This window comes from Haliotis rubra, unplaced genomic scaffold (assembly GCF_003918875.1).
Source record: "Haliotis rubra isolate DU_JTF1 unplaced genomic scaffold, ASM391887v1 Scf301, whole genome shotgun sequence".
Taxonomy (NCBI): Eukaryota; Metazoa; Mollusca; class Gastropoda; order Lepetellida; family Haliotidae; genus Haliotis; species Haliotis rubra.
In genome coordinates, this window is record NW_025766971.1 from 588105 (window position 1) to 699705 (window position 111601).

The following is a 111601-nucleotide window of genomic DNA, read 5'->3' on the forward strand; positions in this document are numbered from 1 at the left end:
TTTCTTTTACTCCTCTGTGTTACCCTTTAAGAATTGATTATAAAACGAATTAAATGAGAGCTGTTTCTTATCGGTTTTATCATCTTATATTAATTAGTTGAGACAAATATTTTGAAAAAGATATTCAAAATGTACATGTCCTTCGGCAGTTGAAGGACATGATTTATCCATTGTTGTTTTTTACTTGATTTTAATTGCAACATCTTTGGTTTCTCAGACAATGCTTAGTGAAGTTTAAGCTAGGGTTTTGTACCAAAATGTATGCTCAGGTAAGAATGTTTCCAGTTTTGAATACACTTTTCAGATTTTGAAAGTGTTTTGTGAATACAAAGTTCCATTTTCTGCTTAAAATATGAGCAATAATTTTAGTTCTCAGAAACAAAATGAGGCCAATCATGCAAAAGATAGGTTATTTGTTATAGCTTTTAGTTCCAAACTCAAGTAGAGAAATGCTTGAAGATCAGTGTTGAACTGGTTTCATGCAATTTGACAACAAAATTGATTTTATTTCAATTTTACTTTACAAATTCATTAATATTTTTATGTTGTGTTTTTAGACAGTAATAGTTGTTATCATTCTTTTATCATCAACTAGTTTCTATATTATGTTCAGTCATACACTGAAACAAAAATACCAGTGAATACCATTGTGAAATTTAATGGTGACTAAATGAAAGAACTAGCTCTCTGTAACTCATTCCTTGGGAGTCGAAAAATTATGGAAATCCAAACATCATGATGTGCAAATGTTGAAATTGTTAAATTTGTTGAATCTGGATCGATTGAATCCTGCCCACATCAACAGACAGGTGTCATGTGATCGATCATGTGATCGATCATGTGACGATGTTGATTGTCAAGGGGAAGCAACTGTTGTGATCATGAAGACAAGATGGAGGCTGCTGTTAGCATCAGGGACTGACACGCCATTGTAGACAACGACATTCATTGTTCTGAAGATAATCATTTTTAATTGTTCATTTAATCCTGAAATGGTAATTCTGGTTTTGTTGGTAGGCAGTATACTGAATATTAAACATTCGCCTGTGACACCAAAGACCTGGGTGATGTTGTACAAATCAACCTTAGAGCTACTGTCGACTGTCGTAAGCTTATCTTGAGAGTTACAATCACCTGGACAGTAAGATTGCTTTGTACAACAATACTCAGGGTTGTATTCTCAACATCTGATCATGGAGTGGAGCCTGTTGTTGTTGCTAGGGGTGGGTATTGCAGGGAAGTTTCATATTGCGATGTATTGCGATGCGAAAGCATGTATTAACAATATGTATTGCAATATATTGCAAGAAGGTTTTTTTAACCAAAAAATTACTTATAATCGTGTTAATGCTTGATTTATAAAGCAAAAACACAACAAAATCACAATGCTTGATTAGGCTTTAATAAAAACTTTTAATCATGGAGTGGAGCCTGTTGTTGCCTTTGTGATTGGTTTGGAGTATACCAAGAGCAAAACTGAAGGAAAGATTTACCCTCTAAAGCCTGCTTCAAACTTTGCCTGGGTTAGAGCTGTCTAACCTTACATAAATGATTTATTTAATACTCTAAGTCATACTCGTGTCTTGATTGTTAATATGTCTGAGGCAGGTGTTTTTTGGGTAATCTCTGTGCATTGTATGAATTCAAAAGTGACTGTCCACTCCATTCTCAGTTGTCTGGGATTTGTGTCATGGATAATTCTTTTGGTCAGTTGGTACATTTTCATCTGTTAACAGTTATTTGCTAACCAGCAACACCTTGCTTCAAGACATCCTGTGAAGCAATATATTATATTTGTAAACCTTGCAGCAATTCTGTTTCCTGTGTCCGTTAAATTAAAATATATCTATTATAAATCCAGCAACAGACACCCTTTCAAGAAAATCAAATAGTTGTGAAAAACCACAATTTTTCTTATGTGCAGGGCGGTGGGGTAGCCTAATGGTTAAAGCGTCGGCTCGTCACGCTGACGACCCGGGTTCGAATCCCCACATGGGCACAATGTGTGAAGCCCATTTATGATATTGCTGGAATATTGCTAAAAGCGGCGTAAAACCCAACTCACTCACTAACTCTGATGTGCAACATGGAATAGTGCTATGCTGGATTCAACAAACTTGAAACAGAAATGTGGCAGGTTTCTAATTTCTTGTGTAGTTTCTTTCTGCATGATAAGCTGTCTTCTGGTAGAGGGTAGCTTGTAAATCACATAAGCTGTGTTCTGGGAAGGGGTGTCTTTTGAAACATGAAATAAGCTGTATTCTGGTAAGGGGTGACGTGTTTGGTCTCCATTTGCAGATTCATTACTTGAAGCAGGGTTTGTGCAATGCTTTTTCCGTGTCATATGTGCTTGCTACATCTCACAACACAGGGCAGATTGTATCATTTCTGTCATTAAGATTTCATTCTTCAATATTGATAAATCAAGACATCCAAACGTATCCATGCAGTAATGATATTTTTGCTTTTTGTTTTTGATAAAACTACTATTTCTATGATTTTAAACAGACCTTGGCAGTGACAGCAGAAAATGTTTCTCATTGGCAGCCCTTTATCTGAAGTGACAAGACAAGGACATTTATGTCCTTTTTCCTAAGTAGGAAATAAAGTAACCCAAACTCATCAACAATGGCGCCATATGAATAATGATAACTTTTCTTTTGATTTAAGAATCTGGTTCGTGATCCACAAAGCGTTTGTAACATTATGACCTGTCGTAACTCTATAGTTTATCGTAAACTTACAAATGTCGTAGCGCTACAAACCATAGTTGGATTCGGACCCTGGACAGTTATGTTGAAAACAATAATTCTTCATCACCATGTTGATCATGACTGCACAATGATGAGAAACATTTTACTGTTCCTAGGCGTAGATCTGTAGATCACTTGACATTAATTCTGAGGTAAAACATAGAAATAGTTAGTTTTATTAATGTAATATGTCCTGTGTGTCATTGATGGCAGTGCAAGATTTGTACTTTTGATACACTAACCATGATATCGTGTACATTTTATATATGTCAATCAAATTGTATTTTCGATTGCTCAGCTTTCTTTTATATATGCTCTAGTAGTAATGGCTGATCCATTTGGAATTGTGTTGTCCAAGGGAGGCAACTCTAATTCCATGCTATGATTGCTCATGTAGAGAGCCAGATATATGCTGAACAGTTCTATTTGTGTATATTGAATAATTGGATCATTTTGTTCATATATGTAGCTTTTTGAGGCATTAGTTGAAATAACAAATTTTTATTGTGGTGCTTTGATATCATGGCCAAAAGTGTTGATTACTTTCCAAGCTCATTATGGCCCACATCGAATCAGCATTTAAAGTTTCACGTGATCTTGCTTCACATTACACAAGATTTTAAGATTTCTCACTAAAACCATTTCTGAAAGTTGTGTCATATTTTATATCAAGTTGTTATTTTTGTAGTAAATTTTCTTGTCCAGATGTGTATTCTTAATCTAATATTTTCACATTTTGTATTTTTCTCTTGAAGATATTTGACTTGCCATAGAATGATTGCCCTTTCTAAATCAGAGAATTTGGTGACCTTGTGAACTTTGACCTTTCTGATTACGAATATTCAAGAAACTCCCAAGACATTCTTGTAACATGACTAAAATCAACCCATCTCATATGGAGAAGATGGCTGCAGGTTCTAAGTTGAATATAATCAATACCATATGTTGTTTAAAACATTGTTAAAGAGTCCACCAACTCCCAAGTTATTGAAATGAGAAAACAATGAAACAAATTAACCAGCCCATTTGTTTTTAATCAGCTTACCAGAACAACATAAAATGTAAAGACACCTTATTTACTGTAGCTAGCAGTATATAAATACATTGTCTAAAGCCCTATCATTAAAAACTGTTAACAGTTGTTTTAAAAACTATAAACCGAAACAGATAATGATAAATCATGAGAGGAAAATATGTAACTGAAATTGGAATCATAAATAAATTTCAACACATCTGAATTACAGGCCAGAAATTCATTAACTAAAAAATACAAGAACAAAAGCCTGTATTGACAATTTATACCAACACTTGTGTCCAGTCTTACCCAGTGTTGAAAAATCCAGTGGTCAGTGTCGTTCTAAGAACTTGGAATGGTTTTGATATAATGTACAAACTCTGTGTTGCTTCTTCGTCTCTGCTGTTATTTGGACCAGGCTGCACCACAGGCTCTCTACAGAAATGGAAGCTGTAGATAAAGGGTGGATGGATGTATCGCACCAGTCGGGAAAAACTTTCTTCAAACAACACCATTTTATCTTTTCACTTGCTGATTGATGTCTATTGAGTTATCTCCCTTTACCAGCCACCTGATCTCTATGTATTGAGTTTTCTCCTCTTTTTCCAGAGTTACTGCTCTTTTACCGAGTGATCTCCCGTTTAAGACGTTCTTTCTCTTTTAAATAATCTTTCTGTCATAATTAAGAGCCCTGTCGTCAGACTTGTGGGCATAGTTTCCATCAGTTTACAGCAATACCCATCACGCAGCCATCGACCTGATCATCATCCACCCTTACTAGTGAATGATGGTGCATTGTTAAAGGCTGATAGTTTGTATATTGTCTTAAAGCTTTTGAGTGATATTAATTTGCTTATGTAAACATTATCTGTCACAAGTATCTATGTTTCAGTTTTCAAAGTAGAATTAAATTCTTTTGAGGGACCCTTAGGCAAAAGATCGTATGGAATACATGGTGTTGTTCCCCAAAGGTAACAGAACATTATAATTGCGACATCATGTTGAAATTGGGTTAAGATTTGTAAGTGCAACAGTAAATTTACATCTCTCATTTGGAATCAAGCCCAAGGATCTTATTAAATAACGGGGGTGGTGGGGTAGCCTAGTGGTTAAAGCGTTGGCTCGTCACGCCGAAGACCAGGGTTCGAATCCCCACATGGGTACAATGTGTGAAGCCCATTTCTGGTGTCCCCAGCCGTGATGTTGCTGGAATATTGCTAAAAGCGGCGTAAAACCAAACTCAGTCAGTCAGTCAGTATTAAATAACGTTAGTGAGTCTGGTTTTACATTATTGGTTCTTGTACAGCAACATCAGGGAAGAAGGTGCCAGAAATCAGCTTCACACAGTGTACCAATGTGGGCAATCAAACCCAGGCCTTTGGCATGACAGTCATTTTACCCCACCAGCAATTTAAAATACACCATAAAGATCCATTTTCAGTACATTTGTTTTCAAAATTATAACATGTAACAAATATCATGTACATTTGTCTTAAACACTGTTTCTACTAACTTTAAGGGGCAGTGGGGTAGCCTAGTGGTTAATGCGTCCACTTGTCAGACATAAACCCAGGGCCTAGATTTTCGAAGCTCTCTTAGTGCTAAGATAGTCGTAAGTGCCATTCATTAACATTAACTTACGACTGTCTTAGCGCTAAGAGAGCTTCGAAAATCTAGGCCTAGGTTCATTTCCCCACACGGGTACATTGTGTGAAGCCCATTTTTTGTGTCTCCTGCCGTGATATTGCTGGAATATCGCTAAAAGCGGCGTAACACTAAACTCACTCAGTCTGTTGACTTTAAGATGTTGTTTATGTCAGGATGTAATGGCCGCTCAAGCTGTGGTAGAGTTATCAAAGCTGTTCATCTTTGTCAAGTACTTCTCAGTAGAAGAGTTGTTATTTTATTAAGGAAGCACAAAACATGGCATTCTAGAATTTGACAATTTTCAGTGATAATTACTGTACCATTTAGGATCTTGTAAACATTGAATTGAATTCACTCATTGTATGTGACATTTTCATTTCTTTAAACATGTTACTTTGTGTCCATATGACAAATATTTTAGCAAATTTGGAAACTTTTTCATCCACGGATCCAAGGACCCGGGATAAGCTACCCTAACCCAAAGGATCTAAGAGGCACAAAAGATCAGTGAAGAGATTTTAAAATTTATCCTGAGCTATATCAGTTTCCTATAATACTATATATTTGATGGTGAACAGATTCTATAATCACCCCTTAATTTATATAGATCCTTGAGCTTGACAAATAATGACTGTTAAAGAACAAGTCTGAAATTTCACTTACTTGTTGCTATAGAAACAAAGATATTTGAGACATATTTGATATGCATTGTTGTATGAAGTCCGCTAACATCATTCCACTATAGAGTTTACAATGACTGCATGTTTTATGATATAATTGTTACCATGGTTACACATAACTGTACATATCCTCATGTTTGTTTCCTAGTTGTTTACTTCTCATTATTGTCTCACTAAGTAAACAAAGTTTTTATTTTGTCTTTTATAAAAAATGTTTTTGTTAAATCACAAAGAAAGGTTGTTTGTTCCTGACTATGCTGGTAGCCATGGTCACAGGAGTAAATTTTTTTTAACATAGGTAATAGCTATAGAAAACTGAAGTTGAAAAACATGGGACTCTCATAAGTAGCAGGAGTTGGTAAATGACACCATTCCGTAATTAGAAGATAAAGCTACTCTGTTTTCAATTTTACGGTCCTTTATCTTTGATTCAAGACCGCTAAATGTAATTTAAAAACCGAACGCGTTAGCAATGTGCTTTAATTATATTTTCATCTTCACTATTCATTGGGCATGGGTTGTGATACAATCATAAATCTTATTGTTCAAGATTCAAATAATTCAGTTTTAAAAACAATTAAAACTTAAAGGTGATGATAGTAATAATAGTTAAAATATAAACAAGTATAAATTCTGCAACAAATATCACCCTCATAAGTCTCTCAAATCTATCATAATTTCTTCATTGTGTTACGCCTTGTTCATCACTAAACTGTGTACAAATGTCAGGTTGTTTTGTTTTGTATAATTATTTTACGACACTAGGCCAACATCAATATTCTTTTGTGTAAATGCCAATCTGTTTCATTATTTGATTTTATAGGACCCACCTAAGTTTTGTACATCTTACACTGTGTACTCTTTGGACATCGACACTAATGTTAAACTTTTCATTATAATTTTCATTTATGTGTGTTCAAAATAAATGAATTCCTTTATAAATAAACACTAAACTATAAAACATGTATTTTCATTATCAAATGGAAATCAAAATGCTACCTGGCAACAGTTTTGCAAAACAGACATATTTTGTGAAAAGGTAGTTAATTCTAAACCAGGTGTTTGAAATGGATATGTATTGTTTAGATGTTTCAGTCATGGATCCTGATCTTGTTTATACTTCAAATGTTAATATGTTAAAGACAAAACTGGCTTGAATGCAGAGGCAGACAGGTGACACGAATTATCTCTCTTTTGACCTCTGTCCTTGCATATGCATTTTCCTTTTTGAAAATTTCATTGAAAGATTTAGCATTATTGTCAGTGTCTGTTCTGAATTTCTGTTTTGTACATCGCATGAGAACATATTTATTTATGTGTGAAAAGTATTTGATATGATTGAATGTAATTGGTGTAAGTTGTTTCTGTAGAATAAATCCTTATGTTTAATGTCGACTAGAGTGTGGAGTATTTTTTGTATTGTCAGCAAGCGTGATTTTGTTGACATACGAAAACTACATTTGTTTCTTATCATTGTACACCTGTTTCACTGTATGGCAGATAGAAACGCATAATACTGCAGTCACACAAAACAATTGCAGTTTTTCTAGCAATCCTACCGACACGCCAGTTTACGCCCAGGGTATCGATTTAAGATGTTGGTTATCATCTGGGCAAGTGAGAGAGTGAGTGAGTTTAGTTTTACGCCGCCCTCAGCAATATTCCACCTATATGGCGACGGTCTGTAAATAATCAAGTCTGGACCAGACAATCCAGTGATCAACAGCATGAGCATCGATCTGTGCAAGTGGGAACCGAAGACATGAGTCAACGAGCCTGACCACCCGATCCCATTAGTCGACTTTTATGACAAGCATGGGTTGCTGAAGACCTATTCTACCCCGGATTTTCACGGGTCTGTGGGCAAATGACTGCTGCTACAGTCTGTATACACTGGTGGTGGAGACAAAAGTTAACATGTTATAATTGGAATTACACCATCTCCGTGAAGTACAGGTCTTGGTACATTTGTTGAGTTGAGTCCAATCCAGGATTCGAACCCTGACTCTCAGAATAAGCACCTAATTGCCAGCACATAAGGTCAGCCATCAGACCCGCTCAGCCACCCCCACGTCTTCCACTGACCCTCCTCAATTTGACCTCGTGGTATTGCGTGCCATTCTTGATGAGGGCTTGTTTCAATATATGGAGATCTTGTACTGTAGGGTCACTCTGGTATATTGTGCCACACTTAAGATCTGGACCGTGGTTATTCATGCTTAACAGCGGCATGGTATCTCAGTGGGCTAGCACTATAAAACCAGCTTCAGTCTGGGTTAGTACAAGCAGACGCACATACACATACACACGATCTTTAAAGTGGATTAAAACTTGCTCATGTTCAAATGCTCTGTCTTAGCTGACGTTAAGGATCAAGAGTAAGATCTGATTGCTTAGACTATTTCTGGCGATCAATGTCCGTTGAGTCCCAGGTCCTGCAGATGATGCGATGCGGGGTATGCGAGTGCATGGGTTTGACGTTGTTTCCTGTTAATATACTGAAAGATAAAAGTTAAAGTGACACAAAGAGTTACTGAATACACAATGCCTTTAAGAAAGTGCTGCTGCTGATTTTTATAGAGAAGCATGTACAATATGCCCCCTAAAATATGCGTACAAAATAAGTGACACCCCCACCCACCCCTGCATGTCATGTACAAAATCAATGATCGCCACAACCACCCCACACACCCCCAGCATAATTATAAACTTATCTTTATGTACTTAATTGCTGACCCCCCTAGTACGTGTGTACAGACTTGCTGACATACCCCTCCCCTAGCTCCCCAGAACAAAATCATCATCACTCCCCCTTAGCCATAAATTATGAACGGTCCCTTACTGTTGACATTCAAAATAATCTTGTTTTTACCGTCAGTATTGGACATAGAGATTTTACGAACGCTTCCGGTGATCTGATTTCACACTATATTTTGTTTGTATCTTCAACACAGCAGTGTTTCCAACCATATATCAGCCCAAACGGTTGAAACTGGACCAGACAAACTGATGTGATGTTTGGTTAGTCAAGGCGAGGTGAGGTGAAATTGGGTTTTACGTCGTGCTTGAGAATATTTCGCTCATATGACGACGTGCATGCGTGTGTATGTGTATGTGCGGATGCTTGTACTAGCCCAGACTTCAGCTGGTTTTATAGTGCTAGCCCACTGAGATACCATGCCGCAGTGAAGCATGAATACCCCACTCTGACACATTATACTGACTCCGAGCCGACCAGTCCTTGTTGTACCCATTAATGCCGAACGCCAGGCAGGGACCAACAAGTACCATATTTAAACTTCTTTTTGGAATGACGCGGTCGGGGATCGAACTCGCGACCTTCCGCTCTCCTGGCGGACGCTCTAACCACTACACCACGGAGGCGGTGTTTGTCAAGGGGAAACAGAGCACAAATATATATACTTCAGAGGGTATTTGTCGATATGTATTTCACACTGGCATTATTGGGTAAACTGTATGGACACTGCACGTTAGTGCACATTATAATCTTGTCTATGTCTGTAACCCTTAGTAACCCTTGCTTGTCGTAAGAGACGACTAACGGGGTCGGGTGGTCAGATTCGCTGACTTGGTTGACACAGGTCATCGTATCACAATTGCGTAGATCAATGCTCATGTTGTTGATCACTGGATTGTCTGGCCAAGACTCGATTTATTACAGACCTCCGCCATATAGCTGGAATATTGTTGCGTGCAGTGTTAAAGACTTCGTAAGGATGGGAAGCCACATGAACTCGGGGCGTCTAGTGGCTGCAAGAGTTGTATGATCCCCATGGATCTGAGATTGATAATACGATGTGCCGTTTAGACTGACATCCAATGATCGAGGGAAAAACAATGCCCCGGTGAGCAGCCTAGCTGGAACTCGGCGCTATATGAATAGATTATAATAATAATAAGAAGAAGAATGGTCGACTAGGCAGCGTTTCCTGGGATAAGTCCCATTCGCTGTCTGGGCTGCGTGTAGAGGGGGCAAGGGCCCTGAGCTGATGATGAGCCATACCAGCCTGACTGTACCAGGACCACCCGAACCCCCTCTGGTGCATTTTTATATACTCTCCCAAAATAGAAACGCATCATGAAAATAGCAATTTCATGTAGCAATGAATTAAAACGTGATTCATTTTACAAAAGGTTTTGCTCTGTTTATGAGTCCTATGGTGTTTATGTTTTGAAACATCACAACAAAACGCACCATCCGTAAAATACCCGTATTTAACAGCATGATTTTCAATTTCGGCGTGTAGTGTCACAGAATACACAATTCACATGCAATGCACGGGAAAGTTGGGGATCAGATAGTCTCAATGATGGGTATATAAAGTTGATCGCTGTCTGTCGATTATTCACTGTATTTGGAATATTGTTGACGAACGCAAAATGCCACGTCTAAGTGAAACCAACCGTCATATCGCCATTGGTTTGATTGAAGCTGGCCAGTCTCAACGTGCAGTTGCCCGACGCATGAATGTTCACCAAAGCACCATTTCACGGCTCTAGGAGAGATATCGCCGACAGAATTCGGTAGCAGATGCCCCTCGTAGTGGGCGACCTCGAGCGACCACTGCGGCGCAGGATCGCTACATCCAGGTACATCACCTGCGTCATCGAACAGCTACGGCGACCAGTACCGCTCGACAAATACCCGGATTGAGGAGGCTTTCTGCACAGACCGTCAGGAACAGGTTGAGAGAGGCTGGTTTACGTGCCAGAAGACCTTATTTTGGCCCTGTGCTTCGACAACAACATCGTCGACATCGAGTTCAATGGTGCACCAACGTTCAGGCCTGGAACCTACCGAATTGGCGTAGAATCTGGTTCAGTGATGAATCACGATTTCTATTGGAACGACGCGATGGAAGAATGCGGGTGTACAGGCGTCGACGTGAACGTTTCGCCGACGCTTGCGTTCCCCAGGTGGACAGATTCGGCCGGGGAAGTGTTATGATGTCGGGAGCGATCACCTGCCGTAGGAGAAGTGATTTGGTGATGATCCAGGGAAACATGACAGCTCAACGGTACTGTGACGAAATCCTACGCCCACACCTCCTTCCAATCATTGATCGCCAGAGGGAGTTGTTTCAACAGGACAATGCCAGGCCCCATACAGCACGTCACACTAGAGACTTCCTCCAGAACCACAACATCAATGTGCTCCCCTGGCCCTCAAGATCACCGGACTTAAACCCGATCGAACATCTGTGGGATGCCCTGGACAGACGTGTGCGACGCCGTAACCCTCAGCCCCAGACACTTCAGCGACTCGCACAGGCACTACAGGCAGAGACTTATTCGTTCGATGCCGAGGCGATGCCGTGCAGTTCTGGATACCCACGGTGGTCACACGAGGTATTGACTTCAGCGCCACCACACGTCTCCATGTGACACTCAAACTGACTTTCCTCGAGTTGGTGCCAAAGACGGATCAGTCTGCACTCCCAGTGTGCAATTTCGCTATATTTCATTGACTCATAAAGACTACAAGATGTTTCAAAATAAACATAAAAATACAGTTGAAATTCCTATATGCGTTTCTTTTTGGGGAGAGTATATTATCTCAATCTGTAAACATAATACGGGCTGAGGGCTTCCCTTTTGCTGCTCAGGACCAGTCACTTCCCACTCACAATCGCCTAAATGTGATATTTACATGAAATGTTGACTGTGTAATGAATTTACAGAGACTGTCCAACATCTTGTCAGTGGATGCCTTTCCTTGGCACAAACATCTTAAACGGCATGATGGCATGGCTCGCTGTTTCTACTATCGTCATCGCCATGTGGCTTTGGCTCCGACGTCCATCCATGGTACGACCCTGAACATCTCCAGGGCGTCATGGAAAATGACAGCTTTAAACTTCTTTGGATTCAGGAAAAGCATGATAAATATGCAGACCTCGCCTTTGAAATGTCTCGCTTGCATCCCAAGTACACTGTCGTCAGGCTCTCCATTGTTTTCGGTGCCCTTGGTTTGGTACCTCCTGATCTCTTGACGCAGATCAGGAGAGTGCCAGGGTTCTCCACTGGGAGCACAGCCCTTCTGACACTCTGGGTAATGCAGGAGGCTGCAGTCTTGGGGATGGGGGGTGGGTGGTGGTGGTGGTGGTGGTGGTGGTGGTGGTGGTGTTTGTCTACATATTCTCCGGAAAGTTTTTGGTGGGTTCGACTAGGCAGCCTTTCCTGGGAGAAGTCCCATTCGCTGTCTGGGCTGCGCGTAGAGGGGGCAAGGGCCCTGAGCTGATGATGAGCCTTACCAGCCTGACTGTGCCAGGATCACCCAAATCCTCTCTGCTGCATTTTCATCTTAATCTGTAAAACATAATAATAATAAAAAAAGAACAACATGTTACCATCTTGAGGAGTCGAATCTCGGATCCGTCCGAATGTTAACCATGGCGTCAAACCAGTGCTTGGTTTCACCAATTTACTGTTTATCAATATTTTTACTATTGTCAGAGGATGCACATTTATGTGAACATATGTATGGATATATACATTCTCTGATATAAATACACATGACAAAGTAGCAATTGTATGGGTTATAGCCTTTTACTGACACCAGAAATGGTGCGGAGCGTTAACACAGCGTTGTGCCCATGTGACGGAGTTTGGTTTTACGCCGCTTTTAGCAATATTCCACCAACATCACGAACCCAGAAATGGTCTTCGGCGAGACGAGCCAACGCTTTAACCATTAGGCTACCCCACCGCCCCTATAGCCTTTTAAATACCTATATGTGACGTTTCGGTATAGGTACTAAGTGATTCAAGGTATTTAGCTTGTCTTATAAAAGGTTTCAATGTTCAATGGCTATCAAAAGAAGTTGCAAGAACAAGGAACATGCCTCCTTTCACAGGTTTGATATATTTCAGGGCTTCTGTTTTCGGCACTTAATCCGACACGATAAACTCCCACATAGGGATATTCCTAACATTTATATAAACAGACGTGATACAAACACCTACAGATATGTATGGTAAACCAGGAAGTAAGTGAAAGCACCAGCAAACACACAGTTGTACCTTGTCTGAACCAACGCTTGTCCCAATTGATCTTACGTCAATGGCTGATTTACTGACTGACTGGCTGAGTTTGGTTTTACGCCGCTTTTAGCAATATTCCAGCAACATCACGGCGGGGGACACCAGAAATGGGCTTCACACATTGTACCCATGTGGGGATTCGAACCCGGGTCTTCGGCGTGACGAGCCAACGCTGCAATGGCTGATTAAAACCGTCATCCTAATGTGATTAATATCGCGAAGGTTGAATCATATTTAATGGCTTTGCCAAATGGAATTCCAGCTGATACTATCCTTATCGTCCATGTGAGTGAGTGAGTATGGTTTTAGGCTAAAAGCAATATTCCAACAATATCACGGCGGGGGACACCAGAAATGGGCTTCACACATTATACCTATGTGGAGATTCAAACCCGGGTCTTCAGCGCGACGAGCGAACGCTCTAACCACAAGACTACCCCACAGTCCCTGTGTCCAATGTGCAATACCTCGAGTCATATAAACAGTACCTACAAGCACGTGACCAGGTCCCAGCTATAAACATCTTGTCGCACATGTTAAAATGTAAATAACTGTCTTTCGTATCTGTTATTAATTAAAGAATATGCCATCCTCTTGATGTTTGCTCTTGAACTGGAATGACACGACAGTTGGTGATACAGCCCCTAATCCAGATGGAGGGAGAAGAAAACGTCCGATCTGAAACAGGTCACGTATAATCACTGAAATGTAGTCCCTCAAAATGATAAACAACTAGGGAAGTTGGTTAAGATTATCAAGCGCATGACCCAGGTGTTGAATTAAACATAAAAAAAGCTGACATCGTGATGTTGGTAAATGCGACATCTATGCTTGTCAGGAGGGACTTTGGAACTGTCTTGAAGTGTGTGATCTTTGCCTAATGTCGCACTGGCAGACCCATGGCTATTTACTTGAACAAATGTGAGGTTTAAAAGCTATATGTCACGCAATAAAACATCTCTAAAATGTTTTACAAACGAGGATACACTGTATGAGTGCACATTGTATTTTACAAATTTGTCAAATGTATCACGTCAAATGTATCACAAAAACACTGTTTCTAGTTATTCTGTGTGCTTGAGATTAGTGGCCTCACTCTGACAGTATGGGTTCGAATCCCAGATGGGACTCGACACCCAAATTAACAGAAATTGTAAAGGATAAGTTGCATTAGAGAATATTTCTAAAAAGTAATTGTTCCACGAAGTTCTTGAAAAACATTTTGCCTCAGATTTTTCGAAAAGACATCTTGTGGGTTATAATGCTGAAAAACATATATATCTGGAAATCTGCATGAAATGAAACACGACTGATGCTGTGGCACGGAACATCGTAATATATATAATATGTAATATATATAAAACAAATTGTGGAATTATGCTGTGTTTGTGTTTTGATTTGTTGAACATACAAATTAACGTGATTCCTTCAAGATTACAAGATCTATATGTAGACATTTATGTGAATATAAATACATGTAATATAAAATTACCTAGATGAAATTCATTTTATATTTGCATGTCTATATTATGATGATCTTAGAAGAAACTATATTTCAAGTAATTATCTATCAAAATACCCAACAATAGCCTTTGTCTCGATTCTCACTTCCAGAAATGAAACTGTTATCCGTAACCTTTCTCTATTTGTAAAACATGCTGTTGTCTTGAGAAATGATATGTTATCCAAGTAATTTCATAATTGTCATTGTATTATGTATTATAGTTATGTATATGTATGTAACTCCTTGTATTATAGTTATGTATATGTATGTAACTCCTTGTATTATAGTTATGTATATGTATGTAACTCCTTGTATTATAGTTATGTATATGTATGTAACTCCTTGTATTACAGTTATGTATATGTAACCCCTTGTAACTCCCTTGTATTATAGTTATGTATATGTATGTAACTCCTTGTATTATAGTTATGTATATGTATGTATGTAACTCCTTGTATTATAGTTATGTATATGTATGTAACTCCTTGTATTATAGTTATGTATATGTATGTAACTCCTTGTATTATAGTTATGTATATGTATGTAACTCCTTGTATTATAGTTATGTATATGTATGTAACTCCTTGTATTATAGTTATGTATATGTATGTAACTCCTTGTATTATATATTATGTATATGTATGTAACTCCTTGTATTATAGTTATGTATATGTATGTAACTCCTTGTATTATAGTTATGTATATGTATGTAACTCCTTGTATTATAGTTATGTATATGTATGTAACTCCTTGTATTATAGTTATGTATATGTATGTAACTCCTTGTATTATAGTTATATATATGTATGTAACTCCTTGTATTATAGTTATGTATATGTAACTCCTTGTATTATAGTTATGTATATGTATGTAACTCCTTGTATTATAGTTATGTATATGTATGTAACTCCTTGTATTATAGTTATGTATATGTATGTAACTCCTTGTATTATAGTTATGTATATGTATGTAACTCCTTGTATTATAGTTATGTATATGTATGTAACTCCTTGTATTATAGTTATGTATATGTAACTCCTTGTATTATAGTTATGTATATGTTGTAACTCCTTGTATTATAGTTATGTATGTGTAACTCCCTTGTATTATAGTTATGTATATGTATGTAACTCCTTGTATTATAGTTATGTATATGTATGTAACTCCCTTGTATTATATGTAACTCCTGTATTATGTTATGTATATGTATGTAACCCTTGTATTATAGTTATGTATATGTATGTAACTCCTTGTATTATAGTTATGTATATGTATGTAACTCCTTGTATTATAGTTATGTATATGTATGTAACTCCTTGTATTATAGTTATGTATATGTATGTAACTCCTTGTATTATAGTTATGTATATGTATGTAACTCCTTGTATGTTATGTAACTGTAACCTTGTATTATAGTTATGTATATGTATGTAACTCCTTGTATTATAGTCCTATGTATTATATAGTTATGTATATGTATGTAACTCCTTGTATTATAGTTATGTATATGTATGTAACTCCTTGTATTATAGTTATGTATATGTATGTAACTCCTTGTATTATAGTTATGTATATGTATGTAACTCCTTGTATTATAGTTATGTATATGTATGTAACTCCTTGTATTATAGTTATGTATATGTATGTAACTCCCTTGTATTATAGTTATGTATATGTATGTAACTCCTTGTATTATAGTTATGTATATGTATGTAACTCCTTGTATTATAGTTATGTATATGTATGTAACTCCTTGTATTATAGTTATGTATATGTATGTAACTCCTTGTATTATAGTTATGTATATGTATGTAACTCCTTGTATTATAGTTATGTATATGTATGTAACTCCTTGTATTATAGTTATGTATATGTATGTAACTCCTTGTATTATAGTTATGTATATGTATGTAACTCCTTGTATTATAGTTATGTATATGTATGTAACTCCTTGTATTATAGTTATGTATATGTATGTAACTCCTTGTATTATAGTTATGTATATGTATGTAACTCCTTGTATTATAGTTATGTATATGTATGTAACTCCTTGTATTATAGTTATGTATATGTATGTAACTCCTTGTATTATAGTTATGTATATGTATGTAACTCCTTGTATTATAGTTATGTATGTGTATGTAACTCCTTGTATTATAGTTATGTATATGTATGTAACTCCTTGTATTATAGTTATGTATATGTATGTAACTCCTTGTATTATAGTTATGTATATGTATGTAACTCCTTGTATTATAGTTATGTATATGTATGTAACTCCTTGTATTATAGTTATGTATATGTATGTAACTCCTTGTATTATAGTTATGTATATGTATGTAACTCCTTGTATTATAGTTATGTATATGTATGTAAACTCCTTGTATTATAGTTATGTATATGTATGTAACTCCTTGTATTATATGTATGTAACTCCTTATGTTATATGTCTGTAACTCCTTGTATTATAGTTATGTATATGTATGTAACTCCTTGTATTATAGTTATGTATATGTATGTAACTCCTTGTATTATAGTTATGTATATGTATGTAACTCCTTGTATTATAGTTATGTATATGTATGTAACTCCTTGTATTATAGTTATGTATATGTATGTAACTCCTTGTATTATAGTTATGTATATGTATGTAACTCCTTGTATTATAGTTATATATGTTATCCTTGTATTATAGTATGTATGTATGTAACTCCTTGTATTATAGTTATGTATATGTATGTAACTCCTTGTATTATAGTTATGTATATGTATGTAACTCCTTGTATTATAGTTATGTATATGTATGTAACTCCTTGTATTATAGTTATGTATATGTATGTAACTCCTTGTATTATAGTTATGTATATGTATGTAACTCCTTGTATTATAGTTATGTATATGTATGTAACTCCTTGTATTATAGTTATGTATATGTATGTAACTCCTTGTATTATAGTTATGTATATGTATGTAACTCCTTGTATTATAGTTATGTATATGTATGTAACTCCTTGTATTATAGTTATGTATATGTCTGTAACTCCTTGTATTATAGTTATGTATATGTATGTAACTCCTTGTATTATAGTTATGTATGTGTATGTAACTCCTTGTATTATAGTTATGTATATGTAACTCCTTGTATTATAGTTATGTATATGTATGTAACTCCTTGTATTATAGTTATGTATATGTATGTAACTCCTTGTATTATAGTTATGTATATGTATGTAACTCCTTGTATTATAGTTATGTATATGTATGTAACTCCTTGTATTATAGTTATTGTATTATAGTTATGTATGTAACTCCTTGTATTATAGTTATGTATATGTAACTCCTTGTATTATAGTTATGTATATGTATGTAACTCCTTGTATTATAGTTATGTATATGTATGTAACTCCTTGTATTATAGTTATGTATATGTATGTAACTCCTTGTATTATAGTTATGTATATGTATGTAACTCCTTGTATTATAGTTATGTATATGTATGTAACTCCTTGTATTATAGTTATGTATATGTCTGTAACTCCTTGTATTATAGTTATGTATATGTATGTAACTCCTTGTATTATAGTTATGTATATGTATGTAACTCCTTGTATTATAGTTATGTATATGTATGTAACTCCTTGTATTATAGTTATGTATATGTATGTAACTCCTTGTATTATAGTTATGTATATGTATGTAACTCCTTGTATTATAGTTATGTATATGTATGTAACTCCTTGTATTATAGTTATGTATATGTAACTCCTTGTATTATAGTTATGTATATGTATGTAACTCCTTGTATTATAGTTATGTATATGTATGTAACTCCTTGTATTATAGTTATGTATATGTATGTAACTCCTTGTATTATAGTTATGTATATGTATGTAACTCCTTGTATTATAGTTATGTATATGTCTGTAACTCCTTGTATATGGGTCGGAGGCCTTGTATACAATAAACCTGACTTGACTTGACTACAGGTATATCTTTTTCTTTTTCTATAAAATGTCGCTTTACGACACGGTCCATCTAGGATTATCTTTTGGATTTCATTTAACATTGTTAAAACTATTTTCATGCCATATTTTGGGTTACATGTCTTCAATTATGTAGTGGAAATATGTATACGGCTGATTGCTATGAACTATATCTAAAGAAAACAAATCCTATCTTCAAATCATGTCATAATTTATAATTAAATACATATATTGATCTTCAGGAAATATACCAATAAACCAAATATTTTAGAAAATTGTTATATATTGGCAAACCTCGTATTTCAAAAGGTTATTAAGCATGCAACGTTATAACATTGTATTTTAACATACGGGAAAAAACAAACAGTTGCTCTACTTCATCAAATAACTGAAAAGAGAATAAAAGGAACACCTACAAAATGTAAATGTACAGAGTAACTAACTTCAAACAATGGCGAGCATGTATATTTTTTATGATCGGAACGTTAATGACTACAGTGATTAAAACATATTATACATATACGATTTGACGAGTATAGGGGCCAGGTTACCATTACATTCCCTACACTACACACGTGAGGCAGCCATCTTCCTGTTGGGGTGAACATCATTTGATCATCGGCACCAGGGTGTAATCATAGTTTGTGTTGGTTTTGTCTGTTGTTTAACGCCGCACTCAGCAATATTCCAGCTGTATGGCAGTGATCTGTAAATAATCCAGTCTGGATCAGTCAATCCAGTGATCAACATCATGAGCATCGATCTGCGCAAATAGGATACAATGACATGTGTCAACCAAGTCAGCGAGTCTGACCAACCGATCCTGTTAGTCCCCTCTTACGACAAGCATGGGTTGCCAGGATCTTCACGGGTTGGGTTAATCATGCAGAGTAGTCTGCAAAAGCAGTGGTATTGGTTTGTTTGATGTTTAACGGTTCACTTGGCAACATTCCAGCTTAATGACCAAACCGAAACATGAGTCTCATTTACCTATTCAGACAATGACCTTCTTTTCAGCCGATCCGAATTTTCTCGTGAGAAAGTGAAAATAGGCATCATAAACAACTATGGTTACACTGAATTCCAATTCCTTGTTTCATAACAAAATGGTATTTACAAATGCATTTTAATTTTAAACTTTAATAACATCGTATTTCTATATTTTATGGCGAGGTGTAGGCAGCATGGCCTTAACTAAGACGTCACAGACTGCCCCTGTTTGATGAGGTCGTAAAATGATTCACAATGCATCTGGCTCGCTGGTTACACCTGTTATGTGTCTTTGCGCTTATTCAGTGTAGTTCTGTAACGCACAATGTGATTGATATAATAACAAACTTTTCTAGCGGGAGAGCCTCGTTTTGAGATTTCCACGATTTCCAGGTTTCTGTTTGTCAGAGCTCGCTGTACGACAGAGCACGCTGCACGACGTGTTTGCAAGGATTAGAAGGAGCGTAGTGTTGCAATGTACAAGTGCTTAGATGTATCAAATACTACTGATTAATAATTATGTATCCAGTTAAATAAATTGGTCCCAAAATTCTGGACTAGTTATTGTACTAAGTTGCGCAATAGGACGGAACCCAGTCAACAGGAAAGGAGACTGTTGTGTAATCAATGTTTTGACTTGCGTGCTCTGAACGTAACAGTACGATCAATCGATCGTATCTCCGCTTCTTAGCATAGGCTTGTCAGAGGGGCTTGTAACGCCAAAAAAATGGCATCAAGGTATATATTGTCAATAACAGGGTTTTAGCACTCAAAAGCCCGTCAGCAATAATTTATACCCTGCTGCCATTTTATACGCGTTACAACCCCCGGCTTCCGTTAGTCGAATCGCAAAGTCGCTTTGTACAAGGGCATTCTGGACCAGACAACCCTATGATTAACGTCACGAGCATCGATCAACTTACCGTTATATTATTGTATGTATCAGCGTTATTTTAGCCATAAAATTAAACATCAATAATACATATACTTAGACTATAAAAGCAATGGGTGAATATGGTATTTCTATGTTAATAATTTGTATATGAATGGGCCGCATGACGGCGCCTCCTCTGTATAATGAAATATGCTTATATATGAAATACACAATGCCATTTTAGAGAGTTGTCAAATGTAACATATGTTATATTTGTGATTACACTTTCTTAGTAAATGGCATTGTGTATTTCATAGCTTTCGGCCGTGGGAGCCCTGCCAATTTACACTTATCGGAGGGGTACACAAAGTCCGCAGTCTAGACTACCAGTTGTCCGACTTCCATTTTTGTGGCTGAGCGGTCTAGGCGTCTGACTTTGTGTGCTGGCGATTGAGTGCCTGACTCTGAGGGTGTGGGTTCAAATCCCGGATGGGACTCAACCCAAAAAGTACTAGAATCTGTACTTTACGAAGAAAGTGTAATCCCAAATATAACATAGATTATATGCTTATATAGTGACGTAACTCTCTCAATATCTTCATTTATATAGTTTCACCTTCATAGTGTCGAGGCCAGTAGTTCAGTGGTACAAGGCCGTGGGGTTTAAACGTCGCCCGCCACGCTGAAGACCTGGGTTCGATTCCCTACATGAGCACAATGTGTAAGGAACATTTCTGGTGTCCCCCGCCGTGATGTATATAGCTGGAATATTGCTAAAGGGGCGTAAAACCACACTCACTCACTCACTCAATGGTACTCGACTTGTCCTGTGCAACCTTTCTTCGTCTTAAGACACATTTTGCTTCAACCACACGGGGACTTGTAACGCTAAAACCTGCCATCAAGGTATGTACTGTCACTAACGGGGTCTTAGCACTATGTAGTAAACCTGCCACCAAGGTATGTACTGTCACTATCGGGGTCTTGGCACTGTATAGTAGTAGTGCTAAGACCCCGTTAGTGACAGTACATACCTCGATGGCAGGTTTTAGCGTTACAAGTCCCCGTTGCTGAAGCAACCTTCTGCCAACCGCCATAGTTTTAAACCATATTAGCTCTATTGCAACCACTAAAGGCATTGCTGAGATCGGCTGCATTTCACAAAAAGGCATGGGTCAGTGTCATGCCACGTGCATACTCTCAAGTGGTCAACACACATAAATAAAAGATAATAATTTTGAAACAGGCTCAAGCATTGAATTTCCCCCAAAATGAACTACTTACAAATTAACTACGACATTTGGATTTAGCCAACTATATGTGTGAACTTATATTTTCAAAGTGTGTTTTTGACAACGTTCCATTCTAAGTTCCGTAATTGGGAGAGACATTGTACACGTGTTGCCACGTTGCCAACAAAATACAATTGCTTAAAACAATCGCGTGGTGTCAGAATCTTCTTCTTGCACAGGAAAATCAATTCTCTCGCGCTTTATCTAAAAATCCCTGGTGCGTTTGGGCGCACTGATCGTGGCTGCGTTTAATCTTGTCTGTCTCACAGTCTCTAAACCCCATTTTTTCCCTCATGCTTAGCCCTCCCTGCAGCGCTAAAGCCCTGAATGAAGCAAGTCTAGATTTCCCCAGGTTCACCGGGGCTCCTTTTCAATTTAAATGGGATTATTTGTTACTAGCAAAATTATAACGTAAGTCTCCGTTTACTCCGCGCACTCTTTTATATGCTAAAGTCCATTTCTACTCGTTGATGGACTCTTGTCTATTGACGAAATCCTGATGTTTCGTAAAGCAATATGTTTTCATCAATCTGTCCCCGTACCAAATGCGACTGGTGGGTCCCTGCACTGAATGACCTCAAGAGAATATATAACAGTGCAAGTGTAGAATATAAAAGACTAATTTTAATAATTTTCATATTTCAGACCAGGAGTTTATATCTATGGGAAAGGTATCTGAAGCAGGCATATAATTTTATCTTTCGTCAGTCCTTTTCGCTTCAATGATAGGTCCAGTTGAAGCTCTGCAATCATTGCAAGGCAAGCTCTTGTCAACAGACTGTTATTCATATGATAACAACAAAAAAGTAACCTAATACTATTTTAAATAAAAATATGTTATTCAGAAATTAATTAATGAACCTTTCAATACATCATCACGAAGATGTCTTCTCGCCTTTAATTTCACAATTATTATGGGTATTTTAAATCAGAGCGCCCTGTTTGGATACTTGCGAGGTTTTTAATGTGACCAACTTAAAACATTGGTTTAGCTATCAGGTGTTTATAAAGCACGCAGATCTAACTGTAAATGTCGTGTACACATTGCTACGAATTGGTGAACATAAACGTCTACACTCCATGGGTATGTTACATACAGGACGGCGCTGAACGAAGTCGTAAGCCATTTTAATCATCTGCGAGATTTTAAAAGTATAGTACCGTATTTCCTCTAGATAATAAGCGCAGTGTCTCTAATAAGCGCCGGGGGTAAAGCACAGGTTTAAAATGAAATTAATTGCACCCAGTAAGCGCAATAAGCACCGGATCTGGAAGTCCGTTGAAAAAATAAGCGCCTGGGCGCTTGTGAGAGGAAATACGGTATAATCTGTTTGGAGACGTACAGCAGGACAACGCCATGGGCCTGTCGTCAGTGTGTGGCGTCACGTTGACCAAAATACAGTATTCAGTTGTTGCATCTTTTGAATCTTCATGAAACCGACATACTAACAGCTCTTGTTGCAGTTCCTGAGTTTAGAGCAATTCGTGACCCGACATCTGGCCCGACGTCCAGCGATACGGCCACGTTTGCTTCCACGTCATCTTCAGGCACGTTCCGCTTGGTGATGACTGTATATGAATATCAGGAGACAAAACTCGTGAGATACTGTTCACAGGTGAGTGCAGGTTTCATCTCGCCAGCTCTGATGGTCGTGCAAGGATCTACGGGCGTCGAGGGGAGTGTTTTATTGACGTTTGCGTTACTGAACGGCGTCAATTTAGGTGTGGAAGTGTTATGGTATGAGGTAGGATCACAACTCAGGGGAGAACACAACTCATTACTCGACAACGTTAGCTTATTGTTAACTTATTGTTAACTTATTGTTAACGTCAACTTGAATGACGTACGTAACCTGAACGACATCGTTCGAGATCATGTTCTAGCGTTTGTACAAATGCGGGGGACTTAAAGCCAGATACCTGCCCATTTGGTGCCATTACGGCAGCATAACAAAGCGGTTCCACCATAGATGGCTATTTGTCTGGATCTCGTTCCCAGAGAACATGAAGTTCTTGAAAGGCATTTAGAAGTTGGACGAACATGAATGCATGACACGTTTTGATTGATAACAACATGTTTTATCTATATATATTCACTCTGCGCACTGGCTCAACATTCACCTGATGAAGCAGCAGGAATTAGCTCTGAACCCTCGCGTAAAGAATGAAATAAAGTTGTTATACATAAAAACGTGCCATGTATCCCATAGAACATGTCTGGGATGAAATGGAGCGACACCTACAACAGGACCAGAAGCTAGCCGGTAACCTAGCTACATTGGATCAATCTTTGCTTGACATTTGTTTTATTTTCTATATTAGTATAAACACCATCCATGTCGTTCGCACCTTGACTCACGGGGAGTCATCAATAGGAGAGTCCCACGCCTTCACTGATCGTGACTTCCTCCCCTTAGTATAAACACCATCCATGTCGTTCGCACCTTGACTCACGGGGAGTCATCAATAGGAGAGTCCCACGCCTTCACTGATCGTGACTTCCTCCCCTTAGTATAAACACCATCCATGTCGTTCGCACCTTGACTCACGGGGAGTCATCAATAGGAGAGTCCCACACCTTCACTGATCGTGACTTCCGTGATCGGAAGTATGCAATAAATATAACTCGGCAAGCCACCGGGTAACCTTAACCAAAATAACATTTAGTTATTTACACATCTTTATATGAAACACAATTACTTTTTCACACTCATATACATACTCACCGCTTTTACTCAGAGCTCTCTATATACATTCCCCCTTCTTCAGCGGTTTAAGCTCAAGTCTCCATACCTTGTGTTATCAGAGATGCCAACAATACACTCCGAGGTGGTAGAATGAGAGTGAGTGAGTGAGTTGGGTTTTACGCCGCGTTTAGCAATCTTCCAGCAATATCATGGCGGGGGACACCAGAAATGGGCTTTACACATTGTACCCATGTGGGGAATCGAACCCGGGCCTTCGACGTGACGAGATAACGCTTTATCCACTAGGCTACCCCACCGCCCCTCGAGGTGGTGAAACATTTGTAGTACACGGAAAACACTGGATGAGTTTAACTCCAAAACGCAGATATCGTCATTAGATATTTCAAAGCATATCTACGCCCGGTCCATTTATATACATCCGGAAGCTTGGCACCTATTTATATTCCCTGACTGATTCTCTCAAGTACTTTTTATAACATATATTTTTATAAATATATTAGCAAATAGTACAAATATAAACAGTTTGTAACAGTATTTTCTCAGCCTCTCTTGGTGTGAAAAACACAGGCTGCAATTTTCCTGTTTTACTTGACATCATAAAAATATTTAATGTGCTTGCTGCTGGCAATGGCCATTGAGTCTCTCACAGACCCTACAGAATAAAATACATACGAGTCTAACTCAAGTCGAGAATGATTTGGCTAAACTGACTGATTTTGTTGACGTCAAGGGGTGTTCTTCTTATTTGTGTTTTTTTTTGTTTATTAGATGTATATTTCTAAATACGATAACTTTATTTCTGGGACCAAATATCAGTCTATGGTATTGATAAAGCCATATGGATCTTTCTTTATCTAGACTAAAGAATCTCATATTACAAATCCAACCACAATATCAAAAGAATATAATCATTTAAGAAGCTGGTATGATATTTCCAAATCTATCTTTGACAGATGAATCTAAAGATTGTGTTGCAGTTGCTAGTGCCATTTTCTTTGGATCCAGAACCATGTCATCAAATTTACCAGATAATAGCTTCAATTTCGCAGCAGTATCAAGTCTTTTAAGAAACATATTAGGAAACAGTATAAACATACATTTTGCCACATTATATTCTCAGCTTTTCTCGGTGTTAAAAACATTAAATGCCATCATCCAATTTGGCTTCACATTAAAACATTATTCTCACGTACTTGGCTAAATCGACATGGTCTTTTGTTTATTTTTAAATTTAAAATGTCCATGCATGCAGACTTGGTCTCGTCGCTATATGGCTGAGATAATGCCGATATGACGTAAAACTCAACTGAACACTATCAATGTAAAAGAGAGAATCACGGCCGAACACTTCCTGCTTGAGTGTGTTATATTTTCCATCACAAGGAATAAATATTTCGAAAGTCCATCAGATAAGAATCATTTTAATAATATTAACTCTCATTTGTCTCATCTTTTTGAGCTCCCCTTTGAGAAAAATGCACATATGATGACCGCCGTGCTTGAAAACACGCACTTGTCGCATGGCGTTAACAGTTTTCATCATTGACGACGTTTCTAGTGTGATGTCATTCTGACATTACGTCACTATCAGTTTCAAATGACGTCAACAATGGCGTCGGTATGACGTAAACAATACACTTGTGCGTGTAAAAGTGATGTTGTGCTCCATAGCATGCACGTTTTTGTTTGTTTTGATTTTTGTTTGATTTATAACCCGGTTATTTCTTATCGTATCGATAGACACCTTGGTTTGGGTAACTGGCTAGCTATTGTCGAAACGTTCGTAGCCCTACGAACTTCTTAAGCCCATCCTTAACACATTGGCTATGATCAAAGTTAAGAATTGTTAGGGCTAGGAATGTTTCGAGAATATGGTGGTTCACTCGCAGCACTGCTTAATTTGCACAGTTGTCCATTTATCGTAATATCATTTTACCGCATTATTGATCTGTCGCGAAGCATGATATTGGGTCGAGAAAGGAATTTTTGTCACTGAATGAAGCGTTACTAAACTATTGCTATTACAAAGCTGATTCCGCTCCATTAATCGTATACGAATGGAATGCAAATGTCAAATTGGTATTTGGAAAACAAAACACCTTCATAAAACTCGGTCACATCCGCCAACGCTCTCGTATACTACGATACCAACGCAACACAAGCATACACTGACTGACTTTTTAATATAAACAAGTATTTAACAATTTGTAGTACAACAAGTTGTTTTAACCATCATGTTGTAACTTAAACTGGAACCTCTGTAATCTGGATCATGGTAATCTGGGGAATATCGTAACAATGGCAACTGCGAAAATAGTGTTGAGTCTGCCACGACCACAGTTACAGCTTATCACAGCTGCTCTTATTCCGGAAACTGGCTGTTCCGTAATTCTACGGGCTTTAAGCGATTCTCTTGCTAACACATTCAATAGCGATGTTAAAGTCTGTAACACGTCCGTGATTCAACACAGCTGGTTGATAGACTGCTGCACCCTTGTTAGTCTAATGTTACAAATGACCCATGAAGGTCCGGGTTAGAATTGATCTTCAACAACCCATGCGGGTCGTAAGAGGCGACTAACGGGATCGGGTGGTCAGGCTCGCTGCCTTGGTTGACACATGTCATCGGTTCCCAATTGCGCAGATCGATCGATTCCTTGTAACAAACAATTCCTTGTAAATTGTAAAGGAGTCTCAGAGAGAAGGGAGATTCGGAACCTGAGGAGATCTAGACTTGCTTCATTAAGGACTTTATCATTGCAGGGAGGGCTAGGCAACAGGGAAGCTAAGCAGTTAAGGGACTGTAAGACAGACCACACTCTTGTCACCGACTGTTACATATTTCAAAACACAATTCTTAACGCAAGTTTGTGCTGTATTCATAAAAATTCCGTTTAAAACATCCATCTACTTTACACATGTAACATATGTTATATTTGGTATTACACTTTCTTAGTTAAGTACAAATTCTAGTACTTTTTTGAGTTGAGCCCCAACCGGGATTCGAACTCACACCCTCAGAGTCAGGCACCTAATCGCCAGCACACAAAGTCAGCCGCCTAACCCGCTCAGCTACCGCCGTGGAAGCTGAGCGGGTTAGGTGCCTGACTCTGAGGGTGTGAGTTCGAATCCCGGATGTGGCTCAATCCCAAATATAACATATGTTACATTTGACCACTTTCTAAACTGCACTGTGTAATCATACTTTACACATATATCTGAAATAGCCTACTGTTGGCTGCAGAGTTAATAAAAACAAACATTTGCTCACTCTTCATGATTCCGGATCATACAGTCAGGTGACCCCAGTAATTCGAAACCTACTAGTATTCCGGAATCTCGTATTTGTTGATACTTTAATCTGGTGATCTTTAATACTCCGGAAACCTTATTATCTGGAAACTCTTTGTCTTAACACTGCAAATTGTCAACGTGCATTATTCTCAACCCCAAATTAATCTGGAATTCTGCATCATGTAATTCCTGAGACATCTATTATTCCCGAATTCAATTATTCATTCAGCACTAGCCCCGTGTCCCAAATGTTAAAGTTATCCTGGAAGTAGCTGGATTAAACACACGAGGAAGAGGAAATGGAATCTATGACATTAGTATTAAATCATAACAACATGCCATTACAGTAAAGTGCCGGACAAAGAAAAAACAAAAACAAAAAACAAACAAAAAACAAACGAAAAAACTCAAAACATTAGCAAATATAAATCCCATAAAAAAAGAAGCCTACATTGCATTCGCTTGAAAACTAGATTTAGATCCGAAAATTACAGTGTTATGAAGACGTTACAAGCAATAGCCGAAATACAATGAAATACAAGTTATGCTACAACTGTCATATACTCGTACATCATGGAAGAACCGTCTCTTTGCTTCATTTCAGCCACCATCAAATCATCCTCGATAATATCCAGGGTATATCGAAATTATCGAGGATGCCATCAAATATTAGTGCACACTTTCTTTTGTCCGGGAGATCCAGTCCCAGTGATTCGGGTTTGTCCCAGGGCTTGTCGAGGGCTGCTGTCCTTCCCAGGAAGGACGGTACTTAAAGATGAAGCAACAGCAGTTATAGATGTCGTTATGGAAACCCTAAATCGGTAAACGTTTGATGACCATATAAATTTATTTCAGTAGGTGTGCACTTATTCGTAATGTGTCTTCGGGAATACGAAATTAAATAACACCTCATTTCATAAGTAGAAGAACATTACGCGCCGGAACTACTGAAACCCGTGAAGATCCGGCTAAGAATTGGTCTTCAGCAACTCATGGTTGTCGTAAGAGGTGACTAATGGGATCGGGTGGGCAGGTGCGCTGACTTTGTAAATGTCGTCCCAATTGTGTAGATCGATGCTCATGCTGTTGATCACTGGATTGTCTGGTCCAGACTTGGTTCTTTACAGACCGCTGGCATATACCTGGAATATTGCTGAGTGCGGCGTGAAACAACACGCAGAGTAGTTGATTAAAAGAATAATTAGTTCGGAACGACGTCACATAAAAACGTCACCATGGTATGAACAATAGACCTGTATGACGTCACGTTGCCATGGCCCTCTTCGCAAACAATGATCCCAATATTCACATGACGTCACAATGATATGCCGAGACATTTATTATTAAATGCATGTTACGTCCGTGTTTTTGTGTATTTGTTTGTTTGTGACATGAACAATGCGACCAGCAATATTCGAGCTAGTTTACAGTAGAGTCTGGACCAGACAATCTAATGATTGATATTCGGTTGGGATACGATGACCTGCTATCACCCATGTCAGCGAGCCTGACCACCTTAAAAGTCGCCTCATGGGTCAACCTCTTCATTGATGCACGTCTGTACTACGTCAACAATGACATTTGCATTACAACAGTCATGTCTGCATTGTGTCGAGCTCTTGTTTGGGTAAATGGACAAATCGATATCATCAACTCGCATAGTTTTGAGCCATGTGAGACAACTCCAGCCAACCCCACCCCCAAAAAGAAAGACAAAACTAAGAAGAAGAAATAATAATGATAAATAAATAAAACGAAAATAAAAACAAATCAAGATAAAAAACCAAAGAAACAAAAAAACAACAACCAAAACCCAAAGACAATACAAAAAAAAAGAAAAAAACAAAACAAAAAAATAAATACGAAACAAAATATACCAAAACAAACCAAACCATAAAACCCCAGAACGTTTCGACAGTACTTAATCAACACCAGTAAAGCGCACGAATATGATTTTATATCTACATTTCGTAAGTAAAATCGCCGCTTCACGTGCATTTTGATACCATTAAGTTTCCTTAAGGCCTCATCATATCTGCCAGACTGCGGACAAAGAAATAGTAAATGTAACCCGTGAATTATACTTTGACATTCTCCTTCATCGTGCTTGCTTTCAAACTATTAAACGTTCTTACGGAATTTGGGGATTGTATACAAACTTGAAAGTCCTAATGTTCACGTTTATGCTCCGACAGGTTCGATTAAGCAAATGGGTAAAACGCGTGAAGCCAAGTTTTCAGTGTTCCCGCCATAATATTAATGGAATATTGCTAAAAGCGTCGTAAAACCATATTCACCCGCTGTTAGATGAACACTTATTATATAGATTTATTGTGAACAGGCACTCAGAACTTATCATACTTAGGAGTACGGTAGTTCGCGTGAATCAAGTTGTTTAAGTGAATCAATTGATCTCTGCAATATTCATTCATAAACGATACCATCCTGTTATCACCAATACACATATACGGCGACGATTGAACCAGCAATGTTAAATTAACAGCGAAAAAAACCCAACAAACAAACACAAAGATTCGTTATTTTTGTAAAAAAGAGAGCCTTTTAATGGCAACTGCATGTCAGTAAAATCGATATCGACAGCGAGCGCCGGTACGAAGTGCGACTTCAACACACATTTCATAATTAATGGAGAAAACGGAATGTGTTCATTTACTGTTTACGTGTGACGTCACGACTCCGGCGCAGTGATACTGTAATACAATTATTATGATATTGAGCGCGCGACACAGGCAAATATACGCTATATTTGTCTCAAAACAATGCTGATTTTCGATATTTAAGTTGTAGTATTTCGGCGTGAGGTGTTCGAATTCCGGAAAAGGACCTATGTTCTGCTGCGCATGAATGTTTTCGTTCTATATCGCAGTGAAAAGGAAGGCGACAGCCTTTACTGACTAAAATGGATTCTGAGCATCGGAGTATGTGGCGATGGTTGGCGATTGTATGTTTGATGGTAGCTGTGTTTGGCGGTGAGTAGAAGACTTTGAATTACGCACGCATTCTAAAACAAGTAAATAATTAGATTGACAGCTGTGTAAAATATTTTTAAGACGACACGCACGTGCTTAACGTGCGGAAAGGATCCCGTACATAGTAAGACCAGACCGCAACATAATGTGATGTCAAATGTCATGTGGAAATATGACCATTGGTATTTTTGTTTTTCAGCTCAAAATGGCGAAGGAAGAAGTGTTGTTGGAGAAAAACAGACGAACAGCCTGTATGTTAAACGTCAGTTTGAAAATATACACAAACGATCAGTTCTGTCAAACATGTTGAGGATAGATGTTACTAAATATAGCCACGGGGGGAAGGAGCGAAAGACCCACGGACGAATGAAGCGTTACGCTCCGTCGGTGAGCGTCCGAAGCGAGATACCCCCGGAATATATTGTCGTTGTGGTGAGTACATCTTTCAATATTTCAAGATGGTTTTCAAACCCGATTTTGCAGTAGTCACGTGCCTTCCCCAAACTATTAATAATTGATTTTTTCAAAAACAGCAAATAACCTCAGCCATAACAGACTATATACCGTTCGTATATGTTCTGTGGTTACAACCCTCCGTTTATACCAGATGTCAGCGTATGGTGCATACTGAGCGAAGAGGTTAAGTGCAAAGGTGCATGATGGACGTTTTAACAATTGAATTGTTGGGTACTTTGTAACTTAACGGGGTGGTCAGGCTTTCTGACTCATGTCATCACATCCGAATTGTGTAGATTGATGCTCATGCTGTTGATCACTGGATTGTCTGGTCCAGACTCTATTATTTACAGACCACCTCCATGTAGCTGGAATATTGCTTAGTTTGGCAGTAAACAACAAACGGACCAAGCAAACTTTGTAAATAAAAATTATTATCAAAGTAAAGTTGGGGTGGGTTCTGTCAAGAAAATTATACATTACATTTCAAGGTTTTAGAAAGATTGTTCTGACCCAGTTTGTTGACATGTCAATATTATTATTTACATAGAAGTGTTAAACTAAAGACTGTGTCGGTATCAGGGCCATAGGTGTGTTATTGTCAAAGTATCATTAACTCGCTTTTTGTTAAGAGGTGTGAAGAGGTTGACCAATAATATATAACAGAGGTTTTTTTATTGGGTCCCAAAATATTTTGGATCCAGGGATTCAAACCTCTGCCATTCTGATTTGATATCCTGTGTCCAAATGAAGACATGGGTTCAAATTGAACTTCAGCAATCATGCTTGTTGTTAGAGATGATTAATTTCTTAGGGTGGTCAAGCTTGCTGATTTTGTTGATTCAATGTCATTGTGTCTTATTTGTATAGATTGATGGTCATGCTATCATTGGATCATCTGGTGCAGACATACACGTATATGTATACATAGAGTGGTCATATAGCTGTTGTTTCTCCTTTAAACAACAAACATAAAACAAAACAGACCCTTTTCCAATCTTGTTTTATGGTAACTATTACATAAAATACAGTATTGTTGTGTATCTACTAGTAACACTTCTCCAGTACGGTTGTGTATCAACTAGTAACACTTCTCTAGTACTGTTGTATAGAACTGATAACACTTCTCCAGTACTGTTATATATTAACTGATAACATTTCTCCAGTACTGTTAAATATTAACTGATAACATTTCTCCAGTACTGTTGAATATTAACTGATAACATGTCTCCAGTACTGTTGAATATAACTGATAACATGTCTCTGGTACTGTTAAATATAACTGATAACACTTCTCGAGTATTGTATGGTAACTGATAACATGTCTCCAGTGCTGTTGAATGTTAGCTGATAACATGTCTCCAGTACTGTTGAATATTAACTGATAACACTTCTCCAGTACTGTTGAATATTAGCTGATAACATGTCTCAAGTACTATTGAATATAACTGATAACATGTCTCTGGTACTGTTAAATATAACTGATAACACTTCTCCAGTATTGTTGTATGTTAACTGATAACATGTCTCCAGTGCTGTTGAATGTTAGCTGATAACATGTCTCCAGTACTGTTGAATATAACTGATAACATGTTCACCAGTACTGTTGAATATTAACTGATAACACTGTCTCCAGTATTGTTGAATATTAACTGATAACATGTCTCCCATGCTGTTGAATATAACTGATAACATGTCTCTGGTACTGTTGTATATTACTAGTAACTGATAACACTTACCCAGGAGTGTTGAATATTGACTAATAACACGTGTCCAGTGCTGTTGAATATTAGCCGATAACATGTCTCCGATACTGTTGAATATTAACTGATAACACTTCTCCATTACTGTTGTATATTAACTGATAACATGTCTCCAGTGTTTTTGGGGTTATCGTTTTCTTCAATGACAGATCCACGAAGTTTAAGGTGGGATTAACATGGTCGAAAGGTTTTTAACAGGTTTTTTTATTTCCTGATTAGCACAGCTACTGAATGAAATCAAACAATTATAACATAAACAAATTTCCAGTTTTAACATGAAAATTGTAAGAAATTGAGAGATCTCTTGTCAGAATAGTACTTTTTAATGCAAATAATACATAATTATTTTTCCAAGAAACTTTCTGGGTTTATTTTTTTCAATTAATTGTTCGCCAGCAAGCAAAAAACAAAACATCTGAAGTTAATTTTTACCTTTTACAATTTCAGGAGATTTTGTTGGTCGGTCTCATAAACCAATTTAAAAAATATAAAGCCTAACGAGTTGATCGTTAGTCCCAAGGAGCAACATGTTTAAAAAATATATGTTCAGTGATACACGAATCAGAGGGCATGGTAACCACAACTAGTAATCTATCAATGAGTCCCTATAGGTTTCTGTTGTACATAATGGATGATCAACTGTGTATGATCAACTGGGTGTTGTGGAAGTCAATGATCCAGTCCCCAAACTCAAGTTAAGGAAAGGATAATTTCTCATAAAAATGAATCTACTTTTTTAGTTTTATTATGTGGTACAAGCTGCATGTTGAGATTAAAAATTGACATGATTACAAGGAAAATGATTTATACTGATTAGTATATAATGATGATATATATCCCATATGCAGCAACTTAATATCTTATTACTTTTATGCTATACTGTTATTGGGGAGAAAGGGTAGCCTAGTGGTTAATGTGTTTGCTTGTGATGCTGAAGACCCGGGTTTGATTCCCCACATGGGTACATTATGTGAATCCCATTTCTGGTGTCCGATGCCGTGATATTGGTGGAATATTGCTAAAGGAGCTGTAAAACCATACTCACTCACTCACTCACTATATTGTCATCGAAAACGGTAGCCTAGTGGTTAATGTGTTCGCTTGTGATGCTGAAGACCCGGGTTTGATTCCCCACATGGGTACATTATGTGAATCCCATTTCTGGTGTCCAACGCCGTGATATTGGTGGAATGTTGCTAAAAGAGCTGTAAAACCATACTCACTTACTCACTCACTCACTCACTCACTCATTCACTATATTGTTATTGAAATTGTTGTCCGGCTACATAGAGAAATAAACAATTGAAAACGGTGACAATATGTTTTGAAAACATAAATATAACTGTGGAAGACGAAAAAAAAATCACTTTAGTTTCCTAAACAATATATGTGGTGTGTATAAGACTTTTGTTTCCTGTATCCCGTTTGATCATTCTTCCAGTGACGTTTATATGCAGATACGGGGACCATGTGTTATATGATCATCTGTGTGTAAAGGTTTGTAATCACGCTTCATGATCAACAAACCCAATACACTTCTAATTGCACTTCTAAGTCTGTTTTCCATATAATGTAATCACCTTTTTCAGGGTTCCCCTAGGAACGATGAAATAAGCCAGCTTTCGATCTACCACCAGCTCAATGCACTTTGGGGATTATGAATTATTAGCATCATGAAGGGGTTGTCACAAAAGTTAGGATGTATATTTAATAGTCTTGTGACTGTTTTGTGTGTATTTAATGTTCTTGAACTAAAAGATGTTTTTTAAGTAGGAAGATATTTATTAAAAAAATTAACATTTAATTATAATAGGCTTTGAATGCAAATATACATTCTGGATAATGTTTTGTTTATATGTTCATACAGAATGACTATTGAGGGCATCAGTCCTAAATGTATACCATTTCGTCTGTACCATTCTACTTGTAGCATTTGCATAATATTATGGAAACTTGTGACTGAGTGAATGATGGGTCAGATATCAGGGCTCGATTTAGTTCTTTGTTACTTGCACTGGTGCAACCCAATATTACAAAGTGCAACCTAGTTGATAGTCTAACTTGAACCAGGTGCAAGTCAAATTTGAGCGGGTAAAGTTCTGACTAAAACATCTAAAAGATAATTCAATAGCATATTTCTTTCATTACATATTGCAATAAAAGCAGTGCAACTGGAATTTGGCTGGTGCAACTAGGTTTCATCTTAGGTTGCACCTGGTGCAAGTAGGTTAATATCTCTTGAATTGAGCCCTGGATATATACAGTCATAGAATTGTAACAAAATATTGTTCATATCACATGGGTATGATTCCGTGTGGAGTTTTGGTATTGTACATCACCATAACATGACAGATTTAACAAACACTGCATGTTATATTTGGGATTACACTTTCTTAGTAAAGTGAGGTGAAATTGGGTTTAACGTCGTGCTTGAGAATATTTTGCGCATATGACGACGTGCATGCGTGTGTATGTGTATCTGCGGCTGCTTGTACTAGCCCAGACTTAAGCTGGTTTTATAGTGCTAGCCCACTGAGATACCATGCCGCAGTAAAGCATGAATACCCCACTCAGACACATTATACTGACTCCTAGCCGACCAGTACCCATTAATGCCGAGCGCCAGGCAGGGACCAACAAGTACCACATTTCAACCTCTTTTGGTATGCCGCGGTCGGGGATCGAACCCGCGACCTTCCGCTCTCTGGGCGGACGCTCCAACCACTACACAACGGAGGCGGTTCTTAGTCAAGTACAGATTCTAGTACTTTCGTTGGGTTGAGTCCCCTCCGGGATTCGAACCCACACCGTCAGAGTCAGGCACCTGATATCTAAACCCACACAATGACAGTGTCGTGTGTTCGAATCCTGGAGGGGACTCAGCCCAACAAAAGTGCCAGAATCTATACTTTACTTAAGAAAGTGTAATCCCAAATGTAACATATGTTACATTTGACCACTTTCTAAATGGCATTGTGTATTCATTACATGACATTTTATCTATATAACATGGGCCTGACCCTGTGTGGAGCTGTGTTATTGAACATTATCATAGCATGGCATATTGTCTATATAACAAGGGTCTGACCCTGTATGGAGCTGTGTTATTGAACATTATCATAGCATGACATATTGTTTATATAACATGGGTCTGACCCTGTATGGAGCTGTGGTATTGAACATTATCACAGCATGACATATTGTTTTTATAACATGGGTCTGACCCTGTATGGAGCTGTGTTATTGAACATTATCATAGCATGGCACATTGTCTATATAACATGGGTCTGACCCTGTATGGAGCTGTGGTATTGAACATTATCACATCATGACATATTGTTTATATAACATGGATCTGACCCTGTATGGAGCTGTGGTATTGAACATTATCACAGCATGACATATTGTTTTTATAACATTGGTCTGACCCTGTGTGGAGCTGTGTTATTGAACATTATCATAGCATGGCATATTGTCTATATAACATGGGTCTGACCCTGTATGGAGCTGTGTTATTGAACATTATCATAGCATGGCATATTGTCTATATAACATGGGTCTGACCCTGTATGGAGCTGTGTTATTGAACATTATCATAGCATGGCACATTGTCTATATGACATGGGTCTGACCCTGTATGGAGCTGTGTTATTGAACATTATAATAGCATGGCATATTGTCTATATAACATGGGTCTGACCCTGTATGGAGCTGTGTTATTGAACATTATCATAGCATGACATATTGTCTATATAACATGGGTCTGACCCTGTATGGAGCTGTGTTATTGAACATTATCATAGCATGGCATATTGTCTATATAACATGGGTCTGACCCTGTATGGAGCTGTGTTATTGAACATTATCATAGCATGAGATGTTGTCTATATAACATGGGTCTGACCCTGTATGGAGCTGTGTTATTGAACATAAGCATAGCATGGCATATGGTTTATATAACATGGGTCTGACCCTGTATGGAGCTGTGTTATTGAACATTATCATAGCATGGCATATTGTCTATATAACATGGGTCTGACCCTGTATGGAGCTGTGTTATTGAACATTATCATAGCATGGCATATTGTCTATATAACATGGGTCTGACCCTGTATGGAGCTGTGTTATTGAACATTATCATAGCATGGCATATTGTTTATATAACATGGGTCTGACCCTGTATGGAGCTGTGTTATTGTACAGCATCACAAAATAACATTTTTGATACAATGTAGTCAGTGCCCTGTGAAGAGCTGTGTTACTGTGCATCATAACAACATGAAATATTGTTTATATAACATGGGCATATAACCTATGAGGTATCCAGGGAAATGACTGTAATTGATTCCAAAACAAATTTCTAGTTTGCAGAAATTCTGTCAATCCAGGAGTCAGGTGTAAGTTGAGGTACAATCTCACAACATTGGATATTTTAAAAACGAAAATATGTGCATCCTGACTTTTGAGACTGACCCTGTTTCCAGTGATAGCCTGCAGCTAACACACTGCAGTATAATTCCAAAGACTGACAAGTTACATAACCATTGCCATCACACCCACACAATCCATTTTACCCAACTTCAGTATTTAGTGCTATTTTTCATGACTTCAGGTAGCACATTTTTCTGTTTAAGCAGCTGTTGCAACCATCATAAATGTACTGCCGACATTCCAGGTGCTGTGAAGGCATAGCAAATGACAGACATAACCTTGAAGTGTGTATGCCTGCTGCAATAATTTAGGTTCCTATAAAGTCATCACGGACATGACGTTTATCCTGTGTAACACCATGTGAAGCCCATTTCTGGTGTCCCCTGCCGTGATATTGCTTGAATATTGCTAAAAGCGGCGTAAAACCATACTCACTCACTTACTCACTGTGTAACACCAAGTGGTATCACTGTACAATTCACCCTGCTCAGATCACAGGATCCAGGACTTGTGAAGATCCGGGTTTTGATCCAGGCAAACCCGTATTCAATTCCCTACATGGGTACATTGTGTGAACCATAGTCACTCACTCACTCACTCATACATTCACACTCACTCACTCACATTCACCAGTAACAGCAACACATACAGCTTATGTATCGCCTACCCGTGAAGATCCGGGTTAGAACTGATCTTCAGTAACCACTGACTTGGTTGACCACATGTCATCGTATCCAAACTGCGTAGATAAATGCTCATTATGTTGACCACTGGATTTTCTGTCCAGACTCAAATTCATACAGACCGCTTGCTTATAGCTGAAATATTGCTGAGTGTGGCATTAAACAACAAACAAACAAATAGACCACAGGAAAAATAATCAAAGTTTTCATCAATTCCAGATTTTAAAAATGGCAAGGGGACCAGGTTTATTTTTCTTTGTTATTTTTCACTTTTGTTAGTACCAGTATTTTTTTGCGTACAGGCGAGTCCGGTAATTCCGCACGTCTGGTAATTCTGCGCAGCTGCAATACAGTACTGCTACCACATTTTCGCTTGAAATTGGAACATTTTTACAAGGGACTGGCTTTCAATCACTAAAGCTAAGTAAATAACAGTAATTGACAGTTTCAAGAAAATTCGTTTTCTTCAGACTTTTAAACCTTTTTCTTCATTATTCATAATTGGATTTAATATGAAACACTATTCCTTACATTGATGAAGTGATTTTTGAACATAATCTGGCCCTAATGTGCTTCCATACTTCGGATCTCCAGCTGGATGTTATGCGCATCAGTTGCTGCGCAGAATTACCGGACAGCAAGCGATGTCGTCAGAACGCCGGTAAGGTCAACCGTATGGCATAATGCAACGTTAGAATCTTATAGTCGTCAATGAAACTTATATTTCTAGGTAAATATGATGCATTCCAGCATGTTTAGTCACGTAAACCACAAAAAATAAGAGACGATAGTTGCCGTGTTGCGACCGATGTGCTTAGGTGCGCGGAATTACCAGACGGCATTGTACATCTGTTCAATCAGCAAATTAAGGAAAACAACCATGACTATTTTATGGCAAGCTTAACTGTCACACATGAAATGACTTCTGTGTAGTGTTACTGCTCAAACTGATTTGTGGAACGGAGCCGAGAGACTCTAAATCAGAGTGAGTATTTTATTACAAGGGAAGTGTTGCAAGTACGTTCCATGAACTTGGGAACAAGCATATTTTTTGTGCATAGTATACGTTCTTACAAGTCTGAACGCTCCACAGAAAATGTAACGTTTGAAGAAGACATGTATAGTTCTGTCAATAACAATTCTGCTATCCTGAAACGGTTCAAGAAAAAACATTAAGACTAATGAGTAAAGTGTGAATTTTGACAAATGTCTGAGAGTGATGGGGTAGTCTAGTGGTTACTGTGATATTGCTGGAATATTGCTAAAAGTGGTGTAGAACTAAACTTACTCACTCACTCATATGTTTGATGCACAAGGTTGACCTCCCAGTAAACATGATGCTAATCTAGTGGTTACTGTGATATTGCTGGAATATTGCTAAAAGTGGTGTAGAACTAAACTTACTCACTCACTCATATGTTTGATGCACAAGGTTGACCTCCCAGTAAACATGAGGCTAGTCTAGTGGTTACTGTGTTATTGCTGGAATATTGCTAAAAGCGGTGTAGAATTAAACTTACTCACTCACTCATATGTTTGATGCACAAGGTTGACCTCCCAGTAAACATGATGCTAGTCTAGTGGTTACTGTGATATTGCTGGAATATTGCTAAAAGTGGTGTGGAACTAAACTTACTCACTCACTCATATGTTTGATTCACAAGGTTGACCTCCCAGTAAACATGATGCTTGTCTAGTGGTTACTGTGATATTGCTGGAATATTGCTAAAAGCGGTGTAGAACTAAACTTACTCACTCACTCATATGTTTGATACACAAGGTTGACCTCCCAGTAAACATGATGCTGTCTTAAATCTGTCAGTAGGATGAAGTGGTTCACTCTCCGAAAGCATTCCAGATGACAAGCCAGTAAATATTTCCAAACCTATACATCAGTATGGAGAAGGAAAGATAACTCTTACTGAAAACTAAAACCTTCAATGCGTAAAATTAACAATGGCTGAATTTAGAATCAGGCAATGAAAGCTTGGACCCACACAGTTTAAAATGACCTTCAAAATGAGTAGTATGAGAGAGTGCCAGTTGAAAACCTTTTTTACAGCTGCTTTTATATGGCATTTATACAAGTACTATTTCTGGGGTTTTCTGTTGTGTGTGTTTACTGATGGTGTAAACAGTGTTACATTATTCTCTGGGATTTGAATCATCCCGGCATTGTTTCTTGAAGTTTTGGACAATTGTGTCATTGTTTCTTGAAGTTGTGGACCATTGTGTCATTGTTTCTTGATGATGTGGATCATTGTGTCATTGTGTCTTGATGATGTGGACCATTGTGTCATTGTTTCTTGAAGTTTTGGATCATTGTGTCATTGTGTCTTGATGATGTGGACCATTGTGTCATTGTTTCTTGAAGTTTTGGATCATTGTGTCATTGTTTCTTGATGATGTGGATCATTGTGTCATTGTTTCTTGATGATGTGGACCATTGTGTCATTGTTTCCTGATGATGTGGACCATTGTGTCATTGTTTCCTGATGATGTGGACCATTGTGTCATTGTTTCTTGATGATGTAGATCATTGTGTCATTGTTTCCTGATGATGTGGATCATTGTGTCATTGTTTCCTGATGATGTGGATCATTGTGTCATTGTTTCTTGATGATGTGGATCATTGTGTCATTGTTTCCTGATGATGTGGATCATTGTGTCATTGTTTCCTGATGATGTGGATCATTGTGTCATTGTTTCTTGAAGTTTTGGATCATTGTGTCATTGTGTCTTGATGATGTGGACCATTGTGTCATTGTTTCTTGAAGTTTTGGATCATTGTGTCATTGTTTCTTGATGATGTGGATCATTGTGTCATTGTTTCTTGATGATGTGGACCATTGTGTCATTGTTTCCTGATGATGTGGACCATTGTGTCATTGTTTCCTGATGATGTGGACCATTGTGTCATTGTTTCTTGATGATGTAGATCATTGTGTCATTGTTTCCTGATGATGTGGATCATTGTGTCATTGTTTCCTGATGATGTGGATCATTGTGTCATTGTTTCTTGATGATGTGGATCATTGTGTCATTGTTTCCTGATGATGTGGATCATTGTGTCATTGTGTCTTGATGATGTGGACCATTGTGTCATTGTTTCTTGAAGTTTTGGATCATTGTGTCATTGTGTCTTGATGATGTGGACCATTGTGTCATTGTTTCTTGAAGTTTTGGATCATTGTGTCATTGTTTCTTGATGATGTGGATCATTGTGTCATTGTTTCCTGATGATGTGGACCATTGTGTCATTGTTTCTTGATGATGTGGATCATTGTGTCATTGTTTCTTGAAGTTTTGGATCATTGTGTCATTGTTTCTTGATGATGTGGATCATTGTGTCATTGTTTCCTGATGATGTGGACCATTGTGTCATTGTTTCCTGATGATGTGGACCATTGTGTCATTGTTTCTTGATGATGTGGATCATTGTGTCATTGTTTCCTGATGATGTGGATCATTGTGTCATTGTTTCCTGATGATGTGGATCATTGTGTCATTGTTTCCTGATGATGTGGACCATTGTGTCATTGTTTCCTGATGATGTGGACCATTGTGTCATTGTTTCTTGATGATGTAGATCATTGTGTCATTGTTTCCTGATGATGTGGACCATTGTGTCATTGTTTCTTGATGATGTGGATCATTGTGTCATTGTTTCCTGATGATGTGGATCATTGTGTCATTGTTTCCTGATGATGTGTGAGAGATGGTATAATTCCATTTACACGGTGATGTGAGGAGTTAACTACAGCACTCATAGTGTCAGATGTTGGTTTGTCTGATCATGTTAGGACTGACTAGGACTCGCTCACGCACTCACTCTCACCTCCCTCATGTCGCCCAACTCATCTCAACCAGCTTGCCTCATTAGCTCACCTCAACATCCAACTTACCTCACTAACTCTCCTCATCCAACTCAACACACCCAACTCACCTCACTATCTCTCCTCATCTAACTCAACTCACCAAACTGAACGCACCCAACTCACCTCACTAACTCTACTCATCTAACTCAACTCACCAAACTGAATGCACCCAACTCACCTCACTAACTCTCATCTAACTCAACTGATCCAAATATCTTCATCTAACTCAACTGATCCAACTCTCCTCATCCAACTCAACTCACCCAAATCTCTTCATCCAACTCAACTCACCCAAATCTCTTCATCCAACTCAACTCACCCAACTCTCCTCATCCAACTCAACTCACCCAACTCACATCACTAACTCTCCTCATCCAACTCAACTCACCCAAATCTCCTTCATCCAACTCACATCACTAACTCACCCTTTCCTCATCCAACTCAACTCACTAATCTCTTCCCAACTCAACTCACTATCCAACTCAACTCATCTAACTCAACTGATCTCAAATATCTTCATCTAACTCAACTGATCCAACTCTCCTCATCCAACTCAACTCACCCAAATCTCTTCATCCAACTCAACTCACCCAAATCTCTTCATCCAACTCAACTCACCCAACTCTCCTCATCCAACTCAACTCACCCAACTCACATCACTAACTCTCCTCATCCAACTCAACTCACCCAAATCTCTTCATCCAACTCAACTCACCCAACTTTCCTCATCCAACTCAACTCACCCAACTCACATCACTAATTTTCCTCATTCAATTCAACTCATCCAAATCTCCTCATCCCACTCAACTCACCCACCTCACCTCACTAACTCTCCTCATCCAACTCAACTCACCCAACTCACCTCACTAACTCTCCTCATCCAACTCAACTCACCTCATCCAGCTCACCTCACTAACTCTCCTCATCCAACTCAACTCACCTCATCCAGCTCACCTCACTAACTCTCCTCATCCAGCTCACCTCATGCAGCTCACCTCATTGTGTATTTCATCCATGCACCCACCCACCCACCCACCCCTGTACCCACTTCACACACCCACCCACCCACTCAGGAAGAAGCCCTCTGGTAGCTGATGAGAAATGACCAAACATTTCTAACAGGACTAATTATCAACTGATGACTATAGCAGATTAATATGTTTGTGGAGAGGGCATAGAGTCTTGCTTGAGGTGATGACGTACATCAGGTTCATGTCATTAATCACTAATTCCATCAACGCCATGCTTCCATCAGACTTGCCCACCCCTGGGGTGTTGATGCTGCCATATATTCCTTGATTAAACACTTCAAAACTGAGTATCTGCTATAAAAATAATCTTCCACCTGGCCTTCACTGCCCTGAGTGCAAAATGTTTGGCTTTTCTTACAATCTGTAGTGGTAAGAGCAGCCAGTCATCTGAGGTGATGCTTTTCACTTGGCCGGAATCTTGTCATTATGGGTTTGAATCCCACTTTGCCGAGATAGGGTTTCTAGGTATTTCAGCACTATACCTGTGTTTGTGTGTTTAGTTGAAGTGATCTGCATCACTAGGGGTTTCCACCCACATTTGCTAAAACACTGTGAAATAGAAAGCAGCATTAATCCAAACTCACTCACTCACTCCAGACACACATGGTAAGATGCACTCTCCAAACAGCAGGTGGTAATGCTGAAGGTATTCCTCTTTATTAAGCAGGGAAAACAAAAGAGTAATTGGTAGGACTTCCAAGTTTTGAGTACTACAGGAATAGATATATTCACAACAGTTTCTCTGTTAATGGTGTTTTGCAATCGTATATTCACTTTATTAATGTTCCTGCAATTGTCTGCAAACGGTTTTAAACTCCCCGAAGGAATGCCTGATTGGAGATTTACACCATATTGAGCTATTTCATGACCATATCACAGTCTGTGTCAGAGCTGCTGAAAATTGGTCCCAAGGATTTTAACCATTCCATGAACTCCTATCCCAGCGTTGACTTGTAAACATTCAAGAACTGTCTAGGATACATTCAGCAGCAGACTTCCTGTACCCCTAATGGCCATCATGGTGGCTGTGTGGGGAGGCTGCCTCTGTGGTCCATTGACCCTTGAGTGACTCCGTCTCCTGCCCCCGACCCGTGAAGATCCGGGGTAGAATAGGTCTTCAGCAACCCATGTGCTTGCCATAAAAAGGCGACTATCTTGTCGTAAGAGGCGACTAATGGGATCGGGTGGTCAGTTTCGCTGACTTGGTTGACACATGTCATCGGTTCCCAATTGCGCAGATTGATGCTCATGAGGTTGATCACTGGATTGTCTGGTCCAGACTTGATTATTTACAGACCGCCGCCATATAGCTGGAATATTGCTGAGTGCGGCGTAAAACTAAACTCACTCACTCACTCTCCTGCCCCCTGCTGTTTCCAGGCTAGAGCTGTCATTACTCGTCCACCATGCCACAGAGTAGAGTTGCCAGATAGTGATCAGGCCCCAATTTCTCGAAACAAACTTAAGTCTGAGTTTTGACTTAAGTAAGAGTTTTACTCAAATTTGAGAAAAAGCAGGAAAATGCATTTTCCAGAATGATCTGAAATTGATATTACACTCAAACATAGTAGACAATTTGAGTAGGGTAGATAGGCTACTTAAGTTGTTGTTGTTTTTATTTAAAACAATGCAGTTGAGTTAAAAAAATCAGCTGTTTCAAATTGTTTGAAATTTGAGTGAAAACTTATGTTTTTTTCAAGAAATCAGGGCCAGCCCATCCATGATATGCAATGGGGGTGGTGTGAGATGCAATTGTGTACAACACGGGGGCGTAGTGGGCGAGCTCGCTATGGCTCTAGGCTAGTAATCCAGCGAGCTTGACTGTGACTATGTGTCCCAGTCCACCCAGCTATGAATGGTTACCTCGTTAGGATGGGAAAGCCACATTAACTCGGTGCACCCAGTGGCTGCAAGAGTTGTATGCTCCCCAGGGAGTTGAGATTGATAATACGTAGTGCCGTTGAGACTGACATCCTATGATTGAGGGAAAAACAATGTGCCTGTGAGCTGGAACTCACTGTATAAAGATATTATAATAATAATAGAACAATTCAAGATTATTTCAGTTTTTGATGTGTCTGTCTGTCTTCCTTGTCTTTGCCCCAATTGTTGATCACCAGGTAGGAACTCAACAAGTACCGTCATCTCAATCCCATATCCACCTCTGCCTATCACTGTATGTGAACACAGAATGTTCTAGTTTAACACTTACAGTGAAATAACTACCAAGAGGCTGGGTTAAGTGTGAAAACGGGTTGTAGTGTTATGGTTGCTCTTTGAAACAGCTCAGATAACTATAATACAATGCATTTTCAGACTAATAAAGAAATAATTATTTTGATGATGTTGTTTTTGATAGTATTGTTCAACAAGATATTCAGCATGTAAGTGCCATGTCTCAGTTCTAGGTAGTCTCTAGAGGTCAGGTTTGGTTACGCCTAACAGATCAATCTCAAATTGTTCTCTAATGGGACATCGCCAACGTAAAGTCCCATCACGGGTCTGGTTGCTGAAATGAGGGGCATTTGTATTGCTTAATCAGTAGTTTTCCCAGCAGTTTCTGAGACAAACTGGTAGCATTTGCATGGGGGAGCCATGACTTGGGGTTCACGTCACAGCCACCATGGTGGATTGGATGGAGCGCCGCGCCTGCCCGTAGAACAAAACGTGTGTGGTTCAATACTCTGGCCCCATCGTACCATTAGACTGACTGACTGACTTACTGAGTTTGGTTTTACGCCGCTTTTAGCAATATTCCAGCAACCCCATGGCGAGAGACACCAGAAATGGGCTTCACACATTGTGCCCATGTGGGGATTCGAACCCGGGTCTTCGGCGTGACGAGCCAACGCTTTAACCATTAGGCTACCCCACTGCCCCCGTACCATTAGACTTGAATAGATGGTATTTGTTCTTGTACTGCCATTATTTGGTGTTAGTTGATAAAAAGAATTACTGGTTGTCTTGGAGTCAGTACTCTTTGTATGAGTTGGGTTTCCATGTTAGTATGGCTAGTTATCTGATGAGGCTAACACTACAAAACCAGCATTTGTCAGGAAAAGTACAACAGACTCGTACATTGATGCACAATGCCATAAGAACGTAATTGTAGCCCTATTTCACCTCATGTTGCCAATTGCGCAGATCGATGCTCATGCTGTTGATCACTGGATTGTCTGGTCCAGACTTGATTATTTACAGGCTGCTGCCATATAATGGGAATATTGCTGAGTGGGGCGTAAAACTAAACTCACTCGCTTTGTCACCTCACCTCACCTCACCTATTTTCACCTCAGTTTTACCTCAGTTTTATGGAGTAATATATAATGGTCTCATTAGACCCAGAATAATTTTTTGTTGTAATGCTGTTCTAAATCATGAATACTCAAGATTATATATAATTTTATATTAAGCAGAATGTGCAACCTGTTTTTGTGCAGTGTAGCAAGGTTATTACCTAAGGTTGCACCTGGTGCAAGTAGATTTCATTTCCTTAAATCAAGACCTCCTCACCTCACCTTTTATCTTTACAGGGGCAGTGTGGTAGCCTAGTGGTTAAAGCATCTGCTTGTCACGCCGAAGAACAGGGTTCAATTCCCCACATGGGTACAACGTGTGAGGCCCATTTCTGGTGTTCCTCGCCCTGATATTGCTAGAATATTGCTACAAACGGCATAAACTCACTCACTCCCTCTTATCTTTACACAGCATAGTCCCCAACATGTCTGATCTGTTCAGACAAAAACAAAGACTGAACAAAAAAAACTGAAACTTCAAATGCCTTTTTTCTACACACATGCCACATGTCAATCTCCTTAAGGGGTGAATAGACTTGCAGAATTCAAGACGGCTAACAAGGTCACACTTTTTTTATTACTTGGTTTACGGATCCGCCGGCAGAATGTTTTTGCTAAGGTGGAATTTTTTTTTCAATTTTCCAATTTTGTAAATACCACTGATATATAAAATCCAAATAAATAATTTTAAAATCTACTTTATTGAAATCGACTTTCTGTTATGAATTTAGTAAAAAATCTGTAAACCAAGTAATAAAAATAGTGGGGCCTAAAAGTGGGGTCTTGTGTGATTTTGTTTCAGAGAGAAAGTGTGAGGAAATGTGAGTCCATTAACAAGCACCATACAGTGTCATGCTATTGCCTGCTGGTTGTCACTGAATATGTGTAGGTTGTAATTGGCAAGATAATTATGTCAATCACATGGAATCAGCTGAAATATTACTGTTAATAAGAATGAAGGCATTGTTGTCCGTGGGCTTGTTTCTAGGTACCGGTACATGTACACTCGCTGCTCATTAATAATATACAGTGTATATAGTATGTGATGTTGATGGAGTATAGAAGGCAAATTTGGTCCCTTGTAGCTCTGTCATGCTTTCTGTACTTCTCTGCAAACAATGTGGAGGCCATATATTATCTCAGGATCTCTTTCCATTCCAGTGTTGTTTTAGTCAGATCATTCTTTTCAACCCTGCTCTGACCCTTGACCTGTACTTGCCTAAATTTATGTGTACATATTGCTATTTTTGTATCAACAATCTTCTTGTATCAACAATTTTTTGGCAACAATCTTCCTCTTGGAAGTGTTAAAATAAAGGAAATGATACCTTCTTGCACCCAGTGCTACCACAAGTATTAACTTTGTTGCACCAGACAAAAACAGGTTGCACCCACTGCTCAATATAAATTATATATACTGAACCACAAAAGAAATGTCGCATCGATAGCGGTTTCTTAAAGCACACACTTTAATTCACTCTAATTAACAATCAAAACAGAGGATTGAGTCCAAACTTGACAATTATGGTTAGCACATTTTCTGGAATCACATTTAGAGTTCACACAAGCAAGATCACCAAAAATAGTTCCATTAAGATACCCCAAGGTTAGTATCGTGTGATCGTGTGTGGCCTCTATGGGCATCGATGAAAGCGTTGCGTCGTCTGTACATGGTGAGGGGAGGTGAAATTGAGTTTAACGTCGTGCTTGAGAATATTTCGCTCATATGACGACGTGCATGCGTGTGTATGTGTATGTGCTGCTGCTTGTACTAGCCCAGACTTAAGCTGGTTTTATAGTGCTAGCTCACTGAGACACCATGCCGCAGTGGAGCATGAATACCCCACTCAGACACATTATACTGACTCCGAGCCGACCAGTCCTTGTTGTATCCATTAATGCAGAACGCCAGACAGGGACCAATAAGTACCATATTTTAACGTCTTTTGGTATGACGCAATCGGGGATCGAACCCGCGACCTTCCGCTCTCTGGGCGGACGCTCTAACCACTGCACCATGGAGGTGGTGTCTGTACATGGAAAAAATTAGCAGGTTGATGAAGGCCATAGACACTTAGGCTCCATACTCTGTGAAATGCCTGATCGAGTCTAGCAGCAGTTGTTGGCCTTGGGTGGTGGTCATTCAGTCTTCTTTGAATCTCGTCTCAAAGGTGTTCTATTGGACTCAAATCAAGACTGAGTGCAGGCTAGGAAGGTTTAGGAAGTCCAATGTTACTCTGACAGTGTGGGCACAAGGGTTGTCTTGTAGGAAGATGTGATTTCTGTAACGTCCAAAATGTGGTACAATGTGGGGTCTTATGACTTGGTCAATATAGCGAGCAACTGTTAAGTTATGTCCTCCCCCTGGACCGAGATTCTGTAACACCACAGTGCCAACTATCTGGTTCAGACCCATTGCACCTCACACCATTATGTTTGGACCACCCGACGATTCTCTTTCAACAATAAACTCACTGGAAAACAGTTCACCACACCTTCACCCTACTCTCACTCTGCCATCGACTGTTGAAACACAATATCGGCTTTCATGAGAAAAAGGCAGAGTTCTCCATTGTCGATAACACCAATTTCGATGCTGAGTTGCCCATTGTTTTGGTGGTGATGAGCGGTGAGGACAGGACTATGATATGGTCTGTGACAGCAGAGGTTTCTTCCGTGCAAACGTTGACGCACTGTATCGGCACTGATGGGTCTGTTGTGAGTCCCAGTGGTCTGGTGTGCTCTTTCCGTCGCTCTGTGGAAGTGACCCTGAAGATGGTGGCGCACAATCTGTCGGTCTTGACATTGCGATGTTACTGAAGGTTGCCCACTGCGTGGACAGTCGTGGATGCTGTTAGTGACCTGATATCACTCCTGCAGGCGGTAGATTGTCCTAACATGAACATTAAAATGATTGGCAGTCTGGCCAACTTGCAATCGTCTGAAGACTTGGTTCCTCTGATCTCTTGTAATTCATACCCTGGAGATTGTGTCAAAACAAAAATGATTTCAGACGAGTTTGGGACTCGCTTTCATTGGCAGGGTTGTCATGATATGCACGTGCATTTTCATTTTCACGAATGTCATACGGAACCTTTTACCAGGTCTGCCTTTGTAGGTGCGTTTGGTTGATATGCTTTTTCATCAGAAAACACTTTGATGTTGGTGATAACTGTCAATTTGGATTGCAAAACATGTTAACAAAACGATACAATCATAATAAATACACCATTTTGTAAGAACAAAATCTTGCATTTGGTTTTGAAAAGCGACGTTTCTTTTGTGGTTCAGTATATAATGCACATTTTGGTATTGATGATTTTGAACATCATTATAACAGAATTAATCTGGATCAGATAAGATCATTTAATGTTGCTTATAATTTCGTGACATGAATAGTAAGTCACTCACTCACTGTAATCATCAGAGTCTGTGCTACAAGCTATTGCCTCATCAGGGATTGGGATAGAAAACTTCGACAATGGGCAATTTTCAGGATTATTAGCCATTTTCGGAATTTAGAATGGGCCACTGCCCTTGTATCAATATTAAACTTCAAAATTTTAATGAGCTATCTTTCATTATAATGTGCAAAATGGCTCATGGCCCCTGCCTTCCCAATGCCTGCCTCGTACATATTATGGTGAAACGTAAGCAAATCTATTGCACTTTCAACGAGTCTGGGGATGAAAAGCACCACTTACTTTAACACTAACCTGTTCATGTGGCCTACATAATAGCACTGTTAAATCTTTAAGATTTGGTAAGAACGATTAAGAATGATCCATGGGGTTTGACTATTTCTGGATAAATCTTGAAAGTATCAACATGCACTGGGTACAAGTTGGTTTAAATATGAGGTTGGATTTGGCAAATTCAGGTTGAACAAGTGCATGTTCTAAATGTTTAAATCAAGCCCTGCAAGGTCCGTTTTCATCAACAGAGCATACCTGGTCACTTTGGTGCTCCTGAAATACCCTGCCTGGTTGTGTACTTAGTTAAAATGTTCCCTGCAAACAATGGATTAAATTTCCCTGATAACAGTGGATTACATGTTCCCTGTAAACAATTGATTAAATGTTCCCTGATAACAATGGAATAAATGTTTCCTGTAAACAATGGATTAAGTGTTCCCTGATAACAATGGAATAAATGTTCCCCGTAAACAAAGGATTAAGTGTTCCCTGATAACAATGGAATAAATGTTTCCTGTAAACAATGGATTAAATATTCCCTGTAAACAATGGATTAAATGTTCCCTGATAACAATGGAATAAATGTTTCCTGTAAACAATGGATTAAATGTTCCCTGATAACAATGGAATAAATGTTCCGTGTAAACAATGGATTAAATGTTCCCTGATAACAATGGATTACATGTTCCCTGTAAACAATGGATTAAATGTTCCCTGATAACAATGGAATAAATGTTTCCTGTAAACAATGGAGTAAATGTTCCCAAAATGTTCCCTGTAAACAATGGATTAAATGTTCCCTGATAACAATGGAATAAATGTTCCGTGTAAACAATGGATTAAATGTTCCCTGATAAAAATGGATTACATGTTCCCTGTAAACAATGGATTAAATGTTCCCTGATAACAATGGAATAAATGTTTCCTGTAAACAATGGAGTAAATGTTCCCAAAATGTTCCCTGTAAACAATGGATTAAATGTTCCCTGTTAACAGCGGATTACATGTTCCCTGTTCTAAATGTTTAAATCAAGCCCTGCAAGGTCTGTTTTCATCAACAGAGCATACCTGGTCACTTTGGTGCTCCTGAAATACCCTGCCTGGTTGTGTACTTAGTTAAAATGTTCCCTGTAAACAATGGATTAAATTTCCCTGATAACAGTGGATTACATGTTCCCTGTAAACAATGGAGTAAACAGTCCCTGATAACAATGGAGTAAATGTACCCTGTATACAATGGAATAAATGTTCCCTGTAAACATAGGAATAAATGTTCCCTGTTAACAATGGAGTAAACATTCCCTGTAAACAATGGAATAGACATTCCTGTAAACAAAGGAATAAATGTTCCCCGTCAACCATGGAATAAATGTACCTAATACATGAAAACGTGTACTTGAGCTTCGGTCCTCCCAATCACTGTCACACATGTTCATGTGTCCCCTCAGACAAGTTACTCGAAATGTATCTCTGCTCAACCAGCAGTAAATGGGTACCCAGTCGGATGAAATGGTCAAGTGACTGTCACTTCTATCACAGATATGTTGGGATGTATATTTCCACAGGATGGAAGTCTAGGGCACACTGATGTTGATTCAGCACATTAAGCGTACTTTAGGTTGTAAACTTGCAACATTGTAGAAATGTAAATTATTCACAAAATATATCATCCTTCATTGTTTGGTTCAGAACTTATCAGCTACCTTTGAAGAGTTTAGTGTGAGCAATATTCCAGCAGTATCACGGCGTGGGAGACCTGGACAAGCTAACACTTTAACCACTAGGCTATCCTTCCGCCCCTAAACAGTTTACAACTAAAGTTCAAATCTAATTCAAACTAGAGTGCATTTTGTTACAGGAACTTGATTTGCATATTTGTAAGTATATGCAACCATATTAGCTTGTTATGGTGTTGGTTATATTGATCAATTTGAGTTTTCCCATGTCAGACCTCTTTCATCGATTAACTGATCGGGGCCACATCCACAAAGCTATCCCAGTATGATGATCTGTATGTGATAAAAGAAAATAATTCTGAAGTATTTTTCTTCACTTGTATGTAGCAGTAATGCTGAATTAATGTATAGTTTTCAGATTCAAGAAAATCAGTAAATGCATTGCCATGTTTCTCGATTGTGTGGTCCACTTCGCCATGATTGATCAAGCGTGATCCGGCTGTCCTCAAACGGGAGCACTGATGTGCTGTTAGCTTTTTATGAAAACTGTGTGGATTGTTGATGTTAGCATTTCACGAAAACCTGGTGTTGTAACTGATTTCAGTGACCTGTTCACATGACTTTCATCTCTCTTTTGCCTTTTTCATGACGCCGAAGACCCAGGTTTCATTTCCCATATGGGTACAATGTGTGATGGCCATTTCTGGTGTCCCTTGCTCTCTCTTTTTTTTTTTCTCTCGCTCTCTTTCACTCTCACTTTTATGCTCTGATGCATTCTTGTTAGTGATGTTTTTATATTATATCATTTATTTTATTCAAGATTATAACATGAGAAAAATACTGAAACATTAGTCACAACTCAAGTTTAGGGACTTGTGTAGACAATTTCAGAAGCAGAATTGAATTAATCCACAGCAATTATTAGTAAAATTCTGAATTAAATTTAACATTTCCCATGTCAGGTTATCATAGTTAAATGTTATGTCCTTGTACAGGTATCCACAGTATATACTGACAACAAGACTAAAGAAGAGGCTTTAATGCAGAGTTTAACATAACAGCATTGAATGCAATGTTAAAATGCAATATTAAAATACCTCTGAATTTTGGAAATGAGAACCACTATAAAAATAAACCCAATTTTGAAAAAAAAATGATTCTTTTCAATTTTCTTGCCAAAGTATTTCGTCTGAAATGCATGATAATTACCTGCCTTTGATGCTATTGATGGCAGTATGATATTTATACACCAAATGTTGCCATATAAGCATAGTAATTGGCATTCACAGGCTGTACAGGAGAACAAGTACTGCTTTATTTCACTGTGAAACAAGCACAGCTGTATATGTATAGGGATGGGTTTCCATGTTGGATATATATGTATATGGATGGGTTTCCATGTTGGATATATATGTATATAGATGGGTTTCCATGTTGGATATATATGTATATAGATGGGTTTCCATGTTGGATATATATGTATATAGATGGGTTTCCATGTTGGATATATGTATATGGATGGGTTTCCATGTTGGATATATGTATATAGATGGGTTTCCATGTTGGATATATATGTATATAGATAGGTTTCCATGTTGGATATATATGTATATAGATAGGTTTCCATGTTGGATATATATGTATATAGATGGGTTTCCATGTTGGATATATGTATATGGATGGGTTTCCATGTTGGATATATATGTATATAGATGGGTTTCCATGTTGGATATATATGTATATAGATAGGTTTCCATGTTGGATATATATGTATATAGATGGGTTTCCATGTTGGATATATATGTATATAGATAGGTTTCCATGTTGGATATATATGTATATGGATGGGTTTCCATGTTGGATATATATGTATATAGATAGGTTTCCATGTTGGATATATGTATATAGATGGGTTTCCATGTTGGATATATATGTATATAGATAGGTTTCCATGTTGGATATATGTATAGGGATGGGTTTCCATGTTGGATATATATGTATATGGATGGGTTTCCATGTTGGATATATATGTATATAGATAGGTTTCCATGTTGGATATATATGTATATGGATGGGTTTCCATGTTGGATATATGTATATGGATGGGTTTCCATGTTGGATATATGTATATAGATGGGTTTCCATGTTGGATATATATGTATATAGATAGGTTTCCATGTTGGATATATGTATATGGATGGGTTTCCATGTTGGATATATATGTATATAGATGGGTTTCCATGTTGGATATATATGTATATAGATAGGTTTCCATGTTGGATATATGTATATAGATGGGTTTCCATGTTGGATATATATGTATATGGATGGGTTTCCATGTTGGATATATGTATATGGATGGGTTTCCATGTTGGATATATATGTATATGGATGGGTTTCCACGTCGGATATATGTATATAGATGGGTTTCCATGTTGGATATATGTATATGGATGGGTTTCCCTCTTGGATATATATGTATATAGATGGGTTTCCATGTTGGATATATATGTATATAGATGGGTTTCCATGTTGGATATATGTATATAGATGGGTTTCCATGTTGGATATATGTATATGGATGGGTTTCCATGTTGGATATATGTATATAGATGGGTTTCCATGTTGGATATATATGTATATAGATGGGTTTCCATGTTGGATATATGTATATGGATGGGTTTCCATGTTGGATATATGTATATAGATGGGTTTCCATGTTGGATATATATGTATATAGATGGGTTTCCATGTTGGATATATGTATATGGATGGGTTTCCATGTTGGATATATATGTATATGGATGGGTTTCCATGTTGGATATATGTATATGGATGGGTTTCCATGTTGGATATATATGTATAGATGGGTTTCCACGTCGGATATATGTATATGGATGGGTTTCCATGTCGGATATATGTATATGGATGGGTTTCCATGTTGGATATATATATAAAGATGGGTTTCCATGTTGGATATATGTATATAGATGGGGTTCCATGTTGGATATGTATATGGATGGGTTTCCTTGTTGGATATATGTATATAGATGGGTTTCCATGTTGGATATGTATATGGATGGGCTTCCTTGTTGGATATATGTAATTAGATGGGTTTCCATGCTGGGTATATGCATATAGATGGGTATCCATGCTGGGTATATGTATATAGATAGGTTTCCATGTTGGGTATATGTATATAGATGGGTTTCCCTGTTGGATATATGTATATAGATGGGTTTCCATGCTGGGTATATGTATATATGTGGGTTTCCATGTTGGATATATGTATGTAGATTGGTTTCCATGCTGGGTATATGTTTATAGATGGGTTTCCATGTTTGATATATGAACATGGGTGGGTTTCCATGTTTGATAGATGTATATGGGTGGGTTTCCCTGTTGGATATATGTGTATGGATGGGTTTCCCTGTTGGGTATGTGTACATTGCTGGGTTTCCTTGTTGGGTATATGTATATAGATGGGTTTCCATGTTGGATATGTATATGGATGGGCTTCCTTGTTGGATATATGTAATTAGATGGGTTTCCATGCTGGGTATATGCATATAGATGGGTATCCATGCTGGGTATATGTATATAGATAGGTTTCCATGTTGGGTATATGTATATAGATGGGTTTCCCTGTTGGATATATGTATATAGATGGGTTTCCATGCTGGGTATATGTATATATGTGGGTTTCCATGTTGGATATATGTATGTAGATTGGTTTCCATGCTGGGTATATGTTTATAGATGGGTTTCCATGTTTGATATATGAACATGGGTGGGTTTCCATGTTTGATAGATGTATATGGGTGGGTTTCCCTGTTGGATATATGTGTATGGATGGGTTTCCCTGTTGGGTATGTGTACATTGCTGGGTTTCCTTGTTGGGTATATGTATATAGATGGGTTTCCATGTTTGGTATATGTATATGGATGGGTTTCTCTTTTTGATATATGTATATGGGTGGGTTTCCATTTTGGATATGTGTACATGGATGGGTTTCCTTGTTGGGTACATGTGTATAGATGGGTTTCCATGTTGGGTACATGTGTATGGATGGGTTTCCATGTTGGGTACATGTGTATGGATGGGTTTCCATGTTGGATATGTGTACATGGATGGGTTTCCTTGTTGGGTACATTTGTATGAATGGGTTTCCCTGTTGGATGTGTGTACATGGATGGGTTTCCATATTGTGTATATGCATATAGATGGGTTTCCATGTTGGGTATATGTACATGGCTGGGCTTCCATGTTGGGTATATGTATATGGGTGGGTTTCCATGTGAGGTATATACATGGATGGGTTTATGTGTTGGGTATATGAACATGTCTGGGTTTCCATCTTGGGTATATGTATATGGATGTGTTTCCATGTTGGATATATGTACATGGAATATTTGGATGGATGGATGGATAGTGAAAAGAACACTTTTATTTATATGAATAAAATTGTGAAACTTTGAGTTTGGTGATGGCCAGGATCGTCAGCTACATCTGCTGTACATCGGCTATTGTCCTAGATGTACATATGATCTATCTACAAGATTTGACAGATATCTGAAACAGATCTTGAAGTATTGCTATTTGCAGATTTTTGGCATTTTTATATTTCATGATTTCCGGCATTTTTATTTTTCATGATTTCCATGGAAACAATTTGAAGAAGAGGAGAGTAGTGGGTGTGGTTAAACCGTTTGCTGAACACACCGAAGACCCTGGTTCGATAACCCGCATTGGTACAATGTGTAAAGGCCATTTCCGGTGTCCCCCGTTGTGATATTGCTACAATTTTGCAAAAAGCATTGTAAAAGTATACTCACTCACACACTGTTCACATATGACCTTGACTCAGTGTTGACCTAGTTGCATCATCTCCGCCATCTTGCCAGCTGTCCGACAGGGGACAAGCTGTTGACAAAACAACTCTTACACAACAGGACACTCCATACTGAGTTGCTTGGTAACAGATTTCAAACTTGATGAAATCATAAGATCCGGGTTAGAATTGGCCTTCAGTAACCCATGCTTGTTGTAAGAGGTGACTAATGAGATCGGGTGGTCAGATTAGCTGACTTGGTTGCCACATGTCATCTTATCCCAACTGTGTAGATCGATGCTCATGCTGTTCATCACTGGATTGTTTGGTCCAGGCTCAATTATTTACAGACCACCACCATATAGCTGGAATATTGCTGACTGCGGCGTAAACCTAAACTCACTCACTTGTTCACACTTGAAAGGTTTGAATGACAGTATACCAAGTTCAAGAAAGAGTGCTTTTCAACCAAATGAACTTTTCAGTGGATATATTGAATGCAAAATTCATATAATTAAGTTGGCATATTAAGTTTATCATTATCAGTTGTGTTGTGTTAATGAGTGTAAATCCTAACTGGACCAAATGAAATGTCCTTGCGAGGTCCTGGAATGTAATTAGGTGTTCATTTTGAAAATATATATATGATGATATAAATGCCCAGCACCAATAACCTTCCTTCACAGCTTCTATATATTAGGAAACCCCTTTGATATTTGTTTGTTTGTTGTTTAATGCCACATGCAGCAATATTCCAGCTATATGTCAGTGGTCTGTAAATAATGATATACTGATATATACTGATGGCAGTCTGTTATAAGCAGATCAAGTATTTGTGTATTCGTCTCAGATTGCAAGGAAATTGTTACCACATTTCAAATTCACTTCGGTTTCTGTTCTCATCAGAGTGTGGGGGGCAGCGGGGTAGCCTAGTGGTTAAAGCGTTTGCTCGTTTCACGCCGAAGACCTGGGTTCGAATCCCCATATGGGTACAATGTGTGAAGCCCATTTCTGGTGTCCCCCGCCGTGATGTTGCTGGGATATTACTAAAATTGGCGTAAAACCAAACTCAGTCAGTCAGTCAGTCATGATAGTGTTTCTCTTACCATTTTAATGTGTGGAATTTGGTTTTCAAAACACTTTCATACTTGTCAAACTTGCGCTATGGGATGAGGGGCAGCCTAGTGGTTAAAGCGTTCACCCGGGTTCGATTCCCCACATGGGTACAATGTGTGAAACCCATTTCTGGTGTCCCCCGCTGAGATATTGCTGGAATATTGCTAAATGCGGCGTACAACTAAACTCACTCACTCACTTGTGTACTCTCTTTCTTCTTTTCAATTGATTGACACTGTAAGCAGGTCAGTGGGATATAAAATTCTGTTATCTCATCTGTCTCGATGTTTCACCATTCCTGGGAAAAGGACACCTGTTTTTGGTAGACCTGGCTATTGATGCAGATCATAGAGATCATAGATCATTGTTAACTAAATATCCATCGATTATCCATTAATATCGGAGAAGTAACTTTGAGCAAAAAATATCTGAAGGAAATGAATACAAGCCACATCACTGGTGAGTGGTGACAGGTTTATGCATGGGTTAACTAACAAACAGAACCCTGAACATAATTTAGAAGCAGTCCATGATTAAAAACCTACCATAACTTTATTCTATCACAAAAGTCTTTGTACAATATTGTCAGTGACACTATTTTCATATCGATAATCTTTAATAATTTTCCTATTGACAATATTTCCGTTTATCAATCTTTTTAGCCAGTTGGTCAAAGTTTTTGTTGCTGAGTGAGAAGATCAATACCAACTGCTTGTACGGGGAAGAGCGATGCTGATATGGAAACGGCCGAGTCAAGGCCGACTGATACGTGATCTTCCCTGCGTCATGGACAATGGATTTTCTTTTGGCTTAGTCCCCCATTAACCTACATGAAGGAAAAGTCATTTATATCTTGGCTGAGACGGATTAGCTTTGTCTTCCTGGATGGCTTGTACACTCATTGGTGGAGAGCCTGGGATATATATTAATAACACACATCGTGTTATACTTATAACGGCATGATCTGTGCTGGGGGACACATTATGTAAGCCAGTTTGTTGCTACAATACATATGATATTTAGAGAAACAAAATATATTATGCATTTTCTGTCAACTACACTTTGTTTCGATCCGTGAGTAGACGCAATATATATGATTGTGAATTCTTTGAATAACGTGGACCAAAGTTAAAAATTATTGGTAACTGCCAGTTGTCTGTGGTCTGTGTTTGCCGAGATTAGGACCCCATCGCGGGGGATTGACTTATGCATGAAACATATTATTTTGACACTGATTTTAAGGGTCAAGTTTGGGGGTCGTCTTATCCATGGGGTCGTCTTATAGACGGTCATATACGGTACTTATAACCACATGGCATGGACTTGGAAACATACATATAACAGCATGAAAGCGACTTAAAAACACATTGTGTTGTGTTATACTTATAACAGCATGATATGGACTTGGGGACACATTGTGTTGTGTTATACTTATAACAGCATGACATGGACTTGGGGACACATCTTATACTTATAACAGCATGACATGGACTTGGGGACACATTATGACATGGACTTGGGGACACATCTTGTTGTGTTATACTTATAACAGCATGACATGGACTTGGGGACACATCTTGTGTTATACTTATAACATCATGACATGGACTTGGGGACACATCTTGTGTTGTGTTATACTTATAACAGCATGACATGGACTTGGGGACACATCTTGTTGTGTTATACTTATAACAGCATGACATGGACTTGGGGACACATCTTGTTGTGTTATACTTATAACAGCATGACATGGACTTGGGGACACATCTGTGTGTTATACTTATAACATCATGACATGGACTTGGGGACACATTGTGTGTGTTATACTTATAACAGCATGACATGGACTTGGGGACACATTGTGTTGTGTTATACTTATAACAGCATGACATGGACTTGGGGACACATCTTGTTGTGTTATACTTATAACAGCATGACATGGACTTGGGGACACATTGTGTTGTGTTATACTTATAACAGCATGACATGGACTTGGGGACACATCTTGTTGTGTTATACTTATAACAGCATGACATGGACTTGGGGACACATCTTGTGTTATACTTATAACAGCATGACATGGACTTGGGGACACATTGTGTTGTGTTATACTTATAACAGCATGACATGGACTTGGGGACACATCGTGTTGTGTTATACTTATAACAGCATGACATGGACTTGGGGACACATTGTGTTGTGTTATACTTATAACAGCATGACATGGACTTGGGGACACATTGTGTTGTGTTATACTTATAACAGCATGACATGGACTTGGGGACACATTGTGTTGTGTTAGTTATAACAGCATGACATGAGCAATTACCATGCCATGGACTTGGTGACACAATAAGTTACACTTATAAGAGTACGACATAACCTTGGAGATTGTTATGTTCAGAACATGGTACAGCATGGACTAGGTGATGCAACAACATGTAACTCAGCACAATGTAGTGGTGGTAACATAATAGAACAGAGCATGTCATGCTGACACAATATGTTAAACATGTAACATAAGATGATGTGGACATGACGTGACATGGTGTCATAATCAGGAAAGGGCATGTCATGCTGACACGTCCCTTTTATTAAATTGTTCGACTTAGACTTATTAGGGGCGATGGGGTAGCCTAGTTGTTAAAGCATTTGCTTGTAATGCTAAAGGTCTGGGTTTGATTCCCCACATGGGTACAATGTGTGAAGCCCATTTCTGGTGTCCCCGCTGTGATATTGCTGGAATATTGCTAAAAGCGGTGTAAACCTAAATTCGCTCCTTCACTCAAGTATGAGGGAAGATACACCTAGTCTTTATTGTTTTATTGACATTCTGTTTTACAAGTCCTACCAATGAGCATGCAAGAACGATTGTCAAGAAGCAATTCAATCGTGACCCTTCACAATAAGTTGTTTAACAGCTATATGTTTTGACATTAAAAACTCTTGAAACATAGCTGCCTAATTTCTCAGTTGGGTGCTGTTGCATGACATCCATTGATGGAGTACCAGTGCCAGTGGAATTGCCACGTCGATCGTTTAGAAACAGAATACAATATTGATCTTACCAATGGGGCGATTACTTGGCAAGATTGTGTTTTGTAAACATGTACTACCACTTTGTGCTCCATTGATATTGTAATTTGGTTTTCCTAAACTTCCTGAGTTTGATGACAAGGCATCTGTTTTCATAAGAAATACTTGCCGATTGTTTTGTTATGCTAAAATATATTGCCTTGTGTAATGGATTCTGCTGTGATGTTGTAAATTGATTTTATGCTTGTGAATAGTGGCACTGTAATATACCGTGTGCCCTGAAACCTGGATGACATTATTGTGCATACTTCACTATTGTGTGGAGGGTGGTAGCGTAGCCTAGTGGTTAAAGCATTCGCTTGTCATGTCGAAGACCTGGTGACAACAAGTGTGTACATTTTCATTGTCCAGGTGCATTGTCTTGGAGTTTATCACTGTGTTAAGGATTGATATTCCCACTTTGCAGATAAATGTTTTTTGGCTGTTAATGGTCTGACCTTTCAGTAGTTTATCAACATTTTACGTTATGGTGACAGTTAAAGGTTTTCTGATCTTGGTTCATATTTAAGGTTCATCTTCCCTTTTGTTAGCTCATCACGCCGAAGACCCAGGTTCGATTCCCCACATGGGTACTATATGTGAACCCATTTCTGGTGTCCCCGCTGCCAAAGACCCAGGTTCAATTCCCCACATGGGTACTATGTGTGAACCCATTTCTGGTGTCCCCCGCCGTGATATTGCTGGAATATTGATAAAGCGGCGTAAAACCATACTCACTCACTCACTCACTCAGCTTCCCTTATGAATTCAGGGGATGGGGTAACCTTGAGGTTAAAGTGCCAAAGACCCAGGTTCAATTCCCCACCTGGCTACAATGTCACTGAAGCCCATTTCTGGTGTCCCCTGCCATGATATTGCTAGAATATTGCTAAAAGCGGCTTATACTAAATTCGCTCACTGTTGTGTTGGTGGAATGTTACTGGTTGTCAATAGCTCTCTACTGTTTCACAGTCATTAAAGATCTGTTGAACCATGTTTTAGATTTAATGTTTGATCATATTGTTACCTTGCTCCCAAATGCTCAAAATGTTGTTACAGCTGTGTAGTCTTCATCGTGGTAGATATTGACTGTTGATCATGTTATGATATTGACTGTTGATCATGTTGTGGCCCTTTTCCCAAATTCAATCAAGATATGTTTCATATGTCATCAAAGTTTATGATTTAGCTTTTGAACATGTTTTGACAATTGTCCAAGAATCTATCAAAACATGTTTTTTCTCTGATCAAATTTTAGACATTAAATTTTGATCATGTTATGACCATGCTCCAAAATCCTTTCAAAATATGTTTCACCACTGTGTAAATTTGATGTCCTCACACCAGTAAAACCAAATCATACTTATCCCCACAAACGATAACAGAATTTGTTCCAGTGGTTATATTCTGACGTTCAAGGAGTAACCCTTATATGGACATTTATTTAATCAGCTATTTTTGCCAAAAATCAATGAAATTTGGTATGTGAATAGTTCGTATTGGGATATATTCCTTCATTTGTCAATCATCAAACTTTGAAGTCCAATTTGATCTTAGGGTTTCGACTGGTCTTAAACCCATTCAAGATAGATTTTTGGCTCCATAAGTATAGTTTTCACTATGATCTTAAATACACTGAATCAGAAAGTGAGCATGATTTTCTGCCGAGTGAATATGGTTTTTACCCCGCTTTTAGCAATATTCCAGCAATATCTTGGTGGGAGACACCAGAAATGGGCTTCACATATTGTACCCATGTGGGAATCGAACCTGGGTCTTCAGCGTGACAAGCGAACGCTTTAACCACTAGGCTACCAAACTACTTAACCAAAGACTGTGAACTCCCAGTTGGCCCTGATGTCCTTCCTTGGTTTGTTAACACCATACACAGGCTCTTGGATTTTGCAAAAGCACCAAAACGTCCAAGAACCGAGTCACTGCAGATTGTACTCTCACATTAAGCTGGAGCATTAAAAACCAACACAATCACACGCTCATCAGTAAGTTTTGAAATGAGGATGAACTAAATACTACAAAATGAGGCCTAACAACATGTAATAATGATGATTTAAGTATGTGTTGAAAAATTCATTCTCATTTGAGTCCAGGAAATGACTTTTACTAAATTTCTTAGGCGGAAATCTGCTCATTACGCTCAGAATCCTTGTATTAAAATGAAATGAGAAACTTCAGATAATGACTGATTCCGTACTGAAAGCAAATACTGATTTCCTAACAACACTGAACTATTATTGTGCGAGGTTTGGTTGCGAGGGAAACGCTTGCGTTATCAAATGAATATTCTTCGTAGCTATAAATTTTTAAACAGGGCTTGATCTTTGATGAATGGCATGTACAATGTGGCAATCAATATCCCAGATATTTGATATTCTATCACGATAGATCACTCATTCTGTATGATCCTATTTTCCAATACACAGTCAGTAGAGTGTAGCGTTATGATTGATAGAATCTGCTAGGGATGTTCAAAGAGAGCCAGATAGGCATATACATGCTAAACCATTCACAGACTTCCCAACAGTTGAAAGTTGATATTTTAATGGGTTTGTTAAGTTAACATAGTTAGACTGACTGACATTACTCTATATTGCTGTTGATTCCTATCCAGAAAGAGCAGTTGGTTAGCCTAGTCGTAAAACTGTTTGCTTGTCACGCTGAAGATCCGGGTTTGATTCCCCACATGGGTACAATGTGTGAAACCCATTTCTGGTGTCCCCCAGCATGATGTTGCTGGAATATTCTGAAAGCGACAGAAAATCGTACTCACTTTCTGATTCAGGAATTTACTTGCAATGCATTTTAACGATTAAACAGCAGGTCATTGTGATAACTGTAGAAAATGTATATTTCCCGTAGCATGGTCTAAGTCAGAGAAGTCACTTGATGGTGGTGGAATTGGGTTTAACGTCGTGCTTGAGAATATTTTGCTCATATGCCGACGTGCATGCGTGTGTATGTATGTGCGGCTGCTTGTACTAGCCCAGACTTAAGCTGGTTTTATAGTGCTACCCCACTGAGATACCATGCTAGCCCACTGATAACTGAACTATTGATTCAAGTGCGTGGACCAGTCCTTGTTGTACCCACTACTGCCGAGCGCCAGGCAGGGACCAACAAGTACCATATTTTAACGTCTTTGGTATGACGCGGTCGGGGATCGAACCCACAACCTTCCGCTCTCCGGGCGGACGCTAGAAGTCACTTGAAATCTGAAGTTGAATAAAAGCCAACTATTTGACTCTACTTCTGTGACCATCAGATAGAAGTCATTTGAAATCTGATGGTCACAGAAGTAGAGTCAATAGTTGGCTTTTATTCAACTTCAAGAATCAACAGATTCTGCTGATGCCTCCGTTACAGAAAGCGCCATCTGATGGGAAATCCGGCAGAACCATTAGTCATTTTGTGTGACTGTTCAATGTAACTTCGACACATCAATTTATTTCTTCAAAATATTTCATTATCAAAATGCACGAGGCAGGCAAAAGGTTTTCAGGGTTGACAGGAGGTTATTTTTTGAGAAATTAAAGTGTACGTTAATGACTTACAGTAATGTTTCATTGAATTGATAGACTTGAGAATAATCAGATGTAGGATTTGTTATCCATGTTTTGATTAAGTCGAGTAACAGATGTAAGACCATGTGCTCATGTGAAGTTATTAATGTATTTTAAAATGCTTTTGATTGTTTATTTTTCTGTCCTAAAATTCCTGAATTCCTGAATATAAAATGAAATAAATTGCAAGTATAGATTCAAATGAGAACACGTATGCCAGGAGATAAAATGTCTCAGAATCTTTATCATTGTTTGTATATTTCCTGTGTGTTCTTATCACTGCATTCGGCAATATTCCATCTGTTGTGAAGAATTGTGTCTAGACCTGAGATATTCCAGTGATTGATATAGTGAGCTACAACCGATTAATGAATCCTGGGCAATTGGGGCAGCCTAATGGTTAAAGCGTCTGCTTGTCACGCTGAAGACCTGGGTTTGATTCCCCACATGGATACAAATTATGTGTGAAGCCCATTTCTGGTGTCCCCTGCTGTGATATTGCTGGAATATTGCTAAAAGTGGCATAAAACCATACTCACTCACTCACTCACTCAAATGATTACCATAGGTCTGTGCACGGTATCAGTAATGGGTTTGTAAGGGATGGTGGGATAGCCTAGTGGTTAAAGTGTTTGCTCGTCATGCTGAAGACCCGGGTTCGATTTCACACATGCATACAATGTGTGAAGCAATTTCTGGTGCCCCCCACCACAATATTATTGGAATATTGCTAAAAGCAGCTTAAAAACAAACTATCTCAATCACTCTAAGTTGTAAACATCTGTAGCTAATGATGCACCATGATATAACTGAAATATTGCTCAAGTGGTATAAAATACAACTCTCTCAGAGAATGCCTGGAATGGTAGGGCAATTTACTAATCGAGGGTCATAGTCGGATTTGTAGTTGGGTGACTGGCCACTTTCTAATCGAGGGTAGAGGTCTGGCAAATCTGGGATTCAATCCCAGAAGTAGCATCCTGACTGCTGAGCCACCTGAAGCTCCAGGCATCAGAATCCAGCAAGGATCTGTGTTGACACACAGTAATCAATGGCCTCTACTAATTAAGCCTTCAAGGAGGAAATATATTGCCTCCCTCTATTACAACATTAGTGAGAGGACTGTGTTGATGATATGCATAGGGCATTATGGCTCACTCCTCTCGGTGAATATGCTGGGAGAACTGGCAAGGCTATCACATGTAACCTTTGATGGTCATACTTCATAATTAATCGATCAATGTACACACAGTCTTCTACAGGTCCAATCCTCGCGAGGCAACAGATATGTGTTGGAGTGCGGCACCACAACGCCTTGTGCAAGACTCGGCCGCTATGTGAACTATGGTTGTCAGTCGATATTCCTCAGACGAGTTATCTGGGTCAAACTCGGGATGCTTAGACGGTCTATATTGATCGGTGTTACGTCTTGGTACCACTAGGGGAGGAACTATTTCTTATAGAACAAATTGTTTGTGTGAAGTATCGGACATTAGTTGCTATGTGATCATGTATTTGTTTTTGTGCGGATCAATAGGTCAGAGATTGATTCCTGTTTGTATGGAAGTTTGTATGAATAATGCTTCATCTTCTTGATGACATCTCTGCATTATTCATCTTTAATTCATTGGATGCTTGTTAATGACAGGTTAATTTGAAATATTGTGCTGCTGCATGATTAACTTGATTTATGTGATACCAAATGGTGCATATTGGGATAATACGAGGAAATTATCAAGGATTCTAAGCTAAGTACCCATGTGAGGAAAACTGAGAAAAAAATAAAAATTATGTAGAATTTTTTTTAGGATTTCTTGAATATTTGAACATTGCTGTAATGTGGAACTAAGCATGAACTCCCCTCCTTATTTTAGGGTTCTGTTATCAGTAAAGTGCACATCACTTCTACAAAGTTCAGATGAACTGGGAAATTACCATAAACTGAGGAATTTTTTATTCCCGTGTTGGAATTACCTGCAGTTCTGCAGAAATGAGTCTGGATATCACCCCCTGAGTAGTGCCAGATATATACCTAAATATATGTGATGATTGAGATCAGTTATTAAAGAAAGCACAGTGGTGTTACTTTTTGTTGTCCCCCACAACACGTTTTGCTTGGGGTATTAGTTTGGACTCCATCCATGTGTCCGTCCCAGTTAAATATTTTTTGTTTCCATGGCAACAAGTTTGACTTTGACCAAAATTGGTTGTCTATAGTGCTCTTTTCTGGAGCAGAACTTAAAAACCTTTCAATGCTCTCTTTCCACTTTGTGGTTATTCAAGAACCTTAGTGACATAAATCAACAGTACCACTCTATAGAGGGCTGTTCCCTGGGTATATATGCCATAGAGAGCCTGTTCCCTGGGTATATATGCCGTAAAGAGCTTGTTCCCTGGGTATATATGTCATAGAGAGCCTGTTCCCTGGGTATATATGTCATAGAGAGCCTGTTCCCTGGATATATATGCCATAGAGAGCCTGTTCCCTGGGTATGTATGTCATAGAGAGCCTGTTCCCTGGGTATATATGTCATAGAGAGCCTGTTCCCTGGGTATACATGTATATGTCATAGAGAGCCTGTTCCCTTTGTACATATGCCATAGAGAGCCTGTTCCCTGGGTATATGTCATAGAGAGCCTGTTCCCTTTGTATATATGCCATAGAGAGCCTGTTTTCTGGGTATATATGCCATATAGAACCTGTTCCCTGGGTATATATGCCATAGAGAGCCTGTTCCCTGGGTATGTATGTCATAGAGAGCCTGTTCCCTGGGTATATATGCCATAGAGAGCATGTTGCCTGGGTATGTATGTCATAGAGAGCCTGTTCCCTTTGTATATATGCCATAGAGAGCCTGTTCCCTTTGTATATATGCCATAGAGAGCCTGTTCCCTGGGTATATATGTCATAGAGAGCCTGTTCCCTTTGTATATATGCCATAGAGAGCCTGTTTCCTGGGTATATATGCCATAGAGAGCCTGTTCCCTGGGTATATATGCCATAGAGAGCCTGTTCCCTGGGTATATATGCCATATAGAGCCTGTTCCCTTGGTATATATCCATAGAGAGCCTGTTCCCTGGGTATATATGCCATAGAGAGCCTGTTCCCTTTGTATATAATGCTACAGAGAGCCTGCCATAGAGAGTTAATAGGGTGTTATATCAGTTAGGCGAGTAGGTTACAATTGGTCCCCCGGACCCTAGGTTGTAACCTCAGTCGTGTGATCTTGATGGGACATTTGTATCACCAGTTGAAGACTATCAACATCACTCATCTGTTGTCTGTTTTATCTGTGCCATCCCAGCCAGAGAACGTGGATGAAGTAACCATGGTAACATGGTTTGTAGATGTGAGTTTATCAGAAGAGTTCTGCCATAAATGTAATTTGGTTGTAATTAGAACAAATGTAAAATAGATAAAGACTAGTAACCTGTACCAGTTTGGGTAATGTAGATATGGTAAATGCTTGTAGAAATTCAAACACTTGTTGTGGCATCTTAAAGGTCACTTGGACCAGTGGAAAGGAGATTTATCAGGATGTTTTATCAGTTACTTACATGTTTAAAATACTCCAAGAAAAGTCACAAATGTACCCCTAATCAAATTTTTACTTTTGTTTGTGTATAGATTTCCATATGAATATGGGGTGGTGGGGTAGCCTAGTAGTTAAAGCTTACACTTGTCATGCTGAAGACCCGGGTTTGATTCCCGACATGGGTACAATGTTTGAAGCCAATTTCCAGTGTCACTGCTGTGATATTGCTGGAATAATACTGAAAGCAGCATTAAACTAAACTAAACTCACTCACTCACTCCATGTGAGTATGACCCATGAAGATCCGGGTTTGAATTTGTCTTCAGTAACCCATGCTTGTCGTAAGAGGCGACTAACGGGATCGGGTGGTCAGGCTCGCTGACTTGGTTGACACGTCATCATATCCCATTGCGTAGATTGACGTTCATGCTGTTGATCACTGGATTGTCTGGTCCAGACTTGATTATTTACAGACCGCAGTCATATAGCTGGAATATTGCTGAGTGCAACGTTAAACAACAAACCAGCCAGCCAACCAACCATTTGAGTATGATAAGCTTAACAGTTTATCCTTGGGGCTAAAAGATACATTTCTTTTAGGATTTTGATCTCCTGGTTATGTCTTATGTGTTTGTGCTGTATGCAAACTTTGGTCCTTATCTTATTGCCTTTCAAACATATCACGAGACTCATGAGAATTAACTCAACAACAGATGTCTTTAGAATGTCTTCTTGCTCTTTGTCTGGAGACCCTCAGACAGATTACCTTGAGATAAATGTGTATAGCGTTGTCTTGTCATAAACAATGTCAAATTAACTTTGTTTTTGTCATAGAATAGGTCATTTTCTTGAATAGGTCATTTTCTTGCCAGGATAATGTCAATGGATAAGAGTGCATTCGTTGTATGCCGACTGCCATGGAGATTTAGGTCAACTGCAGAATTTGTAGTGTATATGTACTTTCTGGATATGGACAGAAGATCTTTGCAAGTTTCTCTACATGCTCAAATGATATGATATACTTTAAGAGATAAGACAAGTGTTATTGCAATAAAGATCTTGATCACCTCTCAGATTGTCTCGACTGCACTCTGCAATTTTATTTGAAGCAAATGCAAGTGAGAGGGGGAATCTGGATTGTCTGGAGGATTTACATAAAGGCCACTTTGAAAGATGTCGACAAGCCTTATACAGTGTATAATCCTCGTATATTATATATTTTGTCTCAGTACATTCTCGCATGATCGTCTATATATATTTTTATCCCACCGGCATGTAATGCTGTGGGATATAGTCTTCGCCTCGTCCGTCTGTCCGTAATAATTTTGTTTCCGGAGCATAACTCAAACACCGTTCAATATTTTTCAGCAAAAATTGGTAGATATATCAAACAGAACCTTAAGTGGTGTTTGCAGATTTTTGTGATTTATTATTTTCTCTGATTCGGACTTAGTCTCAAAAGGGCGGGGTAGGTTTCGTTTCCGGAGCACAACTCAAAACTTCTTAATATCTTTCAGTAAAACTTGGCAGGTATATGAGGCAGATCTTGAAGTAGTGCCTTTTGCTATTTCCGGATTTTTGTCATTTTGTTTTTTCTCGGTTTCCATGGAAACGATTTGCACTTAGTCTAAAATCAAGCTGGACTTTAAGTAACTGTCAGATGATTTGTTCTTTCAAAGATGTGGGGGCCGGGGGGATATGTCATCTTCTGATGACTCTTGTTTGTTACTTGTTTTGAGAGCCTGTTGAGACATATCGTGACTAATAACCAGGTTGTGTCTGTAATCTTGATCTGTTATAATATAGTCATCATCAATTAATTTGGTTTGTTTGATGTTTAACACCACACAGCAATATTCCAGTTATATGGCATCAGTCTGTAAATAGTCAAGTCTGGACCAGACACTCCAGAGACTGACATCATCAGCACCAATCTACGCAGTTGGGATATGATGACACGTGTCAGTGACGTCAGCAAACCTGACCACCCTATCCCGTTAGTCGCCTCTTACAACAAGCATGGGTTTCTGAAGATCAGTTCTCACCCATCGTGTCTTGAAGACACAAATTATTATCATAACAATTTTGATTTTTATGTCCAGTCAACACTGACGTTCAGGAATATTGAAAGATAACTCTGTACATTGGCATTATTCATGTTGCTCACATAAACACTTATACACATAGCACCTAAGGAAACCATAATTTGATTTTTTTACCATTTCTACTAATACCCATGTGTAATATGATTCCAAGTAGCTTTTTGCTGTTTTCTTGTGTGATTTAAGAAATTTGGTTCTAAAACTGGGCAAGTTACCAAGCTTAGATGTGCCCCTAGGAAACTGAGGAGGTGGATGTTAATTCCTTCTAGCACCATTGTGTTGTATCCTCCCCAGGGAGTTGAGAATGATAATTGGAAAGCATACAGATCCACTGGTCAGGGAACAAATAAACTGTACTTAAATAAAGGAGATGCGAGTGTCTAGATAAGTACCGTCTATTAATGTATACAGTGATGATGATCAGTGCCACATCAAATCAGCACAGGTTTATTTTATGGGAAGTGAAGGCTCTGTAGCCAGACTCTGAATCACATGTATGAGCAGTTTGATGACAAGATGAGCAGCCCTGCGACTCCTTTACTTTGATGAGTGAGTGAGTGAGTATGGTTTTACGCTGCTTTTAGCAATATTGCAGCAATATCACGGCGGGGGACACCAGAAATGGGCTTCACACATTGTACCCATGTGGGGAATCGAACCCAGGTCTTCGGCGTGACCAGCAAACACTTTAACCACTAGGCTACCCCTCCACCCCCTTAACTTTGATGAAGTCAGCAGGCCTGAAAAATGAAACAGAAGGTTTTTGTTTGCTGCTCAAAGCCACTCAATTCGCACTCGAAAACTGTTAATTTGTGATATTTCATCAAAATGTACTTATAAATTATGCAATGAACTTAATGAGACTGTCCAACACCTTGTCAGTGGATGTCAAGTGTATCACAAATACAGTTTCTTATGTGACGTCATGATCTTTATATTCCTGTCTTTGCCATTGTATGACCCAGATGTTTGTGATAAATCCAGTGAAATCATTTACTTCATTGAAATATCGGTGTCTTTGACAACAATGTGATTGACAAGGTTCAGAAAAAAACATGGCAGAAATGCAGATCATGCTAATGAAATGTCAAGCTTTCATCACAAGTACCAAGGTTTGCCCAAAGGATCACAGACCCTCTTATACTGGATAATGCTCTTCATATACTCACCCATTTCTGGTGTCCCCCGCCGTGATATAGCTGGAATATTGCTAAAAGTGATGTAAAACTAGACTCACTCACTCACTCTTCATATACACCAAAAAGTGATCTGTGAGGACGTGGCACCGCTTCCTTTACATTCGCTCTCTAGTCTGCATGTAATGAGGGTGATCATGCTGTTGATCACTGGATTGTCTGGTCCAGACTCGATTATTTACAGACCGCTGCCATATAGCTGGAATATTGCTGAGTGCGGCGTAAAACTCAACTCACTCACTCACTCACTGTAATGAGGGTGAAGGCTCTGAGCTGATAATGAAATCAAACAGGCTTCATGTCAGTCTCGAGGCAGCAGGGTAGCCTATTGGTTAAAGTGTTGGCACATCACGCTGAAGATCCAGGTTTGATTCTGCACATGGGTACAATACATGAAGCTCATTTCTGGTGTCCCCTGCCATGATATTGTTGGAATATTGCTAAAAGTGGCTTAAAACCATACTCACACACTCATATTAGTCTCATTCAAATACCTGTTGTCTTAACATATCAATCTTATATACTACAGCCACTCAATTGCACCCCACACCAATCAAGCTTATCTATTGTTCTGATAACCCTCATTTCCTATTGATGAGACTCCTTAAGCAATTTGCCTTCTTACTCAAACAAGGTAAATCTTAAAGACAATTTATCTTTCGGGAAATCTAATTTGAATAGCCAATAGCTGTCTAGCCTCTGAAGGCGAGTATTTCACTTAGCTAACTTTATTTGATTATTGACGAAGACAATTTCACGTTGACTCCCCAAATAAAGGATGTGTATAGGTCAGCATTGCATCAGAGCTTCGGTAATGCCATTAGTCTTCTCGTCCACTTCTTATTTTCGCTTACATCTTGGTTTTGGTGTGATCTGATTCTGACATGACTTGATTACAGGGGGATAATGGCATTACGAAGCAGGCTAGTCTTGCTCTAGATAAAATATGCAGCAGATATGTACCTTGTGAGTTGCTGAAGGGGCTGGTGTGTCAATTGTGGGACATTTTGGTCCCGTCTGTCACGTTTCTCAGTGCAGAGAGTTCTCACTGACAACTTTAGACAGGCAATAGGAGCTTGTGTGTCAGCTTGAGTTGTGTGGTATTCAGGATGCTAAAAGGTTGTTTGATTTTTGTGTCTGTTTATTACTGTTTTATGGTTATTAGTTTCTGACTGTCAAGCAAATTGTTGCTTTGAAAGTGATTGTTGTCACTTTTGGAACAGGGAATCATTTCTTGGTGTAGATGAGTTCATGTATGTGTTGGTATGCAGAGGTCTTGTGAGAAGGGCATCTGCACCTCAACTCCATGCAGTCTTACTCCAGTTTTATATAACTGCACCACATCCATATAAACCAACCCCATCAACGTATCCACACCACATAACCTCACCACATACACCAGACACCACATAACCAGCCTCACCACATAACCTCACCTAACACCACATACACCCATACACCAACCAGCCTCACCACATAACCTCACCACATACCTAACACCACATGCACCCACCTCACCACATACACCCAGCCTCACCACATACACCCTCACCACACATACCTCACCACATACACCTCACCACAACCTCACCCATAACCTCACCACATACACCTCATACACCTCACCACATACACCCAACCTCACCACATACCACCCAGCCTCACCACATCACACCCACCACCTCACCACATAACACTCATAACTCTCATACATACACCCCATAACCTCACCACATACACCCAACCTCACCACATAACCTCACCACATACACCTCACCACATAACCTCACCACATACACCACACCACATACACCCAACCTCACCACATAACCTCACCACATACACCCAGCCTCACCATGCATAACCTCACCACATACACCCAGCCTCACCACATAACCTCACCACATAACCTCACCACATACACCCAACCTCACCACATACACCCAGCCTCACCACATAACCTCACCACATACAGCCAACTGCACCACATAACCTCACCACATACAGCCAACTGCACCACATAACCTCACCACATACAGCCAACCTCACCACATAACCTCACCACATACAGCCAACTGCACCACATAACCTCACCACATACACCCAACTGCACCACATAACCTCACCACATACAGCCAACTGCACCACACAACCTCACCACATACACCCAACTCTCACCACATAACCTCACCACATACACCCAACTGTCACCACATAACCTCACCACATACACCCAACTGCACCACATAACCTCACCACATACACCCAACTGCACCACATAACCTCACCACATACACCCAACCTCACCACATAACCTCACCACATACAGCCAACTGCACCACATAACCTCACCACATACACCCAACCGCACCACATAACCTCACCACATACAGCCAACTGCACCACATAACCTCACCACATACAGCCAACTGCACCACATAACCTCACCACATACAGCCAACCTCACCACATAACCTCTCCACATACAGTGAAACCAGCCAACATTGGCACCTGTCTAATCCAGCACACTGTCAAAACTGGCATACAATTTTGGTCCCGCCATTTTACAACGATATTATGATCATTAAAGCATTGTCTAATCCGGTACCTGTCTAGTCCGTATTCCAGCACGACTTCCAATCAAGGACCCATAATCAAATACACTCCTTTCGGGACGCTAGATTGAGAAACTGACGAGTGTAAATGGCAGCCATGTTGGAAAATGATCGTCACTGTCTAATCCAGCACCCTGTCTAAACCGGCTTTATATTTCTGTCCCGTGGGGTGCTGGTTTAGACAGGTTTCACTGTACACCCAACCTCACCACATCCACAGAACCTCACCACATGCATATAAACTCACATTACCGCATACACCAAACCTCACCTTGTACATTATATCCTGATGTCGATCTGTAAGTGGGGCTACCTTCTCTGCTGGAATAGGTCACTGCTAACTTGCTTGACCGATGCTTCAGTTCAAGATGCTTCAGTTCAAGATGATTATTTACAGACTACCACCATATAGCTTGTTAGGGCTGAGTGTGTGTAATTTACAATAGCTAGTAATGGTAATTGTCACAGATGGACGCCATGAATTGACTACGCCGGACTACGCCAAGTAGTCTCCACATGATTTCAGACTAGAGGTTAATGTATGTACATTCTACACAAGAAAAACAGAATGAGTCCGTTGGAAAAGAAAAAACTGCATTTAGTCATAATATATAGAGATCTATATAACGCCAATATCCATATGTATCTTGCTCAAAGGCGTTTTCGTATAAATCTGACAAGGAAAGACTGACTGACTGAGTTTAGTTTTACGCCGCTTTCAGCAATATTCCAGCAATATCACGGCGGGGGACACCAGAAATGGGCTTCACACATTGTGCCCATGTGGGGATTCGAACCCGGTCTTTGGCGTGACGAGCCAACGCTTTAACCACTAGGCTACCCCGCCACCCCGACAAGGAAAGAGTCACTTGGAACTGTAATATGATTTGAAAAAGAATGTTTTTAACATTATCTTAAATATACACATTTCCTCTGCACTTTTAATGCCCAATGGGATGTTGTTCCAAAGCATAGGACCTGCTTTTGAAAAAACATCTGTCTCCAAATGTCTTCGTCCTCGTACGTGGCTAGTAGCTGGGCACTACAAGAACGCAGGGAACGGGACGGATGATGGCACTGAACCAATTCGTTGATGAACGATGGGCCAATACAATGAACAGGAAAAACAGTATGAGTCTGTTGGGAAAAAAACTGCATTTAATCCTGGTAGAATGGAGACAAACCATTTTATGTTACGTCCTGCTAAAACATTCAGTTGTAAATTACCCTAGTCGATGCAAAAAGAAATTGAACCTGCTCAAAATTAGAAGACAGAATATTAGGGCTGGCTATCGATATATATCATAAAACCGATAATCGTTAACTAATTATCAACTGATTATTGATAAATATCGAAGAAGTAACTTCGAGCAGAAATGCCCAAAATATCTGAAAGAAATTAATATGTTTCACACCCCTGGTGAGAGGTGACATGTTTTTGCATGGATTATTTACAAAACAGCGTCCTGAACAATAATTTATAAGGCAGGGATTTACAGGACGCAAATTCCTGCATCCTATACATAAAAATTGACAATGGACGCAACAAAATTTATTAGCGCATCCAGAAGGATGCAGAAAAATTCCAAATACTTTTTGTCAAAATTCCAATCAAGTAACAATAAGTTATCACTGAGTTTGCTACAAGCTGAGTTATGGAATCATTTGCAGTTTAATTACTGTAACAATTAAAGTGTTGATCATGATACACAATACAATAACAGTATTAGTAATAATACTTAAGTGTCTGGGACCCCCATTTTGTTGTCCAGGGCCCCGTTCCTCAAAGCGATCGTAGCGCTACAACAGTCGTAAGTCTATGTTAAAGTATGGGAGTTACGATCAACTTTGCGCTACGATCGCTTTGAGGAACGGGACCCAGGACCCCTGAAAATTATAAGCATGAGTCCCAGGGACCTCGAATACAGGACTCAAGGTAAATCCCTGAGAAGGAGCCTAAATCTTTGTATATTGTGTGATTAAATTAAAACTTTTTTCAATCACATAAGTTTATGTGCATCATTATCTATGACACATATCATATCGATAATCATTAATTAGTTTACTATTTACGATATTTCTGATTTTCAATCTTTTTGGCAAGTTTTACAGAATATTTTTAATTCCTATATAGCTTCATTTCAGGAAAGTTTTTCTGTTGTCTCTGAACTGTTGGTACAGGCTGAGTATAACCATGTACACATTTTACTTACAGACACTGGGCGTAGCTGTGAAAAGTCCCAACAGGACCATCGACAGCGCTGTGAGTGGCTTACGGCAGGCGTTCGCCAGGGTCCTCAACTGGCCCATAGACAACATCAGAGTAGATCGCATCAGTGTAAGTGTTTAATTATTGCAGAATATATCGGAGGGAATATTGTGTCTGAACACACCATATTATTGATCAGACTGTCTTCAATGACTTGATAAGGGGTGGTAGGGTAGCCTAGTGGTTAAAGCGCTGGCTCGTCACGCCGAAGACCCGGGTTCGAATCCCCACAAGGGTACAATGTGTGAAGCCCATTTCTGGTGTTCCCCGCCGTGATGTTGCTGGAATATTGCTAAAAGCGGCGTAAAACCAAACTCAGTCAGTCAATCAGTCAAAGACTTGATAAACAATGGTGTGTTGTTTAACACCAGGTGTGGAAGAATTGTGGGGCATGGTTTCCTATCCCAGTGTTTGTTTACATTAATACCTTCTTTAATTAAGGTCATGAAAATATTTCTTTGATGAAATAAACAAGTCTCGCATTTAGTGGTTTTCATTTTGAAGGAGCTGTTGAATTTCAGTTACGGTTATTTTGAATTTTGTCTCAATAAATATATCTCTTCTACTAATACATGCGGGGACTATGGAAGTGGGAAGGTAGCCTAGTGGTTAATGTGTTTGCTCATCATGCCAAAGGCCTGGGTTGCAATCCCTTTTCGGTTCAATACGTAAATCCCATTTCTGGTGTAAACCACAGTAATATCGATGGAATGGTGCTTAGCCATTATTACCCAATCACTGTAAAAATGGTTAAAAAGTATGGTTCTGATATTTTTGCTCTTCAAATACCAGGGCCTCCTTTCACAAAGCACTAAGGTGATCGTAAGTCACTAAGGTAACCTTAGTACAATGTTAAAGAATGGGAGTTAAGGTTAACCTTAGTAAAGGTTGCTCCGTGAAAGGAGCCCCAGAAAGTAAGTTTGATTCCTTAACTTCTAACACCACATGCATGAAAGCATGTGAATCAGGTGATCACAGTGCGTGATATGAGTGTGTGATACGAGTGCATCTGTGTCACAGTGACCCACTGCATGGGTTATTAATCCTGCTGCAGTCACTGGTGCATGTTGTTGTCACTATTATTTATAAGCCACCACAATGAGGATACAGCTGTACTGACTTCGGCAGGAGTCAGTCATTTATTCACTCATCCTTATGAAAACCTTGATGAGGGAAAGAGGTACAATTTATGACAGATTATGTATCAAGGACTCGTAGGGCCAAAGCCTGGAACAAAACTATATGTGTTATATTGAACAAACTTTATGGATGACAACTTCTTTTATTTTGTGAGTGTGACCTTTCATGAGTTTCGTTACAGATACTTGTACCATTGTCAGGAAATAAAGGAAGTTGTCATCCTTGAATTTTGTTCAATATTGTATTTCCCAACTTCTAAAATGCCACTCAAAGTACTTAGATACGTGTTAATAATGTCTGTTTGTGATATTAACCCAACCAAGGCAGTTTTCAGTCAGAAGGCAGTGTCGTCCCCTTGTACTTCCATGTTTCAGTTGGCAGACAGTGTCGGCACCTTGTACTTCCTTGTTTCAGTTGGCAGACAGTGTCACCATCTCGTACTTCCTTGTTTCAGTTGGTAGGCAATGTCACCACCTTGTACTTCCTTGTTTCAGTTGGCAGGCAATGTCATCAGCTTGTACTTCCTTGTTTCAGTTGGCAGGCAATGTCATCAGCTTGTACTTCCTTGTTTCAGTTGGCAGGCAATGTCATCAGCTTGTACTTCCTTGTTTCAGTTGGCAGGCAATGTCATTGTTTCAGCTTGTCACTCATTCAGTTGGCAGGCAATGTCATCAGCTTGTACTTTCAGTTGGCAGGCAGTGTCACCACCTTGTACTTCCTTGTTTCAGTTGGCAGGCAATGTCATCATCAGCTTGTACTTCTTTGTTTCAGTTGGCAGCTTGTACTTCCTTGTTTCAGTTGGCAGGCAGTGTCACCACCTTGTACTTCCTTGTTTCAGTTGGCAGGCAGTGTCATCAGCTTGTACTTCCTTGTTTCAGTTGGCAGGCAGTGTCACCACCTTTTACTTCCTTGTTTCAGTTGGCAGGCAATGTCATCAGCTTGTACTTCCTTGTTTCAGTTGGCAGGCAGTGTCACCACCTTGTACTTCCTTGTTTCAGTTGGCAGGCAATGTCATCAGCTTGTACTTCCTTGTTTCAGTTGGCAGGCAATGTCATCAGCTTGTACTTCCTTGTTTCAGTTGGCAGGCAGTGTCACCACCTTGTACTTCCTTGTTTCAGTTGGCAGGCAATGTCATCAGCTTGTACTTCCTTGTTTCAGTTGGCAGGCAATGTCATCAGCTTGTACTTCCTTGTTTCAGTTGGCAGGCAATGTCATCAGCTTGTACTTCCTTGTTTCAGTTGGCAGACAGTGTCACCACCTTGTACTTCCTTGTTTCAGTTGGCAGGCAATGTCATCAGCTTGTACTTCCTGCAAACTGGGAGTGTGGATGACTTCTTCCAAACATCAGATCTCATCCCGGCTGCGATGGTCCTACAGCCGGGCATGCTGGCCTCCGTCCAGAAGGAGGCTCCGCAACTCAACATCACACGTATCATGCAGGACGTAAGCACACTATACCTACAAACCTATACTTATAATACTTAGTCACTTATCTGCCCATGTAAGTTTTATACATGAATGCACAATGTTTTGTTTTGGGTGGGTGGTTGGTTGGTTTGTTGTGTAATGCCACACTCAGCAATATACCAGCTGGTGGAGGTCTGGACCAGACAATCCAGTGACTGACATCATCAGCATCGATCTACAGTTGGGATACAATGACATGTGTCATGTGTCCTAACCACCCGATCTCATTAGATGTGGGGGGCTGTGGGGTAGTCTAGTGGTCAAAGCGTTCGCTCGTCACACCGAAGACCCGGGTTCAATTCCCCACTTGGGTACAATGTTTGAAGCCCATTTCTGGTGTCCCCCGGCGTGATATTGCTGGAATATTGCTAAAAGCGGCGTAAAACCAAACTCACTCACTCACTCATTAGACTTGGGTTCCTGAAGACCACTTCTAACCTGGATCTTCACTGGTCTTTATGTTTGGGGATTTTTGAAGAGCAATTAAGTGTTGACTTGGTTGACCCATTTCATCGAATCGCTGTTGTGTACATAATGTGTATAATGTGTAATGTGTATGCTCATAATATCAATCACTGGATTTTCTGGTCCAGATTCAATTACATGCAGACTGCTGTCAGAAATATGGCAAGAATAATTCCGAGTGCTGCGTTACACATCATACAAACAACAAAATTAAAGTCTAATTTTAGGAATTATTCATGAATACCAGTTGTGATTTTGGTGTGTTTGGGTGTGTATTACAGCACGGCATCTACAGTCATCCGTATGACGTACCTCCCATCTGGTCACAGCCCTACTTCCCCTATATCATCGCTGGAGCTGGCGTCATCTTCTTTCTTATGTTCATCCTCCTGGTGAGTAGCGCTTTGTGTTGCTATGGCAGCAGTAATATGTGCTAGTGTTGGTTTAGTTCTCATGATGTGGATGAAACTTTGTTATGGCAGCAAAGCATGTTGTAGATCATGAGTGGATAAATTTTCACCTTTTATTCATCACTTTTAAATGCCATTCAGAGACCTTCAGTGTGGAAATGTTAAACGAAACATTAGGGACTGTTTATACAATTTATACAATGTGTGAAGCCCATTTCTGGTGTCCCGTGACATGATATTGCTGGAATATTGCTAAAAGTGGCTTCAAAATAAACTCACTCACTCACACATCCTGTTATCACTGAATTACAGACAAAGCCATAACAACATTAACTGCGTTTTGTTTAATTTCCATTTTGGAATCTTTACCGACATTTGCCCCAGATATGGGACCGAATATCAGCCTCAGAGCAGGTGTAAATATATCTGTCTGCAAGGCTCCAGATAAGGGCCGTATCGGCGTATGTACGGATACAAAATATTCATGATACGGTAGGAAATAACTTAGAAAACATAGCAGATACACACCACAGCAATGATGTACGGTCTTTGAATCATTTACAGACGTATTTATCTGAAAAAAGGATTGTTTTATTGTTGTTGTTTGTTTTACCTGTGTACACAAGAGTATCAATGTTGTGGTGCAGATATGAAACAAAACACAAGATCACTGATACTCTATTAAATTCCATTCAGTACTCTAAATGTACTGGATTTTCCAGTATGCCTATATTTAAAAAATACATACTCCTGATGTTGAAAAATGATCTGGAGCCCTGTGTCTGAACTCACTTTCTCATGGAAATATTACCATGTAGGGTGGTTAAAATGGCAGTTGAAGACCTGCTACTAACTGGCACAGTATAACATGTCTGATCTGATCTTGCAGCTATACCTATGCTGCTGTAGAAAGAATGATAAGAAAGAAAAGTTGGACGAGCCTCTGCCGACCCAGCAGATATTCTACCCCACAATCAAGCCCGACGTGAAGGACCCTTTGACCATACAGCCCGAGGGTACTCCAGTTTTTGTTGCCAAGGGCTGCATGACAACCATTCCAGCTCAACCCATGAGGGTCAAGGCCAAAGGTCTTCTTGAAAGGTCAGTGTCGCGTAGGATGATAATTGAAAGATGGCTCGAGGCTGTGGTGTTGTCGTTAGCAACATTGTCCTGGGTCTTTACACTTTGGCGATTTTGTTGAAATAATTATTGGAGTAGGTTGTCATGTGACCGGACTTGTTCAAAGCCATAGTTTGGAAGAGGCATTTATTGAATTTGTCACGTATAATTATGAAGTAGACATTTTCGACACTTTAAATATTCATATGTGACATGTAATTATTTTGACCACTGTTATCTGACAGTGACTGCTGGCTAGTTGTAAAAAACATTTGCTCGTCACACCGAAGGCTCGGGTTCGATTCCTCAAGTGGTTACAATGTGTAAAAAGACCACTCCTGGTGTCCCTGTCGTCCAAAGAGGTTTGAGACCATACTAACCAAGGGGCCCATGTTGGTTGCTGCAAGTTCATGTTTATGAATTTATACCAGGGTACTACAAAAACAACAAACGACACTTAGGGTTCTTGGCAAGGCACAGTGACTTGGCTGATGGCATAGCTTGTACATTGTTTCTCATTGTTCGAAAAAGGACCAAAATAAAGTTCATAGCAGCATTAAACCCAACTAACATACTGAGAAATCACCACCATTTTTAGTTGAGATAATTGGACAAAACTCAAACTTGTTTGCCTTAAACTGTCCTTATAGCTAAAATACCAGGAATTATCATGAAACGGCCTCCTGTTATCAGAAATTTGCAGGCCACTGCAAATGATGTTGGACCGCTCAACCTTAACGACGGGCCACTATCATTTCTGTTGTCAAGTGACGTCATAGGGGTTGTGTGGGCTTACGGTTCATTCGACATTGGCTTTGGACTGGCAGATATTCTGGGTCAAACAAGTGAAAGCAACCTGAATTCCCATTTTAAATAGCGGTAATATTGGCTTTCTTGCTGGTGCTAACCTTAACAATTGCACTATTAACATTGTTGTTGGACCAAAACCGAACTCTGACAACTGACGTTGTGTCTGACATAGTTTGACATGTTGCAGGCTATGATCAAGGTCGAATATCGTCACGTTCCGTGTGACGTCACTTGAATTGTTCGATGTCGAAATTGCATTCGGTCAGTCAACCCTGTCAGAAGTTGGTTTTGAGTAAACTTACAGTCAAATTCCTTCATTATCCCCCGGTATTAAAATGGACTCCGTCCGTGCGTGCGTCCGTCCGTCCGTCCGTCCGTGCACATTTGTCTTTTCCGGAGCAGAACTCTAAAGCCGTTCACTATTTCTTCACCAAACTTGGCACATAGATAGATCTGGTGGTGTACTGGTGCCTTTTGGTAGTTTTGGAATTCTGAATAAAATATTTTTGGCTTTTCCTTGGCAACAAGTTTGACTTAGCCTGAAATTGGTGGTAGTGCACTTTTCCGGAGCTGAACTCTAAAACCGTTCACTATTTCTTTACCAAACTTGGCACATAGATTGGTCTGGTGGTGTACTGGTGCCTTTTGGTAGTTTTGGAATTCTGAATAAAATATTTTTGGCGTTTCCATGGCAACAAGTTTGACTTAGCCTGAAATTGGTGGTAGTGCTCTTTTCCGGAGCAGAACTCTAAAACCGTTCAATGTTTCTTCACCAACCTTGGCACATAGATAGATCTGGTGGTGTACTGGTGCCTTTTGGTAGTTTTGGAATTCTGAATAAAATATTTTGGTATTTCCATTGCAACAAGTTTGACCTGGACTGAAATTGGTGATAGTGCTCCTTTTCTGGAGCAGAACTTTAAAAACCTTTCAATACTCTCCTTCCACTTTTCTATATACACACCTAAATATTTGACATAATCATAACTCGTAGACATAATCATGAAGAGTATGTTGCCATTGCGGGGGATATTGATGACTTTGTCTTCTTGTTGTTTCATTTTTCTTTTCAACACAAATTCCATGTATTTTAGCAATAATAACGTTAATGCTATTTTTGAGGGCATTACCCTTATATTATCATTCATTTGTATTCCTGATCTTTTACCCATGAAGGTCCGGGTTAGAATATATGATCTTCAGTAACCCATGCTTGTTGTAAGAGGCGACTAACGGGATATGGTGGTCAGGCTTGCAGACTTGGTTGACACATGTCATCGGTTCCCTTTTGCGCAGACCGATGCTCCTGCTGTTGATCACTGGATTGTCTGGTCGAGACTCGATTATTTACAGACCGCTGCCATATAGCTGGAATATTGCTGAGTGCGGGATAAAACTGAACTCACTCACTCACTCAAAATATCAATCACTGGATTGTCTGATCCAGACTTAATAATCTACAGGTCACTGGAATATGTCTGGAATGGTGCTGAGTATCACATCAGAACAGAACAAAATTCAGCCTTGATTTTTAAGTATTAAAGTAGTGATTTTTTTATTCAGTAAATCTACACTGTCACAATAAATGCAATAACATGTGTTGAAATTTTTTAATGGATAGAAGGGCAGGTAAAAATATGTTTCACTTATCCAGACAGAAATGTTTCTAGCCATTGGATAGCAGGCAGGCATTGGCAATCTTCATCAAGGCCAAGTAGGGGATAACATTTACCCAGTATCAGGCACTGTAATTGTCTGTCCAGAGTTGGCTCCCTTGGTTAGTTCTTCAACCTATAAATGTTGGTTCAAATCCAGGTTTACCCCAGATATGTTTCAGCACCATAACCATGTTTGTGGGTTTCGCCAATTTTTTCCCACGGTGGGATATAATCGCGTGCGATATAGTCGTCGTCCTCCGTCCGTCCGTCCGTCCGTAATCATTTTGTTTCCGGAGCATAACTCAAAGACCGTTCGATATTTTTTAACCAAAATTGGTAGATATGTCAAACATAACCTAAGGTGGTGCCTTTTGCTAGTTACAGATTATTGTCATTTTTATTTTTCTCGGTTTCCATGGAAACGTTTTGGACTTAGTCTTAAAGAAGGGTGGGCTTCGTTTCCGGAGCATAACTCAAGAACCGTTCAGTATTTTTCAACAAAACTTGGTAGATATATCAAACAGATCCTAAAGTGTTGCCTTTTGCTATTTACAGATTTTTAGCATTTTTATTTTTCCCGGTTTCCATGGAAACGATTCGGACTTAGTCCCAAAAGTGAGGGGTGGGCTTCGTTTCCGGAGCATAACTCAAGAACCGTTCAATATTTTTCAACAAAACTTAGTAGATATATCAAACAGATCCTATAGTGGTGCCTTTTGCTATTTACAGATTTTTAGCATTTTTTCCTTTTCTGGATTGCATGGAAACATTTTGGACTTAGTCTCAAAAAGTAAGGATTGCTTTCGTTTCCGGAGCATAACTCAAGAACCGTTCTATATTTTTCAACAAAACTTGGTAGATATATCAAACAGATCCTAAAGTGGTGCCTTTTGCTATTTGCAGATTTTTGGCATTTTTATTTTTCCCGGTTTCCATGGAATCGATTCGGACTTAGTCCCAAAAGTGAGGGGTGGGCTTCGTTTCCGGAGCACAACTCAAAAACTTCTCAATGTCTTTCAGCAAAACTTGGCAGATATGTGAGGCAGATGCCAAAGTGGTGCCTTTTGCTATTTGCAGATATTTGTGATTTATTATTTTTTCGGTTTCCATGGAAATGATTCAGACTTAGTCTCAAAAGGAAGGGTGGGTTTCGTTTCGAGCATAACTCAAGAACCGTTCAATATTTTTCGACAAGACTTGGTAGATATATCAAACAGAACCTTAAGTGGTGCCTTTTGCTATTTACAGATTTTAGCATTTTACTTTTCCCGGTTTCCATGGAAACGATTCGGACTTAGTCCCAAAAGTGAGGGGTGGGCTTCGTTTCGGAGCATAACTCAAGAACCGTTCTATATTTTTCAACAAAAATTAGTAGATATATCAAACAGATCCTATAGTGGTGCCTTTTGCTATTTACAGATTTTTAGCATTTTGCCTTTTCTGGTTTCCATGGAAAGTCAATGAGGGGTGGGACTCAGTCCCAATATCTTTCAGTGAGGGGCAGATCCCAAAGGGCTTCTATTTGCAGATATTTGTGATTTATTATTTTCTCAGTTTCCATGGAAATGATTCAACTCAAAAGGAAGGGTGGGTTTTGTTTCTCTTAATATCTTTCAGCAAAACTTGGCAGATATGTGAGGCAGATGCCAAAGTGGTGCCTTTTGCTATTTGCAGATATTTGTGTTTTATTATTTTCTCAGTTTCCATGGAAACAATTCGGACTTAGTCTCAAAAGGGAGGGGTAGGTTTTGTTTCCGGAGCACAACTCGAAAACTTCTCTATGTCTTTCAGCAAAACTTGGCAGATATGTGAGGCAGATCCCAAAGTGGTGCCTTTTGCTATTTGCAGATTTTTGTCATTTATTTTTTTCATGATTTCCATGGAAACGATTTGCACTTAGTCTAAAATCAAGCTGGACTTTAAGTAACTGTCAGATGATTTGTTCTTTCAAAGATGTGGGGCCCGGGGGGATATGTCATCTTCTGATGACTCTTGTGTTAACTAGGCCATCATCACTTGTTAGTATTTATTTCACATGAAGCTGACAAGCCCATTTAGAAAAAAGTGATATTAAACCCAACTCGAGCACTCCCTCTATGTAACCCTGTTGGATGCCTTGTTGATGTATTTATCATTAGTACTGTCATTTCCAGTCGACGAGGATCGAACGCTTCCTTAACAATTGATCTCAACCCCTCACCAGAACTAGCGAGATGGGATGGGACACCACCCAAGGAGAGGTAAGTCTTTACTGTTGATGGTTCCTGGAGTATTACTGGGGTGGAAATAACCCATTGCCCGATGTCCGAGTCCAGTGTTTTTTTCTGTCAGGCAAGCAAATTTGTATATCACATTGTACCGGTGTCCAGTTGACTTTCCAATGTTATTTATGTTGTTTATTTTTAAAAATCAACAAGAAAATGGCTGGTATAGTGGAAAAATTATCAGGGCAAGTGATTTTACATGTGCCACTGTTCCGGAGTACACTAGCAGTTTTAAAGTTATTTCCACCCCTGTATTAAACTCCACAGAAATCCTAAGCGGAATAGGCCCTAGCAACAAGTCCTTCTTGTAGGAACTCTCTTCATTGCAGTAGCATTACAACTATTACTTGTAGTTCACAGGGCAGAATAGGTCCCCAGCATCTCAGGCTTATTCTGGGAACTCTCTCCCACTGCAGTAACATTAGGCTGAAGGGGTCGTTGTCGGCATAGGTACTACAGATATGTACCCCAGGTACGTTTCTGTATACAGACATGTACCCTAAACAAAGTCAAACTACAGAAACGTACCCGGTACCCTAAACGACGGACGAGTCCATATTCCGCGACCCATTACCGAAACCGTATGTAGTTATTCCCGTTCAGCTGATTGTGAGTGGTGTACGTTGTGCACCGTGAAATATTCGTTATACTGTGTATGCTCTTATATAACGCAATCAAATGCATCTCATACAACAGTATGACAGTTCCGATCAAGAAAACTCCACAATGCAGAATGGAATCGTCCTAGGGTACATTTCTGTATTCTGATTATGTATACAGAAACGTACCTGGGGTACACATCTGTAGTACCCGTGCCGACAACGACCCTTTCAGCTTTACTAAGTGAAGGTTCACTATTCCTTCTATTTTAATGCTCAGTTATATTGTCAAGCCAGTGATAAATACAGTTAACACAATAAAACCCTGCTGCAAGCACATTGAAATGACAAATATATGATGTTACAGCATTATTCACTATATGCAGCAGTATGATTCATAAAATATTTTAGTGGATTGAGAAATATACAATCTCTGTAGTCAAATTAATGTCAATCTCAGTGAAACAGTGGGGGCAGACTTCTTAAATTAAAACTGCTTGTTATGTAGCCAAGTTCAAAGATTGATCAAAGGCATGGTTGACAGATTCGTCTAAGGTGCCCATACCTGTCCTCGTTGGTTTTACCTGGGGCGGTGGGGTAGCCTAGAGGTTAAAGCATTCGCTCGTCACACCGAAGACCCAGGTTCGATTCCCCACATGGGTACAATGTGTAAAGCCCATTTCTGGTGTCCCCCGCCGTGATATTGCTGGAATATTGCTTAAAGCGGCGTAAAACCAAACTCATTCAGTCGTGGGTTTTACCACAGTGGTATATGTCTGAAACCTGCATCGATTCCACTTCAAACTGACTTGCCTTAATATAACTGAAATACTGATCACAGCAGCATTAAACTAAACTCACACACTCCTCCACTCACTCACTCACTCATTCGGTCATCAGTCATCGTGACATGCCGTGTAATGTCCGTAAGTTCTCACAGTTGTACAATCTCAAAGCCTCACGAAATGTTGTTAATTAGGCCACTGACTGTTTGATTGTGCGTGAATATTGCATGACGTAGAAGGGGGTCTCAGGTACACTCAGTACAGGCCAGGTGCAGGTCAGACTCACGATCCTGTTCACAGTAAACAGAGGGATTAAAACGGCAAAGAAATGTGCTTCCAGTTCACACAAATGTGTAGAATGGATGCAGAAATTATATGATATTGCAACCGGGGGACCCAGAGGAATATTCATTATTAAATTCTTGAGAAGAAATATATAGTCTCTGTAATCAAAGTAATCATAAGATTTTACCATGCTGCACCATTTCGTGTATTTATGGGACTCTCATATATCCTGTATGGAATTGTGAAATTAGCATCTGGGGGTCCTCTGGATCCCTATCTTTGTAGGTTAAGGTAAAACCCTGAAATATGTAATGTCAATGCCAGAAAATAACCAGTCTTGAGTATCCACTGTGAGAGACTCAATTTTGAAGCAAAGGTGAAAAGAGTGATGTGAATTATATGAGTGAAGACCATATTCCCTGTCTGGCCAACACATACAGCAGACTTGTTAACTCGTAAATGACCCACACACACTGTGGTTGCACTTAAATGACATGAACATAAATTGTACTTCCGGGTACCCATCTGCAGCTAGAATAGAGAGTAAGTACTGTCAGCATCATGTAGAGGTCCAGCGCTCAGTGTCAAGGTGTGGTCCCAGTCTGGTATAAAATTGAAATTAAAATTGAAATATCATGAACATGAATATCTTGTGTTCATTAGTGAGTTATTTCAGTTTGTGCAAGATATGATAATGGTAACCATTACATGTGTTTAATACAGGCAATATTTGTTGGTGTTAATAAACCCCCACTCATTCTGTAGTTATTTTGGGGTCTGTCAATTTTACCCTTTTCAAGAAACTACATTACGTGCCATATTTGCCCTAGAAAATCAGGCTACAAAGAACTTTCAATTATTTCTTCAAAATCATTTATTGTTTACAATTTATTTTGATTGTGTACCAAAATTGGAATGACTGCATGCAGTGTTTATACACCCTGGGGCGTTGGGGTAGCCTAGTGGTTAAAGCGTTGGCTCGTCACGCCGAAGACCCGGGTTCGAATCCCCAAATGGGTACAATGTGTGAAGCCCATTTCTAGTGTCCCCCGCCGTGATGTTGCTGGAATATTGCTAAAAGGGGCGTAAAACCAAACTCAGTCAGTCAGTCAGTCAGTCAGTTTATACACTCATTATGTAGTTATACCTGAGTCTCCGAGTACCAGAAGATGAAGACTTATCCTGTTGATGTCTGTGTTTGTTTTCACAATGAATACAATGTTGATGGCTGTTGTTGTTTCTCCACAGTTCTGGCCTGGAGTTTTTGCTCTCCGTAGGAAACCGACTTAGTCGCAGAGATTTACGAAATGCTGTAAAACACCCGAAAGCTTTATATGAGGAATTCTGGGTGAGAAAACAGAATTAGACTAATCCTTCAAGTTAACACTTCTCACTGATTTATTTGTGTTTAGTTTGTCCTTAATGGAGGTTCATATCGTGCATGCTATTTGACAAACTTTGATAAAACTTGAATGGTGTGTGATAGAATTTTGGTTTGTGGTAACATTCTCATGAGTCTACATTCATTATTTCAGGAAATTCCAACTAATCACACAGAAAAGGTGTCAGTGGCTGGCTCAGGGATGAAAAACAGATATAAAACTATTATACCAAGTGAGTATCCTACTTTATGCAATGACTGCTTGCGTCTGTAATGCCGAGTGAGTGAGTGAGTGAGTGAGTTTTACACCCATTTCTGGAGTCCCCTGCCGTGATATTGCTGGAATATTGCTAAAAGTGGCATAAAACTAAACTCACTCACTTACTCAATATAACCCAACTGCATGGACTCTTGTTCACGTTATCAATCACTGGATTATCTGGTCCCTATGGATTTGTCTCTATGTTGCTGTGTCCCAAATCCCTGTTGTACAGACTGAGTCCTGATTTAGGGTAGCATAGGTCCTTCGTACCCCATGCTTGTCAGTAGGGCTGGCTATCCAGGACTAGTATGCTCATGGAACTTTTTTGTTACTAATAAAGGAACACATATAAGTGCAAGTGTTCCTGATCTATTTTCCAGGTTTCTGGTCATGCCTTATATTGCACTGTGGGTGAAAATCTGGAAATAAATAAAGGAACACTTATACAGTATACCCTGGTTATAATGCCATCGTTTGTGCAGGGTGGCATTATAACCAGGGTGGCATTATAACCAGGGTGGCATTATAACCAGGGGCAGTATAACCAGGGTGGCATTATAACCAGGGTGGCATTATAACCAGGGTGGCATTATAACCAGGGTGGCATTATAACCAGGGGCATTATAACCAGGGTGGCATTATAACCAGGGGCATTATTATAACCAGGGTGGCATTATAACCAGGGTGGCATTATAACCAGGGGCATTATAACCAGGGGCATTATAACCAGGGGCATTATAACCAGGGTGGCATTATAACCAGGGGCAGCATTATAACCAGGGTGGCATTATAACCAGGGGCATTATAACCAGGGTGGCATTATAACCAGGGTGGCATTATAACCAGGGGGCATTATAACAAGGGGCATTATAACCAGGGTGGCATTATAACCAGGGTGGCATTATAACCAGGGTGGCATTATAACAAGGGCAGTATAATGAGGGGGCATTATAACCAGGGTGGCATTATAACCAGGATGGCATTATAACCAGGGTGGCATGGCATTATAACCAGGGGCAGTATAACCAGGATGGCATTATAACCAGGGTGGCATTATAACCAGGATGGCATTATAACCAAGGGGCAGTATAACCTGGAGGGCATTATAACCAGGGTGGCATTATAACCAGGGTGGCATTATAACCAGGGTGGCATTATAACCAGGATGGCATTATAACCAGGGTGGCATTATAACCAGGGCAGTTATAACCTGGAGTTATAACCAGGGTGGCAGTATAACCAGGGGCAGTATAATATTATAACCAGGGTGGCATTATAACCAGGGTGGCATTATAACCAGGGCAGTATAACGATGGGCATTATAACCAGGGTGGCATTATAACCAGGGTGGCATTATAACAAGGGGCAGTATAATGAGGGCATTATAACCAGGGTGGCATTATAACCAAGGGGCAGGCATTTAATGGCCATGGGCATTATAATAATGATGGCATTATAACCAGGGTGGCATTATAACCAGGATGGCATTATAACAAGGGGCATTATAATGGGTGGCATTATAACCAGGGTGGCATTATAACCAGGGTGGCATTATAACCAGGGTGGCATTATAACCAGGGTGGCATTATAACCAGGATGGCATTATAACCAGGGGGCATTATAACCAGGGTGGCATTATAACCAGGGTGGCATTATAACCAGGATGGCATTATAACAAGGGGCAGTATAATGAGGGGCATTATAACCAGGGTGGCATTATAACCAGGGTGGCATTATAACAAGGGACAGGGGGGCATTATAACCAGGATGGCATTATAACCAGGGTGGCATTATAACCAGGGGGCATTATAACCAGGATGGCATTATAACCAGGGTGGCATTATAACAAGGATGGGGGGTGCATTATAACCAGGGAGGGCATTATAACCAGGGGCAGCAGTATAACCAGGGTGGCAAATATAGTATAACCAGGGGTGGCATTATAACCAGGGTGGCATTATAACCAGGGTGGCAGTATAACAAGGGTCAGTATAACGAAGGTGCACTGCACTTTCATGTCATCCCTTATTCATTTCGGTATATTACCAGTCTACTGTCCTCACATGACATTGCTTACAAGATCAACATCTCTCCTCTTTTGACAGGATCACAGCTGTGTCTAAAGGGAACTGTCTTGCACAAATTATCAAAACTTCTACCACTGTCTCTTCTTTCTAATCACACCGCCATATAGCTGGAATAGTGTGCCGTTAAACAACAAACCAACCTAACAATCTATCAAATCTGAGCTAAAGACTCAATTGTTTAATCAGTACTACAAGTCCCAGCATTAAACTCTCTTCTATCATGAACAGCACATCCTAATTGTGAGTTATAAATGCTTGTATTATTATATGAACTGATACATGGCTGGTCTCTGTTTCAGATGAACACAGTAGAGCCATTCTACCAGATGGAGAAAGGGATCCACTCTCTTCTTACATCAATGCAAACTATATAAAGGTGAGCACATCTATCTTTCAAAGAATTAACTGATTTAAGGTTGAGAACTGTCATTGCAAAACCACTGTAGCCATAATCTGGGTCAGAACTAGTCTGTCTCACAGTCCCTGAACCACATTATTTTCCCTACTTCCTGAATAAAGTCTAGATTTCCTCAGGTTCAGGTTCCTGACTCTCTGGTCTCCCTGTGGCTCCTTTTCAATTTAAATGGGCTTGTTTGTTACTATCAAAATGATATATATTCAGAGACTAAGCATTAGTCTAGGTCAGAACAGGTGCTGGTTGTTATGGCAACTTATAAAGTTTGGGCAGTTACACTGTGCAACCAACTGATGTTATACCCTCATGACTGGTCAATCTGAACCTTGCTATCAAACACTTGTTTGGCTGGTAGTTTGATTTGGGGATATTCCTGGTTGGAACCCCACATGAAGGATGGACCAAAGCTATATGATATTTTTAATCCAACCAGTTCATGGTGAAGGACAAATTCACTGAATGAGTGATATTCAATTAGCCTGAGTCTGTTACAGTTTAAAGGGAGATTATGAATGGTACAAGACTTGTATAATGTTATGCAACATATCGATGCAGGGTTACGAGGGTGAGCTGAAGGCCTACATCGCTACACAGGGTCCTATGGCACACACCATTGTAGATATCTGGAGGCTGATCTGGTTCGAGAGGGTGCCCATTGTCGTCATGATCACAAAGTTAAAAGAAAAGAATAAGGTAGGTTTGTGAGGTGGTTTGACTGTGATCTCGAACTCTTCAAACAGCCATCACCTTTTGTTTGCATAGGAAACAAGTATTAATAAGGCCAGACAAACTTGATTTCTTACTATCGCCTTACCAGGAGGAAGTCAGCAAAAGTTTTAAAATCTAAAGTATTGTTAGGTTTCTTATGAGATCAGGTTTCCAAAGCCATACGCTTGATATCAGAATCTTAAATGTACATGTACCATATATGACCGTCTATAAGACGATCCCATGGATAAGACGACCCCCAAACTTGACCCTTAAAATCAGTGTCAAAATGATATGTTTCGTGCATAAGTCGATCCCCCGCTATGGGGTCCTAATCGCGGCAAACACAGACCACAGACAACTGGCAGTTACCAATCCTTTGACATTATTCAAAGAATTCACAATCATATATATTTTGTCTCCACTTGGATCAAAACTCTGGTTGATTGAATAATGGGTTTTGTTTCTGAATATCATTTGTATTGTAGCAAAAATATTACCCTGACTTAGTCTCTCACAGTCCCTGAACCATATATTTTCTACTGCCAAGTCTCCTGTCTGGGTCTGCTGAAGCTCTCTGCAAGTCTAGAATTCCTGGGTGCTGGTTCTAACTCTCTGGTCTCCCTGGGTCTCCTGACTCTCTGGTCTCCCTGGGTCTCCTGACTCTCTGGTCTCCCTGGGTCTCCTTTTCAATTTAAATGGGCTTTTTGTTACTATTAAACTTATATATATATATTCAGAGACTAAGCATTAATCTACTCATGACACAACACTTACTTATATATTTCTGTTTTGATTTTCTGTCATACAAAATCACATTCAGGTCTCATCCAGATTCGATCATTTAAGCTGCCTCCATATTGCTGGAATATTGCTGAGGGTGGCATTAAAAAACACAAACAGCAGTCACAGTAATAAGCCAGCGCTGTGTGCGATGACCTTTCTCCTTGTGTTGTGTTGTTTCAGCCAAAGTGTGAGAACTACCTCCCAGAGAGATACGGCATATTTGGAGACGTAGAGGTCACTGTTGACAAAGCAATAGAGCGCAACGGATACGAAATACGCCATCTACATTTACGAGTAAGATCTGTTCCCATGTTTTAAGGTTTATTTATCATCACTTCTTGACCCTGTGTTCAAAATACAGCTTCATAGTCAAGAGGTTGTTGCCATAGCTCTGATGTTGATGGGGCGGTGGGGTAGCCTAGTTAAAGCGTCAGCTCGTCACGCTGACGACCCGGGTTCGAATCCCCACATGGGCACAATGTGTGAAGCCCATTTCTGGTGTCCCCCGCCATGATATTGCTGGAATATTGCTAAAAGCGGCGTAAAAACCCAACTCACTCTGATGTTGATACGAGTTACGGCTCCCTGGATACAAATATCCTGAGAGCAAACCTCAAGGGCTTAGGAACATAGCCTTAGTGTTAAAAGCAAAAGAGTTGAGAATTCCCACATACCACAGGAGTAACACTCCAGGGCCCTAGAGCTTTCTAAATATTGAACACTGACAGGAAAATGAATGAATTCTAGAATATAGGAACATATATTCTGCATAGATTTGATCTGGCGGGATAGTTTTTTATAAGTATGACTGAAATTTATTACAGCAAGTGAATATGAATATACACCATGATGATGTTTTCACATGCCTTTCTGATGGATGTTTACGCTATCACTACTGGTTCACTTAGCTATAGGGCGGTGGGGTAGCTCAGTGGGTAAAGCGTTCGCTCTTCACGCCGAAGACCCGGGTTCGATTCCCCACATGGGTGCAATCTGTGAAGCTCATTTCTGGTATCCCCCGCCATGATATTGCTAGAATATTGCTAGAAGTGACGCAAATCCAACATCACTCACTCACTCACGCTTAGCTATGTACATGTCAGTGCGATTAGTTTGGATTATTGTTTCCGGCATTTAAAGGGGATTGGGGCGATTGGGTAGTCTAGTGGTTAAAGCATTCGCTTATCACACTGCAGGGTTCAATTCCTCACATGTGTGAAGCTCATTTCTGGTGTCATATTGTTGGAATATTGCTAAAAGCGGGGTAAAGCCAAACTCACTCGCTCACCCTAAAGGGGATTCCGGGTTATATATAGGTTCACAGCAGCTTAACTAGAGGTAGTATTTGGTGATGAAATACGTCTGGTGATCAGACTTGATGACTTGTTGATTCCATGTACTCTTTCCTTGACAACATTGGCTGTGTTTTGTAGAGGCCTACCTCACAGTTGGAATAGTAACCTGGAGTGTTTTTAAAAATAATAATTATAATAATAGTCCATTTATAATGCGCATTTATCCATGCACATTGCATGCTCAAAGCGCTGACATACTACCCCTGGTCAATGAGTACAGAACACTCCCTGTGGAGAATACAACCGGCTGCCTGTCAGGCGCTCAAGGTTCAAATTGAGACTACCATCGTATCATACCTGGCCCTGATTTCTCGAAACAAACTTAAGCCTGAGTTTTGACTTAAGTTCGAGTTTTTACTCAAATTTGAGAAAATGCAGGAAAATGCATTCCACAGAATGAACTGAAATCAGTATTAAACTATAGAAGACAATTTGAGTTTGGTGGATAGATTACTTAAGTTGTTTGGGCTTTTATATTTTGAATATGCAGTTGAGTTAAAAATTCAGCTTTTTCAAATTGTGATACTCAGTTTGAGATTTGAGTAAAAACTTAAGTTTGTTTTGAGAAATCCAGGCCAGGTACCCAATTCTACTGCTGGGTGGACAGAGGCAAGTTTGAACAAACTCACTTGCCTTAGGTGAGACCACATGTATCACATATGCTTCGTTGTGGAGCAGGACTGAAGTCCTTGAAACTCTCAGGAGTCAAGCTGCCAAACACGGTCACCCATCCAAAGACTCTCCGCGACCAACGTTGCTTAAACTTCAACTGATTGTGACCTGAACTCTACGCACAGGACCACACACAGCCAAACACAGAAACAACCACAACAAGGGCTTGCTGCAGTTTTAGACAGTCACATTCATGCTTTCTTGCAGTCTCAAGGTGAAACACGGAACGTGATCCACTATTGGTACACAGCGTGGCCAGACCACAAGCCCCCGACGTCTCCGTGTATGCTGTTGGAGCTGGTGAAGGAGGTGGAGCTACGTAGATACAAGGCCGACGCGGTCACACCTAAAGGGCCAGTCCTTGTACACTGCAGGTACTACTATCACATGGTATTTTCTTGTGTGTTGGGCACACGTTGTTTCTGTAGCAGGTCGTGGAGTCAGATTGCTGGTTGGGTTTACCCCTTTGCTCATGTAGACAAGGCATCCAACCTCAGAGGTCCGTGTTTCGAATCCAATCACAGGACTGCACATTCGTGCGTTGCATTAAATCCTGGTAGTATGATTTGTTTGTTTGTTCTTTCATTTGATTTGTATGTTTGACAGAACTGTTGACATTTCAATTTTAGCGCTGGTATTGGAAGAACAGGGTGTTTTGTTGCTACCAGCATTGGAATCCGACAGCTAAGAGAAGAACATTCTGTGGACGTTATTGGGAATTGTGTGCAGCATGAGACTTGACAGGTGAGTAGTGTCTTGGTGACAGTAAATCACCTCGTTAAATGCCACTTATCAATATTGGTAATGTTTGAACCACAAGTCTTATTTGGTCGTAGATGTCGGTTTCTGATCAGTGAGTGATTGAAATAACTCAAAATGATTTAACAGTGGGCTTATCAAGACATGATATTATGTATCTCAGTTCAGCCTCCAAGGGACTGTTCTGAAATTTGTTCTGGGCCTAAGCATGAATAAATGTTTGTTCAGTTGGAGGTGAAACATTAGCTTGCCATAGCCATTAATGCAGAAGGGGTCGTTGTTGGCACAGGTACTATAGATATGTACCCGAAACAAGTCAAAATACAGAAACATTCGACCGCCTCCGTGGTGTAGTGGTTAGAGCATCCACCCAGAGAGCGGAAGGTCGTGGGTTCGATCCCCGACCGCGTCATACCAAAAGACGTTAAAATATGGTACTTGATGGTCCCTGCCTGGCGCTCGGCATTAATGGGTACAACAAGGACTGGTCGGCTCGGAGTCAGTATAATGTGTCTAAGTGGGGTATCCATGCTTCACTGCAGCATGGTATCTCAGTGGGCTAGCACTATAAAACCAGCTTCAGTCTGGGCTAGTACAAGCAGCCGCACATACACACGCATGCACGTCGTCATATGAGCGAAATATTCTCAAGCACGAAATTAAACCCAATTTCACCTCACCTCACCTCACAGAAACATACCCAGTATCCTAAACGGGCATCAAGTCCATATTCCGCAACACAAAACCAATATCATATGTAGTTGTTCCCATTCAACTTGCTGCAAATGGTATTGTGCATCGCAAATATTCGTTACTGTGTATGCTTGAATCTTATAAAATGCAATAAAATGCATCTAATACAACAGCATGGACTCGTCCTAGGGTATGTTTCTGTACCTTGGTTACACATCTGTAGTACCACTTCCAAGAACAACCCCTTCAGCACCATAAATTCATTTTAGAAATTCACTATTTCATTGTGCATTGTACGCTTGTATTTAGAAGCCAGTGCCTAGATTTTTGAAGCTCTCTTTGCTAAGATAGTCGAAAGTGCCATACATTACATTAAGCACGTGTGATCGTTGTAACTGTCCAAAATGGCGCATACACATAGAGCCCGAAGCAATGGTGTCTTACAAAATCTGAGACAGTTAATTCCTTTGAGAACTGGAAACAAAATCTCCATTACACTCTGTCACTAGACCAGAATTTTGCACACTTTTGGTGGATGGTGTGACCTGGACGAAGAAAACTTCGTGATAACCCTCGGCGTGGTTTTGTAAACGATGGCGATGATGTTGATATAGCCATTCGTCGTACTTCTGAACAGAAAGTGACAATGCTTGAACTTATGCTTGGCCAGATCGCCAATTATTGCCCTGTTATTGCTAGAAGCACCATTGTCAAGAAGTCAACCTCTCTCAGCAACATTTGGCAGGAAATCACGTTTACATTCGGTTTCAGTCAACTGGATCACATTTTCTGGACTTTGCCAACATTTCTTTGTTACCAGATGGCGTCCTGAAGACCTTTATCAGCGTCTGGTTGCCTTCGTTGAAGATAACTTGATGAAGGCGGGGGTAATATCACACACCATGGAGAAGAAATCATTGAAGATGAAGAATTATCCCCATCTCTTGAGAACTTTATTGTGCTCACGTGGCTTAGCCTCATACATAAGGACTTACCCAAATTGGTTAAGCAGCGGCTATGGCACTGAACTACGTTCTCGTGCCCTTGCATCCATAAAGCCTGAAATCTCTCAAGCTATGTCCTCCCTTCAAGATGAAATTATGACTAATCAGGACATGAAAGTTATGAGAACTGCAAGCGTCATTCCCTACTCAGGACAAACGGCAACACTCTCGCTCAAGCCGTTTCCCTCACAAGAAAACTGACAAGTCTTGTCCTTTGTGCAAGTTGGCTGACAGACCTGATCGCCATTTTTCTGAGTGAGTGCAGTTATCTTCCGGCTAGTGATAAGCGTTATCTAGCTAAGGCTCGACAGATCGTTACTTGCCCTTGAGGGCGATTCCCACGATAGTCATGACCAAACCCCTGATGATGACTGCGGCGTTAAAGAATATGAGAACCAGTCGATGTGATGAGAGTCCAAGTATCTCAGTCCCCTGCCTCAATACCTTTACCAACATCACTTGGCACGCATTACCTTGGACAGTGGTGCCACCGGGAACATGGTGAAGTTATCTGTGGCAAAGAACTTGGATCTTGACGTCAAGATTAGCACCCAGTCAGCCAGGCAAGCAGATGGTGTTTAAGCCCCTCAGAGTTGTGGGGAAGTTAGTGCTGTCTTCGTTAAATTGGCCAGGAAGAATTCACATTCGAGGGTCTTGTTGTTGAGGATTTGGATGTCGACATTTTAGCAGGCATTCCCTTTATGGAATTGAATGATGTTTATGCCAGACCAGCTAGGCGACAAATCTTCGAGGTGAGCGTGTCATCGTAGATTACAGCCATTCAGGGAAGGAGTCAAAGCTTGATCAACACACCGTTAGGCGCTCAAGTCCTCAGAGCTGCGAACAGTCCCACCACTATTTGGCCAGGAGACTACATCGAGCTGGAAGTTCCACGGAGTTCACTACACATGATGACCATCTAAGCCCTGGAACCTAGGGTTGAAAACTCTCCCATCGGGGAAACAAAACTGGCCAGAGGTTGACATCGTTCCCAGTGTCTCGCTTGGACGGATCACATCGAACCTGGCGGATGGGCCTTTGTCATTGAAACATGCACACTTCTGCCAGGTGAGACATGTGGTAGATGCCCCGACAAAGTACAACCCACAGACTCTGTCATCACTAGCCAAAATGTGTGGCTCCAGAAGAAGCAGCAAAGTGGTTTCTCTCAAGCTGTTAAGTTGGATCGGGATCATGCCCTATCCCCAGATACACTGCAGAAGTTCAGAACCTTACTTGATGAGTATGGCGATGTCTTTGATCCCAACTTCAAAGGTTATAATGGAGCTTCTGGTCCTGTATATGCTGCAGTCAACATGGGCCCTGTGTTGCCTCCTCAAAGGAAAGGTAGAGTACCCCAGTATGCCAGAGATAAACTTGAAGAGTTGCAAGCCAAGTTCAACGATCTTGAAGCTAAAGGAGTGTTTGTTGACCGAAGATGTTGGGGTAACTGCTGAGTACCTTTTAACCCATCCTTTCTTGTGAAGAAACCTCAGGGGCTGACTTTAAACTTAGTGACAGCTTTGCGCGAGATGTCGGACGATATTCAAAGCCCCAACCATCACTTCTCCCAGATGTTGATTCCACTCTCGACAGATTGCTCAGTGGCGATTCCTCATTTCCACGGATCTCACCAGCGCCTTCTACCAGATACCTTTGCTTCGTGACTCCATGAAGTTCTGTGGTGTAGCAACCCCTTTCAGAGGTGTAATGCGAATGTATGCAAGATCTGCAATGGGCATGCCTGGATCCCGAGACTGCGTTGGAGGAGTTGATGTGCCGTGTACTTGGCGACCTACTTGAAGAAGGGGTGGTTGTAAAACTTGCTGATGACCTGTATTGTGGTGGTAATTAAAGCTTGATGATCTATACAGCAACTGGACCACGTCTACTGGAGACTCTTCACAAGAACAGTCTCAATCTCTCTGCATCGAAGACCATTATTGCACCCACATCCACAACCATCCTTGGTTGGATCTGGAGAAAGCGATGCGATCTCTGCAAGCCCTCACGGATCTCTACATTGTCTGCTTGTGCTCCTCCTGAGAAAGTGAAAGGACTCGGTCCTATGTAGGGACATTCAAAGTGCTAGCACGAGTTATTCCCAACTGCTCATCTATCCTGGCACCCCTTGATGATGCTATTGCGGAAAAGCAGTCAACTGATCGAATACATTGGACTGAAGATCTCATCCAACTGTTCAGGAGGATTCTCAGAGGCTCTCTCAACTTGTCGTGTACTCACTCTTCCCGCGTACTGGTGACCAGTTATGGGTTGTCACCGATGGTTCAGTTAAGAGACAGGGTGTTGGTGCTACCCTCTATGTTACTTTCGAAACAACAAGCCTCTCCTTGCTAGTTTCTTCAGCTCCAAGCTCCGAGGTCATCAAGTGAAGTGGTTACCATGTGAAATAGAAGCACTTTCCATCGGCTTTGGCTGTCAAACACTTCAGCCCTTACATGATCCAGTCAAAGCATAAGACTTGTGTTCTCACTGACAGTAAGCCTTGTGTGCAAAGCCTTTGAGAATTGTGCAGGGGAGAATTTTCTGCCAGTCCACGAGTGTACACATTCCTCTCCATTGTGAGCCACCATCAAGCATCTATTACGTCACCTTGCAGGTGCCGCAAACCTGCCGGTTTTATGCGAGCAGAAATGCACCAGATTGCAATGAACCTACTTGTCAAATTTGCTCTTTAGGTGGCTCGTCACGGAAGATTAGGTTGTCCGTATCACTTCCATTCAGGACTTTATCACTGGAGAGTCAAGATTACCATTCACAAGCAGAGCTGCCTGGAAATCCATCCAGTCAGAGTGCAGTGATCTTCGGCCTTTACATGCCCATCTCACTCAAGGTACCGTCCGTCCAAGAAGTTGACTAACATCAGGGCCGTTAAGCGTTACCTACAGGTGCCGCTTCCATTCTGCGGGACGGCTTACTTGTTGTTGTCAAGGAGGAGCCTTTCCGCGTCTAACAGAGAAGCGGATCATTGTACAGCGTGAAATTGTCAGCGGATTACTGACTGCCCTGCACATTCAACTCAATCATCCGACCAATCACCAGATGAAACAGGTCATACAAGCGCTACTTCTATGCCTTGGATCTTGACAAGACTATTGAAGACACCACTGCCAGTTGCCATAGATGTCAATCATTTCGCAGTTTACCACATACAGTGATCCAACAGTCCACTGGAGACCGCCTGATACTATTGGAATCAGTTTACAAGCCGGGCGTTGTTAAGCATAACCGGCAATTCATACTTGTAGTCCGGAATGTGTCACATCTCTTACACTGTCCTGTCTACTCGATGATTTAGGCGTCCACGACACTCCGCAGCTCAATTATTGCTTTGTGCAGTGAAGTTCACCCAATGGATGGACCGCCTGCTGTCATTCGAACTGATCCAGCTCCGGTTTGTAGCCCTTGTTAATGACAGGTTTATGAAACAAAATGGTGTAGTTATTGAAATCGATCGAAGTCAAGAACAAGAATAAGAACCAGTTGCAGAAAGAGCTGTTCAAGAACTCATAACTGAGTTACTGCGTCAAGACCCTCAGTGCAGTTACGTCTCGCCCCTCAACCTTTCTCTTGCCACTGCACGTCTGAACTCACGGATCAGAACCAGAGTTTTTCCGCCAGGAAAATGTGGACACCTGGCGACCAGCACACAAACTCTCAGTTGCCTATACATGACATGGATCTAATTCTTAGTCAACATGGCCAGCGTGTGTCCAATCATTTATCAAGTGAAGTCTAAGACTCCCACCCTCAAGCAGGGTCTGACACCTGACATTGATGTAGGAAGCATAGTCTACATTCACAGCGATGGCTCCAAGTCCGTGCCGTTGTGATCGTTACATTGTCACAGCAGTTGACAATGACTGGTTACTAACGTTAAGTAAATTCACGGATCACAACTTGAAACACTTCCTATAGAGTGAAAAGTCGGTGTTACTCTGTTACAAAACCTTCACTGCAACAAGCATCCACTTTGTCGGCTGATCTTCAATATCTGCCAGTGGGAGATGAACATGACAGATTCCCAAAGTCTCTACCTCCTCCTCCTCAACCTCCTCCTATACCAGATGTCATCATGGAGCCCCCTACACCTGCAGAGAGAGCTGACCCTATTATGCTGACATGAATTCATACCGTATCGCACTACTGGTAACACTGACTATCCAGAAGATACTTCAACAGACTCCCTATCGATCAATCAGAACCTTCTATGTCTCCAAAGTTGCGCGTCGGTCCAGTCGCAATGTCGTCAGATGCCATGCCACCTCTCAGACTATATCCTTTACTAGAGTAATGTGTGTGAGGCATCCTCTGGTGATACCGTGTTGCATATATCGGTTGCTTTATGTGATGGGGCAGGAACCTTCTCCATTAACTTAACGACTATCTTAGCGCTAAGAGAGCTTCGAAAATCTAGGCCCAGGACTTTTGAAATTGTTTGTTATAACCATAAGTATGTTGTATCCATGTTTGTACAATAGTCTCAGCTTTTGACAATGTGTCTAGCCCATTTCACCTGACCACCTGTACAATAGTCTGCAATGTGTGAAGCCCATTTCTTCTGTCACCCATGATATTGCTGGAATATTGCAAAAGGAAACTAAAACTAAACTCACTCACTCACTGTTATAACCATGAGTATGTTTGATCTATTTTATGTACAATTTGACAATTAGAGACTGTTCATTATTTATAGCTAGGGGGGTTGATGATGATTTTTAGGGGGTTTCACCCATTTTGTTCAGGGGAGGTAGGGGGTCATCAATTTTGTACACATGTATTACATAAAAATATTATAAAAATATGCTTAGAAATTATGGGCAGAGGGTGGGGTGTGGGGGTCATTGATTTTGTTCATGACATGCAGGGGGGTTCACTTACTTTGTACATAAATATTAGGGGGGTCATTCACATTGTACATGCTTCTCCATTAAAATCATCACATCATAACATGTTATCTGTGTTACAGGGGCGGAATGATACAGACGCACGAACAGTATGAGTTTATTCACAAGATGTTGAGTCAGTTTGAGCGAGATCTGGAGGATCCCTATCTGACAGAGTGAAGTGCCCCGCACGTCAAGGATCTCTGACTTGCCACTGGTACAGACAAATCTTGTCTTCTGTAGGTTGTGGTCGCCATCTTGACTGAAGTATGATGGTACAAATGTCCACTTCCACTTCCTGGTTGGTAAGGGAAGAGTTATCTCCCTTCATGATGGTTCCATGATCAGGGACAAGGCTGGTATGGTAGTTTATGATAATGGTGGTTGAAATTGTAGAATGAACGTGGATCTGATAAATTTATCCTGTGTTAACAATTTTCAAATTGATGAAATCACAAATGTTGACTTCATCTCTCTGTTGTGGTTTGTAAAGATCTGGAGTAAGATACTTGCTAAAAATTTTACATGTTCATTGTTGAACACCAATCATTTTGCAATAAATTCAGTGTTCTTTTGATACCCTTGTACAGAAAGTTTGCATGTAATTTAAGTTTTAGATACTTTTCTACTTTTTCGATACTTGCTTCAGTAATTATTGTAATTCATTCAACCTGTTCAAGATTTTGATCATATCATTCAATTTCATTGTGCATAACATCATTTATATAATTTATACCGAAGTTTGGAGAACCAGTATGTAGTAATTCTTTACTTATCACTTCAGGGAGATCGGTTTGTCTTCTGTGTTTTCGGTAAGATTCAAGTTGAATTGTTTCAAACCAAGCTGACAGTAATATGGCTATCGATTTGAAGTATTTGTCTTTGTTAGATTTTGGAGTTTGAGGAAAATGTATGGATTTGGTGAGATGTATTGCCTTCAGTGCCTAGCAGCTTGAGACCGCAGTGTTAGTATAGGAGGGGCGGTACCATATTCAACATGTTAATGCCTAATGCTTATGAAAAGGACAAAGATTAAAAAGCTGTCTGTTAAGACTTAAGCCGCTGGATAAGTGATTTAGATTGAAATATTTGGCAAACAGGAAGGACAACTCTGTTAGTTTAATTGAGGACACTGGAAATTATTGTATCTTAAGGACATTTAAAATTATAACAAGATATAAAAGAGTCTTTGAAATTGACGGTTGACCTGGGGTCCGATTTGTTACAGTACTTTGGTCTTGGGTTTCCATGTGTCTTCAACTTACAATTTTCGGCATACTTGAAATATTATTTTTTTCAAAATATTGGGGCCATGTTTTCTAGCAGGGTGATTACAATGTTGAATATGGTAGGATATGTTTGAGACAGGAAATATGAATTACTGTCTGTTATTTATTCATGATGTTTATGTGTGATGTCTGTGTGCGACTTGACCGGCTTTGTCTTGAGATGAAGTCAGTAGTGATTCTGTCAAACTTATACCGGTTTGTGTTATGTTTTTGTTATTGATATCATTTAGTGCAGGCTGTGAGGTGAGACAGGTTGGAAGAGTTCTGTAGAAATATACTTAAACTCCAATAATTCAAATGGTTGTAGGGCATTTCCTGAAGATGCAAGGATAGAAATAAGCATAAAATGTCAACTAGCCAGAAAAATGGTAACATATTCCGATGAAACACGTGACTGTACAAGTTTTCCCTTATTTGTTGCCAGATATTGACCCTCAGTGCAATACAAAGCTTGCGAAGAACACTGGAAAAGAATTGAGGAACACTTATGTCCCCTTTTTTTTTACAATTCTACCAATCCTTAGGATACATTAAACATTAGTGAAACTGACAGGCTATGAGGTCGGTGTGTATTTCAATCATGACTTTCATTAATACAAATTGTTACATGGTATGTCTGCCATAGAGCTGGAATATTGTTGAGTGTAGGGTTAAATAACAAACTACAGTCAAATCCCGATGAGTCGAATGGCTTGGGACCAAGTAATAAATTCGACTTATCGATGTATTCGAGACATAGGTATGTCTATGAGGGTAGAAAAAAAGATGATCCAGTCCTAATTCCTCCGCCTAAGCATTTGTTTATCTAATGATTTCCATATCACTAATGGGGACACCTTATCAGTTCCAGTCTGATTAGCACAGACAGTGATTTCCGTAAAATCACTAATCTGCCTTTTGAACTCACCGTCAATGGCGGAAAGGTGTGAGCCGCGCTGGTTTGTTAATTGGATCAGTTTGCTACACCAATTAACTTCTCATTGACTGACTTCGGCTTATATATACAAGATTGCTGTTGTTTGAATCTCATAGGACCAAATTTCCTTCTCGAGTCATCGTGTGTATTTATGAGACGAATTTGTGTAACCAGTATTCAAATGATGACAACTATAACAGGGAATGGTCGGGACCGACAGGTACTTCGAGTTATGCATAATATTCGAGACACCGGCATTCGATTCATCGGGATTTGACTGTAATACATTGCATGTAGTAAGTACTCTTACTGTGTTCGACCCAACTCTCTCCCCCCGCAGCCTCCAGACTATGTATTAAGTTTATACACGCCACGGTTTCCCCATAAATGTATGTTATTGTGTAGATACAGGTATGTTCTTTTCTCAGGATATGAAATATATTACTAATCAAATTCCACAACCCTTGAACTGTAGCTCTATGTTCTTGTACATCTTGTACAGAACAGACTTCCCTGTTTAAAGTGTCCATTTCTCTGTTGTCCTGTGTAGACATGTGGTCACAATATTCAGTGAAATCTTTTTATATTGTTTCAGTATAACATTGCGATGTGTTGTTCATTCATACCCGGACCGGTTTCGGGGGCACAGGTGGCCCAGTTGTCTTAGGCACCGCTATTCTCTCTTCAGAGTTGGACATGGCAGAAACCTACGATTGTGGGTTTGAATCCCGGTTTGCCTGATCAGTGTCTAGGTTTGTCAGCACCATGGTCGCGGGTTTCACCAAAGTGGTAAACATCTGCGATCTGTATCACTTTGGGATGTCTCCCCGCATTAAGCTGATATATCTAGAATACTGTTTAAAGCATCATTAAACCCAAATCACTCACTCACTCCATTATCTGATCTTTTCACTGAGACCATAATTTCTATATGTTAAGACCATAATCAGTTTCCATAACAAATTCTCTGTAGAAAATGTTAAAGTTACTTTGGTTCCTTGACCTATCTACACGATCCTTAATGCTAACATGAGGCAGTGGGGTAGCCTAATGGTTAAAGCGTCCGCTCGTCACACTGAAGACCCAAGTTTGATTCCCCACATGGGTACAATGTGTGAAGACCATTTCTGGGCCTAGATTTTCAAAGCTCTCTTTACGCTAAGATAGTAAATTAATGTTAATGTATGGCACTTACGACTATCTTAGCTCTAAGAGAGCTTCAAAAATCTAGGCCCTGGTGTCCCCCACTGTGTTTTTGCTGGAATATTGCTAAAAGTGGCTTATACCATACTCACTCACTAACTCACTGACATTATTCATTAATGCTAACGCAGATTCAGACAGGAATAACACCCACTGATAGCAAATATTGGTAGACCTTTGAAGATCCGGGTTTTAATTGGTCTTCAGCAACCCATGTTTGTTGTAAGAGGCGACAAAAGGGATCGGGTGGTCAGGCTCACTGACTTGGTTGACATGTTTTTGTATCCCAATTGCGTAGATCGATACTCGTGATGTTGATCACTGGATTGCCTGGTGGTTGCCTTGGCTCCATTATTTACCATTATTTACAGACCAGGCCATATGGCTGTATCGTGGCGCTGTAATATTGCTGAGTGTGGCATTAAACAACAAACCAACCAACCAATCACATTTTTGGAACAAATGGTTGTAAATCTAATAATTATTTTGTGGTGGTCTTAACATAGATTTACAATTGTCTCAGTGCTAAGACCACTCTGTGGAGCAGAGTCCTATTCCTTCCAGTTCAGATGTGTTTGATGGTGAGACCTATTGTGAGATGGGTGTTGTTCTTGCAACGTTGACTTGAAACCTCATTTGAAGTTTAGGAAAACTTATATTGTTTGTTTTAAACTTTTCCTTCTTCAAGTACATTTATCTTTGACAATGAGATGGGTGTTGTTTTTGAACAGTGACATGAAAATTGTTTGAAGTATAAGGCACCAAAATGGTGACATGTTGTTTGTGAATAATTATACCACCTGAGTGGTGGGCATTAAGTTTAAACTAGGGCAGATGTCTACCAATTATAAAAATGTCAGTAGCCTTGTAAGAGAAACGTTGGACCCTAAAATTATGTATGATTCAATATATTTCATAATACAAATGGCCGAAGACCCAGGTTCGAATCCCCACATGGGTACAATGAGTGAAGCCCATTTATGGTGTCCCCAGCTGTGATATTGCTGGAATATTGCTAACAGCGGCGTAAAACCAAACTCTGTCAGTCAGTCATAATACAAATGATGGAAGATCTCCATGGGAACAAGATTTTGGATATCTCACAAAATGGTGTTAATCTTTGTCAGAGGACAAAGTAATTTTCTGTTGTGTGAAGGTTTTGTCATCGTACATTTGTAAATGTATTTCAATGACAGATTTTGGGGATGAGTCGGGTCACTAATCACTGATAAGACCAAGATTTGTTAACATTTTCAGTTACTCTGTTAGATATATGTGAAGAATAAAATATTCTGAGCTAGACACTTTTGTTTTCAAACAAATATAACACCCTAATCAGGTGATCTTAATTTCTTTTGAGTAGTATACAAGAGTCGACTAACATCTAGTCTCCAAAGTGAACATATTATACCGAAACAAACTGTTCATAAACATAATTATAAATATAGTGAAAAGGAGCCCAAGAGACTTTCTTTATAAACTGTGGAGATCTAGACTTGCCACATATTCTAGACTTGCGTGGGCTTTCTTGGATATATTTTTAGGGTCTGTATGACAGACCATATGCAAGATATATGTAATTCTGGTCATGATTCTAGTGAATCAAATTCCTATAAACAGGTATCTACACAAATGCCTACCACAATATGTTTATTAAAATAAAGTAAAAGTAACTTACATAAAATGCCTCCTGTGTCGCATATTTTAAGAATTTTGATGAATCTGAAATTAGATCGTGACATTGTGGGAATCCAGTGTATATTTATAAATGTACAGTCATGGCCCTACATGTTCCGATGTTTTGTTTTGTGGTTGTAAGGATCAGTGTTGTTACTCGGGCACCAACAACACTTCACTAAGCAGATAGCACTTCAAACATGTCCGCCATTCCATTCACAAATGCACAATATTGACATCCACTGAAATAAAATTGTACGTTTTCAAAATTCTGCCATTGCTGTCAGTTTTATCGTATTTATTTTTGTTTGTTTGATGTTGTTGAAAAATTGACGAGTTGTCATATCTGCTGGTGCATACTTTGTGTAATAATCAACTGTAAGAGGTCACTTCTTGGAGATCCCTGGTTGCCAGGTAACCAGCCAGTCTGAGCAATACCTGTTGTTTTGGTTTCACAGAATCGGTAACTGCTTCTGTTGGCTAACCTCCAAAAAGAAGTTGAAACATAAACATAAAAAAGGAATCTCTGGGAACCGACTTTAGTCTGTGACTTGTGTTAAGAATCATCAAAATTGCAAAACTTATAAAATTCACAAGGGACTTGTGACTACCAGTTTTATGATAAAATTTAGTTTAGATTAAACATATTCTATTCATGAAGTGAAAGTAATTAGGTACATATTCATAAAACTTATAAAATCCTCTCCAAGAATATTTATAACAATTTTCATGCCAAACAACTATTAGAAATAGACACAGAGGAAGATGGACATTGGAAGTATTATAATACACAAGGTACAGCGAACGAAAACCAATCCAGAACTTTAATTTTGATAATCTGACCCAAAAATATAACCCTTCTACTTACCCTTGCATTAACTGAAGCATCATTGAGGCATTTTTTGGTACGAAAGTAACAAGGTCCATCATTCTGTGAGTGAGTCTCCATTACGTGCCGGCTGTTATCAAGTTTTTCTTGATGCCTTCAGCAGAAAATCTATAACCTCTATTGTAAGGCTGTTAAATGGCATTGTTGGCTAAAAATCAAAGAACTTTACATTGTTACTTTTAAAATGAAGTCATTCAATAAATGTGAAATCGTTATTATGTAATTACTTGTTTCTTAATTATTTTGTAGACAGCTTGGTTCCTTACAAGTTGTTGATCATCCTCTTGATGTATCTTGTCGTCAGGCAGACTGAAGTACGTCTTGCATCAAATTGCACTAACATTGATTTGTAAGTTGTAAATTTATTGTAGCTTAGTATTGGTCATTTTAGGATCGTATTTGGTCTTCACACACATTTGAAAACATTTACAAGGACATACTTTAATTACAAGGACTCTCGGTTAAGTTTACAAAGTTGCCATGGCAATGTAACTAAACCAGTGTTTAACCTTTTGGATTCCTACAATAAACTTTGCTGAATAATGTCGCTGATCACACTCATCGTTAATATTAAAAGAAAAAGGGTAAGTGCCCAAAATAACTTAGGGATGAGGAATAGCATGGCGTGGTCAGGTTAGTATGGAAAAAAATGCATTTATCTCGAAATGCTCATATGTGTGAAATCATGTGTTGAGTATTCACTTCAGAAACATGACCCCAAAATGTCATGTCATGTCATGTCTCTATAGTATAGGTTGAAGGTGTTGAGTGGGCTAATTAGTTGGAGCACTAAGTTTGATACTACTGCAACTTAAGTGTATCCGATTATAGAACATACATGGCCAGGTGTAGTAGGGTCATTCATCACGTTCCTGGAAGTTCAGCCATTTTCTGTAGGGGCGTGGATTGTGTAGTTGTCTGCAATTCAAAGTGTTGATTTGAGTACAAGTATCCTATGAATGTGGGTTCGAATCCCAAATTTGCTGGTTTGTCAGCACCAATCTCTTGGTTTTATCAAACTTGAAAGTCTACGGCCAGCTCCACTTCAGGCATTCCTCATCTATTAAGCCAACACTTCGTGATATAACTGGAATACTGTTCAAAACGGAGTTAAACCAAATTTACAAATATACTACTCACACTTTGCTAAGGATCACAAAAATTCCCAACTTTACTTAAACATAGAGATATAATTTGAAATTGTATCCATTTAAAACTGGATAAATAATAATATGGTAACCCTTCTTTAGGCAAACAGCCACTTTAATCTAACCTTATTATATGCACTTGATGCATGAGTAAACATAAAAATGGTTTTCATGGCACCAATCAAACATTTTGTAAATCATGGAACGTGTCATTGACAAGTACACAACACCTGTCATTAGCAGGTATGAGATCCACAAGATGCAGTGACATATTGAAACCTAGGATCCATGCTTACAATAGACTTAAATATGGGGTTTGATTCCCCTCATGGTTACAATGTGTGAAGCCCATTACTGGTGTCATCTGCAGCGACATCACTGGAATATTGCTAAAAGCAGCGTAAAACAAAACTCACTCACTCACTCACTATAAATATGAGCTGTTTTTTGTAATTTAGGGGTGAGAGACCCATCCTCTGTTACGTTCTTCTGGCATCTATTAGAGGCAATATGGTACCTATTGACTGTACATATGTGTAACGTGTTGGTGAATCGTTGGCCTGCAGTGTCGGTGACTTGTTGATTTATTTGCGCTGTAAGGCTTCGACTGTTTCGTTGTTGGATATCAGTGAGGTTGTCTCTATTACCTATCATTATTTGTTTCTAGGCAGTCTGTGATACGAGACATAGGACACAATTATTGATTAACTGTTTGTACCCTGTTGGAATATGGCGAATTGTGCAATACATTGTCTTTAATCATTTGTCACTTGTTCTGTTTTCATTCAGCCTGGGAGATTCCAGGTGGGAATTTGTCCTCATTTGTATGATGACAGTCTGAACAATTTAAACTGGACCACACAATCCAGTGATGGACATTGGACAGGGAGCAATTATTTACAGACTGTCACGAGACACCATGAATATTGCTCACAGTGGCATCAAACAATGCTGATACATTCCACATGTAAGCATGTTGGAGAGGCAGTTTTATTAATAAGGGTGTTTGCACCAATAAATAATGAATAACATAAATAACAAAGTTGCATAGAGTAACAAAAACATTTGAAAATCACATTCAAAAGCTCCTTGACTGATTCACTGTCTTTTAAACACAAATGGGAGTGAAAAGAATGAAGTTGCACAATACAGTAAGAGTTGTGGACAGTCTCCTGGTTCTCCACCATATACAATGCCGACTGAAAGACTCCATGGTCTGTCATTTCCTGACAAATCCACACTTCTATAGTTACTCAATCCCTGAAAGTGACTTACTGACTGTGTGAAAGTGATTCACATTGGATTACAGTGTACCAGCTACAAAACCAGGTGCGTAGCAAGCCAATTCAGGGGTGGAAATTACCCATTGCCCGACGTCCGAGTCCAGTGTTTTTTTCTGTCAGGCAAGCAAATTTGTATATCACACTGTACCGGTGTCCAGTTGACTTTCCAATGTTAATAATGTTGTTTATTTAAAAAATCAACAAGAAAACAGCCGGTATAGTGGAAAACTTATCAGGGCAAGTGATTTTACATGTGATACTGTACCGGAGTACACCAGCAATTTTGAAGTTATTTCCACCCCTGCAATTTTTTCGTGTAAGCCTGATTAGCTTTTTTATATAATGGAAGCTACCCCACAGAAAACAACTGCAGAGGGGTAAAGAACTAGTAACATTTTGACCAATCAAATTTCCCCTTCAGGAAGATAGGGTTTGATCATAAACCATACAGGCTCTTCATTCACTTGATTTAAACAATTTAGGTGAATTACTAATTTATACATGTCGACTAAATCGTTTTCTAAGTTCCTATTGTAATTTCTTTTGTCTGTTATTTCCCACATATATCTGGTATTTATCAGGGCTTCTACATTTCCCAGGCCTATACATTAACTTAACTGTCTGGTGATAATTTCAATCCTTTAAACACTGACATCATACAACTGGACATTTCTAAGTGAGGCATTAAACAAAACATTTTGTTTCAAGTAAACACCAAACATGAATGATAAATTATTAGGACACGCAAGTGCTGCCTGTTTGCAACAATGCAAGCTGAACATTTGATCACACTTCAGTACCTTAATATCCTATTAATGACACTGGGTATTCTAACAGTACAGGAACAGCTCAACATTACTTTTGCTGACTCACAAATGCATGACTGGCAAACAAATGTGGACACTTAGACTTTCAGGTCTTGTCTGCAGTACATTTATCAACTTGAGACATTATTGGCTATATAATGCCACATTAATTCTTTGGTAGCTGCACCTCATAAGGGCTGCAAGATCGTTGTATGTTCCCCAGTGGTTGATAATGATAGAGGTCAATTGTCAGGTCGGTGCTCAACTTATCTTTGAGCCAGTAGAGCTAGAAATCTGGTGCTTAGTACAAATATCATATAATAATAATAATGGGA

General features: G+C 39.5%; 1 protein-coding gene across 1 annotated transcript; it reads left to right on the plus strand.

The window, feature by feature from the left end:
- Window positions 1-30539: 30539 nt before the first annotated feature.
- On the plus strand, window positions 30540-103404 carry LOC124282724 (tyrosine-protein phosphatase non-receptor type 5-like). The gene is given in 16 exon segments (XM_046718744.1): window positions 30540-30795; window positions 30995-31227; window positions 75971-76093; window positions 78443-78607; window positions 79378-79488; window positions 80396-80607; window positions 85247-85333; window positions 88275-88374; window positions 88562-88640; window positions 91056-91132; window positions 91727-91864; window positions 92846-92959; window positions 94900-95066; window positions 95322-95403; window positions 95405-95436; window positions 102139-103404. Coding segments are annotated over 16 exon segments (1887 nt in total). The 5' UTR covers window positions 30540-30725; the 3' UTR covers window positions 102236-103404.
- The last annotated feature ends 8197 nt before the right edge of the window (window positions 103405-111601 follow it).